This window comes from Hippocampus guttulatus, chromosome 14 (assembly GCF_054856545.1).
Source record: "Hippocampus guttulatus isolate MCC_2025c chromosome 14, RoL_Hgut_1.0, whole genome shotgun sequence".
NCBI lineage: Eukaryota > Metazoa > Chordata > Actinopteri > Syngnathiformes > Syngnathidae > Hippocampus > Hippocampus guttulatus.
The window spans coordinates 17750582-17863004 of NC_141274.1; the positions used below are offsets into that span (position 1 = coordinate 17750582).

Sequence of the window (112423 nt, forward strand, 5' to 3'; positions counted from 1 at the left end):
CAAGTTTAGGAAGATTTCTAATCCATCCATAGGCTTGGCAACTGGGGTGGCAGGGCATTTGGTGCAGGTGGAAGCTGCCACCCCTGCCATGCCCGGAAACCCACCTATTCATGCAGTTGATAAAACATATTCAAAAACATCTCATTTCTGAATCGATCTTGTAATCTGTATCCTTTCCTTTAGGAATCCACGCTGATTGGAAAAAACGATCTGAAAAGAAGATCAGGAGGAAGCAAACAAAGCAGACCTTCATTTGCATACATTGGCTTGATCCACACCGAAAACATCCAAAATTTGTTGCGCCGACCCGACAGCATTACCCTTGAAATAACTAACAAGTGGAATGACCAGCTTCTTCCTGATGATCACATGGGAACATACCGCTGTATTTCTGGTGTGCTCCTGTTTCCTGTTGGTTGACACTTCCCCCATTCCCCGTTGCCCTCAGATCCAGTTTAGGAAAAAAGGTGGGGTGATGCACCCCATGACATCCTTAGAGGACAGGACAAGGCTGAGACATGGAAGGACACATGTTCAGCGTATTAAAAGAGGTTGGATATGGAACCAGTTCTTTGTTCTGGAAGAATACATGGGATCTGGACCACAGTACGTTGGTAAGGTATGGTGAACTCTTTTATGGTCATAATGTATATAAAGAGGAACGTCTACGGTGGAACACAAATCTGATGCTGTGAAAACTGTTAATTTTCCCTAAAATAAAATTAATCATTTTAATGCGTAATTGATGCCATCGTAAAATCAATATTGACTGTACAACGTACAGACAACTTTAAGTTATAGTCCAGATCGAAATCTGAGGTTTTGTGAAACTTCACCAGACTTCACAAACTTTCCCAGCCAATCGCAGGGCACACACAGATTAACAACCAGCCACGCTCACACTCACACCGAGGGACGATTTAGAGTGTTCCATTAACCGGCCACACATGTTTTTGAAATGTGGTAGGAAACCGGAGAACCCGGACAAAACCCACACAGTCACGGGGAGACCATGCAAACTCCACACAGGAAGGCCGGAGCCGGGATCGAACACACGATCTCTGCACTCTGAGGTCGATGCGCTAACCACTCGACCACCAGGCCGTCCTATTTCACACATGTAAATAAAATAATATTCATATTAAAATGGAAACATTTGAATATAGAAGAAAATACACAAACAAATTCAAAATATGGCAAAGCAGATTATCACATGCTCGAAAGGGTGGAGGAGGAAAAATAAACGTATCTGGTCCTCCCCCTTACATAAGATCCTCCTTTTCCTACATTATTCAGTACAGTAATCATTAAAAAAATAAATAAATAAAAAAAACAAACATACTGTGATCAAGGTTAAGGTTTATTTATGTCACATTCAAACACAGGATACACTGCCCAAATTACTGTACATATTCAAATCTAACGCTATGAAGAAGCACAATAGTGAGAGAGGAAAAACTGGTTGCCAGCCAATCACAGGGCACACATAGATGAGCAAACGTCCGCGCTCAGACTCACATCTAGGCACAATTTCCAGTGTTCCATTAACCTGCCATGCATGTTTTTGGAATATGGGAGGAAACCAGAGTACCCAGAGAAAACCCAGGCAGGCACGGGGAGAACTCCACACAGGAATCGAACCCTGCACCTCTGCACTCTTTGGCTGCACTCTTCAGCTAAACAGTCAGCCACCGCGCTGCCTGTGTCTGGACATTCAGGGTTTATCGTCAGTTTCTCAATTGACTGTATTAAAAATAAATAAAGAAATAAATCATTGAAGCTGTTAATAATTCCCTGGTCAGTTGTGAGCATGCCATTTACCTGGATCCCTTGTTTCCTCCTGTCAGCTTATTTAGTTGTTCCCGTATCAATTTTCCATCACCATTTGCCCCATCTATAATTTAAATTGAAAAAAAATCTGCATTAGCTTTACGAATTGTTTTATCACTTTATTTCTGAATGATGTAAATATCTTTCACAAATCAACCTTGTTTTTAAGGATTTTTTTTTAGCGCATTAAGATATCCTTTATTTGTCCCACACTGGGGAAATTTACAGTCTACAGCAGCAAGATTGTGGGTAGAAAGAAGAAATAAGAAGAACAAAGTGTTTGCATTTGTAACCCAGCCTTGATAAGGCTGTTATTTTATTGTTTGTTCTGGAGGGTGATATTTGTTTGTGATACTGCTGTTTCCGAGGGACATTGAACGCACCGCAGCGCTCGGAGCGAGGACCCGTTAGCGAGAGAGACAGAAACATTCTCGCACTTTTCCCAGGCGGGTCGAAACGAAAGAACGATTTGATAGATTGACACACTTCCCCTTGACTGACAACTTAATAGAAGGGTGCCACTAGTAGCTGCACCTAGGGTGGCTACACAATTTGGCGAGCCAGCCAGGAGATTGGCATAGCAGCTTAGTTACCTCCAACGCAACCCCTAAGACACAGGTGACAGGTTAGTCTATTTGATTTTCTTTGCAAAGAAAAAAAATGGATCTTTGTGAACGATTTGGAATTGATGGTCAGAAAACCTTGTTTGTTACAGGGGTTGAACAAATTTGCACCGATGATAACATTTCTGATGTGTTTGTGATAAATGGCAAAATAGCTCAGGTCATTCGAGTTCCTGATGAGTTACATCAGCCTAAAGGCAGAACTCTTGTTGTCTATGAATCAGAACAGGCTATTCTGAAAATTGATCCATTGACTTTAGGGGGACTTGTAAGCCCTGTCGATCCAAGTTCAGTTTGGACTTCTAAAACTGTTAGAGACATCACTCAAGGCGAGATGGGCAAAGAAGTGGCCCGTCGATACCTTAGGGAACTTGAGTCTATGGGGAGTAGTGGGAAGGTTGGCTTCCTTAGCTTTCTTCAAAGTGAATCACAGACAGACCCCACACCAAAGATTGCAACAAAATCGAATGACGACCAGAATGTTGACACTGCCACTCACTATTCCGATCGAAGTGAACCAATGGAACCCAGTAGCGCTTTTAGCCCTAGGAATGTCCGCATAGATGAGAGCCTTTACAACCCTCCTCATGTTCAGAAGGTAGTAGTTGAGCACATTGTACGTAGTGAGCCAACTCACACATCACACACGAGAATACGCACTTTCTCAGGTCGAAGTCCTAGGCCCAACGGTGAAGTGGATTATGAGACATGGCGCAGCCAAGTCGATCTCTTACTCAGTGACTCTTCTTTGACTGATGCACACAAGGTGAGGAGGATCCTTGAGAGCTTGCTCAGCCCTGCTTCTGAAATTGTAAAGCCCCTTGGTGTCACTGCGTCACCAAACACTTATGTCGATCAGCTTGAATCTGCTTTCGGTGTTGTCGAGGATGGAGAAGAACTCTTCACTTCCTTTCTTTGCTCGAACCAAAACAGCGGAGAAAAATCCTCTGCTTTCTTGAGCCGCCTCCACAGTCTTCTCACCAGAGTAATTTTTAGAGGGGGAGCAGCTGCTACGAATGCAGATGGGCTGCTCCTTAAACAATTTATTCGGGGTTGCTGGGACCAGAGTTTGATAATAGGTCTCCAACTTGAAGGGAAAAAGGGTTCTCCTCCCTCATTCCCTGACCTCCTTCTCATGTTGAGGACAGAAGAAGACCGACGGTCAGCCAAGTTTGATCGTATGAAGAAACATTTGGGTACAACAAAGGCTGCTGCACATGCCCACTCTGCATTTGGCATTCCAGTCTTTGACCAAGTACCGCTTGTAGGCCCCACTTCATCAGATAACGAAACTGTGAAACTTGATTTGAAAATCAATGAACTCATGAGACAAGTCGAAAAGTTGAGCAAAAAAGAGAGAGACACCACCCTACTGACAAACACCGCTGTATCCCCACAACCCATTGAGCAACCCCCAAATGAAACTGCTAAACTTGAAAATCAAATTGCTGAATTGACCAGACAAGTTCAAATACTTGTCCAGAACCAGAAGGTTACATGCAAATCCGAACCCCCCAATCCGAAGGAGTTCTCGGCTGTAAATATGAGACAAACACAGGCCTCTACAAGAATCCCTGGAATGCCTCGTGCATGGTTTTGTTTCAAGTGTGGGGAAGGAAATCATATAGCAGTCCATTGCACGAATGAGCCAAATCCCACGCTTGTCAAGGAAAGGAATGCAGAGTTAAAGAAGAAACAAGCAGACTTTGCTGCAAGACAAACTACAGCTCCTTTTGCTTTAAACTAGTGACAGCTCCTGCGGTGGGACGTCCAGGAGTTGAAACCCTTGATTCTCTGAGTCCCAAATCCCTGGGCATTGAATGCCAAACCCAACCTGTTGACATTTTTAACCCTCAATTGATATTACCCCAAGGTCTTATAGGCCCACGCTGTGCAGCCTCTGTACTTGTTGAAGGTACGCCATGCGAATCCATAATAGATTCCGGTTCACAAGTGACGACAATTTCTGAAACTTTTCACAAAGAGCACCTTTCCCATCTTCTCATCCAACCCATCCACACTATTCTTGAGATTGAAGGAGCTGGAGGACAAAATGTCCCATACTTAGGCTACATTCAAACGAACATTTCGTTTCCACAGCACATAGCGGGAAAAGAGCAGCAATTGGTCGTACTCGCACTTGTGGTTCCTGAATGCCACTTCAACAGTAGAATCCCACTACTGATTGGGACAAACGTGCTTTTGCGACTCCATGAGCAATTAGTGGAGCAAAATGGGCCCAAGTTTATTCAGATCTTACCTTCTAAACAGTTTGCAATGATCCTCCAACATGTTGCCCAGGCACAGAGAAGTGATACTCATTCCTACCCTGTCATGCTGCATAGTAAGAAGCCAATCACAGTCCTTGCAAACCAAAAATTGTGCCTTATGGGGATTGTGAGATTAGGACGGAAGAACCAGAACACAAGATTTGTGCTTGAACAGCATGACCAGTACAGATTACCAGGAGGACTGCTAATCGAATCGACTTTAGTGGACATCCCCTTTAGGGCCAGTACCAAAGTACCGGTCATAGTGCATAATGTGAGCGAACATAGTGTGACATTGCGGCCAACTAGTGTCGTGGCTCAAGCTTGTGCAGCCCAGCTGGTTTCCCCTTTAGAATCTGTGCAAGCTCAGTTTTCCCCAAGTCAACCGGAACAGGAAACCAATAGACCCCCATTCAGTCTTGATGAGTCTCCCATCCCATGTGAATGGAAAGAGCGCATCCAGAAAAAGCTACAATCTATTTCTGAAGTTTTTGCCCTTGATGAAATGTCGTATGGCCACCCCACTGCTGTAAAACATCAGATCCGGTTACATGATGAGACACCTTTCAAAGAAAGACAAAGACCTATCCACCCAAGTGACAGAGAAGCAGTGAAGCAGCATCTCAGACAGTTACTCGATGCTGGAATAATTCGTGAGTCTGAAAGCCCTTTCGCTTCACCCATTGTCTTAGTTAAGAAAAAGAATGGCTCAATTCGCCTATGCATAGACTATCGCAAGCTAAATATGAGGACCATTAGAGATGCATACGCCTTACCGAATATTGAAGAGACCTTTGCAGCTCTCAGTGGAGCAAAGTGGTTCTCTGTCATGGACCTTAAGTCTGGCTATTATCAAGTCGAAGTAGCCGAAGAGGACAAGCCTAAGACGGCTTTCGTGTGCCCCCTTGGCTTCTATGAGTTTAACAGGATGCCACAAGGCGTCACAAATGCCCCAGGCACTTTCCAACGCCTCATGGAGAAGTGTGTTGGTGACCTCCACCTCAACGAAGTGCTTGTTTTTCTGGACGATCTAATTGTGTTCTCAGACACATTAGAGGAGCACGAAAACAGGTTAATGAAGGTGTTGTCACGTCTCAGAGACTATGGACTCAAGTTGTCCCCAGAAAAGTGCCAACTCTTTCGAGATTCAGTGAAATACTTAGGACATGTTGTGGATGCACGTGGAGTTCATACCGATCCTGACAAAATCTCAGCTTTGAAAACCTGGCCACGTCCATCTACTTTCAAAGAATTGAAGTGTTTTCTCGGCTTCGCTGGATACTATCGCCGTTTTGTTGAAGGATACTCCAAGATAACTAAACCCCTTAACCGCCTCACTGCAAACTATCATCCACCAAAGAAACGAGGAAAGATTTACAAACGAGAGCCATTCCAGTTGTCCCGTCGTCCCAATCACTCACTTGCTGACCTCTGGACTCCAGAGTGTGAGACAGCTTTTCATTCGATCATTGAGAAACTTACCTCAGCACCTATTCTCGCTTTTGCAGACCCACAACTTCCATACATACTACACACTGACGCTTGTCAGGATGGTTTGGGAGCTGTGCTGTATCAACAGCAGGGAGGGAAGCTTCGAGCAGTTGCTTATGCTAGTCGGGGGCTTTCCAAAAGTGAACAAAATTAGCCCACACATAAACTTGAATTCTTGGCCCTCAAGTGGGCCGTATGCGACAAGTTTAATGATTACCTGTATGGTTCCTCTTTTGTTGTCCTGACTGATAATAATCCCCTAACATATGTCTTGACAAGTGCCAAACTGGATGCAGCTGGACATAGATGGTTGGCTGCCTTCTCTACGTATCATTTCACCATTAAGTACCGGGCAGGTCAAGCAAACAAAGACGCTGATGGCTTGTCCCGGCGGCCACAAGAGCCACCTCATGAAGATGAGGCCTTTTGCAAGGAGAGAACTCGAATTAATGACATGAAAGAACGCCTCATTGAGGCATCCAACCAAGTAGACCATGGAACTTTCACTGCATTGTGTCAGCGCCATTCTGTTCCATTTCCATCAGAACCGGTTGTTGTTGTGGAGTCCCTAGCTATTGACCCTTCAGCAGTTCCTGAAGCCTATGGGGAAGACGTCTTGCCCTCAATGACAGATGCCGATTGGTGCACAGAACAAGGAGCTGACCCTTCTATTGCTCGCGTCATTACCTTGTTAGAAGGAGGTGTGAAACCTGGACCCAAGGAAATGAAGCGTGAATCTACTGATGTTAAAGCCATGCTAAACCAATGGAACAAACTGGAGCTCAGTAATGGAGTGTTATATCGCAAGTGTAAAGACAAAGATTCACCTGTCTACCAGTTGGTATTACCTCATCAGTACCGTGAAAGAGCCTTGCGAGGTGTACATGATGAGATTGGTCACCTTGGCTTTGACCGTGCCCTACATCTTGCACGAGCTAGGTTTTACTGGCCAAAAATGGCAATGTCCATTGAAGACAAATGCAAAAGATGTCCCCGATGTGTCATGAGGAAGGGGATTCCCCAGAGGGCTGCTCCACTGGAGAACATCCATGCAACTTATTCCCTTGAATTAGTGTGTATGGATTACTTGTCCATTGAGCCAGACAGTCGAGACACAAGAAATGTGTTAGTATTGACGGATCATTTTACGAAATTTGCCATAGCACTGCCTACGAGAGACCAGAGAGCTAAGACGGTAGCTAAAGCTCTTTGGGATAATTTGATCATTCCATATGGCTTCCCTTGTCGCCTGCTCAGTGATCAAGGCAGAGACTTCGAATCTAAGTTAGTCAAGGAGCTTTGTGAGTTCGTCGGGGTAAAAAAGATTCGTACCACTCCATATCATCCCCGGGCAAACCCAGTAGAACGCTATAATCGGACCCTGCTCGACATGTTGGGCACATTAGAGGAAAAGGACAAATCCCATTGGCGAGACCTTGACACATGCCTACAATTGTACAAAAAATGACACAACAGGTTATTCCCCATATGAACTAATGTTCGGCAGGCAGCCTCGATTGCCCATTGATCTTGTCCTTGGTACTTACCCCGGTAAAAGTGGCCCCAAATCACATGCAGATTATGTCAGAACTCTTCGTGACAACCTCCAGGAGAGCTACGCTCTTGCTTCCGAACACTCGAAGAAGATGGGTGAGAAGAATAAAACACGGTTTGACAAAAAGATAAGGGCTGCTGAGCTCTATGTCGGTGACAGAGTCCTGGTAAGGAATGTTAACATCAGAGGAAAACACAAACTTGCAGACCGTTGGGAACGAACCATTCACACAGTTGTAAGACGCATCAGAGACAGTCCTGTTTATGTTGTTAAACCAGAAACCGGAGATGGCCCTCACCGCACTTTACACAGGGATTTACTTCTCCCTTGTGGGTTCTTACCTGTTGTGGACCAAAGTGAATCAGATCCTCAAGGAGGAAATTTGAGAAAGATTTGGACACGGAGCAAAAGAAGCAAGATGAAAACCATCGACGGTGATGCTGAAGCAGTGTACAGTGACATAGAAGAGAGTGATGAAGAGGACACTTATATTGGCTCGTGGGAGCCACAGATAATCACGAAGGGCCCCTATGTCCAAACTGAAAAGTTTCCCCCAAAATCTCGAGCTCCTACACATATTCAACCCAGAGCGTCACCTTCTGATATTGCAGTGCCAGACAGATCGACACTTGACTTTGAAAAATCTGACAAGGCCTCACAACATGAGATTCCTGGTTTGGGTAGTGGTGAGTTATCATCCACAGACGCTAGATGTCCAGACCAGGTTGAAGTTGATATCCAAAGACCTCACATGACAAACACCCTGACTGACAGGGTTTCCATTCCATCAGACTCTAGACCTATTGCTGAGGCTATCGAACTTGATGATGTTGACGTAGAGACGGTAGGCTTGCGACGCTCTGGTAGAGAAAGACGTCGACCTAAAAAGTTTACCTATGATGAGTTGGGAGAGCCACTGAGCTTAGCCATTAATTCTTTTATACAAGCTTTATGTGTTGCGTTCTCGAAGGCTGCAGCTTTGCCTTCATAATGTCCAGGATGGGTAACGGGGCATGAAGGGACTCATGCCGTTTAGAGGGGGAGAGTGTAACCCAGCCTTGATAAGGCTGTTATTTTATTGTTTGTTCTGGAGGGTGATATTTGTTTGTGATACTGCTGTTTCCGAGGGACAATGAACGCACCGCAGCGCTCGGAGCGAGGACCCGTTAGCGAGAGAGACAGAAACATTCTCGCACTTTTCCCAGGCGGGTCGAAACGAAAGAACGATAAATGAAAACTAGTCCTTGAACCTCTACCTGTACAAGATAGTAAGTTAAATCCTGTGGCAATCTTTCTTTTTTTTTTCTTCTCAAGGCAAGAGAAGGGTTTAGAAGAGATAACGTTCCTGGTGAGTGTTTTTTGTTGAATATGTCCGATTAGCATTTCTAGCATTCGATTTGTAACATAAAAAAACAGTCAGGAATGAAGTTAGTGAAAATGGAGATTGTTGTTCTGTTGATATAAGATATAACTGTGCCGTTATAAAAGAAAGAAAAAGGGATAAACCATTGTACCGACACGTGCGCTCCATAGCAAGTGTATTAGCATCGAGCTAAGCTAACGTGCTCACGGCGAATAGCGCTGTGGCCTTCGTTCGAGCCAATTTTAGAAAATCGTTATTTTCCCTAGCCGATTATTGCCACGTTTAGTGAATGCCTTGCGCACTATGTGCAGGCTGTTTTTTTTTTTTGGGACTCATAGACCATCAGAAGATTGGACTACGTAGTCTGGAGATTGGATGCCACGTGGGACGTTGGTGAAGGACATCTTGGACTTCAAAGCCACCCGTCCGCTGGAGGGTGGTAGGACAGTTGAAAGGATTTCCCTCTTTTTTTGTTGAATCTGAGATCTGGGTCGTTTTTTTTATGGGTCAGATCTGATACCAAAAAAACAATTGATAAGAACTGATAACAATTTAACTTACTGTATGTTTTTTTCCTTGTTCATCTTTATGCATTCTGGTTCAGTTTCCCATCTACTCCTATTGTAAATATTCACTCAATATATTTTTTTTATAAAAACCTCAGTCAGTGTGTCTTCTTCCTGTTGGAGGTTTCCCCTTGACTCTAACTAGAGTCTGCTGTTGCCAATCTCGCTGTGACCTTAAGTAGTGCACCCTAACTCAAATAGATTTGATAGATTGACACACTTCCCCTTGACTGACAACTTAATAGAAGGGTGCCACTAGTAGCTGCACCTAGGGTGGCTACACATTCACAAAATAAATGTTAGCTTCAATGTACACCGTTCAATTAAGTGCAATATAAATATAGATATAGATAACACATTTTATTTTTTATTCAGCAGCCTGACAGCAGTCGGTAGGAACGAGCGGCTGTATCTCTCCTTCTTGCAGCGTGGGTGTAACAGTCTCTGGCTGAAGGAGCTATGTAGTGCTGTCAGGGCGGGCTGGAGGGGGTGGGAGGGACTGTCCATCATAGCTTTTAGCTTTGCTAGCATCCTCCTGTTGCCCACCTCCTCTAGAGTGTCTAGGGAGCAGCCCAAGACAGAACTGTCCCTCCTGACCAGTCTCTTTCTGTCCCGGGCCAAGATGCTGCCTGACCAGCAGACAATGCCGTAATGGATGGCCACCACCGAGTTATAGAAAGTCTTAAGGAGTGACCCCTGAACCCCAAAAGACCTCAGTTTCCTGAGTAGGAAACTGTCCTTTCCTAATCAGGGCGTCCGTGTTAGTAGACCAGTCCAGTTTATTGTTTAGAAGAACACCTAGGTACTTGTAGGAGGTCACCCTCTCTATGTCCATACCCTGGATGTTCATCAGTGCAGGTGAGGACTGTTTCCTGCAGAAATCCACAACCAGCTCCTGAGTTTTCCTAGGGTTGATCTGGAGGTGATTCTGCTGGCACCAGTCCACAAAGTCCTTCGTCAGTCCTTTGTACTCCCGATCATCTCCTTCTGTAATGAGGCCTACAATCGCAGTCATCGGAGAACTTCTGAAGGTGGCAGTTTGGAGTGGTGTGACTGAAGTCCGAGGTGTAGAGGATGAACAGGAATGGAGCCAGAACAGTCCCCTGCGGCGCTCCAGTGCTGCAGAGAAGCCATTATCACTTTCTTTCATTAATTTCCATATATATGGGATATGGATGTCTCAACTCCCCACATTTTTTTAACACCCACAACCTGCACATTGGCCAAGACCACTCTCTTTTTTCATTAGCATTATGGGCCATGGCAAATGTTATTTTTAGTTTATGTCATGGCCGCAAACAAATGGATTGCGGGCCACAAATGGACTGCAGACTACAAATGGACCCCAGATCATAGTTTGGACACCACTGACAGAGACAGTTAGGCTATTATATTATTTCATTGTATATTATTTCATTGTGATATGATTTGTTGTACAGTAATCCCTTGTTTATTGCCGGGGTTACGTTCCAGAAAGAACCCGTGATAAGTGAAATCCTTAAAGTAGTCAATCAATCAACCAAACTTTATTTATATTGGACTTTTGAAACATAAAAGTGCAACTCAAAATGCTGTAGAGTTAAAACATTTCAAACGTACAACTTAAAAAGAGCCCCCCCCCTCCCCTCAACAAACCCAAACACTGTATATATCCCCACATTAAGCCTATTCTCTCTCTCTCTCGCTCTCTCTCTCTCTCTCTCTCTCACACACACACATGCATGCACACACACACACACACACATGCATGCACACACACACACATGCACACACACACAAACACACACACACTCACACACACAAACAAAATTTGCACACATACCCTTTCATAAGGGTATGTGTGCAAATTTTATCATTACAGTATCATTACTGATATTAAAAAGACATGGCAAAGCACAGAGAAACCATCTGAGGAAAAAAAAAAATCAGCATCCAAATAGGGATGATCCACGCTGAGTGACAAGAACCATACCTCCCAGCATGGAGGCCCCCCAAGACGAAACACAGGCTCCTTATAATAACTAACTAAATAAATTAAAAAATACATAAATATAAAAGGCTCACATTAAAATAAGTACCGGTATAAAAATAAGTTAAAAGCTAAAATAAGCTAAATAGATGTTCCTTATGCGTCCTCTTAAAAGTATCAGCAGTCTCTGCAGACCTGATGTTTTCTGGCAGGCTATTCCACAGCTGGGGTTCAAAATGGCTGAATGTGTTTTGGTCCTCACCCTAGGAATAATTAAAAGGCCAGTGCTAGAGGACCACAGTCATGTTTATTTTTTTCAATTATTAAGTGTACAATACAGGACTGTTTTGAATGAAACCAAAGATTGAACCTTTTTTCAGGCCAAAGCATTTTAAAAAATATCCATAATTTTTTTCTTACAAACAACTGACAGTTTTTAGAAATACTGTACAGAATGTTTTGTCGACGTTGTGGGTTTTGTCATGGAGAAAATATGGCAAGCTATACGGCTATGAGGTGCAGAGACTGTTAGCATTAGTCTACAGTCCCTTAGTCAATCAGATACAGAACACAATGCACTGTAAAAAAGACAAAAAGTCAGTGAAACAGCGAAGCCGTGAAAGATCAACCGCGTTGTAATGAGGGATTACTGTATTTGCATTTTTTTTTCATTCATTGGAAGTATGACTTTTTTTTAACAGAACACATGACTTCAGTTCCATTGGTGGGTACATTATAGTTCTAGTTCGAGTGGAGTTTTTTTTTTACATAGTTTGTTTTGTTTCTGTCGAAAAACCATATAATCTGCAAATATCATGTGTGCATAAAAAGAACAACAACAACAAAAAACGAATACATTTCTTGTGCAAGAAGCGTTTTCGACAACCTTGATAATGGTAACAATATTATGGAGCAGTTGAAGAAAAACACTGTGAAAATTACATTGGTTATGACAAATTACACCACAGGAGTCAAACTCAAGGGCCACATCCGGCCCGCCACATTATTTTATCTGGCTCGTGAGAAAAAAATGACCTGTGTCTGCTTGCTAAAACCTGTACCGAAATGTCAAATTGTCACACGTAATAAATACTGTTGCGATTTTGCAATCATTTTGTGACCCCGCTGACAGTCACTTGAACAATAATTGACCAAAACGTCATCGTTGAGAGCGCTGATTTCAAAGCTAGTCAGCCATTAATTTGCTGTGTACAAGTAACAACACGATGAGACGATTAAAATTCTGGTGGTTTCGCTGTCATAACGGCCCTCCAATGGAAGACGTAACTCTCAAGTGCCCCTCAGCCCCACAAACATGAGTTTGACACCCCTGAATTACACCATATCTTTGCATTTTTATTTTTCAGCTCCACACAGATATGGACCAAGGTGACCACAGAGTTAAGTACACTCTTTCAGGAGAAGGAGCTGGGTCCATCTTCACAATTGATGAAATTACAGGAGACATACATGTTCTGATGGCACTAGACAGGTCAGTATTGCTATTTAAGTACTTATTTACATATTACATATACTGTATACATATATAAATATACATATTTTAAATTAGTTTAGTATTCTAAGGTCCAGATTTAGTAAAGGTTTGCACATGCAAAAACAGGCACAAGCTTAATTGATCACGCAAATTAAACTGATCTGGTAACTGGGTGCACTCAAGATTGTAGTTGCTTAACAGGCAAACTTGCAATTTGTGTTTTCTAGGAAAAGAAAATGACAGCAGGTGAATTTAGCATGCACAATGGGATTTATTAAATGTGACAGGAGTTGTGGTGGCTGATGTTGCATCTTTCTTTACAGCATTTGAAAGTCAGATGCACCATTGCGTGAAAATGATTGTGGTTACTGTGGTGAGGAGTAGGCGACTGGGAGAACCGCTCTCCTGCTCATGAAGAGATTTTAGAAATGGCAGAATCAAATGTTTTTGTGAAATGACTGCATTGAAGCCATTTGCCATATTTCTTGTGGCCCAAATATTTAAACTCTGCATTGCTTGCATCTGAGTAATTTCAGTACACAACTGAAAACTATTAATTCTGTGACACCCCACAGCCATGCATATGCCTATTTTCGCAGTATTTATGTTTAAAAAAATCACGGAAGATTCACAAAAAGACAGTGAGTTCCATGCGAGCTACAGTGATTGATGAGCTGCAAGATGGCACCTGAAAAACCATGTAACTGTTTACAGCCAATTAGCGTCCGGAGTGGTGAGAATGTAGCCACAAGGGGGCACAAGCCAGTGTCTTATTGTGCCGGTCCCAAGCCCGGATAAATACAGAGGGTTGTGTCAGGAAGAGCATCCGACGTAAAATTTTGGCCAAAACAAACATGCGAATCAAACCTTCGAATTTGAAACTGGATTGTCCGACAATGACCGTCATCAGCGCTGTTGACCTACAGGGTGCCGGTGGAAAATGGACTACTGTTGGTCAAAGAAGGAGAGGAGGAAGGTGTGTCCGTAGGAAGAAGTGGAACGCCAAGAGTATAGTACTGAGAGTAGGGATTATGAATGTTGGAACTATGACAGGAAAGGATAGAGAGTTGGTTGACATGAGGCAGAGGAGGAAGGTGGACATGCTGTGTGTCCAGGAGACCAGGTGGAACGGTAGCAGGGCTAGAAGCTTAGGATCAGGGTTCAAGCTGTTCTGTCATGGTGTAGATAGGAAAAGAAATGGAGTAGGAGTTATATTGAAGGAGGAGTTTGTTAGGAATGTCATAGTGGTAAAAAGAGTGTTGGATAGAGTGCTGAAAAAAGACTGATGTTCAATGTTCTTGGTGGGGATGCTCCACAGGTAGGATGTGAGTTGGAGGAGGAGAAAATTTGGTTGGACCTTGATGAAGTGATACAGAAACACCCCTCAAAGTGAGAGAGTTGGAAGAGAATTGGTGCAGACTTCAATGGACATGTTGGTGCAGGAAACAGAGAAGATGATGAGGCGATGGGCAGGTTTGACTCCAGACAAGGTGGACTTTGCTGAGAGGATGGAAATGGCTATAGTGAATACTTTCTTCCAGAAGAGGCAGGAACATAGGGTGACCTATAAGAGTGGAGGCAGGAGTACATAGGTAGACTACATTTTGTGTAGACGGTGCAATCTGAAGGAAATCAGTGACTGCAAAGTAGTGGTAGGTGAGAGCGTAGCCAGACAACATAGGATGGTGGTGTGTAGGATGACTCTGGTGGTGAGGAAGACGAAGAGATTATTAACCCTATACGGATTATTAACCATTCAAATTAGATTGAACCAATTCATCGATCCATCCATCCATCATCTGATCCGCTTACCCTCACAAAGGTTGCGGGCATGCTTGAGACTCTGCCAGCTGACTTTGGGCAGCAGGCGGGGGACACCTTGAACCGGATGCCAGCCAATCGCAGGACACACAGAGATGAACATCCATCCGTGCTCACACTCACACCTAGGGACGATTTAGAGCATTTGATCAACCTAACATGCATGTTTTTGGAATGCGGGAGGAAACCCGAGTACTCGGAGAAAAGCCATGTAGGCATGAGGAGAACTCCACACAGGAAGGCTCGAGGTCTGAAATGAACCAGGGATTTCTGCACTTGGACGTGGACGTGCAGACCGCCTCAATTCATCTATTATTTCTCAAATTAAAAACTCAAATTGGACAAATTACTCTGATTCAAAACAGCACAAATAATATACAAAGCATACAGTATTCACCATTCAACATAGGTCTTTAGTCTTTAAATGCTTTTGAATGTTGTATTCTTAACCATGAAAGCACACTGAGTTACCTTGTTTAATAAATGTGCTTTATAAAGCTGCTTAGCCAAATATTGAGGCTCTATAACAATTTAAAAAAAATAACAATTCGATAGCCCAAAATTGGCTGCCATCATGTATATGAAGGTAAATACTAGGTCAAATCAATCCAGCTACATCATGATGAATTTCTTGACCCAAATCGTTTCAGAAACCATGAATTTTGCACATCTGTGGACCAAACTGACAAATATAAATCTTCTGTAAATGCAACAGTGCATGCCACAAATTTACAATGACACCAACCTTATGCGCCACCATTTTTTGCCCATTTGTTACTAACCTTGGTAGAGATCTGTACTCCACTGAGGAGCAATCGACTTCATTCTAGTTCATCAGATCATTATAGAATGGCCAAAATAACATATCTTATGCTGCCAAATACTTTTGCACAACACTGTATATGAAGTAAAATGAGGATGTAGTCATAACTAGCATAGCTTTTTTATTACATATTGTGAGAGTGGTCTTTTGTTCAATAAATAATTCTGTTTCTTATGTGTGGCAGAGAAGAAAAGTCGCACTACAAACTCAAAGCCCAAGCCGTAGATCTCCGAACAGATCTTCCTCTGGAGCCTGAGTCAGAATTAATTATCAAGGTGCAGGACATCAATGACAATGAACCTCGATTTCCAGATGGACCACACATTGCCATTGTCGCTGAGATGTCCCCGACAGGTACTGTTAATATTTTCCATCCAATTCCCAAGCAAAGTCAGTAATAAATTATTCAAGACTTTTTCCATGATCACTTGTAGGACTAAAATCACATTTACACAGACTGTACAAAAACACTTCGATAAAACAAGAATCTGTATCTAAAATTCACTTGAGGTTCAACAGGGATGAAATTGCATTTAACAGAAGCATATGCACACACGCACACACGCAAAGCCTGACTTACTGGTCCATCTGTCTGCCAAATGCTATCTATGAGGTAATTTAACAATTGAAGTCTTGAGGTCTTAAGATGTTAATACCTTTTAGTTGGTTATCAAATTGACTTAGTTGTGTAGTTTTTTGGGATCATTTTCTTATCCTGGGTGCATTCAAGGATGTTTTAAGGGTGGAAGTTAAAGCATAACTGATTTGGAGGTTTCAGGAATGTGAAATTTGCTTCTAAGAAGGGTTGACACATGGTTTGCCCAGGCACATTTGTGAGACAGATCACTGCTACAGATGCGGATGACCCTACATATGGAAACAGTGCAGAGATTGTCTACAGCATTCTTCATGGCCAACCATACTTTTCTGTGGACCCTAAATCAGGTGAGGAACTTTTGCTTTTGCATCATCCTTTATAATAATAATAATAATAATAATAATAATACATTTTATTTGTGGGTGCCTTTCTAGAAACTCAAGGACACCTTACAACAAGCAGTTAAAATCACAAACACAATGTTAAAAACAGCATCAAATAAAATAAGAAAAAATACAACAAAAAATAAATAAATAAAAATAATGGCTTTATGGTCCAAGTGAGTAGGCTTGTCTAAACAGATGTGTTTTGAGGCTGGATTTGAAATGTGTTAATGAGTCCGTATTACGAAGGTCAGCGGGGAGTGTGTTCCAGAGCTGGGGAGCAGAGCGACTGAAGGCTCTGTTTCCCATGGTGACGAGGCGAGCAGGGGGGACAGAGAGGAGGAGAGAGGAGGGAGAACGAAGAGAGCGGACAGGTGTAGGAATATGGATGAGGTCAGATATGGAGGGGCTAGGTTATGGATGGATTTGAATGTGAGGAGCAGGATTTTATATTGAATGCGGTGTAAAATGGGGAGCCAGTGGAGATGTTGGAGGACAGGTGTAATATGGTTTATGTATGGTGTGAGTGTGATAATGCGGGCGGCTGAATTTTGGACCAGCTGAAGCTTATGGAGGGTTTTTTGAGGGAGACCGAGCAGGAGGGAATTACAGTAATCGAGTCGCGAGGTGACGAGGGTATGAACAAGTATAGCAGTGGACTGAGGAGTGAGAGAAGAGCGGAGCCGGTGGATGTTTCTAAGATGATAATATGCAGAACGAGTGATGTAGTTGATATGTGAGGTGAAGGAGAGGGTGCTATCAAGGATGACACCCAGACTCTTGACCTGAGAAGAGGGGGAGATGGAAGAGCTGTCAAAGGGAATGGAGAATTTGTTTATTTTGTTTAGGGTGGATTTGGTGCCAATGAGGAGGAGTTCAGTTTTATTGCTATTCAATTTGAGGAAGTTTGAGGTGAACCAAGATTTTAATTCCTGCAGGCAGTTGGTTAGGGAGGATGGTGGGAGTATGGTATTAGGTTTGGTAGAGATGTAGAGCTGGGTGTCATCCGCGCAGCAGTGAAAGTGAATGTGATGTTTCCTGAAGATATTACCAAGGGGGAGAAGATAGATTAGAAACAGCAAGGGGCCAAGGACAGAACCCTGAGGAACACCTGAAGTGAGGGGAAAGGGGTGAGATCTAAAACATTTGAGCTGGATAAACTGGGTGCGGTCAGAAAGATAGGACCGAAACCAGGAGAGGGGGATTCTGGTGATGCCAATGGAGGAGAGTCTGTCGAGGAGGATGGAGTGAGAGATGGTGTCAAAGGCTGCACTGAGGTCAAGCAGGAGGAGGATGGCGAGTGAACCGTAGTCGACAGAGAGAAGAAGGTCATTGCATATTTTGAGGAGGGCAGTTTCGGTACTATGGAGGGGATGGAAGCCAGATTGAAATCGTTCGTAGAGGTTATTGGAGGAAAGATGGGTGTGAAGTTGAGCAGCTACTGTTTTTTCTAGAAGTTTGGAGATGAACGGGAGGTTTGATATGGAACGAAAGTTATTCAAGTCAGAGGGATCAGAGTCAGGTTTTTTCAGTATGGGAGTGACAGCAGCAGTTTTGAGATGGGAGGGTACAATGCCAGTAGAGAGGGAAGTTTGAATAATGTTAGTGATGAGAGGGGAGAGGGCCGGGATAGAAGCTTTGACTAGAACAGTAGGGAGAGGGTCAAGTTGACAAGTAGAGGATTTGGACTTCTAGATTAAGATGGAGATTTGGTGGACAGATGGGGAGGTGAATGCAGAGAACAGGTGTGTAGGAACCGGGGAGAATGGAGAAGGAGGGTTGGGAGCAGATGAAGGGGTGAGCTGCTGGTGGATAAGTTGGATTTTGGATGTAAAAAATGAGGCCAGAGTATTACAAAAATCAGTGGAATAGAGATGTGAGGGAAAAGTGTCAGCAGGTTTGGTGAGTTTAGAAATGAGTGAAAAGAGTGATCTGGGGTTACCTTCATTGGAACTGATTAAACCAGAGTAGAAGATTGATTTGGCTTTGGATATTGAGTCCTTGGAATGGAGGAAGTGGGTAGTGTACATTTCTTTATGAATAGTGAGACCAGTTTTTCTGTATAATCTTTCAAGTTGACGGCCTTTTGATTTAAGTTGTCTGAGGGTAGGGGTGAACCAGGGTGCTGTTTGGTTGAAGGAGACAGTTCGGGTTTTGAGTGGGGCCAGGGTATTGAGAATGTTATGGAGGTTTGTATTGTAGTGTGTCAAAAACTCATCTGTTGTAGAAAGACAATCAGTACTGGGGAGGTTGTTGATAAGTGATTCTAAATTGTCCGGGTTAATGTCCTTGATTTTACGGAAATGTATAATGCGTTGTGGGTTGGATTTGACAAAGGACAGGTTAACATTGAATGAAAGCAATAGATGATCTGTGTATGGGAGGAGATCGGTTTTACAGTTCGTTGGTGATAATCCTATACAGCAGATCAAGTCCAGAATATGTCCTTTACTGTGTGTGGGAAAGTTGACAAACTGTTGAAAACCAAAACTGTCCAGACAGGAGGTAAGGTCTTTGGTGAGTGAGTTATTGATATTGTCCATGTGTATATTAAAATCTCCTAAGAGAATCACATTTGGTGATAGTGTATACAGATGAGTGAGGAGTGTAGTAATGTCAGTGATAAAATGCTTGTTTGGTTTTGGTGGACGGTAAATAGTGGCAATCAGTGTGGGAGTTGATCCCGAGAACTGTATAACTGTAGCTTCAAAAGATAAAAAAGCAGGCACATTTACGGCTGAAAATTTCCAATCCTCGCGCAGAATCATGAATTTTTTTCATTTTATGTTTGTTTGTTTTTCTACATATTTTTCAACAAGTTTTACCATTAGGTCCAAATCAATACCATAACTGTGACTCTAGTAATTTTTTCCGCTCAAGTCCTTCATTTCCTAAATAAATTCATACCTTAGGGAATTACGTGTAGCCTCTGGGTTGAGAGAGCACTCTCACTCCCAGACCAGAAATTATAATTGTTTGTTATGGACTGAAATAAAAACAGATCTCTAAATTGTGTGCTGTTTCAACTAAAACATGATATGCATATTTACATCAGGAGCTATAACATACGGATTAATATCAATTTAATGTGCCTCATTTGCACATGGAATTTAACAGTGAGGAATACTGACTGGATAGTTTTGAAAGCCAACAAGGAAAATTAATTTGCTAAAATCTGCATCAGAAGGTGGACCCACACAGCATTAATCTGGATTATCAGTGACACTTGTAAATTTAACACTTGTCTCTGAGAAAAGATTAATGGGTCACGAGATGCTAAAGAGGAAGAAAGTTTATAGACTTTACATAGATCAAAGGCCTTCAGCAGGAAATGCCCATGTTGCTGGAAGCCATTAAAGTGGACTATGAAAAAATACATAGCAATTTATTGACCATAACCTGTGTGTGCTGTACATACATTATACATTTTGCATGAACATGGTCCATCTTCCAGACAGTCAAATCAGAATCATGGTTTTTAATTTTATATTTCTATCTATCTATCTATCGATATATATACAGTGTATATATATATATATATATATATATATATATCTGTTCTCGAACAAATCGGTTTTCGACCAAAAATTTAGAGTGTTTTGTCTCGGATTACGACCGAAAATCAATTCTCGACCAAACCCGATTTCCTTACACGAGGAAGTGACGTGTAAGGAAGTCGTCACTTCCTCGTCTTACACGAGGAAGTCACGTAAGACAACTTCCTCGTCTTACTTCCTCATCTTACACGACCTCAGGTAGACGGGGAAGTGACACTTCCTTGTGTAGCATTCCATTGTGAGCATATTCAATAAAGATTTTTTTTTAAAAGAGCAAATCGGTTTTCGAACCGCCTTCTGGAACGGATTATGGTCGAAAACCATGGTATGGCTATATATACTGTAATATATATATATATATATATATGTATATATATATAAATTCCTCGTCTCACCCCCCCCTCGGGTGGTGTCCGTCCCTCATTCAGCTTGGGTCCTCTACCAGAGGCCAGGAAGCTTGAGGGTTCTGCGCAGTATCCTTGCTGTTCCCAGCACTGCACATTTCTGGACTGAAATGTCCGATGTTGTTCCCGGGATCTGTTGCAACCGGGATCTGAGTTTGGGGGTCACTGCCCCGAGTGCTCCGACCACCACAGGCACGACTGTCACCTTTACCTTCCAGGCTCTCTCCAGCTCCTCTCTGAGCCCTTGGTATTTCTCGAGTTTCTCGTGTTCCTTCTTTCTGATGTTTCCATCACTTGGGACCGCTACATCCACTACAACGGCTTTCCTCTGCCCTTTATCTATGATCACGATATCTGGTTGGTTCGCCATTACCATCTTGTCAGTCTGGATCTGGAAGTCCCACAGGATCTTCGCTCTGTAATCCCCACCACCTTCGGAGGTGTTTCCCATTTTGACCTTGGGGTTTCCAGTCCATACTCCGCACAGATGTTTCGGTAGACTATGCCAGCCACCTGGTTATGGCGTTCCATGTAGGCTTTCCCTGCCAGCATCTTACACCCTGCAGTTATGTGTTGGATCGTCTCTTTGCACAACCTACACCTTGGGTCTTGTCTGGTGTGGTATATCTGGGCCTCAATGGCCCTGGTGCTCAGGGCCTGCTCCTGAGAAGCCAGGATGAGTGCCTCTGTGCTGGCCACTGCTACCTGCTGGACCTTCAAAATCCTTGCAGCCAACCCACTTGACAGACTGAACTGACTGATTTGATGATGAAGTGTATCCAATATCATTCACATCCATGCATTCATATTGTATCATTCAATGTGTTTCAATAATGTGAAAATCATGTGAATGAGGATGCTTGTGGGCTTTGTCTTCACAAATTTTTATTCAGAAAAATAAGATGCTCCAGTGTTTTAAATTTCAGTCTGTTGCGTTTCTTGCATGCTATTTCCCCTGCTGTGGAGAACACACACGCAATGGAATAAGACATGTTAAAAATCCGAGAGGCACTTGGTGAGACAAGGAGATTTGAATAAATACCTTATTCTCCAAAAGGTGATCAAAATGGCTCTACACAGCGGACAATTTGCGCTTGTCCGGAAGCTGCTCCATAATATGCACGTACTGTAGCAACGTCACTCAAGTGAAGCGCGAGTGAATCGCGTCTCAGCAGTCGACAGTCCGCTGCTCTCTGCTGTGCGCGCGTGAGCGCGAGCACGTACTCACGCCGCCGACGCAACCCACACCACATATTAAAGCTTTGAACTATGACAACAGCTAAGCTAGCCTAGCCGAATGTAATGATGGTCAGCAGACAAGGTTTACGTTTGATGTGACTTTTAATAACAACGTGGCAGAGTCGTCAAACATACGATGTGCTCACTCGCAGTCACTTCCTGGAACTCCCCTTATAGGCGGGACCTCTCAATCAACTGGAGTATGACCTACAGTACAAACTTTCATAGGGCACTTCTCATATAATCATAGCCTATTATATGACAGCTGACACGACGCTCGAAGTCAGACGGACACGTTTTTCTGATAATCTGTGTGTTTTCCTTTTTGCCCAAATATATATTTTTATTCGAGCGAGGGTGAGGTCGGGCTTGTTTCGGCAGGCGGCATCGTGTCGCCAGACGCACTTCCTTATAAACACTGTGTGGCGGGCTTTTGCTGCGTCGACGCCCATTGGACTTTGTCGACGCCCCCTGGACTGAGTTGACACCGCCTGGACTGTGTCACGCAGCCTGGACTGTGTCGATGCAGTCCAGGCTGCGCTGACGCAGTTCACGTGTTGATCACGTGATCTCATGAAGCAGCACACGCACCGACACGTGGATTGCTCTGTGAGCCCGACGCATGCGTTGACGCATCGGTGTCGCTGGACCCATCACTAATATATATAGATATATATGCAGTAGGGGCGGCCCGGTAGTCCAGTGGTTAGCACGTCGGCTTCACAGTGCAGAGGTACCGGGTTCGATTCCAGCTCCGGCCTCCCTGTGTGGAGTTTGCATGTTCTCCCCGGGCCTGCGTGGGTTTTCTCCGGGTGCTCCGGTTTCCTCCCACATTCCAAAAACATACATGTCAGGCTGATTGGGCGCTCTAAATTGTCCCTAGGTGTGAGTGTGGGCGTGGATGGTTGTTCGTCTCTGTGTGCCCTGCGATTGGCTGGCAACTGATTCAGGGTGTCCCCCGCCTACTGCCCGAAGACGGCTGGGATAGGCTCCAGCACCCCCCGCGACCCTAGTGAGGATCAAGCGGTTCGGAAAATGGATGGATATATATGCAGTATACATATAGATATAGATATATATATATATATACAGTATATATATCTCCTCGTCTCACCCCTCGGGTGGTGTCCGTCCCCCATTCAGCTCGGGTCCTCAACCAGAGGCCAGGAAGCTTGAGGGTTCTTCGCAGTATCCTTGCTGTTCCCAGCACTGCACTTTTCTGGACTGAGATGTCCACTGCTGTCCCGGGTTCCAACCACTCATCTAGTTTGGGGGTCACTGCCCGGAGTGCTCCGATCACCACAGGCACTACTGTCACCTTTACGGTCCAGGCTCTCTCCAGCTCCTCTCTGAGCCCTTGGTATTTCTCTAGTTCCTCATGTTCCTTCTTTCTGATGTTTCCATCACTTGGGACCGCTACATCCACTACAACGGCTTTCCTTTGCCCTTTATCTATGATCACGATATCTGGTTGGTTTGCCATTACCATCTTGTCAGTCTGTATCTGGAAGTCCCACAGGATCTTCGCTCGGTCATTTTCCACCACCTTCGGAGGTGTTTCCCATTTTGACCTTGGTGTATCCAGTCCATACTCCGCACAGATGTTTCGGTAGACTATGCCAGCCACCTGGTTATGGCGTTCCATGTAGGCTTTCCCTGCCAGCATCTTACACCCTGCAGTTATGTGTTGGATCGTCTCAGGTGCCTCGTTGCACAACCTACACCTTGGGTCTTGTCTGGTGTGGTATATCTGGGCCTCAATGGCTCTGGTGCTCAGGGCCTGCTCCTGAGCAGCCAGGATGAGTGCCTCTGTGCTGTCCTTCAGGCCAGCCCTCTCTAGCCACTGATAGGACTTCTTGAGATCGGCCACTTCAGTTATGGTCCGGTGGTACATCCCATGTAGGGGCTTGTCCTCCCATGATGGTCCCTCTTCCAGCGCCTCATCTTCTGTTCCCCATTTTCTGAGACATTCTCTGAGTACGTCATCCGTTGGAGCCTTCTCCTTGATGTATTCATGGAGCTTGGATGTTTCATCCTGGACAGTGGCTCTCACACTCACTAGTCCCCGGCCTCCTTCCTTTCGGCTTGCGTACAGTCTCAGGGTGTTGGATTTGGGATGGAACCCCCCATGCATGGTTAGGAACTTTCGGGTCTTAACGTACGTGGTCTGAATCTCTTCCTTTGGCCACCTTATTATTCCTGCAGGGTATCTGATCACTGGCAGGGAATAGCTGTTTATTGCCCGGGTCTTATTCTTGCCATTGAGCTGGCTTCTTAGAACTTGCCTCACTCGCTGGAGGTATTTGGCTGTAGCCGCTTTCCTTGTTGCCAGTTCGAGGTTGCCATTGGCTTGTGGTATACCGAGGTACTTGTAGCTGTCCTCAATGTCTGCTATTGTTCCTTCAGGGAGTGAGACCCCTTCAGTGCGGACTACCTTTCCTCTCTTAGTCACCATCCGACTACATTTCTCAAGCCCGAATGACATCCCTATGTCGCTGCTGTAGATCCTGGTTGTGTGGATCAGGGAGTCTATGTCCCTTCACTCTTAGCATACAGCTTTATGTCATCCATGTAGAAGAGGTGACTGATCGTAGCTCCATTTCTGAGGCAGTATCCATAGCCTGTCTTGGTGATTACTTGGCTTAGGGGGTTCAGTTCTAAGCAGAACAGCAGCGGGGAGAGTGCATCACCTTGGTAAATGCCACATTTGATGGACACTTGGGTAAGTGGCTTGCCATTGGCTTCAAGTGTGGTTTTCCACATCCTCATCGAGTTCGCAACGAAGGCTCTTAGGGTCCTGTTCACCTTATACAACTCCAAGCATTCAGTGATCCATGTATGTGGCATCGAGTCATAGGCTTTCTTGTAACCAATCCAGGCTGTGCACAGGTTGGTACGTCGGGACCTGCAGTCTTGTGCGACTGTTCTGTCAACTAGGAGCTGATGTTTGGCTCCTCTGGTATCTCTACCAATGCCCTTCTGTGCTTCGCTCATGTATTGATCCATGTGTCCACTTATCTTAGCCGCAATGGTGCCTGACATGAGCTTCCATGTTGTGGAGAGACAGGTTATTGGCCCATAGTTGGATGGGACTGCACCCTTTGAGGGATCCTTCATGATCAGGATCGTTCGCCCTTCGGTTAGCCATCCTGGGTGAGTCCCATCCCTCAGCATATATATATATACATGTATATATATAGCGGCCCGGTAGTCCAGTGGTTAGCACGTCGGCTTCACAGTGCAGAGGTACCGGGTTCGATTCCAGCTCCGGCCTCCCTGTGTGGAGTTTGCATGTTCTCCCCGGGCCTGCGTGGGTTTTCTCCGGGTGCTCCGGTTTCCTCCCACATTCCAAAAACATGCATGGCAGGTTGATTGGACGCTCTAAATTGTCCCTAGGTGTGAGTGTGGGCGTGGATGGTTGTTCGTCTCTGTGTGCCCTGCGATTGGCTGGCAACTGATTCAGGGTGTCCCCCGCCTACTGCCCGAAGACGGCTGGGATAGGCTCCAGCACCCCCCGCGACCCTAGTGAGGATCAAGCGGTTCGGAAAATGGATGGATGGATGTATATATATATATTTTTTCTTTTTCAGATGTTTCCATCACTTGAGATCGCTACATCCTATACCTATACCTTGGGTCTTGTCTGCTGTGATATATGTGGGCCTCTATGGCTCAGGTGCTCAGGGCCTGCTCCTGAGCAGCCAGGATGAGTGCCTCTGTGCTGTCCCTCAGGCCAGTCCTCTCTAGCCACTGATTTCTGACTTGTTGAGATCAGCCACTTCAATTATAGTCTGGTGTAGGGGCTTGTCCTCCCATGATATTCCCTCTACCAGCACCTCACCCTCTGTTCCTCATTGTCTGAGACAGTCTCTGAGTCCACTTATCTTAGCCGCAATAATGCCTGACATGAGCTTCCATGTTGTGGAGAGACGCGTTCTTGGCCGATAGTTGGATGGGACTGCACCCTTTGAGGGATCCTTCATGATCAGGATTGTTCGCCCTTCGGTTAGACATCCAGGGTGAGTCCCATCCCTCAGCAACTGGTTTATCTACACTGCTAGGCTTTCATGGAGTGCTGTGAGTTTGTTTAGCCAGTCGGTGTGGACCATGTCCGGGCCTGGTGCTGTCCAGTTTTTCATCTCTGAGACTCTTTCCTGTATGTCTGCCACTGTTATGGTAACTGGGTTCTGTTCAGGGAGGTTGCTGTGCTCCTCCCTCAGAGTTACCAGCCAATTTGCACTGCTGTAATGTGCGACCTCCTTCTCCCATATGCCTTTCAGTTTCCAGTCTTGGTGGGTCTGCTCTGTTGTTAGAACCCTGCCACTGAGCGTACACTTTCGCAGTTTGTGTTGCGAACAGCCTGTCTTTCGTGTACCTCTTTTGGCGACTGGACAAGGCTTGGAGCCTTTGTTTGGCAGTTTCGAGTACTTCAGGTATGGTTATCTAGATGTACCTCTCTGGTATCGGCCTTTTCATCACACCTCTCTGGGCCACCGTCAATTGACTCACTTCTTTCCAAGCTGATTTGATCTTCGCCTCCAATCGTCTTTTCCATGGTGGGTCACATATATATAGCTCCCATGGTTGCTCTCATAGCCAAGCATCTCTAGGTGATGCTGAAGCATATATCAGCTCATTGGTTTCGCATAGGGATTGCCCTCAGTGCTGCATTCACACTTTTCATGAGACTTTTTCCAAGATGGCGCCCGGATAGGCGGCCATCGGCAAGTGCTCTTCAAGAGCCTTGCATTTTTAATAATAATAATAATACATTACATTTGCAAGCGCCTTTCATAACCCTCAAGGACACTGTACAACCAAGAGCAATAATAAAACACAGATAAAATAATAAACAAAGAAAGAAAGATTTAAGGTGGATAGGCAAGTCTGAATAGGTGGGTTTTGAGCTGGGTTTTGAATATGGAAAGAGAGTCAATATTACGAATGTTGGGAGGAAGTGAGTTCCAGAGTTTGGGGGCAGAGCGACTGAAGGCTCTGCACCCCATTGTACTGAGACGGGCAGAGGGTAGAAAAAGGTGGAGGAAGGATGAGGACCTGAGTGAGCAAGAGGGAATGGAGATTTGAAGAAGATCTGACAGATAGGGGGGTGCAAGGTTATGGATGGCTTTGAATGTATAGAGAAGTAATTTGAAGTTGAGTCTAAATTTGACAGGAAGCCAGTAGAGCTGTCGGAGGATGGGGGTGATATGATGGAAGGAGGGGGTTCTCGTGATGATCCGGGCTGCTAAATTCTGAACAAGTTGAAGTTTATGGAGGAATTTTTGATGGACACCGAAGAGAAGTGAGTTACAGTAGTCGATACGGGAAGTGACGAGACTGTGAACAAGGATAGCAGTGGTGTGAGGAGTGAGTGAGGGACAGAGGCGGTTTATATTGCGAAGGTGGAAATGAGCGGACCGGGTAATGTTATTGATGTGGGAGTGAAAGGATAGTGAACTGTCAAGGATGACACCCAGACTCTTCACCTGGGGGGAAGGAGATATAGTGGCATTATCAATTATGAGGGAGAAACTGTCGGCTTTGTTTAGAGTAGATTTGGTACAGACGAGTAGGAGTTCTGTTTTATTGCTGTTTAGCTTGAGGAAATTATGGGTGAACCAAGATTTGATTTCTGAGAGACAGTGAGAGAGGGATGAGGGTGGGAGAGAAGCGTCGGGTTTGCTGGAGAGGTAGAGCTGGGTGTTATCCGCAAAGCAGTGAAAGTGTAAGCCAAATTTGCGGAAAATGTTTCCGAGCGGAAGGAGGTAGACAATGAAAAGGAGCGGACCTAGGACAGAACCCTAGGGAACACCAGAAGAGACGGGGAGGAATTGTGAAATAAAAGAATTAACTTGAATGAACTGAGAGCGGCCAGTGAGATATGAGTGGAACCAACGTAGAGGGGTGTTGGTGATGCCTATGGTAGAAAGTCTGTTGAGGAGGATGGGGTGAGAGATTGTGTCGAAGGCTGCACTCAGGTCAAGGAGGATGAGGATGGAGATTAGGCCAGAGTCTGCTGCCATGAGAAGATCATTTGTGATTTTTATGAGGGCTGTTTCAGTACTGTGACGGGGACGGAAGCCGGACTGGAATTGTTCATAAAGACTATTGTCGGTGAGGTGGGAGTGGAGCTGAGAGGCGACAGTTTTCTCAAGGATTTTAGAAATGAAGGGAAGATGGGAAATGGGGCGTAGGTTATTGAAGTCATTGGGATCTGAACCGGGTTTTTTCAGGATTGGGGTGACAGCTGCAGTTTTGAAGAGCATAGGAACAATTCCAGTCGACAGAGAGGAATGGATAATGGCTGAGATGAAGGGAAGCAGAGAGGGTAGGCAGGATTTGACCAGAACTGTGGGGAGGGGATCGAGCTGACAGGACGAAGTCTTGGATTTAATGATGAGGTCTGAAATTAATGAGAGATGGGGGAGTTCAAAAGAAGAGAACAGTTTGCAAGGGGTGAGAAGGTCAGAGGAAGGAAAAGGTACAGAGGAGCCCAGATGCTGGTGGATTCTGTTGATTTTTTCCTTGAAAAAGAGGAGAAGTGCGTTGCAGGTGTCACGAGAATAAAAGTGAGGTGGTAGGAAGTCAGGGGGTTGAGTGATTCTGTTCCAAAGGGAAAAGAGAGTCTTTGTATTTCCAGCATTGGAGCAGATGAGTCCAGAGTAGTAATGTGATTTTGCTTGAGAGATGGAATCCTTGGAGAGGGATAGTTGAGCTGCATAGATGTCCTTGTGAGCAGTGAGACCGGTTTTCCTAGAAAGTCTCTCAAGCTGCCGGGTTTGGGATTTCAAGGAACGGAGATGAGGGGTGAACCAAGGGGCAGACCGAGTAAAAAGGACAGAGCGGGACTTGACAGGGGCGAGCGTATTGAGGATGCTGATGAGACCAGAGTTATATCGGAAAACCAAATCATCAGGAGTGGAATCACTTTAATATTACGGTAAACGATGGTCCGGGGTGATTTGGAAATTGAGAGCTGGAGCGTAATGTTGAATGAGATAAGGAAGTGGTCCGTTATTGGAAGTTCGTCAGCAGTACAGTTGGAGGGGGAAATTCCAGAGCAGCAGATCAGATCCAAGGTGTGACCTTTGATGTGTGTGGGAAAATCTACAAATTGATCAAAACCAAAACTGTTAAGTGAAGAAGTGAAGTCAATGGTGAGAGGAAGAGCAGTGTTGTCCATATTATATATTAAAATCTCCCAGGATTATTATATTTGGTGACAGGGAGGAGAGATGGGTGAGGACAGCAGACAGTTCATTTAAGAAGTCACGGTGCGGTTTGGGGGAGCGGTACACTGTGGCAATAATCGTGGGAATGGATCCGGATATTTGACAGGCAAGGCATTCAAAGGAGGAAAGTGGAGGGAGAGAAACCGGAAGTACTTTCCACGTCTCGCGGTATAGTATCGCGAGACCTCCTCCGCGACCAGAATCGCGGGGCTTGGAAATGTAAACAAATCCCGGGGGAGTGGAATCGTTCAGCTGTGAGAAGTTTCCGGGAGTTTGCCAGGTTTCATTTAAGCAGAGAATGTCAAGCTTACGGTCCGTGAGGATATCTTGAATGAGATTACCCTTCCCAGTAAGCGAACGGATGTTAAGAAGCCCGAAGTTGACGGCGGCAGTCTCGCTGCTGCGGGGACCGTTAGCCGACCTAGCCAAGCCGGCTAACGCACGATGGTCGATGGATCGGCCGGCGTTTCTGGATGGCCGACGGGAGGAAGACCAGAAGGAGGTGGTGCTGTTGGATCGGTTGAGGCAGAAGCCCCGACGAGACCCACGGTGAATGTATTTCCGGGAAGGAAAGCGAACGATGTCCGGGAGCAGGTGTAGAGCAGGAGGAGGACCCAGCCATTGGAAGCGGAGCCTAAGGAGCTCAGCCACCGAGTACTGGAGCAGACCCTCGACAGGTCGATGGAGGAGCGACAGGTTGATCCACAACAGTAGAACCCAGACACAGGCCCTGCCGACCCCCATCACGGGGCACAACAGAGCAGAGATGGCACGGGGCCTGGTCCGAGAGCCGAGCCGGTAGGACGCTGAGACGCCGGGACGAAGACAGTCGAAGATGGTTGAGAGTGCGAAGCAGGCGTGGATGGGGGCTGGAGTGGAATGACTGTGAGATGATGATAGTGATTCCGTGCGAAACAGTAAAACAATCGAGCATAAAAACACCGTAAAACACATAAGTTTGTGGGAGAGCAGCGGCAGCCAAAACACGCCAGCGTTCACTCAACCCGGAAGTTGCACGAAGGAAGACGGTGACCTTTTTGTTGTTTTTGTCTTGTTTTGTCACATGGTGTTGTTACGTCGTGTGGACCTGATGTGGACTGTTTTCAGCATTTTTGGCCATGGCATTCGTCAAAGAAGAAGAATCTGTGCTTGGTTGGTTGCGCCTTCTCGGCAGCACACGCGTACCAGCACTGATTTCTTGATTGGGAGGAATGTCGGCGCCATTTGACTGTCGTTGCTGGGCATCCTTGGTGCTTGTGTCTTGCGCTTGAAGCAGGCAGCATTTTCACAGCCCCGCTTTGTTCAGCGAAAAGGTCGGTGCTGATGGACAGTCTGCGGCTGGATGGATGCATGGATTGAGGAGCCGACGATGAGAAGAAAAGAGCGTCAGCGCAGAGCGCCGATGCGTATGTGGAACTGGGAGTCGCGGCTTGAAATTGAAGCGGATTTACATGGGACAGGAGAAAAGAGACAATCTCTCTTTTTCGTTAATGGATACTACAGCTTCTTGTTGCTTTCAAGCTTAGCTTGTAGCAGACGTGTGCACATTGCAGCATGACGTCTTTGATCCACTGGTGAAAAGGACACTTTGATTCGCTCCTCTTTCATCTGTAACTGCTTCAGACAACAAAGTGTATGCAGGAAAGTGGTTAAGAGTGCACGATTGTCTGTGTCTCACGTGTTGTCTTGTATTATTTTGTCTATTTTTTTGGTTAACTTTTCTTTTGATAGCGGCGCGGACACCCGCAGCGGCTCCTGTTTTATGTTGAGAGGGAAGAAATTTCATCTGTGCTGTATGTTACACGTACAGTACATTTGACAATAAAGCTTATCCAATCCAATCCAATTCAGGTGGTACTTCACATAGCCGTTGTAATCGGTTTCTAGGTTGCCCAGCTTTCATTCTCGTCATGATCTTAGCTTTCAGGTCAGTTGCTGCCTCACTCAGCATTTCATTCATTGAGGCTGGCCTCCCAATCTCATCATCTGCATTCATTGGGGCCTGTCTCCCAATCTCTGGTATAACCTCCTCCTCTGATCTGGCAGCCAGGGGCCCTTCACCGTGGAATCTGTGTTGCACCTCATCAATCTCAAGTTGTGATTGCAATTGCCGTTTGTAGATGTTGGAACACTGAGCTACTCGTTGTTTCATGGTCAACCGTGACTGTGGGTTTCGAAGTATTCTCTGCATGTAACCCCTCTGACTCGGGTTGCTTGAGTAGTAGCATTCCAACAGAGCCGTGTTTATCGCATCTCGCCCATTTCCGCCTCGTTCCAGTAGCCCATTTTTCATCAAGGTGCTCTGGTTCCCCAGCACCTGACGCAGACCTTGTTTGGCCAGGCGACGTTGTTTTGTCTCTCATCATGGTATGAGTTAGGCATTAGAGTGAAGGGTCTTGCCCAAGGACCCACACAGGATGATGTGCTCATATTGCCCCATATATATCCAACTGGATAGCTCAGTTGGATATATATAGCGGCTGGATAGCTCAGTTGGTAAGGCATCGGTTTGGAATACGGGAGACGGTGGTTCGAATCCCGCTTGGGGCAAAAAATGAGCACATAACACCATCCAGTGTGGGTCCTTGGGCAAGATCCTTCACGCTAATGCCTACCTCATACAATGATGAGAGACAGTAAAATGAATGACATGCCGGCTCAGACGTCGCCCGGCCAAACAAGGTCTGCGTCAGGTGCTGGGGAACCAGAGCACCTTGATGAAAAATGGGCTACTGGAACAAAGCGGAGATGGGCGAGATGCAATAACATGGCTCTGTTGGAATGCTACTACTCAAGCAACCCTAGTCAGAGGGGTTACATGCAGAGAATGTGGGCTAAATGGTTGCTTCGAAACCCACAGTCACAGTTGACCACGAAACAACTAGTAGCTCAGTGTTCCAACATCCACAAACGGCAACTGGCCAAGTAATCACCAAGACAGGCTATGGATACCGCCTCAGAAATGGAGCTACGATCAGTCACCTCTTCTACATGGATGACATAAAGCTGTATGCTAAGAGTGAAAGGGACTGATCCACACAACCAGGATCTACAGCAGCAACATAGGGATGTCATTCGGGCTTGAGAAATGTAGTCGGATGGTGACTAAGAGAGGAAAGGGGGTCTCACTCCCTGAAGGAACAATAGCAGACATTGAGGACAGCTACAAGTACCTCGGTATACCACAAGCCAATGGCAACCTCGAACTGGCAACAAGGAAAGCGGCTACAGCCAAATACCTCCAGCGAGTGAGGCAAGTCCTAAGAAGTCAGCTCAATGGCAAGAATAAGACCCGGGCAATAAACAGCTATGCCCTGCTGTTCAGATACCCTGCAGGAATAATAAGGTGGCCAAAGGAAGAGATTCAGACCACGTACGTTAAGACCCGAAAGCTCCTAACCATGCATGGGGGGTTCCATCCCAAATCCAACACCCTGAGACTGTACGCAAGCCGAAAGGAAGGAGGCCGGGGACTAGTGAGTGTGAGAGCCACTGTCCAGGATGAAACATCCAAGCTCCATGAATACATCAAGGAGAAGGCTCCAACGGATGACGTACTCAGAGAATGTCTCAGAAAATGGGGAACAGAAGATGAGGCGCTGGAAGAGGGACCATCATGGGAGGACAAGCCCCTACATGGGATGTACCACCGGACCATAACTGAAGTGGCCGATCTCAAGAAGTCCTATCAGTGGCTAGAGAGGGCTGGCCTGAAGGACAGCACAGAGGCACTCATCCTGGCTGCTCAGGAGCAGGCCCTGAGCACCAGAGCCATTGAGGCCCAGATATACCACACCAGACAAGACCCAAGGTGTAGGTTGTGCAACGAGGCACCTGAGACGATCCGACACATAACTGCAGGGTGTAAGATGCTGGCAGGGAAAGCCTACATGGAACGCCATAACCAGGTGGCTGGCATAGTCTACCGAAACATCTGTGCGGAGTATGGACTGGATACACCAAGGTCAAAATGGGAAACACCTCCGAAGGTGGTGGAAAATGACCGAGCGAAGATCCTGTGGGACTTCCAGATACAGACTGACAAGATGGTAATGGCAAACCAACCAGATATCGTGATCATAGATAAAGGGCAAAGGAAAGCCGTTGTAGTGGATGTAGCGGTCCCAAGTGATGGAAACATCAGAAAGAAGGAACATGAGGAACTAGAGAAATACCAAGGGCTCAGAGAGGAGCTGGAGAGAGCCTGGACCGTAAAGGTGACAGTAGTGCCTGTGGTGATCGGAGCACTCCGGGCAGTGACCCCCAAACTAGATGAGTGGTTGGAACCCGGGACATCTCAGTCCAGAAAAGTGCAGTGCTGGGAACAGCAAGGATACTGCGAAGAACCCTCAAGCTTCCTGGCCTCTGGTTGAGGACCCGAGCTGAATGGGGGACGGACACCACCCGAGGGGTGAGACGAGGAGATATATATACTGTATATATATCTATATCTATATCTATATATATACTGCATATATATCTATATATATTAGTGATGGGTCCAGCGACACCGATGCGTCAACGCATGCGTCGGGCTCACAGAGCAATCCACGTGTCGGTGCGTGTGCTGCTTCATGAGATCACGTGATCAACACGTGAACTGCGTCAGCGCAGCCTGGACTGCATCGACACAGTCCAGGCTGCGTGACACAGTCCAGGCGGTGTCAACTCAGTCCAGGGGGCGTCGACAAAGTCCAATGGGCGTCGACGCAGCAAAAGCCCGCCACACAGTGTTTATAAGGAAGTGCGTCTGGCGACACGATGCCGCCTGCCGAAACAAGCCCGACCTCACCCTCGCTCGAATAAAAATATATATTTGGGCAAAAAGGAAAACACACAGATTATCAGAAAAACGTGTCCGTCTGACTTCGAGCGTCGTGTCAGCTGTCATATAATAGGCTATGATTATATGAGAAGTGCCCTATGAAAGTTTGTACTGTAGGTCATACTCCAGTTGATTGAGAGGTCCCGCCTATAAGGGGAGTTCCAGGAAGTGACTGCGAGTGAGCACATCGTATGTTTGACGACTCTGCCACGTTGTTATTAAAAGTCACATCAAACGTAAACCTTGTCTGCTGACCATCATTACATTCGGCTAGGCTAGCTTAGCTGTTGTCATAGTTCAAAGCTTTAATATGTGGTGTGGGTTGCGTCGGCGGCGTGAGTACGTGCTCGCGCTCACGCGCGCACAGCAGAGAGCAGCGGACTGTCGACTGCTGAGACGCGATTCACTCGCGCTTCACTTGAGTGACGTTGCTACAGTACGTGCATATTATGGAGCAGCTTCCGGACAAGCGCAAATTGTCCGCTGTGTAGAGCCATTTTGATCACCTTTTGGAGAATAAGGTATTTATTCAAATCTCCTTGTCTCACCAAGTGCCTCTCGGATTTTTAACATGTCTTATTCCATTGCGTGTGTGTTCTCCACAGCAGGGGAAATAGCATGCAAGAAACGCAACAGACTGAAATTTAAAACACTGGAGCATCTTATTTTTCTGAATAAAAATTTGTGAAGACAAAGCCCACAAGCATCCTCATTCACATGATTTTCACATTATTGAAACACATTGAATGATACAATATGAATGCATGGATGTGAATGATATTGGATACACTTCATCATCAAATCAGTCAGTTCAGTCTGTCAAGTGGGTTGGCTGCAAGGATTTTGAAGGTCCAGCAGGTAGCAGTGGCCAGCGACACAGTATCAGCACAGTATCAACACAGTGTGTCAGTGTGTCGACAAGAGATATAAATCAGGACTGGAGGAAGGCCTTGACTGAGACCAAGAGTTTTATGTCATGTATTTGGAAAGAAATCAAACTCTTGACTCAACCATGTAAACCAGATTTTTTTGATTCTAGCATTACTGAAGTGCATTTAAACGCATCACTGAAACATTCTTGTGGTCATCTAAACATGGCTGTACCAAAATAAACAAAAATTGTTCTATAAAACATTGTCTTAAGCGCAAGTGACGTGCGAGCATCATCTCGCTGTGTTTTTCTTTTCCTCTTTTGCACCTCCAACATGTCCAGATATCCAAAAATAAACTTCTGCCAAATTTGCGATTGGAGCATCATGGAACAAACTACTCTATAAGAGAGGGAAGGTGGTGGGGCACCAAAAGTAGACAGATGAGAGATCCGCACAGTTATTTTTGTAATACATACTGTATATTTATAAACATACTTTACAAACCTGTATTATAAGTATTATATATTGTTATTATTATAATTCCTATTATTATGACTTAATTTTTTTTTTTTTTAAACGAGCTCGATTGTTTTGGTGCCCCCCAGGCTGTTGATGATCAGTGTATGATGTGCACCGTGCCTGGTTGCATGTGTCAATGTACTGTATGTGCAAATGTGCATGTGCGCGTGCACGTGAGTGCACACGTGCATGCATGTTTTCCCCCTCCACCCTGCACAGTTTTTGGGTGTGGTACAAAACGGGGCAGTTGCCCTGATACAAGGACACACAATATGTCTTAAACTACATTCTGTCAAAACCCAAAAAATAAAAATGAGTTTTCAAATGAGTTTTAAAAAATGGACAACGAGGGAGCTTGCCTAACGTTTAGCAGGAGGTCATGCCAAACAGAGGGACCAGCAATGGAAAAGGCTCGATCCCCTCTGAGCCTTCACTTAGTCCGATGTATCTCGAATCGTGTCTCATCCACAGACCTGAGGCACCAGGCAGGTGCGTATGGGTGGAGGAGCTCAGAGAGGTAAAATGGGTCAAGACCTTGAAGACAAATACTGTCATAGAATCCTAAAAAGAACTCTAAAATGTGCAGGGAGCCCATGAAGGGATGTCATAGCAGGAGTAATATGCTCCCTCTCGTGAGTACCAGTCACCTCACATTTTCTCATTTCTCATTGAACATAATCATACTATATTTTGTAAGTGGTAATCATCATTCATGGTGTCATTGTCAATTGATATTGTAGTTTTAAATACACAAATGTTTATCCATCATGTCTGTGATGAAATCTTAAATGGATTTTTTCCCTCCAGGAGTGATCAGGACAGCTGTAGCCAACATGGATCGCGAAGAGAAGGACGAGTATCAGGTTACAATCCAAGCCAAGGATATGGGTGGTCAACGTGGGGGACTGACCGCTACCATTACAATCAACATCACGTTGGGCGACGTCAATGACAACCCACCATGTTTTTCCAAGAGTGAGTGAAACCTTTGAATGAATTAATCCTGTTTTGATGGATTCAGTGTCCGAATCTTCACCTTTTTAACGGGGCCTTGTCATGCATGCTATTTTAATATTTCCACAGATAAATATACCGTATTTTCACGACTATAAGGCGCCATTAAAAGTCTTAAATTTTCTCCAAAATGGACAGGACGCCTTATAATGCGGAGCGTCTAGTGTATGCGCAGAGTTCCAAAGACTGACTGAGAGCACCTCTGTCTGACACGCTGTTTATATAGAGAAAAGGCGGAGTGAGTGACGACAGGCATGCGGAAGTCCGCCAATGAGTGAAGGGTGGGCGTGTAAGAGGACGCTAAAGGCACGTCCCTAGCAGGTACCAGTCGCCAATGAGTGGGGTAGTCGTGTAAGAGGACGCTAAAGGCACGCCCCTCGCAGGTAACTGTCGCCGACGAGTGAAGGGTGGGCGTGTAAGAGGACGCTAAAGGCACCCCCCTAGCAGGTACCAGTCGCGTGAGTACATTGTAAAATGGCAAAATAAAGTACAACCAAACTCAGTTTTGCTTCCGTTGCCTTTTTAAAAATGTGTTTTTAGCGTGCGTGCATGCATGCCGTATGTTTAAGCTGGCGTATATTTTACCATGCCTGGCTGCACCCAATAATACAGTGCGTTTTGTGTCTGTGTCAAATACAGAAATAGCACCCCTTACTGAGACTGCGCCCAACAATACGGTGCGCCGAATGGTCATGAAAATACTGTATATAAATCTTACCTTTGGCCTATTTTTCCATCCATCGATTTTCTGATTCACTTAATACTCACAAGGGTCACGGAGGGTGTTGAAACCTATCCCACCTGTCTTCGGGCAGTAGGCAGGGGACACATAGACAACAACCATTCACGCTCACACTTACACCTAGGGACAATTTAGAGTGTTCCAATAACCTGCATATTTTTGGAATGTGGGAGGAAAGCAGACTGCTCGGAGAAAACCCACGCAGGCACAGGGAGAACATGCAAAGTCCACACAGGGAGGCCGGAGCCGGAATCGAACCCAGCACCTCTGCATTGTGTGAGGGGATTGGCGCGCTAACCACTCGACCACCGGGCTTATTTTATTTTATTTTTTCTGAAATATGAGTTATTTTGGTGGCTATTTTTCTCATCCGGAAGGCACCTGGCTCACGAAAACCCTGCCTGTTCTTATGTGGAACCCCTTTTATGAGATTGTCATAAAAGCTTGCTGCTGCGCACACCAACCATGAAACCGTAATAATCACTAGGGAGACGAGCCCAAGGCCACCCATTACTTAGCTCGGCCTGGGACTGCACTGCCAGTGTCGCTTTTACAACAGGCAAGTGGCGGGATGGGGGCGCCACTTGTGGTATGGCAGTACTTATCCATTTCTTATGTTAAGGTATTGAGGGACAAGTCATTTTCTTGAATTGGGCAGAGCTGTTGCTTACAGAGGTGGAATGAGCAAGAATTGGGGAACGCAGCACTTTGAGGGTGTTTTTGGAGAGGAATGATAATTTCAACATGGTGAAAAGCTCAAAAAAGTTGAATTTGCATGATAAGGTCTTTCTAAATAATCTAATTGTCTGTCTATGATCCACAGGTATTTTTCATCTTGTGGTTCCTGAAACAGCTTTACCGGGTTCGGTTGTGGGCCAGATTCTGGCCGATGATATTGACCTCGACAGAAATGCAAAGGTGGACTATTCCATTGTACCAGGGGATGAGGGCACCATGTTTCACTTAATCTCAAATGGTGAAAGTCAAGAGGGAATTGTTGTCTTAAAAAAGGTACCTTTATTCAGTACTATTTAATTTACTGTCTTCATTTTTAGCTTCTGTCATTTGTTATCATTTTTTTCAAAAGCTCATATGTAATTTGCTTAAATATTTGAATTTGATTCTGTTCTTCTATGATGAATCAAAAACTTTTAAATGTGACCACACTAATATTTAAGGAATGATCATGATCATGTGCATCGTACATACAGAATATTTTTTCAGTTGATGCCATTATCTTTTATGCAGGAATGTGAATTGTAGTGGAGGGGATCTGTCCATTTCCTTATAGCCCTCCTTGGACACAAGTTCTTTTATTTCTCTGTAAGGTGGAAGAAAAACTCGGTAGAAAGCACCTAACAGCAAAACCAAGAACAAATCTGAGTCATGCTGAGTCAAATGCCAAAAGTGAGTTTTGAGGCGGGTTTTAAAGATGCGCAGCGAGGAGGCTTGCCAAATGTTCAGTGGGAGCTCATTCTAGAGAGAGGAACCAGCAACAGAAAAGGCTTGATCCCGTCTGAGCCTCTGTTTAGTTCTTGGTACTTCTAATAATGTCTGGTCTGCAGACCTGAGGCGCCGGGCAGGTGTGTAGGGGCGGATGAGCTCAGAGAGGTAAGGTGGCGCGAGGTCATTTAGAGCAGGGGTGGCCAACCAGTCAGAGACGAAGAGCCAATTTTTTTACTGAGTTACTGCAAAGAGCCACATCATAACCTTCCTCGCGCACGCGCGAGCACACACACACACACGCACACTTTTTTGGCCAAAGTTCAACTTTTGAAGCGAACAACTTCTCACGAACAACCCGATCGCGCACGTGCAATCATACACACACACACACACACACACACGCAGCGCAACGCACTCACGTGGGTGCCCACCAGTGTACATATGCACGCACACTACTATGAGCAACAGTCGGAACGGGCCGAAAATGAATGAAAGCTCAAGATACAAACAAACAAATCTTTTTTTCCTCCACGCATTTCCTCCTCCCACCCCTTGCGGTCGACTTGGGACCAGTTCGCTGGCTCCCGGTCGATTCTGATCGACGATTGGGCACCGCTGCCTTAAAATCAGAGGTAATTCGCTGACTAGCTTAGCACTTAGCGCTGTTGTTTGCGCATGAGCGGTGATGCAGTTATCTGATTGGTTGCCCTCTATGTCAATCAAGTAACGGGATTGATGATAGGCTGATGGAGTACGTTCTGTGAAGTTGGCGCCTTGTTTGAATGGCATCGCCGCTGCCGAGGCGTTTTCGACGCTTGTCGTGTGAAAGCCCGAGAGCCGCATTGAGCCAGCCAAAGAGCCGCTCGCGGGTTGGCCACCCCTGATTTTGAGATTTGAAAACAAATAGTAAGATATTGAAAATAACTCTAAAATGTATAGGGAGCAAGTGAAGGGATGCCAGAGTAGGAGTTATGTGCTCCCTCTTACGAGTACCAGTCAAGAGGCGAGCAGCGGCATTCTAGACCAGCTGGAGGTGTTTAATGGAGGATTGGCTCACTCCAAAGTAAAGGCCATTGCAGTAATCGAGCCAAGATGTGACGAAGGCATGAATGACTGTGACCAACACATATGAACTGCGTCGACAGTCCAGGCTGCGTCGACTCAGTCCAGGGGGCGTCGACGCAGCAAAGCCCGCCACACAGTGTTTGGAAGGAAGTGTGTCTAGCGACACGATGCCGTCTGCCGAAACAAGCCAGACCTCACCCTCGCTCAAATAAAAATATATATTTGGGCAAAAAGGAAAACACACAGATTATTAGGAAAAACGTGTCGGTCTGACTTCGAGCATCGTGTCGGCTAGTTTAGCTGTTGTCGTAGTTCAAAGCTTCTTTAATATGTGACGTGGGTTGCGTCGGCGCCATGAGTACGTGCTCGCGCTCACGTGCGCACAGCAGAGAGCAGCGGACTATCGACTGCTATGGCGCGCTTCACTCGAGTGACGTTGCTCCAGTACGTGCATACATGTATTATGGAGCAGCTTCCGGACAAACGCAAATTGTCCGCCTTGTAGAGCCATTTTGATCTCCTTTTGGAGAATCAGGTATTTATTCAAATCTCCTTGTGTCACCAAGTGCCTCTCGGATTTTTGACATGTCTTATTCCATTGTGTGTGTGTTCTCCACAGCAGGGGAAATAGCATGCAAGAAACGCAACAGACTGAAATTTAAAACACTGGAGCATCTTATTTTTCTAAATAAAGATTTGTAAAGACAAAGCCCACAAGCATCCTCATTCACATGATTTTCACATTATCATATTTCAAGATTTGAACTTCCGGGGTGAGAGGACGCTGGCGTGTATGTCGTCGCTTCTCACTCCAAACTTTTCAAAGCTCAGATATTCTTTCAGATTTTTCTTTTGCCCTTCTGTTTTGGACTGTTTGGACTGTGGGCACTGTGGGCACTGTGATTGATGTAACGAATCATCACTTTACCCGACCAATCAAACCCCAATCGTAACTTAGTCCACGGGCTAGCACCGGTAGCTTAAACTTACCAGCTGTCACCGCACCGGCCTTTCTCCCTCATCATGGGGCGCCAAAACTTCGCCGCCTTTGGATTATTCCTGATACTCCTGACGTTCTGCCATCATCCAGTGACAGGGCTGCTCCACTATTCTGTCGCGGATCTTCTCCGGATCCGGTGGATTGCACCGGAGCCTCCGCCACCGGAGCTGCACCATCATCCTGACATCGCTCGCCTGCCTCGTCGTCGCAACATTCACCCCCGGTCGCGTAGACATGTCGAGTATAAAAACCCTGGCTCAATCAACTCGACCTGGTCCACTTCTCGACGTCCTCCCAGAAACTGCGGTCGCAACACCAACTATCATGCATTAACCCGCCTGGCTAGGTCGGCTAACAGCACTGCCGCCGTCAAACATGACACCTCCGCCGTCAACTTTGGACTGCTGAACATCCGCTCACTCACGAACAAGGGACACCTCATTCAAGACGTCCTCGCTGAACGCAAACGTGACTTCCTCGTCTTAACAGAAACCTGGCAACAAACAAACGACTTTGCTGCTCGAATGACTCCACTCCTCCCGGCTTTGTTTACATCTGCCATCCCCGTGGCAACGGCCGTGGAGGAGGCCTCGCTGTAATCCACCGCGAGAAGTGGAAAGTCTTGCCTGTCTCCGTCCCTGCATCAAGCTCTTTTGAATGCCTGGTGTTTAAACTCCCTGCACCCTTGCCAACCATCATTGCCACAGTTTATCGCCCCCCCCCCCCCCCCCCCCCGAAGCCACATAGTGATTTTATCAATGAATTTTCCAGCTTAATCACACACTTATCCACTCTCTCACCAAATTTAATTTTTCCTGGGAGAGTTCAATATTCACATGGACAACCCCGACCTGCCACTCACCAGAGACTTCACATCCTGCCTGGAGAGCCTTATTGACTTCCCCACCCACATCAAAGGCCATACATTGGACTTGGTTTGCTGCTCTGGCCTCTCCCCCTCTAAGCCCACTGCTGATGTTTTTCCTGAAACCGATCATTTCCTCATAGATTCCGGTTTAGTCTCCATCCTCATCCTCTTAGACTTGAGCGCGCCACCTTTAACACAATCTCTCACCCTATCCTCCTCAATAGACTCTCCTCCATTGGTCTCTCCCACACTCCCCTCAGTTGGTTCCACTCCTACCTCAGCGGCCACACTCAGTTTGTCCAGCTCAAATCCTTCACCTCAAAGCCCCCCACCAGTCACCACAGGTGTACCACAGGGATCTGTCCTCGGTCCCCTTCTCTTCATCATCTACCTCCTGCCTCTTGGCCATATCCTCCGCAAATTTAATATCCACTTTCACTGCTTTGCTGATGACACCCAGCTCTACCTCTCCTGCAAACCAAACTCCATACTCCCACCCCCCTCCCTCACCTCTTGCCTCTCCGAACTCAAAACATGGTTCACAACAAACTTTCTTAAATTAAATGCTCATAAAACTGAAATCCTCCTTCTTGGCACCAAATCCACTTTATCTAAAGTAAACAGTTTCTCCCTCAACATCGACAGCTCCTTAGTGTCCCCCTCCTCCCAGGTCAAGAGTCTGGGTGTCATCCTGGACAGCATGCTCACCTTCCACTCACATATCAACACCATCACCTGCACTGCCTATTCCCACCTCCGCAATATTACCAGACTTCGCCCTTCCCTCACCCCCCGCACCACTGCTATTCTTGTCCACAGTCTTGTCACATCCCGCCTTGATTACTGCAACGCTCTCCTCTTCGGCCTACCTCAAAAGTCCCTCCATAAAATCCAGCTGGTTCAAAACGCCTCTGCTCGCATCATCACAAAAACATCTTCCCAGCAGCACATCACCCCTGTTCTCCAACAGCTCCACTGGCTCCCTGTTCAACATCGCATCAATTACAAACTGCTCCTATATACAGTACATATATGGCCATCCACAACCTGGCCCCTCCTTACCTGTCCGACCTTCTCCAGGTGCATATCTCCACTCGCTCCCTCAGATCCTCGTCCTCCCTCCGCCTGTCAGTGCCCCCTGCTCGCCTGAGCACCCTGGGAGCCAGAGCCTTCAGTGGCGTTGCTCCAAAGCTTTGGAACAACCTACCTCCGGACCTCCAAAACTGCACACCTCTTTCCACTTTCAAGTCCCGTCTAAAAACACACCTGTTCAGGATTGCCTACAACACATAGCTCTTCCATTTCCTATGTTTTTATGATTTTATGTCCTTCCATCCATCCATCCATCTTCTACCGCTTATCCGGGGCCGGGTCGCGGGGGCAACAGCTTTAGCAGGGAAGCCCAGACTTCCCTCTCCCTAGCTACTTCTTCCAGCTCTCCCCGGGGGATCCCGAGGCGTTCCCAGGCCAGCTGGGTGACATAGTCACTCCAGCGTGTCCTGGGTCTTCCTCGGGGTCTCCTCCCGGTGGGACATGCCCGGAACACCTCACCAGGGAGGCGTTCAGGAGGCATCCGAATCAGATGCCCAAGCCACCTCATCTGGCTCCTCTCGATGTGGAGGAGAAGCGGCTCGACTCTGAGCCCCTCCCGGATGACCGAGCTTCTCACCTTATCTCTAAGGGAGAGCCCGGACACCCTGCGGAGAAAACTCATTTCGGCCGCTTGTATCCGGGATCTCGTTCTTTCGGTCACGACCCATAGCTCGTGACCATAGATGAGGGTTGGAACGTAGATCGACCGGTAAATTGAGAGCTTCGCCCTTTGGCTCAGCTCCTTCTTCACCACGACAGACCGATACAACGTCCGCATCACAGCAGACGCTGCACCGATCCGCCTGTCGATCTCTCGCTCCCTCCTGCCCTCACTCGTGAACAAGACCCCAAGATACTTAAACTCCTCCACTTGGGGCAAGATCTCTCCCCCGACCCGGAGGGGGCACTCCACCCTTTTCCGACTGAGGACCATGGTTTCAGATTTGGAGGTGCTGATCTTCATCCCAACCGCTTCACACTCAGCTGCGAAACGCTCCAGTGAGAGTTGGAGAGCCCCGTTTGAAGGAGCCAACAGCACCACATCATCTGCAAAAAGCAGGGATGCAATACTGAGGCCACCAAAACGGACGCCCTCAACGCTTCGGCTGCGCCTAGAAATTCTGTCCATAAAGATTATGAACAGAATCGGCGACAAAGGGCAGCCTTGGCGGAGTCCTACCCTCACTGGAAACGATTCCGACTTACTGCCGGCAATGCGAACCAAACTCTGACATCGGTGGTATAGTGACCGAATAGCCCGTATCAGGGGGTTCGGTACCCCATACCCACGAAGCACCCCCCACAGAACTCCCCGAGGGACACGGTCAAACGCCTTCTCCAAGTCCACAAAACACATGTAGACTGGTTGGGCGAATTCCCACATACCCTCGAGGACCCTGCTAAGGGTGTAGAGCTGGTCCACTGTTCCACGGCCGGGACGAAAACCACACTGCTCCTCCTCAATCTGAGGCTCGACTTCCTGACGGACCCTCCTCTCCAGCACCCCTGAATAGACCTTACCAGGGAGGCTGAGGAGTGTGATCCCTCTGTAGTTGGAACACACCCTCCGGTCCCCCTTTTTAAAAAGAGGGACTACCACCACTGCCAATCCAGAGGCACTCTCCCCGTTGACCACGCGATGTTGCAGAGGCGTGTCAACCAGGACAGCCCCACAACATCCAGAGCCTTGAGGAACTCCGGGCGGATCTCATCCACCCCTGGGGCCCTGCCACCGAGGAGCTTTTTAACCACATCGGTGACTTCAACCGCAGAGATAGGAGAGCCCACCTCAGGGTCCTCAGACTCTGCTTCCTCCAAGGAAGATGTGTTGGTGGAGTTGAGGAGGTCTTCGAAGTACTCTGCCCACCGGTTCACAACGTCCCGAGTCGAAGTCAGCAGTGCCCCATCCCCACTGTACACAGTGTTAGTGGTGCACTGCTTCCCCCTCCTGAGACGTCGGATGGTGGACCAGAATTTCCTCGAAGCCGTCTGGAAGTCGGCTTCCATGGCCTCACCGAACTCTTCCCACGCTCGGGTTTTTGCCTCGGCGACCACCGAAGCTGCGTTCCGCTTGGCCAGTCGATACCCGTCAGCTGCCTCTGGGGTCCCACAGGCCATAAAGGCTCGATAGGACTCCTTCTTCAGCTTGACGGCATCCCTTACTGCTGGTGTCCACCAGCGAGTACGAGGGTTGCCACCACGACAGGCACCAACCACCTTACGGCCACAACTCAGATTGGCCGCCTCAACAATAGAGGCACGGAACATGGTCCACTCGGACTCAATGTCCCCCGTCTCCCCCGGAACATGGGAAAAGCTCTGTCGGAGGTGGGAGTTGAAACTCCTTCTGACAGGGGATTCCGCCAGACGCTCCCAACAAACCCTCACAATACGTTTGGGTCTGCCAGGACGGACCGGCATCTTCCCCACCATCGGAGCCTACTCACCACCAGGTGGTGATCAGTTGACAGCTCCGCCCCTCTCTTCACCCGAGTGTCCAAAACATGCGGCCGCAAATCCGATGATACAACCACAAGGTCGATCATCGAACTACGGCCCAGGGTGTCCTGGTGCCAAGTGCACATATGGACACCCTTATGTTTGAACAAGGTGTTCGTTATGGACAGCCCGTGACGAGCACAGAAGTCCAATAACAAAACACCACTCGAGTTCTGATCGGGGGGGCCGTTCCTCCCAATCACGCCCCTCCAGGTCTCACTGTCATTGCCCACGTGAGCATTGAAGTCCCCCAGCAGAACAAGGGAGTCCCCAGCAGGAGTACTTTCCAGCACACCCTCCAAGGACTCCAAAAAGGGTGGGTATGCTGAGCTGCCGTTTGGTGCATATGCACAAACAACAGTCAGGACCCGTCCCCCCACCCGAAGGCGGAGGGAAGCAACCCTCTCGTCTACCGGTGTGAACCCCAATGTACAGGCACTGAGCCGGGGGGTAATGAGTATGCCCACACCTGCTCTGCGCCTCTCACCATGAGCAACTCCAGAGTGGAAGAGAGTCCAACCCCTCTCGAGAGAACTAGTACCAGAACCCAGGCTGTGTGTGGAGGCAAGTCCGACTATATCCAGTCGGAACTTCTCTACCTCACACACCAGCTCGGGCTCCTTCCCTGCCAGAGAGGTGACATTCCATGTCCCAAGAGCTAGCTTCTGCAGCCGAGGATCGGACCGCCAGGGTCCCCGCCTTTGGCTGCCGCCCAGCTCGCATTGCACCCGACCCCTTTGACCCCTCCCACGGGTGGTGAGACCATGAGAAGGGGGACCCACGTTGCCTCTTCGGGCTGAGCCCGGCCGGGCCCCATGGGTGTAGGCCCGGCCACCAGGCGCTCGCCAACGAGCCCCACCTCCAGGCCTGGCTCCAGAGGGGGGCCCCGGTGACCCGCGTCCGGGCAAGGGAAACTGAGTGCCATCGATTTTATCTATCATAAGGGGCTTTGTGAGCCGTGCTTTGTCTGGTCCCTCACCTAGGACCTGTTTGCCATGCCAAGCCCCAGACAACTTAGCTCCTAGGATCATTGGGACACACAAACCCCTCCACCACGGTAAGGTGACGGCTCACGGAGAGGGATTTTATGTCCTGTTTTTATATAATATCTCGCTTACTAATTTTTACATTGTATTTTCTTATTGTCTGTACAGTGTCCTTAGGTGGCATGAAAGGCGCTTTTAAATTAAATGCATTGTTATTATTATTATTATTATTATTATTGAAACACATTGAATGACACAATATAAATACATGGATGTGAATGATATTGTATACACTTCATCATCAAATCAGTCAGTTCAGTCTGTCAAGTGGGTTGGCTGAAGGGATTTTGAAGGTCCAGCAACTGGCAGTGGTCAGCGACACAGTATCAGCACAGTGTGTCAGTATGTCGACACGCCTCATGAGGCCTCATGGACCCATCACTAATTGAAACATGCACAGTTGTTGCCACATACAAATGCTGCTGAATATTCTTTCTACTGTTGACATTCACTTACGTACATACGTACTATTCACAGCACTGTGAATAGTATTCACAGCGCTGCTGTTAGTGAGTTCTCAGCTGAAAGAGGTAACCGTACATCCATGATTCAACCTCTTCCATTTCAGGAACGAACTGAATGGCGGTCACATCCCAGAAACGTAGACACAAAACCAAACTTGAGAACAAAAAACAAAATATAAACAGAAATTGCTGGTCAGCAAAAACAATGCATTAACAAAAAGCTGTTGCAAAAATGAAATGAGTAGAGCTGAATTGCATGAAACCAAACACAAGAGCAAGCTCGAAATCAAAATAATAAAAATACGACCAAAGAACTAGAGGCAAAAGTGACTATGATGAGATTGAGATGTCTAGAAAACAACACTTGAGCTAGAGCGGCGACAAGGTCAATAGTCTAAGAAGGGACATGGGATTGGCAGTCCTTAAATACATGGCTTAATCATGATGATCAAATTAGCAGCAGGTGTGACGCTGGAGGAGAAGCTCTCCACTGCCACCTGCTGGAGAAAACACAAGAACAGTATCATGACAGTACCCACCCCCTCAATGGACGCCTCCTGGTGGACCGGGAACTGCATTGTATGTTGCACATAGAGCACATTAGGAACGGGAACTGCATTTTCCGGGCCATACTATTATGGACCATCCTGTCGCTACTCCATCGACCTGTGGAAGGACTGCTACAGTACTCAGTGGCAGAGCTTCTCAGGCTCTGCTTCAAGTGCTCAGGCTCTCCACCTGCTCTACACCACTTCCTGGACACTTTGATGGCTCCAAAGGCATCACCTCCTTCTGGTCATCCTCCCGCCGGCTACGCAAAAACAATGGCCGGTCCGCGGATCACAGCATGTTAGCCAGCCTGGCGAAGTCGGCTAAAGCTCCTCGCAACAGCAATATTGCCAGCGTCAACTTCGGACTACTCAACATCCGTTCACTTACTGGGAAGGGTTATCTTATCCAGGATATCCTCAAAGACCGTAAGCTTGACTTTCTCTGTTTGAATGAGACTTGGCAAACTCCTGGCAACTTTTCCCAGCTCAATCACTCTACTCCCCCGGGATTTGTTTACCTATCCAAGCCCCCAGCTCAGGTCGCGGAGGTGGTCTGGCGACATTATACCGTGAGAAGTGGAAAGTTCTTCCAATCTCCCTCCCTCCTCTCTCCTGATTTGAATGCCCCGCCTGTCAAATTTCCAGACCCACTCCCACGATCATTGCCACAGTATACCGTGCCCCCAAACCTCATTGTGAGTTTTTAAATGAATTGACTGCTGTCCTCACCCATCTCTCCTCTCTATCACCAAATATAATTATTCTGGGGGATTTCAATATACACATGGACAATACCGCCCTTCCGCTCACCATGGACTTCGCCTCTTGACAGTTTTGGCTTCCATCAGTTTGCAGACTTACCCACACACATTGAAAGACACACCCTGGATCTGATTTGCTGTACTGCTGATGAACTTCCTATAACGGACCACTTCCTCATTTCATTTAACGTCACCCTCTGGCTCTCTACCTTCAAATCACCCTGCATCATCTCTTACCATAATATTAAAGACATCAACATTGGCTCTCCCACTGTAAGGATCGCCACTCTGACTCCGGACACAGACTTTTCTCCTGATGTTTTGGTTTCCCAATACAACAACACGGGCCTCACCAACATTCTCAATACGCTCGCTCCTGTCAAGTCCCGTTCTGTCTTTTTTACTCGGTCTGCCCTCTGGTTCACCCCTCATCTCCGTTCCATTAAATCCAAAATTCGGCAGCTTGAAAGACTGTACAGAAAAACTGGTCTCATTGTTCACAAGGACATCTACACAGTTCAACTTTCCCATTACAAGGACTCCATCTCTCAAGCCAAATCACAATACTACTCAGGACTCATCTGCTCTAACACTGGAAACACTAGGACTCTCTTTTTTCTCTGGAACAAAATCATTCAACCCCCCCCCCCCTCCCCCCACACACACACACTTTTATTCTTCTGACACCTGCAACGCTCTTGAAAAAGTCAATAAAATCCACCAGAACCTGGGCTCCTCTGTACCCCTCCCCTGCCACAACCTCCCCACCCCTTTTCAACTGTTATCCTCTTTTGAACCCCCCCCCCCCCCCCCATCCTTCAATAATCTCGGACATCATTACTAAATCTAAGGCTTCTTCCTGTCAACTCCCCACAGTCCTGGTCAAATCCTGCTTACCCTCTCTGCTTCCCTTCATTTCAGCCATTATTCATTCCTCACTGTCCACTCGAAATGTTCCTGTACCCTTCAAAATTGCAGCTGTCACTCCAGTCCTGAAAAAAACTGGTTCAGATCCCAATGATTTCAATAACCTATGACCAATTTCTCACCTTCCTTTCATCTCCAAACTTCTTGAAAAAATTGTTGCCTCTCAACTTCACTCACACCTCACCGATAACAATCTCTACGAACAATTCCAGTCTGGTTGTGATGGGTACCATCACAGTACAGAATCAGCCCTCATAAAAATCACCAATGACCTTCTCATTGCAGCTCCTCCTCCTCCTGGGCAATCAGCCCCGTCAGGGACTTGCCCCGGTGTTCTCCCCTCGCGCCACTCGGATGCATCCCAGGTCTCATGGCAGCTGACGCCGGTTTAATCTCCATCCTCATCCTCCTTGACCTGAGTGCAGCTTTTGACACAATTTCCCACCCCATCTTCCTTAATAGACTCTCCACCATAGGCATCACTCACACCCCCTTACACTGGTTTCACTCCGATCTCACTGGGCGCTCTCAATTCATCCAACTCAATTCCTTCACTTCACGGTCCCCCTCTGTCTCTTCTGGTGTGCCCCACGGTTCTGTCCTGGGACCCCTCCATCTTCATTATCTACCTTCTCCCCCTTGGCAATATTTTCCAACATTTTCACTGCTTTGCGGATGACACCCAGCTCTACCTCTCCAGCAAACCCGACACCTCCCTCCCACTCTCACACTGCCTCTCAGAAATTAAATCTTGGTTCACACATAACTTCCTCAAAATTAACAGCGACAAAACAGAACTCCTCCTTGTCAGTACCAAATCCACCCTACACAAAGCCAACAGTTTCTCCCTCACTATTGATAGCTCCGCTGTTTCCCCCTCCCTTCAGGTCCAAAGCCTGGGTGTCATCCTCGTTAGCTCACTAGCTTTCCACTCCCACATTAATAACATAACCCGGTCCGCATATTTCCACTTACACAATATCAATCCTCTCCGTCCCTCTCTCACCCCTCACACCACTGCTATCCTTGCCCACAGTCTCGTCACCTCCCGTATTGTCTATTGCAATTCACTTCTTTTCGGTGTCCATCACAAATTCCTCTATAAACTTCAACTGGTCCAGAATTCTTCAGACCGGATCATCACTAGAACCCCTTCCTTCCATCACATCACCCCCATCCTCCAACAGCTCCACTGACTCCCTGTCAAAGTGAAAATCAACTTCAAAATACTCCTCTATACATTTAAAGCCATCCATAACATTGCCCCCCCGCCATCTGTCTGACCTTCTTCAAATTTCCGTTCCCTCTCGTTCCCTCAGGTCCTCATCCCTCCCTCCACCTCTGTGTACCCTCTGCCTGTCTCAGCACGATGGGGTGCAGAGCTTTCAGCCGCTCTGCCCCCAAACTCTACAACTCACTCCCACCCAACATCCGAAATATTGATTCTCCTCACACATTCAAATGCCATCCCAAAATCCACCTATTTAAAATTGCATACTCAGTTTAAATTCATCTCTTCTTTTAGTATTTATAATTTTTATGTGGTTTTATTGTTCTTGTTTTGATTGTAAGGTGTCCTTGAGTGTTTTGAAAGACACCTATAAATAAAATGTATTATTATTATTTTTATTATTATTATTATTATTATTATTATTGACGGATGGATGAGTGGATGGTACGGAGAAGGGACAGGTCCAAGATCCAGGAGTGCGGATCCACTGCCATTCCTCTGGCCCATAGCTCTCCTAGTCAACCAAGTATTGGGCATCCCTACCCCTGCACCGAGAGTCCAAAATTTATTTTACCGTGTTCACAGGGTCGCCGTTGATTACCCGCGGATGAGGAGGCGGGGTGGGAGGATTTCCCAGGGGACTGAATGTCACAGTTTTGAACAGGAAAACGTGGAAGTGGGATTTACCTTCATCCAACTTGGGAGATGGAGCTTGATGGAAAAGGGGTTGATCATGGCTTCCACCTTGAAAAGTCCCATGAACCTTGGTCCCAACTTGCATTACATGCCGGCCAGATGCAAGTCCCGGTTAGAGATCCACACCTTCTGCCCAACATGCTGTGTCGGCACTGGGCAACGCCGATGATCCGCAATGGTCCGATTGCGAGAGGCAGTACGTGACAGGGTGGCTTTGGTCTCCCTCCAGATTCTGTGGGCCCGCCGCAAGTGGAGATGAACTGAGGGGAAATCCACCAGCCTCTGCTGCGACAGAAACAGTGGCAGTTGGTATCTATAGGCAGCCATGGAGACCGCCCTACGGCTGACGAGATGAGGGTGTTGAGTGCGTACTCAACTCAGGGCAGATGGATGGCCCATGACGTGGGTTGGTGAATGCAAACACAGGGAAGAGCTGATTCCAAGTCCTGATCCATTCTCTCTTTTTGACCATTGGGTTGAGGGTGACATCCAGAAGACAGGCTGGCCATGGCTCCCAGGGCTTGGCAGAAGCTCTCCCAGACCTTGGAGATGAATTGAGGACCCTGGTCAGACACAATGCCCACCGGGATCCCATGAAAATGGAAGACTTAAATGATGAGGAGGCTGGCAGTCTCCAAGGCGAATGGTACCTTGGGCAAGGCGATGAAATGAGCGGTTTTAGAGAAGCGGTCGACAATGGTGAGAATGACGGACTTGCCTCTGGTAGCAGGAAGGCAAGTGATGAAGTCCAGGGAGCTGTGGGACCAAGGTCGAGGTGGAACTGGTAGAGGTTGCAGCAACTCAGCCAGTGGTTGATGGGATGCTTTGCTGCAGGCGCAGGTGAAGCAGGTTTTGATGTAGTCCATCATATTTTTCTTAAACTCTGGCCACCAAAATCACTGAGTGATGAGATAGAAAGTAAGGCTTACCCCGTGATGGCAAGCCACCTTAGGCGAGCCCAGCTGTGGGAGCACAAATAGCTTCCCTGTGGGACATCCAGCCGGGACTTGGGTTCTGTCCTGAGCCTCCTAGATTTTCTGCTCGATCTCCCACCTCAGCGCCCCCACGATCAATAATCTAGCAGGATGTTCTCTGGTTAGTTACTCTCCTCCGCGGGTCATAGGGACAGGGCATCAGGCTTCACATTCTTGGAGCCCTTACGGTAGGTGATTGTGAATTATAGCGGGTGAACAGTAATGCACAGTCAATTTCCCCAGTGTGGGACAAATAAAGGACATCTTATCTTATCTTATCTTATCTTATCTTATCTTGACGTGAATTCATTCTCTAGGCTGAATGAATTTATGCGAGGTTTTTGTGGTCGGTGTACACAGTTAGTTCCGTCGATGGTTTGATTGTTATCATGTTAAAAACGTTCCGCAAACTGGACAGCTAATATGAGTCGGAGAGCAGTCAAATGTGTAGAGCGTGAACAACAGGGGGCACAGTACACATCCTTGAGGAGAACCGGTGCTGAGTGTGATGGTGGAGGAGAATGTTACATTATTACTGGCATACAAAGACATTGTGCTATCTTCTATATTTTCTATTTCTATTTCTAACTTTTTGCCCGGCCCGCCACAATATTTTCTGCTTCTCATTTGGCCCCCCCGGAAAAATAATTGCCCACCACTGCTAGAACGATGGCCAACAGTACCCGGTTTCCCACGTCGTAGTTGGCTTCTGCAGGATTGAGACGATGTGAGAAAAAGCTGAAGGGGTGGAGTCTCTTGTTGACTGGGGAATACTGGGACAGCACAGTCCCCACTCCTGAATCAGAAGCATCCACTTCTACAACAAAAGGAATATTTGGATTAGGATAATGAAAGTGTATTAGTGAACACATTCCTTAATTCTTGAAAAGATGTTCCAGCGTTAGAATCCCACGTAAATGGGACTTTGATGGAGGTTAAACGGGTTAGTGGTAGTGCGTTCTGGCTGTAATTCCTGATGAAGCTTTGGTAAAAATTAGCGAACCCCAAAAAGCACTGGAACTGTTTCTTGGTGGTCTTCTTGGCCATTGCACCACCACTTTAACCTTGGCTGGGTCAGCTCTCAGATGAGCCCTCTCAATTCTAAATCCCAAAAAGAACTGGAGTCGATATGAAATTCACATTTTTCATTTTTGACAGAGTTGGTTTTCCAAGAGTCGTTGTAAAATGAGCCTGACATGGACAGTTCAGTATGAGATATTATGTAAACAACTCAAATCTTACAATAAAAGAGTTACAGGCAAGAACATCCCATTTTCTAATCTCATTACAGTTAATAAAAACAACCCCAGACTTCTTTTCTCCACCTTTGATCTTTTAACCAGCTCAGATTCTAAATAGTCCCCACAGACATCAACAGACACTCTCTGTGAGGACTTTGCAAACCACTTCAGAAATAAAATCAATGGCATTTTTTCCCAAGATGGCGCCTGAGTAGGCAGCCGTTGGCAAGTGCTCTTCAGCAGCCTTGCCTTTTTTGTTGTTTTTGTGTTTTGTTTTGTCACTTTGTGTTTGTTGTTACATTGAGTGGACCTGATGTGGACTGTTTTCAGCATTTTTGGCCACGACATTCGTCAAAGAAGAAGAATCTGTGCTTGGTGGTTGTGCCTTCTCGGCAGCACGTGCACTGATTTTGATTGGGAGGAATGTCGGCGCCATTTGACTGTCGTTGCTGGACAGCTACGGGGTGCTTGTGTCTTGCGCCTGAAATAGGCAGCATTTTCAGAGCCCCACTTTGTTCAGCGAAAAGGTCGGTGCTGATGGACAGTCTGCGGCTGGATGGATGCATGGTTTGAGGAGCCGACGATGAGAAGAATGGAGCGTCAGCACAGAGCGCCAATGCGTATGTGGAACTGGGAGTCGTGGCTTGGAATTGAAGCGGATTTACATGGGACAGGAGAAGAGAGACAATCTCTCTTTTTCGTTAATGGATGCTACAGCTTCTTGATGCTTTCAAGCTTAGCTTGTAGCATGTGCACATTTCAGCATGACGTCTTTGATCCACTGGTGAAAAGGACACTTTGATTCACTCCTCTTTCATCGATTACTGCTTCAAACAACAAAGAGAATGGAGGAAAATTGGTTATGATGGCACGACTGTCTTATGTGTTGTGTTGTATTATTTTGTCATTTTATGTTAAGTGTTCTTTTGATGGTGGTGCGGGCACCCGCAGCGGCTCCTCTTGTTGTCTGTTGTGTGTTGAAGAGGGAGGAAATTTCATCTGTGCTGTATGTTACACATACTGCAGGACAAATGTGCTGTATGTTACAAATACAGCACATTTGACAATAAAGTTGTACTTGATACTTGATAAGATTCTGTATTTTAGCTCATCAAAATGTAAGTATCAAGAAACCTGGACTGTCATTTTAACAGAGCAAACACTGGAAAGTTTTTTCTCTGGTTGATGCAAGGACACTTGGTCGAGTTTTCTCCCAGGTAAATCCAACTACCGTAAATTCCAGATTACAAGCCGCTACTTTTTTTCCACACTTTCAACACTGCGGCGTGTAATATGAAGCAGCTTTTTAATTTTTTTTTTCCATCGCGGGAAAAACATGGACCAATAAAATTATTGAGTAGTTCACTGAGGTCCAATGAGATTGTATGACTAATCACAACTTCCGCTCTTTTCGCTGTAGTGGGGAAAAATGTGTTACTTGGCAACAGTCGACCAATAAAATGAATGAGTAGTACACAGGGGTCCAATGAAATTGTATGATGACCGGGAATCAAAACTTCCTTATTTCAGTCTTTCTTCTAACCCTCCATGTTTCTTCAACATGGAGAATACCAGACGAAAAGCATATGATGCAGCTTTTAAACTAAAAGCGATCACTCTGGCAGTTAAAGAAGGTATTCTGCCCCCAGTAATTGTATAACAGTGTAGTGCAGTGCCCCCTAGTGATGTTAGTATTGTATTACAGTTCAGTACCGTGTCTCTAGTGGTGGAAGTAGTTCGAACCACCCATAAAGTCAGTGGGGTAGCCATTTTAATTCAAAAGAGTGAAATAGTGGAGAGGTGTGATAACATCCATTTCCATCCTCCTCCTTTTGGCACATTCAGGCACAATCTGTAAGTACATTTACACAGTTGTATATACCACTCTTTGCTGTACAAGTTATTTATCGTCCTAAGTATTTCATCAATTAATCTTTGTAGATATTTACCATAGATTTGTTGAATAAGGTAGAGAATAGGGCTGTTACAAGAGTGTCGAATATCATTCCATATGTATAATTAGATGCTATACAAACATTTGTATTGTGTTTCTATTTGTGTACAGTTTTACAAGAAAGACTCCATAAAAATACCAAACGGTGGATTCTCATCTTTGTGTTTTTATTGGAGGATTGTTTAGCTCGCTGTCTACGCCGTGCTCTCATCTAAAACTCATGCTTAGGGCAGAAGAGAAGGAAATCGACCTGCTACCCTTAATCTTGGCATAGACGAGTCGATGGTGCAAAGGTGGAGGCTCCGGCAAGAAGAACTGAGCCAGTGTAAAAAGACAACCAAAAAGACCCATGCACATTTGATTTGCCCCTCCCTCGGACTGTAAATAAAAAAGGTGACTCCAACGTCATACTGAAAACAAGCGGCCACGAGAGAATACATTTTACCTGTGTTTTGAGCTGCGCAGCATCAGGCCTAAAGCTGCCACCAATGGTCATTTTTAAGCGTCTGACAAGAGAAATAATTTCATATATATTTTCCCATTTATATGATTTGCATTATTCTATTTAAAGCCTCGTGGGCTGCAGTATTTCTCCTCGTAATTACGCAAATGCACATCAATATCTCTCTTTGTCTGGCCTCTTATTATGTGTTTCAGTGTAATTTCGTTGTGCAAATGCATTTATCATGCACATAAAAATATGGAGATTATTTTAACCTTAAGAAATTGTTGCGTTTTTTTCCGGGGGTTCAGCGGGGGACCGCGTCCACGGCCTCACCCAGAGGCGCTCCAGGCAGCAGGGATGCAGAAGCAAACCCCCGCCTACTCATTGGCCAGCGGTTTATAATATGGTGCGGCGCATATAATTACAAAATTGATTTTTCTTCATAAATCTGAGCATGCGGCTCTTAATCAGGTGCGGTCTGTAGCCCGGAATTTACGGTACCTGCCTGAAGAAGAGCACGTTGGACCCGATCATACGCAGATCCTTTCTTATTCAATACTTTGGCCTTTCCACCACTCACTTTGTCTGATGACTCTTGTCATCAGCCCATAAGACTTTGTTCCAAAACATTTGTTGCTCATCTCTGTACTTCTTCGCAAAATCAAATCTGTCTGTGTTATTATTTTGGCTGATGAGTGGTTTACATTTTTTTCTATGTCATGCATATTTCATAACTCAGGATGGTCACAACAGAATGAATTCAGAAGTCTACAAAAGCATTTTGTCTGGCAGCTGGAATTGGCTCCAGCACCCCCCCACAACTCTTGTGAGGATAAAGAGGATCGGAAAATGGATGGAAGGATGGGTGGATGGATGCATTGCACTTGTCTGGACTGTGTTCTAAATGCCTTCTTTAAATTGGGTTTGGCGCACTCTCGCGTTCAAATTGAAATTATAATTTAAATAGATGCGAAATTCTAATTGTCGGAACTGCCTATTCCTGGGAGTTAACCCATTAACTCATGGATTTATTTTGCAATAAATCCATCACATCACCGTCACTTCATCTTGACATGGCACTCCTCTTACATCATTCATACATTTTATCATTCACGCCTCACTTATGGGCTCCGAGGCCTTGGCTTAATCCAACAATATTTCAATACATGGACTGCCATAAAATTCGAGGACAATTCCATTTTAAAGTGAAACGATTAGATTCGGTTCGACTCAATAGTATTGAGATTTGATTTGATATGGTACAGCTCAGTCCGTGAGGGTAAAGCAAAGAGTTTCTTGTCATTTAACATGCACATGGATGAACTTGTCAATTCTGTAAATGTGGCATTTCCTTCAAAGATAAATCGCTGTCATAAAGGACGATTCAATACATATTGTGATATATATTTTAAAGAGGAACAATTCAATTCAGTTTGATTTGATGCACTCACATCTTTTAAATTAAACCGTGTTTTCCAATTCTTCGTTAGTTTTTTTACAGCCATAATATTTGCTCTAAAATGTGAGTTATTTTGCATACTTATAATTCTGTGACCTTATTAATGTATTGTTGTGATGCATTGCTTCCGTGATAGACAATATTGAAATGATTTAGAAAAAAAACATCATGAAAACATTTTATGAGATCTTGACGTTGTGGTCAAGCGAGAGGGGAGTGAGTGTGAGAGTGAGAATTACTTGTCGGTTTATATCCTGTAATGTAATATTTTCTGTTTCTCATTGCTTATCAGGTTCTGGACTATGAAACAAAGAATTCCTACACTTTCAAGGTTGAAGCGTCTAATGCAGAGTTTGATCCTCGGTTTCTGCACTTGGGACCCTTCAGGGATTCAGCTACCGTCAAGGTGGATGTCTTGGACATGGAAGAGCCTCCTGTCTTTACCAAACCATACTACTGTGTGGACACATATGAAGACACTCCATCAGGATCCATCATTGGCTCTGTTACAGCCCATGACCTTGATGCCAGCAGCAGTGCTGTCAGGTAAAACTAACAATAAAGGTAACTACAGACATGTGGTTTATAACTACTACGTTATTTACAGAAGACATTTCATAAATTGAATGCTTTGGAAATAAAAGAGAGGCCTGCTAATGACGAACTTGTTTACCGTGTGTTAGCCAAGAATAGATCTTTCCCTCACAGAAGTTTCCCCTGACATTTTGGTCTGATTTATGCAGATATTCACTTGAATGGCAGAAAGAGTATGACAGCTATTTTGATATTGATAGCATTGATGGCACCATTTCCTTGAATGAATGCCTGGACAGAGAGGAAGTATTTCAGCACAACATCACTGTGGTAGCAAACAAAGTCTGTAAGTAGTCATTATTATGTATCTGTGTCTGTATCTGTATTTTTGTATTTTTATATTTTGTATTGCATTCTGTACCGTGTACAGTTCTTTTTTTTCCTCTTAAACATTTTATGCATGTTATAATTTTTCTTTTTCTACTCCGTCCCCCAACCCCCCTCAAATTTTGCTGCTGGTGATTGCAAATTTCTCCATTGTGAGACCAATAAAGGTTTTCTTTTCTTATCTTATTAGGTAGAACCGCAACACATTACATACCGTAATCTTTGTTTGCGTAAACAAACAACCCGTTGGTGCTGTCTAGTTATGTTTTGATTTATGTATTCTCGTAGCTAGAACATGCTCCTGTGGATTTATGGAAACATGGGGGTTTAAAGAATAAATAAATTTACTTGGTGAATTGCAACACATTTTTTTTAATCTTGCCTTCAACTATGCGGGAGCTATTGCACATTTCTGCTACAAAGGGTTTACATTAAATTGATAGGGGTATTAAGTGGAACAAGTATGAACTTTCTCACTTTATTCGTATTCCAAACTGTAAGATACTGTGTTACTAGCTCTGCATGTTTTTGAATGTTTATGTGTGACAGAACTACTTCTATTGCAACATCCATGATCATTCTAAATGTATTTACCGATATTATAGGGATTGTGAACAGCCATAATCACGTGTCTACTCATGGCTTTATGTTGACTATTTTCAGTAAACCCCTTGCTGTCCACCAAAGTGATAGTGACCGTCAATGTCCTGGATGTGAACGAGTTCCCTCCTAAACTGGTGTTTCCATCAACTACATTTGTCTGCGAAACTTCCAAAGCTGGACAGGTAAAGTGACAAGAATACTGAGTTTTGGTGTGAGTCATAGTAAAAATGTGTTGGGATCAAATCATTCATATTCAGCTATGCCAAGAAATAGAGGCCTCCACAAACAGTTGATTTAGTATATCATGAAATGGTGGAAGAGTTAGTTGGCAAAGTAGTTTGTGTGTACAGTATTTTTGTGTGTGACAGCCAGCACTTTGCAACACAGTGCTCCCTGGAGAGACGAACACCCGCATTTTTTGGTTGTTCCCCTCACCTACATCCTGTGGGGGTTTTTTTTTTTTACTTTTCACTTTTTGGAGAATATTTTTACTTTTTGTAAGCAGTGAATCGTCAGTTGTTACCAGTTTCAGCCACATCACTGCTCGGGCACCGGCAGGGTCCTTGGCTGCTCTTCTGCTCACACTGTTTTCGTTCATCAGGCCATTAAACGTAAGTATGACTTTGTGTTCCCCTTGCAGCAGCCTTGGTCTACTGCCTCCTGCATGTTATAGGTGACTCCATCACCAGTAAAATTCTGTTTAAAATCCATGCAACAGTGATGTGTATTCCTGGGGCCCGATGTTGAAGCTACTCTCAGAGAGCTGGCATGAGACACCATCCATCTATTCTTTACCAGGTTGCGAAGCAACAGCTTTAGCATTGAATCCCAGACTTCCCTCTCCTCAGCCACTTCTCCCAGCTCTTCCTGGGAGGCTCCAAGGCGTTCCCATGCCAGCTGGGAGACATCGTCTCTCCAGCATGTCCTGGGTTGTCCCCGGGGTCTCCTGCCAGTGGGACATGCCTGGAACACCTCACCAGGGAGGCGTCCAGGAGGCATCCTAATTAAGATGCCCAAGCCACCTCATCTGGCTCCTCTCAACGTGGAGGAGAAACGGCTCGACTCTGAGCCCTTCCCGGATGACCGAGCTTCTCACGTTATCACTATGGGAGAGCCCGGACACCCAGCGGAGGAAACTCATTTTGGCCGCTTGTATCCGGGATCTCGTTCTCTCGGTCACAACCCATAGCTCGTGACATAGGTGAGGGTCGGAATGTAGATCGACCAGCAAATTGGAAGCTTTGCATTTTGGTTCAGCTTCTTTTTCACCATGACAGGCAAATACAAAGTCTGCATCACAGCCAACGCTGCACCGATCCAACTGTCAATCTCCTGCTCCATCCTGCCCTGCCTCGTGAACAAATCCCTGAGATATTTAAACACCTCCACGGGGTAAGATCACATCCCCGACCTGGAGAGGGCACTCCACCCTTTTGCGACTGAGGACCATTGTTTTAGATTTGGAGGTGCTAAATTTCATCGCAACTGCTTCACACTCGACTGCGAACTGCTCCAATGAGAGTTGGAGATCCTGGATTGAAGAAGCCAACAGCACCACATCATCTGCAAAAAGCAGAGATGCAACACTGTTAAAGTTTATGAACAAAATCGGTGACAAAGGGCAGCCTTGGCGAAGTCCAACCCTCACTTGAAACAATTCCAACTTACTGCTGGCAATGCGAACCAAACTCTGATATTGGTGGTATAGGCACCAAACAGCTCATATCAGGGGCTTCGGTACCCCATACTCCCGAAGCACCGGCCACAGAACTCCCTGAGGGACATGGTCGACTGGTTGGGCAAGCTCCCATGTACCCTCGAGGACCCTGCGAAGGATGTAGAGGTCCACTGTTCCACGGCCGGGACAAAAACCACACCACTCCTCCTGAACCTGAGACTCAACTTCCCGACGGACCCTCCTCTTGTGCACCTATGAAATGGACATTACCCGAGAGACTGAGGAATGTGATCCCTCTGTAATCGGAATGCACCTCCGACCCCCCTTCTTACAATGAAGGACCACCACCCCAGTCTGCTAATTCACAGGCACTCTCCCCGATGACCACATGATGTTGCAGAGGCGTGTCAACCAGGATAGCCCCACAACATCTAGATCAGGGGTGCCCAAACTTTTTGGACCGAAGATCTACTTTTCGATCAACTAACCTCACGGGATCTACCCTTACCGGCATGCGCGCTCGCACACACACACGCCATGATGAGAAACAGCCTGAAACTGAGGCATGCGATGCACTTTCGCAGCCTGTTAACGATAGTAGCTCACACGTACCGTTTTAAAGTGCTTCCCTGGGCCCTCCTAGGTTCCTATTCTTTGCCCGTGCCCTCGGTGAATTGTACACGAAGCAAACTCTGAATGAGAATAATGACGATAAAAGGTAGAGCGCAACAGCTCTGATCACAAGCTGCAATTGCAGACTGCTGAGCGCTAAAAACGTCCGGTGACGTAATCACGCGCCACTGTAAATTCAAGATTTACCTGCTTTATTTTATTTTTTAAATATTTATTTTGTGAAAATGAGACTGATAGGATGATTAAGGTGCAGCGTACATTAACACAAAAAAATATATTCCTAACATGTACAAAGACACACAAATGGTTGTTTGTTTTTTTTTCTCCTCGACACTCCTCGGATCTACTTGGGACCTGTCTTAGATCTACCGGTAGATCAGGATCAACGTAATGGGCACCCCTGATTTAGATCCTTGAGGGACTTTGGGCTAATCTCATCCACCCCCCGGGCCCACCACAGAGGACCTTTTTAACTGAGAGGCCACATGAGAGTCCCCAGACTCTGCTTCCTCTAAGTAGGTGTGTTGGTGGAGTTGAGGAGGTCTTTGAAGTATTCTGCCCACCGACTCATAATGTCCTGAGTTGAGGACAGCAGCACCCCCTCCTGAGACGTCGGATGGCGGACCAGAATTTCCTCGAAGCCGTCCGGAAGTTCGCTTCTATGGCCTCACCGAACTCTTTACACCAAGACACCAGTAAAAGGCTAACAGCACAAGCTACTCAGATATCGTCATGTGTCAGATCCAAGGACTCGAGGATGAGGAAATCTGAGATTACAAATGCTAGCTATATTCGTTTTTGTAATCTCGCCCCAAAAAAATGAGTAGGCATTGACTAATTTTCTCTGGCACCTTGCCTGCTCGAGGCAAAGTTGAGAGGTTGAGCAGATAAATCTTGTTTAACAGGTGGCTGACTAGATTTTGTGTCAAGCAGAGACTGCCCTTTAGTCTCATCAGGCTGTAGATCAATGCCCTTTTTCTGGGCTGACCCGACCTGCTGAGGTTGAGCAGCCTTCACCCTAACTGGAAAGGCGCGAACACTCTTTCGAGAAATGTAGATTATTGTTTGAACCTTCCATGACAATCCACATCAGAGCAATCCGGGTTACAGGTGATAAGCAAGCCTGAACAAACGGGTGTGGAGTCTGTAATGTTCGAGCCAACTCGCGCCAAGTTAGTCTTTTACAAGTAAACAACTGATTTGAAGTTCTTCAGTCAGGATTTAGGACCGACCACTTGAATGAGACGGCCTTTGCTAAAGTGACTAATGATCTTTTCCCTAGCCATGGACCCCATCAAGGTTGTTACTTGATCTTTGCGTTGCATTTGCCATGTTACATGGAGAGTCCCGCAGGGAATGGTCCATGGCCCTCTATTTGGTCCTCTACATTACCATCTCCATGCTTCTGTGATACGATACGGGAATATAACATTAGTTTTCATTCTTATGCTGATTATACCAAATTTTATATGCTGTTAGAAATAACAAATCCGTGCTGTCATCTAGAGTTGTGCCTTGCTGAGATTAAACCAGGTGTGGGGCACACCTGGTTTAATCTCATTTTTTTCAGTCGACCGCGAGGTGGTTCTAGAGGATTTTCTATTAAGGCTTCAGTGCTCCGGAATGCCCTACCCACAGAAATTAGAGCCACTACATCAGTAGAAATGTCTAAAACCCAATTTAAGACTTATTTGTATATCTTACATTTAGTTTGACTACATTTTTGTCACGTTTTGCATGATGGTAGTTGTTGGGAGGACCCCAAAAAGCAGGGAGGAGCAGGGTGGATTGAGCAAAATGTATTTAACAAAAAAAAATACACACAGGAGAACAATGGAAAAACACTACATTGAAGTAGTCAAACAAATGCCTGGAGATTACAAGGAACCAAAGTAACAAACAAAACTATGACAGGAAACAAAACATGACAGGAGCACACGTTTACTCACATACTGACACAACTCACAATGACCCAACAAAGAACTCAGGGAACTAAATACAAGCAAAGTGATGAGACAATGAGAAACACCTGACAAGACACAAAGGGTTGCGGGAGCTGATTGGTTCAACACAAGGGACAGGTGGGGACAAAAAGGGCACATGTGGAAACAAAACAAAACGTAACTAGACAGAAACATAACAATTTTGGCCTGCTTGATTGCTGTTTCTTCTGTTTGTCCTTTCCCCACCTCCTCCGGCCTGGAGAGGGCGGTTAGGTGACGATGACCCAATTGGATGTTGCTGTATGGATTCTTCTCCGACTGATCTGGACAAGATTTGCACAATTACTCATTCACATTATTCTAACATTGCTTATCACCATATTGTGTGAAATATTGCCCATTCTGCATCCATTATTTGATATTTAATTGATTTATTTATATATTAATACATAAACGTTGGTTTGGACTAGATACATTTTTTACTTCTTCCTCCCCCTTTGAACATATTGTGTGTATTTTATTTTCCTTTTGACGATTTTACTTTCCTTTACTTTCTGTCAACGTATTACTGTATATGTTTTCATGTTCAATAAACCATAAACAAACAAACAAACAAACAACAGACATTACAGCCTGGATATCCTGGAAGGGGGATTTTCCCATCTGTGGTTCAGAAACCACAGATGGGAACCTTTCCATTCTGGAGGTTTCTCTTTTTTTCGCCCAATATTCTTTTTGTTGTTCTTGTTTTTCCTTGTCCTCCTAATATGGGCTTAAACTCAGGGGATTTAGTTAATATTTGTCAACTGCAGGTATGTGAAATCCTTTGAAACTTTTTTTGTGATTAAGGGTGATATAATTAAATTTGACTTGACTTGTATCAGTTCTTATATGTCTCAGGATCGTTGCTTTTTCCGGGTGTTCTGCTGTTAGTTGTGAGGGATCATATTTGTGTTGCAAAATGTTACAGTAAAGAAAAACACACAATGGACATGGAAATATACAAATAAAAATGAACAGAAAATTATTCGATAAAATTCATGTTTTAATTATTTTACACACTCATAAATTTATATTAGTGTGTATTTACTTGGGTAAAAATGATATTGGCAGCCTTGAATTTAATATGAGGCTGAACAATGTTTTGAGGCAATCAATGCGATCAAATAATTTCTGTAACTCACAATGTCACATTTCTCCAGAATGCCTTAATATTTGGGGCATATGCCTCGATTTGTTTTTATTCCATAAAATACAGAGAAATAATGTAGACATTTCAAATACAAATATTATCACATAATTTATTTTAAAGTAAAAAAATGTAAACCAATATCATAAGAGGTCCTTTATTTCTTTTCATATTCAACCATCTCAAATGGATGGATGGGTGGATATGCAGTGGATATAGTTTATATACCCATGCTAGGTGTCTGTTTGTTTATAAAAATGAGATCTCTCTCTAAATCATAGGTCTCAAACTCCAATTCTCGAGGACTGCTTTCCTGCATGTTTCCATCTCTTCCTGCTGCAAACCCTTGATTCAAATGATCAGCTCAGCAGCAAGCTCTGCAGGAACCTGATAACGGTCCTGATCCCTAGAATCAAGTGTGCTGGACCAGAGTGGGATGGTAAATATGCAGGAAAGCAGCGCTTGAGGCCTGGAGTTTGAGATCCCTGTTATAAATCATTCCAAAACCTTTTCCATTGTGACCATTAAATCTGCAGTCTGCCTTAGGCCCACAGTCGGCGTGAATAGGCTCCATCTTGCCTCATGAACTGGTCTGAAAAGTTGCCTCAACCAATCGTCTGTTGTCTCTGTCATCTTCGATATACAGGTGATTCAGATGGTCAGTGCTGTCGACTTGGACCTTCCACCTATCACTCAAAGGTTTTTCTTCAAGACGCCTAAGGATATTCAGAACAGAAAGTTCACTGTTCGAGATTATGGAAGTAAGATGCAGAACAGCCTGTTCAACCTCATTGTGTGCAGTGATGACTTGCCTACTCAGTGATTCAAATATCCATCCATCCATTTTCAACATTGCTTATCCTGAACAGGGTCGCGTGGAGTTGCTGGAGCCTATGCCAGCGGAAGGCAGACTACACCCTGAAATGGTTGCCACTCAGTCGCAAGGCACATACAGAGACAAACGAACATTCACACCCACATTCCGACCGCCACTGAGTGGGAACCAATCCCACGTTGCCCGCACACAAGTCCGGCATGTGTACCACTATCCCATCAGTGACAGTGATTCAAATATGAAGGCTAAATAGCTTTTTTTTTCTGGACCCTCAGTGCTAAATGTAATATTAAAAAATAAAGTCCTACTTCTGTCAGGTAACCTATCAAAACTGAAGGTATCTAAGGCATTCCAAGACAACTAATTGTATCACATTATACTTCTAACAAATGATCCAATTAGTGTAGTGTGTATATTATTGTGAATGAAACGTTATTTAATACAGTGTTAATTTACTGCAAACCTATTTGCATAATATGTGAAGAGCATGGCAAATACTTGCTGACGGTGTGTCGGTACGCCGTTAAGATGGCAGCCCCATCATCTGACTATCCTGCAGAGGGCCAACAACCCACTCAGGAGAAATTTATTGTTACGAAACCGACCAGAGGAAACCGGACTGCCCAAACCAAGACAAGACATAGGAACGTCCCCGACCAACGAGAACGGATTGACCTACGCCTGAAGACGCGCATTGTGACATGGAACGTCCGAACGCTTCTTCGGGCTGGAGCTCCTTCACGGCTGTCCCTGGAGCTCTCCCGCTACAAAATCACAATGGCGGGTCTGTGTGAATCAAGATGGCAAGGCAGCGGCGAAATTACAGCAGGAGAACACTGCTTCATATGGAGTGGCCCTCAAATTCGGACGGGCCTCCATGGAGTTGCGCTGGCCATGTCCAAACATACACGCCAATCACTTATCAGCTGGATCCCAATTAACGATCGACTCCTGTCTGCACGGTTCCTCCACCGACATGGCAAGATGACAGTCATCGTTGCTTACGCCCCCACAGATGTCGCCGATGATACAGTGAAGGACACCTTCTTCGACCAACTCCATCAAGTCGTTAGCCAAACCCCACCACATGACATCCTCATCATCCTCACTGACGCCAATGCAACCTTCTCTTCCTCCTCCAGAGAAGGACCATCTCACCAAACCCCCACACAACCCATTGGCACCACCTTTGTCGACAACACTACAAATGATAACGGCAAACGTCTGCTTCTCCTCTGCCATTCAAATAACCTCTGCATCACCGACACATGGTTCCCCCGCAAGCAGATCCATCACTGGACCTGGTATAGTCCTGATGGGAGAACCCGGAAGGCGATAGACCACATCATCATCTCCCGCCGGTGGCGATCCTCCGTCACCAACTGCAGGGTCTTCAGAGGAGCACAGTTGGGCAACACTGACCACCGCCTGTTGGTTGCCCAGCTACGACTTAAAATACAAGCAGACCCATCTATCAGGGCACAACCACGCTTAATGTCTTCCAGACTCTGTGACCCCACCACTGCCTCTGCATATCGCCGCTCCATCACCAATGCCTTCACTGCCCTGGCCGATGATGACATCGCGGACTGGGAGACTTTCAAACTAAAGGTCAATCAGTCTGCCCAGGATGTATTAGGAAGATCAAGATCTCTTCCTAAACAACCATGGATCTCACAGCTGACCCTCGACATCATTGACCGCCGCCGTGCTGCTCGCCTGTGCGGTGATATCACAGAGTACCGGAGGCTGAATGCAGCACGAAATGCAGCAATTGCAACTGACAGGGAGAGATACTGGGGAGAACAGGCTGAACGCATGGAATCAGCAGGACAGCGCAACGACCTTAGACAGGTCTTTCAAATGCTGCGCCAAGCCCGTATCGGACCACGCATCAAGACCGTCCTCATGAAGGATGCCAGTGGAAACCGCATCACCACTGAAATAGACTGCCTTGAACGCTGGAAAGAGCACTTCAGCGACCTCCTTCATCATCCTCCAGTTCCTACCGACCCCTGTATTGTTACTGCTGCCAACTCCACCACCCCCAACCCCAACTGCAAAACTGACCCAGTCACAATTGACGAGGTCAGAGCAGCAATAAAATCACTAAAAAATCACAAGGCCCCTGGAATCTGTGCCATCACTGCAGAGCTGCTCAAAGAAGGCGGTGACTCCATGGCCCAGTGGCTCACCCACATCGTTAACCATGTGTGGGTGGCAGAACAGCCACCCACAGACTGGACCCGAGGCATCATCCTGCCATTCTGGAAGCAGAAAGGTGACAAGCAACTCTGCAACAACTACAGAGGCATCTCACTGCTCTCCATACCTGCAAAATTGTTCACCCACATCCTTCTCACCTGTGCCCTTCCTGCCATTCGAAGCCATCGCTACCCCCAACAAGCTGGCTTCATGCCCAACCGGTCCACTATAGATCACATCTCCGCAGTTAGACTCATTGTTGAGAAGGTCAGAGAGTTTCGGAAGGACCAACATCTCTTCATAGCCTTCATAGATCTCAAAGCTGCCTTTGATACAGTTGACCACCTCTCCCTTTGGAACATTCTGAAATACCTTGGAGTGCCACCCAAAATAACCACATTGTTCCAGCGACTCTACAACAACTCAGAGAGCTGTGTTTGTGTGAATGGGAAGGACTCAGAGTGGTTCCCCATTAACAGCGGGGTCAGACAGGGCTGCGTGGCCGCTCCTGACATATTTAACTGTGTCATTGACCACCTTATGATCCGAGTCTGGGAGCAAGTCTCAGGCGTGTCGTTCGGCAACTTCCACCTGACCGACCTTGAATACGCTGATGACACCACCCTGTTCAGCAACTCCCTCCAAGACCTCAGCAGTGCTCTCTCCATATACCAAACAGAAGCAGCAAAGCTGGGCCTCCAAGTAAGCTGGCAGAAAACCAAACTTATGTATATCGGTGACGGACCCCACCCCTCCCCCCTGTTCTTAGGCACAGACGAAGTGCAATTCGTCAATTCCACCATCTACCTGGGCTCCACTATTACTAGCAGCGGCGATCTCAAACCAGAGATTGACTGCAGACGCGCCCTCGCAGCCGCGGCTATGCAATCACTGTGGCAGCCCCTCTGGCGCCACCACTCAGTGTCCCAAAAGACCAAGATGCGCATTTATAACTAAGCAGTTCTTCCCATCCTCCTGTATGGTGCAGAATCCTGGCCTTTAATAATAATAATACATCACATTTGCAAGCGCCTTTCATAACACTCAAGGACACTGTACAACCAAGAGCAATAGTAAAACACAGATAAAATAATAAACAAAGAAAGAAAGATTTAAGGCGGGTTTTGAGCTGGGTTTTGAATATGGAAAGAGAGTCAATATTACGAATGTTGGGAGGAAGTGAGTTCCAGAGTTTAGGGGCAGAGCGACTGAAGGCTCTGCACCCCATTGTACTGAGACGGGCAGAGGGTAGAAAAAGGAGGAGGGAGGATGAGGACCTGAGTGAGCGAGAGGGAATGGAGATTTGAAGAAGATCTGACAGATAGGGGGGCGCAAGGTTATGGATGGCTTTGAATGTATAGAGAAGTAATTTGAAGTTGGTTCTAAGTTTGACAGGAAGCCAGTGGAGCTGTCGGAGGATGGGGTGATATGATGGAAGGAGGGGGTTCTCGTGATGATCCGGGCTGCTGAATTCTGAACTAGTTGAAGTTTATGGAGGAATTTTTGATGGACACCGAAGAGGAGTGAGTTACAGTAGTCAATACGGGAAGTGACGAGACTGTGAACAAGGATAGCAGTGTTGTGAGGAGTGAGTGAGGGATGGAGGCGGTTTATATTGCCAAGGTGGAAATGAGCGGACCGGGTAATGTTATTGATGTGGGAGTGAAAGGATAGTGAACTGTCAAGGATGACACCCAGACTCTTCACCTGGGGGGAAGGAGATATAGTGGCATTATCAATTATGAGGGAGAAAGTGTCGGCTTTGTTTAGAGTGGATTTGGTACCGACGAGTAGGAGTTCTGTTTTATTGCTGTTTAGCTTGAGGAAATTATGGGTGAACCAAGATTTGATTTCTGAGAGACAGTGAGAGAGGGATGAGGGTGGGAGAGAAGCGTCGGGTTTGCTGGAGAGGTAGAGCTGGGTGTTATCCGCAAAGCAGTGAAAGTGTAAGCCAAATTTGCGGAAAATGTTTCCGAGCGGAAGGAGGTAGACAATGAAAAGGAGCGGACCTAGGACAGAACCCTAGGGAACACCAGAAGAGACGGGGAGGAATTGTGAAGTAAAAGAATCAAGTTGAATGAACTGAGAGCGGCCAGTGAGGTATGAGTGGAACCAACGTAGAGGGGTGTTGGTGATGCCTATGGTAGAGAGTCTGTTGAGGAGGATGGGGTGAGAGATTGTGTCGAAGGCTGCACTCAGGTCAAGGAGGATGAGGATGGAGATTAGGCCAGAGTCTGCTGCCATGAGAAGATCGTTTGTGATTTTTATGAGGGCTGTTTCAGTACTGTGACGGGGACGGAAGCCGGACTGGAATTGTTCATAAAGACTATTGTCGGTGAGGTGGGAGTGGAGCTGAGAGGCGACAGTTTTCTCCAGAATTTTAGAAATGAAGGGAAGATGGGGAAATGGGGCACAGGTTATTGAAGTCATTGGGATCTGAACCGGGTTTTTTCAGGATTGGGGTGACAGCTGCAGTTTTGAAGAGCACAGGAACAATTCCAGTCGACAGAGAGGAATGGATAATGGCTGAGATGAAGGGAAGCAGAGAGGGTAGGCAGGATTTGACCAGAACTGTGGGGAGGGGATCGAGCTGACAGGAGGAAGTCTTGGATTTAATGATGAGATCTGAAATTAATGAGAGATGGGGGAGTTCAAAAGAAGAGAACAGTTTGCAAGGGGTGAGAAGGTCAGAGGAGGGGAAAGGTACAGAGGAGCCCAGACGCTGGTGGATTCTGTTGATTTTTTCGTTGAAAAAGAGTAGAAGTGCGTTGCAGGTGTCACGAGAATAAAAGTGAGGTGGTAGGGAGTCAGGGGGTTGAGTGATTCTGTTCCAAAGGGAAAAGAGAGTCTTTGTATTTCCAGCATTGGAGCAGATGAGTCCAGAGTAGTAATGTGATTTTGCTTGAGAGATGGAATCCTTGGAGAGGGATAGTTGAGCTGCATAGATGTCCTTGTGAGCAGTGAGACCGGTTTTCCTAGAAAGTCTCTCAAGCTGCCGGGTTTGGGATTTCAAGGAACGGAGATGAGGGGTGAACCAAGGGGCAGACTGAGTAAAAAGGACAGAGCGGGACTTGACAGGGGCGAGCGTATTGAGGATGCTGATGAGACCAGAGTTATATCCAAAAAAAACCCAAATCATCAGTAGTGGAATCAATGTCCGGAGTCAGGGTGGTCAGCCATGCAGTGAGAGAGTCAATGTTAATGTTTTTAATATTACGGTAAACAATGGTCCGGGGTGATTTGGCAGTTGAGAGCTGGAGCGTAATGTTGAATGAGATAAGGAAGTGGTCCGTTATTGGAAGTTCGTCAGCAGTACAGTTGGAGGGGGAAATACCAGAGCAGCAGATCAGATCCTGGGTGTGACCTTTGATGTGTGTGGGAAAATCTACAAATTGATCAAAACCAAAACTGTTAAGTGAGAATTGAAGTCAATGGTGAGAGGAAGAGCAGTGTTGTCCATATGTATATTAAAATCTCCCAGGATTATTACATTTGGTGACAGAGAGGAGAGATGGGTGAGGACAGCAGACACTTCATTTAAGAAGTCGCGGTGGGGTTTGGGGGAGCGGTACACTGTGGCAATAATCGTGGGAATGGATCCGGATATTTGACAGGCAAGGCATTCAAAGGAGGAAAGTGGAGGGAGAGAAACCGGAAGTACTTTCCACTTCTCGCGGTATAGTATCGCGAGACCTCCTCCACGACCAGAATCGCGGGGCTTGTAAATGTAAACAAATCCCGGGGGAGTGGAATCGTTCAGCTGTGAGAAGTCCCCGGGAGTTTGCCAGGTTTCATTTAAGCAGAGAATGTCAAGCTTACGGTCCGTGAGGATATCTTGAATGAGATTACCCTTCCCAGTAAGCGAACGGATGTTAAGTAGCCCGAAGTTGACGGCGGCAGTCTCGCTGCTGCGGGGACTGTTAGCCGACCTAGCCAAGCCGGCTAACGCACGATGGTCGATGGATCGGCCGGCGTTTCTGGATGGCCGACGGGAGGAAGACCAGAAGGAGGTGATGGTGTTGGATCGGTTGAGGCAAAAGCCCCGACGAGACCCACGATGAATGTATTTCCGGGAAGGAAAGCGAACGATGTCCGGGAGCAGGTGTAGAGCAGGAGGAGGGCCCAGCCATTGGAAGCGGAGCCTAAGGAGCTCAGCCACCGAGTACTGGAGCAGACCCTTGACAGGTCGATGGAGGAGCGACAGGTTGACAGGTAGGACGCTGAGACGCCGGGACGAAACAGTCAAAGATGGTTGAGAGTGCGAGGCAGGCGTGGATGGGGGCTGGAGTGGAATGACTGTGAGATGATGATAGTGATTCCGTGCGAAACAGTAAAACAATCGAGCGTAAAAACACCGTAAAACACAAAAGTTTGTGGGAGAGCAGCGGCAGCCAAAACGCGCCAGCGTTCACTCAACCCGGAAGTCCCACAATGCACTGTGAAAAAGTTTAAACAAGACCCTGGCCAAGAGGATCGACGGCTTTGACAGCAGGTCACCCAGAACCATCTTCAACATCAGCTGGCACCTCCATGTTGCTGGCACCACCTTCAACTCAGACTTCCAAAAACATACTCTTCAGCCCCCTGCATCCCGAGTGGCCGCTCAGAGATGCATCCGTTGGCTTGGACATCTCCTCCGATTACCCCCGGAACACCCAACTCGTGCCATCTTCTCATTTGATTCAGCGACAGCCGGCTGGAAAAGGCCACGCGGCAGACCCCACACCAGATGGCTTGATGTCATCAGAGAGGATCTCAAACACCAGGGCCTTACCCTGGAGAATGCAGTGGACCTGGCTCATGACCGTGGTCATTGGCGGTGAAGCTGATCGGCTCTACACACTGTGACGACCCAGCCGAATAAGACTGGTCCTCCGCATCGCAAGAGCATTTATTATTATTATTATGGCAAATACTGTATACAATTAACAGCAATGCCTCTTGGTGCGATCAGCTGATGGGAACTTGACAAAGAAACCAGGACAAGAGTGGCCAGAGCACTACAGGCTCTGACATAATCAAGCAAGAGCAAGAAGAGCAACAGCAAGCACAAAAGTCCACTTTCCTCTAGAGATGTGAAAGCTGGACACTCTCTGCAGCCTCAGAAAGGAAGATTGAGGGGTTTGCAATGAAATGCTACCGTCATTTAATGATGGTCTCGTACACAACACATAGACATACAAATCCATCAGAAGTCACTGGAAACCACAACCACCTTTTCAAATTGTGAAAGTGTGCAAAATTACCTGGAAAGGCCATGTAACAGAATTAGCACCAAGTTTTGCAGACACCATCCTTCGAGGATCTGTGGAAGGATAGCGAAGACAGGGACGCCCCAGAATAAATTGGAGGCAAAACAATAAAACATGGACAAAGAATGCCATTCTACCGACACCTGGACGCCGCCAAAGGCGAACAGAGGTGGAAGGACTTATTGTGCTGTATCTCATGTCCTAGACCCCTACGATCCTTTGTGTTATGGGAAAACTAGGCTAACTAGAAAAGACTAGATTGTGACATGGGCAGCACAGTCGACTCGTGCTGAGCAATTATGCGTCACATTTGCACAGACTTGGCTGGCGAACCAAGGTGTACCTTGCCTCTCACCCAAAGTCAATTCTGATAAGAAAATGGATGGATTGGTTGTGACACAGGCACATTCCAATGTATATTTACAGTACTTGTATCGTGACTAACAACCACCAATTTGTTTTTCAGACAACACAGCTGGCATAGTGACGCGACGCTCTGGTCTCCAGCATGGGATACATGACATACACGTTTTCCCTGTTGTGGTTGAAGACAGTGGTTACCCTGTTCGGAGCAGCACATCAACCCTCACTATCCGAGTATGCCTATGTGGGACAGAAGGCTTGCTGCGAACATGTTCTACGAATGTGATCTTCCGGCCCATTGGTCTCAGCACTGGAACTGCAATGGCTATTCTGCTGTGTGTATTTCTGTTAATTGGTAAGATGTTCTTTTATCAATATCAGTATGTATTTTACCTTTATTGATGATGAATTGAATTTTATTGATGGTGAAACATAGGTGTTTGTGAACATCAACTTTACAGGCCTTTGTCAAGCACCCTGTTAGCTTGACAAATGAGCAAGCGCAACATATTCAGGTGCGTACATAAGAGTTTTATTACGGCTGGTGATTGGGCTTTCTCTTACATAGCACTTTTCTACCGAAGGCACTCAAAGCGTTTTAAACCCGTTTCCTCATTCACCTACGAATAGTGTTGCATCCGGAGCAACTGGGGGTTCAGTATCTTCCTTAAGGAAACTTCGGCATGGTCACAATGGCCGGGAATCTATCCCGCAAACTCTGGGTAGAGAAATGACCACACCACCACTGAGCCATGCCACGTCCTGCATGGTCACTGACGGTATTCAAAACATTCCAAAAGCACACTGCGCTTTTCTGGACTGAGATGTTGTTCCCGGGATCTGTTGCAACCATTCATCCAGGTTGGCGGTCACTGCCCCGAGTGCTCCGCAGGATCTTTGCTCGGTCATTCTCCGCCACCTTTGGAGGTGTTTCCCATTTTGACCTTGGGTTTTCCAGTCCACACTCCGCACAGATGTTTCGGTAGACTATGCCAGGCACCTGGTTATGGCGTTTCATGTAAGCTTTCCCTGTCAGCATCTTGCAGTGATGTGTTGGATTGTCTCAGGTGCCTCTTTGCACAACCTCCACCTTGGGTCTTGTGGTATGTCTGGGCCTCTATGGCTCTGGTGCTCAGGGTCTGCTCCTGAGCAGCCAGGATAAGTGCCTCTGTGCTGTCCTTCAGACCAGCCCTCTCTAGCCACTGATAGGACTCATGAGATCAGCCACTTCAGTTATGGTCCGGTGGTACATCCTGTGTAGGGGCTTGTCCTCCCATGATGGTCCCTCTTCCAGCACCTCATCCTCTGTTCCCCATTGTCTGAGACATTCTCTGGGTACGTCATCCGTTGGAGACTTCTCTTTAATGTATTCATGGAGCTTGGATGTTTCATCCTGGGCAGTGGCTCTCACACTCACGAGTCCCCGGCTTGCGTACAGTCTCAGGGTGCTGGATTTGGAATGCAGCCCTCCATGCATGGTTAGGAGCTTTCAGGTCTTAACATCCATGGTCTGAATCTCTTCCTTTGGCCACCTTATTATTCCTGCAGGGTATCTGCACACTGGCAGGACATAGCTTTTTATTGCCTGGGTCTTGTTGTTGCCATTGAGCTGGCTTTTGAGGACTTGCCTCACCCACTGGAGGTATTTGGCCGTCGCCGCTTTCCTTGTTGCCAGTTCGAGGTTGCCATCCCAAAACTATTGAAAAAAGAAACTAAAATAAAGTGGGTCATCTTTAACCTACGATGGCTTGTGACTATGTCACCGGAAGTTGTTAGCACTCAGCAGTCTGTAGTTGCAGCTTGTGAACAGAGTTGTTGCGCGATATCTTTTATCGTTATCATTATTCTCATTCAGAGTTTGTTTTGTACAATTCACCGACGGGACGGGCAAAGAATGGGAATCTGGAGGCCCGAGAGAAGCTTTTTAAAAAGGTACGCGTGAGCTACAATCGTTAACAGGCTGCAAAAGTGCGTCGCATGCCTCAGCGTCAGACTGTTGCTCATCATGGCATGCGTGTGTACGTGCGTGTGTGCGTATGCACACGTGCGCGGTAACGGGTCGATCCGGGGAGTTTGGTTAATCGAAAAGTAGATCTTTGGTCAAAAACGTTTGGGCACCCCTGGCCAAGGGGGTTCAGTCCTATGCAGAACAGCAGTGGGGAGAGTGCATCACCTTGGTATATGCCACATTTGATGGCGGTTACATGCAGAGAATATGGGCTGAATGGTTACTTCGAAACCCACAGTCATGGTTGACCATGAAACAACGAGTAGCTCAGTGTTCCAACATCCACAATTGTTATCACAACTTGAGATTGATGAGGTATAATGCAGATTCCATGGTGAAGGGCACCAGGCTGCCAGATCAGAGGAGGAGGTTTTACCAGAGTTTGGGAGGCAAGCCCCAATGAATGAATTGCTGAGCGAGGCAGCAACTGACCTGAAAGCTAAGATCATGGCGAGAATGAAGGCTGGGCAACCTCGAAACCGATTACAACGGCTATGCGAAGTACCACCTGAAAGTCTCATGGAAACTGTGAATGCAGCACTGAGGGCGATCCCTACCGTAATGATCACAGAAACCAATGAGCTGATATACGTTCCAGCATCAGTGATCCTAGAGATGCTTGGCTGTAAGAGCAACCATGGGAGCCATGAGATACGTTACCCACCATGGAAAAGACAGCTGGAGGCTAAGATCAAGGTAGCTCAGAAAGATGTGTCAATTGACAGAGGCCCAGAGAGGTGTGACGAAAAGGCCGATACCCAAGAGGTACATCCAGATGACCATACCTGAAGCACTCGAAACTGCTAAGCAAAGGCTGCAAGCCTTGTCCAGTCGCCTAAAGAGGTACGCGAGAGAATGAGGCCAGACGAATAAACAGGCTGTTCGCAACACACCCTGCGAAAGTGTACGCTATGTGGCAGGGTTCTAACAGCAGAGCAGACCCACCAAGACTGGAAACTGAAAGGTACTGGAAAGGCATATGGGAGAAGGAGGTCACACACAACAGCAGAGCACAATGGCTAGCGACGCTGAGAGAGGAGCAGAGCAACCTCCTTGAACAGAACCTGGTTATCTTAACAGTGGCAAACGTACAGGAAAGAGTCTCAGATATGAAAAACTGGATAGCACCATGCCCGGACATGGTACATACAGTACCTACTGGCTAAAGAAACTCACAGCACTCCATGAGTGCCTTGCAGCACAAATGAACCAGTTGCTGAGGGATGGGACTCACCTAGGATGGCTCACCGAAGGGTAAACGATCCTGATCATGAAGGATCCCCAAAGGGTGCAGTCCCATCCTACTATTGGCCAATAACCTGTCTCTCCACAACATGGAAGCTCATGTCAGGCATCATTGCAGCTAAGATAAGTGGACACATGGATCAATATATGAGCGAAGCACAGAAGGGCATTGTTAGAGATTCCAGGGGAGCCAAACAGCTCCTGGTTGACAGAACACTCGCACAAGACTGCAGTTCCCGACATACCAAGTTCTTGACAAGTAGGCAGCCGTCAGCAAGTGCTCTCATGAGCCTTGCTTTTTTTTGGTTGTTTTTGTGTTTGTTTTGTCACTTTGTGTTTGTTGTTATGTCGTGTGGACCTGATGTGGACTTTTTTCAGCATTTTTTGGCCGCGACATTCATCAAGGAGGAGACTCTGTGCTTGGTGGTTGCGCCTTCTTGGCAGCATAGGTATACCAGCACTGTTTTTGACTGGGAGGAATGTCGGCGCCATTTGACTGTCGTTTCTGGACAGTCCCGGGGCGCTTGTATCTTGCGCCTGTAATGGGCAGCATTTTTCACAGCCCCGCTTTGTTCAGCGGAGAGATCGGTGCTGTTGAACGGTCTGCGGCTGGATGGATGCAAGTCTTGAGGAGCCGACGATGAGAAGAAAGGAGCGTTAGCGCGGAGCGCCGATGCGGATTTGGAACTGGGAGTCGCGGCTTGGAGTTTGAAGCGGATTACGTGGGACAGGAGAAGTGAACTAATCTCTTTTCGTCAATGGACGCTACAGCTTCGTATTTGCTTTCAAAACTTAGCTTGTAGCAGACGTGTGCACATTTTCAGCATGACGTCTCTGATCCACTGGTGAAAGGACACTTTGATCCTCTCCTCTTTCATCTATAACTGCTTCAGACAACAAAATGTATGCAGAAAAGTGGTGAAGATTGCACGACTGTCTGTGTCCTATGTGTTGTGTTGTGTTATTTTTGTTATTTTGACTTCAAAATACGCCGCGAGAGTGGCTGCCTTTCCAGCAGCCCCTAATTTTGTTGTTCTACTTCTTCCTTTCATAACTTTGCTGCTGTGAATTGGGAATTTCTCCATTGCGAGACTAATAAAGGTTTTCTTATCTTATCTTATACCAACCTGTGCACAGTCTGGATTGATTACAAGAAAGCTGATGACTCGATGCCACACACATGGATCACTGAATGCTTGGAGTTGTATACGGTGAACAGGACTCTTAAGAGCCTTCGTTGTGAACTTGATGAGGATGTGGAAAACCACACCTGAAGCCAATGGCAAGCCACTTACCCAAGTGTCCATCAAATGTGGAATATACCAAGGTGATGCACTCTCCCCACTGCTGTTCTGCATTGGACTGATCCCCCTAAGCCAAGTAATCACCAAGACTGGCTGTGGATACCGCCTCAGAAATGGAGCTACGATCAGTCACCTCTTCTACATGGATGACATAAAGCTGAATGCTAAGAGTGAAAGGGACATAGACTCCCTGATCCACACAACCAGGATCTACAGCAGTGACTTGGGATGTCATTTGGGCTTGAGAAATGTAGTCGGATGGTCACTTAGAGAGGCAAGGTAGTCCACACTGAAGGGTCTTACTCCCTGAGACGAGACGCTGTCCACATTGTAAAAGGAAGGTGATTAAGAATAGTGTTACCTGCGAAGGCTGTCAACTTCATTTTCATGCTAGCTGCGCCTGAAGAGAAGGTAATAAACCAGATGAGCAACAATCATGGAAATGTCGAAACTGCCAAAGAAAGTTAAACAAGGAAGAAAGAACAAACAAAAATGAACGGCCAACCCCAAATTGAGAATGGATGACAATGATTTGTAAAAAATGTAAAGAAAAGATCAGACAAGGCGCGAACTGATTGATATGTGCAAGTTGCAACAGGCAGTCATATTAAATATGTCACCAACACAAGACTACAAGCTGAACGGTGTAAAGCCGATAGAGATTTTAAATGTCAAGAATGTGAATGGCTGGAGAGTAGCGATCCACCAATTGATCCAACGTATTCGATGAAAGCGAATGCTGCATATCAACTCCAATCTCAAATAAACATCATGCAATGGAATGCAAACGGATTAATGCGAGAGGTGAAGCTCTTAGGATATTTTAGAAGAAAGGAATATCGATATAGCCTGTATTCAAGAAACAAAGCTTTTGCTGACTGATTCCATATCCAGCTTCCGGAACTACGTCGCAGTTCGCCAAGACAGGGAAATTCCCAGAGAAGCGACAGGTGGAGGTCTTGTAATCTTTATCAAGAGACAAATACCCTATGCACTAGCCCCAAAGACAATCAATCTACGCGGGTTAGAAGAGCAACGTATCAAAATTCCACGACCAGATCTGGGGAACTTCACCATCACAAATTTATATCTCCCCCCAGCTACATCGCCTTCTCTCCAACGCATCCAATATAATGAAGATGCATTTCCAGTCGCGATTGAATGGAATAGTATTATCTGTGCCGATCTTAATGCCCACATAACGTGATGACTGCGGATGTTCGAGGTCAATCACTAGCAGATCAAGTCCTTGACGAGAATGGGACCTTTGCAAACGATGGTACTCCAACACAGCAAGACCCAGCTACTGGTGTCCTCTCTTCACCCGATATCACCATTGTTCATGAGGCCCAGACAGAGTTCTTCTCATGGGAGGCTGTCAACCTACTCTCATCAGACCACAAGCTAATATTCATCACAATTAGGTTTCCGGCAGCAATAAATAAATGAAAAAAGAGATTAGTTTGGGACTAGAAGTCCGGAGATGTACCAGCATTCACAGTGGAAACAGATGAGCTGTTCAGGGACTGGCATAAAGAGAGACCACAGAAAGTCAGCAAGGAAGTAGAAAAGTTTTATAACCTTGTGTTGAAGGCAGCACGACTCAAGATTGGATTAAAGGCTTGACAAATGAATGTTGGAAGACCAGAGAAATTACCCAAGCTGAGAAAGAAAGAGATCGGCTATGAGAGCAAGGTGGTTTCCACAGCAAAAGGTTTAAAGAACAAGATGAAAAAGTGAAAACTTGGCTATGGAAAGAAAGCTGGAAATTTGGCAAAGAAAGATTATCTCAGTGAAGGGCAAGACACAAATGTGGAGAGTGCTTCGAAGTTTAACAAACCCAGCAAGGAAAGATCAGGCAAGAATCATTATGGATGGTGAAAAACAATTCATCAGTAATGTAGACAAAGCCGATGCGTTCGTTAAATATTACCACATAGTAAGCTCCCTAAAATTAACCAAAGACGACTGAGGAATGAAAGGGTTTACCAACGGCAAATTGCGAAAACAAGTTGATGAAGGTGGAATATACGACAGAAGAGGTGAAAGCAGCAATACAAAAACTCAACCCATCAAAAGTGGCTGGACCTGATCGCATCCATCCACGCCTTCTCCACCATATCGGCGAAAATGCGCTGAAGGCCTTAACTGGCATCTTCAAAAAATCATGGTCCACACTCCAAGTCCCGCAAGAATGGCGTATTGCTAACATCCGGCCAATGCTAAAGCTAGGGAAAATCCTAATCAGTTAGCTAGCCACAGGCCCATATCACTAACTTCTGTGATCGGTAAAGTGATGGAAAGGCTGGTGTGCAATGGATTGCGGTATATAACAGAAGAAAGACATCTCTTGACCGCAAACCAAGCAGGGTTCAGGCCTCCAAGAAGTACAGAAGACCAGCTTTTAAGATTATCCCAGTCTATCAATGATGGCTTTCAACACAAACCGATGAAGAGAACAGTAATGGCGCTTATTGACTTTTCAAGGGCATACGATGGTGTCTAGCGAGATGCTTTGGTGTATACGATGATGGAGAAAGGAGTGCCGACACACATCATAAGATGGATACAATCATGGTTGTCGAACAGATTGAACTGGGTTACCGATGAGGGAGAGAAAAGTCGACGGCTCGTCTTCAAACAAGGTGGCCCACAAGATTCGGTGCTCTCCCTGCTCCTCTTCCTGTTTTATATTGATGACTTGGCCAAGGATATCAACAATACCGAGATCTCTCTGTTTGCTGATGATGTAGCACGATGGACACAGCACTCAGGCATATACAGTAAATAGCAGAAAAGGAACTACAAACAGGACTTACAAGACTGACGGAGTGGAGTGCTAATTGGAAGATGCAAATTTCGGCACCCAAGTCCGAAGGCTCCTTTTTCTCGACTAACACACAAGAGGCCAATTGGAGACCATCTCTAACACTAGCAAGTAGTCCATTGAAGTACAACCCCAACCCGAAATTCCTAGGGATTACACACTTTACGATAGACCTTACGATCTACCTTTATCACAGCTGCAAGATCGATCATTGAGTATGCTGCGCCGGCATGGAGCAGATGGATTTCTGCATCAGGGATGGAAGCAAGCCAGAGATATGCTGGAAGAGCGATTGCTGGACAGGTACGCAAAACCCCCAAAGTGGTAATCTTAGATGAAGCAGACCTACCTACCATTGCTCCCAGAGCCGAAAAACTAAGTACGATTGCTTTAGAGAAGTCATACAGGCTGAGTGAATCCAATCCTCGCCAGATGCTAGCAGAAAGAGATACCATACAGCGAACGAAGAAACAAGGGTGGAGAATTAAAGCTGAAGCGAGATGGTCAGCAATCTTTGGGGAGAATAAGCCACAACATCTGCCAGGTCTCCTACCACCATGGATGATGATAGGCAACCCGGTTTTCGAATTAGAGGAGTGAAGACCAGAGATAACGAAAAAAGGAAAATTGCTGTTGACAGATTAGCCAAGAACTGGACTACATATGACAGAGTGATGTGCACGGACAGATCCACATCAGTAGCAAATGTAACAAGGGCTACGTCTGTTTTATAATTGCTAGAGATGATGAAACACTCTGGGGCAGACAACGGGTTTCTACTTGGACCAGTAAGGGGACACTAGGTTCGATTCACTGGAGCCAATGATGTCACCATTGAGGGGGTGGCATGGGCAAAGTAACAAGACAACAGTTGTAAAAACAATTACCTTTTATATCAAACATAAACACGTGGCAACAAAATTATTATCATGACAAACACAGTGAAAAAAAAGGTAAATAAATCCAATCTAGTCTCAACCTCTTAGTTAACCTTTCCTTCAAGCAAAATAATTGGTGATCACCTTTCTCAACACCGGTGTGAGTTTCTTTTTTTTTCTTTCAATCTGAATGAAATAACTAAACACAAAATGTTCTTGTCAACTCCGGTCGTACAAAATAAATTATTCTAAACATCACCAACACAAATAAAATAAAATAAAAATTATCAAATGTAATATACTGTATGTTCTTTGGTTGGCTCGCCACCACCACTGTACCCACTTTTCCAGCACTTTTGGAAGTCAGGGCACCGTAATGGAATCCACTCCACTGAAGGCACGCTATCCCAGCGCTGTCCTCAATTAGAACTCCACAAAAGACCCGGCCAGAAGAATGTTGAACGAGACTCCGACGACGTTATACGGTCGGCGAAATCCCGGCGGTACAGAAAGCTAACAGCTACGTTAGCCAGGTACAGTGCTCGAGGTTGCATAGAATGACTCTCTCTTTCTTCCGAAACACTTATTTACTACAGCCGAAGAATACGTCCGTTCGCGTTCAGGTCCCGTCAGAAAAAGAGAACGAGATAGGTTGCGCCGCACGTTCGTGACGTCACGAAGGTGAAAAACGGCACCTCTCATTCGCTGACACCCCACTAGTATTCTGTGCCCTGATTCATTCGGGCCACGGCAATATTCAGTTCTGTTTAATTAAGCAAATTTTAACAACGCTACTCTTTTAGTCAATATAGATTTTGGTTATGTCCACTCCCCATTGCCTCATGACATAATCCGGGTTACACCAACATCAACGGAGGAGCAGGGATTGTGATAACAGAGGGACACCCAGCTAACCCAAATGTCCTAGCAACACATAATGTACCAGCAGGTGTTCCTTATACCAGGCAGAACTGAAAGCGATCGTGCGGGGCCCTGAATCTCCTCCAGGATGATTGTGGGGGAAAGAAGATTAGGGTTGTTGCAGACAGTAAGGCAGTGCGACAACGGATCCAGAGTTTGAATCCCTCCACCCTACTTCAAGACGGTGACGAAAACGATATTGTTGAACTACTTCTTTTTCATCAAAAAAGAGTTCCCTAACCTTTACATGGTGTCCAAGCCACTGCGGGGTGATTGAGATGGCTGATGAACAGGCTAAAGAAAGGTCGGAGAGAAACCAAGAAGGAACAACCTGGCAGTACATGGCAGCGAAAGCGGCAATCAAACGCCATATTAAAGACCCCCCAATTCAGCACGAAAGATTGAAAGAAATCTACGGCGAGGACGGCGAATGGTTGAATCGACAACAAGAACGACTCATGTCACGGCACGAGCAGTTTACGATGAGCAGACTACGGAGTGGTCACCATCCCGACCTGCGGAAATGGCAACACAAAATTGGTCGAGACTCCATCTGCCGAATATGTCGATTGGGGGAAGAGACAGCAGAACATGTATTCCTGGACTGTCCCGCCATTCATCCAACAACACGAGCAAATCTGACGATGCCGGAGCAAATGGCGAGAGAACCCAAACTTGCTTACAAGGTTTGGGAGAGATGGCGCAATAAACTGGAGAGAGAGCTGCAACAAAGTAAGTAACCTCAACAAACCCAGACCGAAGATTGCTCAACAAACAAACAAAAAGCAGCAACCACAGCAAAAGTAGCAACAGCAGCCAAAGCAGCAGCCATAAGGGTCGGTTCTGTCACCGCTTTTGTTCCTGATTTATATCAACAATCTACCCGCAGTCATCGACTCCACACAGGTCAGTCTCTTCGCGGATGACGTTGCAGTTTGGGTGCACGACACCGACCTCCATCGGGCGAATCCAGGTTGCAACAAATCTTGCAGAGAGTGGACGAATGGAGCGTGCGATGGAAGATGGACATACAGGTATCCACTCAAAAGTCGGAGAGCTCTTTCTTCTCAACAAACACCCACGAAGCAACATGGCGCCCTTCCCTGCGACTGAAGGGACAACTGACTGGGGTTATGACAAACAAACACTGAGGGCAACTTACATTGCCATGGGAAGAGCAAGTGTGGAGTATGCGGCAGCAGCGTGGCTGCCCTGGATCTCACCCTCTACAATGGAAGGTCAAGACGACGCCGGTCGAGGCAATCCTGGCGGAAGCAGATCTACCAACCATAGAGACCAGGGCAACGCAGTTAGCAGCTATTGCCATGGAAAAGTCACTCAGACTGCAGCCGACCAACCCATGATACCAGACCGCCACACAGACAATAAGACAACGAACGACAAAGAGCAGCTGGGGAACAAATGCTGGCAAGACCTAGGCCTCGCTGTTCGGGTCGAGTAAGCCGGAAAGCGCCCCCGAGCTTCTCCCGCCATGGCTGGAGGTGGGCCAACACATCTTCGAGACATCCGGCAGCAAGACGGGAGATGCTGCTCATGACAAAACCTGGGCCATGCAGCGGCTGGAGAGAAAATAGGACACATACGACCAGATCATCTACACAGACGGTTCGGCCGTAGACGGTAACACAACAGGCGGTGGTGGCATCATCATCACCACTGGCTATCCAAGCGATCCGATGATCCACCATCAGATAGCAATTCCCACGGGACGCTGGTGCTCCTCCTTTCAAGCCGAAATGAAAGCGTTGTCGGTGGCACTACGAGTTGTTTGGGATGAGGACTGTGTCCAAAAAGTCCGAATAGTCAGTGACAGCCAATCGGTGCTGCTTCGACTTCAACATGCCAGTCCATCAAACACCCAAAAGAACGTAGAAGAAAGTGAAATTCTTAAAACACTCGCCAACCTCTGGTCGAGGGGATGCCAGGTAACATTCACTTGGTGCCCCAGCCACTTGGGAATCGTCTGCAATGAGTTAGCTGATGAAACGGCGAAAGAAGGCGCCAAGGAGGACCAGACTGGCGTTGGTTGCTTCTACGATTCGGCCAAAGCGGCAATCCGGAGAGCGACACGAGGTGGTCAGATCCTGCACGAGCGACTTAAACAGATGTACAGATGTCGAGGGGAGAAGCTGAATCGCCGAGCCGAACAGAACCTCTCCCGAAAAGAACAGACGACTTTGAGCCGGCTACACAGTGGTCATCACCCGGAGCTGAAATGTTGGCTTGCCAAGCAAGATAAACCGGGCGGATGATACGGTCTGCAGGAAATGCGGACTCGGCGAGGAGACAACTGAGCATGTCATATATGACTGCCCACATATCCATCGTCCCCCCCCCGCCGAACCTCCGCCCCGAGACATCCTCACTGCTGACCCGGCACGAGCTCTGACCATCTGGGAGAAGTGGAAGTTGCCGCCCAACCTTCCAGACGTCTCCCAACCGGCCCTCTCGGCATCTATAATCCGAAAAACCTCAGATGCTCAACAACAACAACAGCAGCAGCAGCAGCAGCAGCAACAGCAGCCCAACAAGGGAACAACCTCCAAGCGGTGTTGGGCGTGCCTTCAGGCTACGAACAGTTCCCAGTCAACGGCCGACAACTGGGTCTGCAGGTACCCAGGTCGCTGCAGCTTTCGGAGCCGCTTTGGGACCCAGTTGGAGGTCGCTCAACAACAACAAAAACAGCAGCAACAGCAAAAAAAATAAAATAAATAATGGACTCAGCACTCAGAAACAAACTATAATAACATTTCTAGTGTGAACTGTTGCATAGGATCACTCCGAGCCTGTGACGGAACGAGCCGAGGAAATTGGGAAGGTAGAAATTGCCCGTAATATTTAGTTTCAGTCATTTCGTTATTTTTCATTTGCTAACATAATCTTGGTATGCACACACACACGAACACATGGTTATATTAGTTTAAAATTTTCAGTTATTTCAACAAAGAAAACCAAAGTGCTCCCCTTCTTAAAAAAACGCATGAAAAACTTATATTCAACTAAGATGGTAAAATTGTTGGAGTACTGTACTCTAAAAATGCAACCAAGTGAACTTCCACCCACCCATCCATTATCCGAACCTACCATCCTCACGAGGGTCGCAGGCTTGCTGGACCCTATCCCAGCTGTCTTTGACCAGCAAGTGGGGTAAATTCTGAAATGGTTGCCAGCCAATTTCAGGGGACACCTAGACGAACAACAATTCACACTCAAAAACCATTAACCTACCATGCATGTTATTGGAATGTGGATGGGAACCAGAGAAAACCCACGCAGGCACCGGGACAAACTCCACACAGGAAGGCCGGAGTCTGGACTCAAACCCCGGAGCTCTGGACTGTGTGATCGACATGCGAACCAATGTGCCGCCCCCAAGTGAACTTTTAGTTATCAATTATTAAGTTAACAGTGTGGCCCACAGACATTTTACGTTTCAGTTTTGAGCCCCTTTGGGGACATTACAAAAAGATCGGTCCCCACAGTACCCTTTATTCCTGACAGCGTAATGAATACCTGTTTTGAAAATGTATCAAGTAAAAATTACTGATGCTAAAATGAAACAAATAGTCTGATAAATATTCAGCAAAGTAAAAAGTACTGGAAAATCTCAGTACAGTAATGAGGTGTTTGTAAGGAACAGTTTTAACACAGATCACTTGTTGCAGTTGCAATTGCTCAGATATGATTTTGAACTCAGAAAGTTTTTTTTTCTTCAAAGTGTCTTTGTGATTATGTAGTGTGATTAGACTCATCAAATGTATATCATGTTGATTATACAGGGTGACCCAAAAAGATGCGTACCCATGAAAATTTCAATTGTGAGTTTGATTAGAAAGCTATTTATTTCAAATTACAACCACACATTATTCAGTTTATGGAAGACCATTCACCAGAGTTTCAGCTATTTCTGTCAATTTTTAGTCAATTTATGGCTTTCCCAAGATGTGTCCTAGGGCTGCGTTCTATTGAGTCCCTCACTGCAGCAATGTTTTCTTCTGTCCTTGCACTATTTTTCCTGCCTGAATAAGTTCCCCCTGTGGCTTTAGAACATAAGTTCACTACAGTCCCATGCTCTCTGAACTTCGTAACCCAACTAACAATCGTTGATTTTGGTGGAACGTTGCGGCAATGGAAAAGTTTTCGAAACTGAATCTGTACACTCTGGTATGATTTTGTTGCAAAATAGATCTCCAGGGAGAATATCTTCTGCTGATTTGTCCAAAACATTTTTGGGGCAACTATAGCTAAAAACGATCATCCATAGGTTCACCTTTCACGTCCTGCAACAGAAAAGACATTCGTTAAAAAATGGATTTTTTATCGAATAAAATATGGGTACGCATCTTTTTGGGTCACCCTGTATGTATATTAAGCTACATTTCATCGGTTGTCAATGGTAATGGTTATGCACTCAGGGTAAGTTGTAGCAAAATTAGCTTTTGGTAGGTAGTAATGCTAATGAAATGAGCTAATTTTGACTGAATGGTTTTACTCTAGTTTGAGTTTTATTGGAAAAAAAACTATTGGCCATACAATCCATCCACAGTTGAGGAAGATGAGTTTGCACCTTCACTAGGAACTGATCCTCCAAGTTCAGCTCAACCTACCAACTCAGCTTGTGCTTCAAGCCTCTGCCCCAGCGACTGACCAAGTCTCAAACTTGGGTCTTAAACTGGACAGTGATTTTAAACTTGACTGGCAAATTGGCGCTGTTGTTAAATCCAGCTTCTTTCATCTTAGACAGCTGGCCAAAGTAAAGCCTCTCCTCTCTCAAGAACACTTTGAGACAGTAATTCATGCCTTCGTCACATCCCGGCTGGATGACTGCAATGCCCTTTACTTTGGAGTCAGCCAAACCTCCATTAAGCGCCTCCAGCTGGTCCCGAATGCTGCTGCTCACCTCTTGACTGGTACTCATAAGAGGGAGCACATAACTCCTATCGAAGCTTTTCCGTTGCTGGTCCCTCTCTCTGGAATGACATACCACTGAACATTTGGCAAGTATTCTTGCTGCCCATCTTAAAAACCCGCCGCAAAACTCACTTGTATTCTTTGGCATTTGACTCAGCGTGACCCAAATTATGATCTTAGTTATACTGTTTGGTGCTCTCTACCATCTTTGTTACTGATTTGTTGCTTTACTGTTGTAGACTAGACTAGACTATATGTTAGTTGCTCCATGTACCTTGTGTGCAGCAATGGCTGTTGCTCTATAAATACAGTTGAGTTGACTATAACTCTGCTCCAGCTATGAATCAAGCCATTCAAAAAGCCCCAGTCTTACTTGGCTGAACTTCAGCCCAACAGTTGTTTGGACCTTACCAAAAGCCATACAACAGAAACTCCCTTGAACAAAAATGAAGCGAAAACTAACAGCAATAACTGACATGGTTCAAAATGAACTGAATAAGGTTTTAGGATCCCAGAAACGTGGACACCAAACAAAACTTTGTAACTGTCACATTGCGTGGTGGTGGACAGGCAGGAGGGAAGAGCAGGGTGAACTTGACGAGTTGTATTGATAAAAACACAGAAAACTAAATCCTAAACCAGGGGTGTCCAAAGTCGGTCCTCAAGGGCCGCTGTCCTGCCCGTCTTCCAGCTTTCTCAAGAGCAACACACCTGATTCAAATAATCAGGAACATTCTAATGCTGCTTCAGAGCTGGCTGGTGAGCTGATCATCTGAATCAGGTGTGTTGCAGCCAGGAGAGCTGGAAAACAGGCAGGACAGTGGCCCTCCAGGCCGGGAGCTGGGCATGCCTGTCCTAAACAAACAAAGTCCTGAAAACAAAATGAATCCAAAGTATCAAACAAAACCCAGGCTGTAGCTAAAAACTAACAGTCACCAAAACATGATCGAGAACATGACCAAGAACATGACAGACAAACATGACAGCTACAACAAACAAACAATGACCCGACCATGAGTGGTCGGGCGGGAGTCCTTTTATACAACTAATCACATAACGACCAACAGGTGTGCAGCTGCAGGGAGAACCCTAGAGTGCCACCCTTTGACCACAAACCAAAACATGACAGTAACACAAAGATTTATTTATAAGAACAAAGAGCGCACCGACACAGTATGAACAGAAATCACTGGTGAAAAGAACCAGGAAAAACAATAATTAACGAAAAGCGCTTGCTAAAGGCAAGGAGATAGTCTAACAGAGAAAACCAACAAAATGTCCAGAATACAATTACACGAACCAAACAAAACAAATGACTCAACCAGATATTACTTGCAAAAAAACATGTCCAAAAGGAACGAGAGCAACTTTGACGTGAACAAGAGGTCTAGAAAACGATCACTTGGGCCCGAGCAACAACAAGGTCAACAATAATCCAACAAACTGCAGGCATTTTGTCAGTCCTTAAATACATGGTTCAATAAAGAGAACATTGGCAGCAGGTGTGCACACTGAAGAATTGCTCTCGTCTGCTACCTGCTGGGGATACAAGAACATGATCATGACACACACCTGTCAAGATATCACTGGAAGTAGAGCAGAACATGTGTTCTGAGAGGGTGAAATGGAAAATAAGCTTACCCCCCAAAAGGTTTGTTGTCACAGTTGGCACCTTTTGTACAATTTTATTCTGATAAATATGCATGTTAATGTATTATAAGTACCGTATTTTCACGACCATTCGGGGCACCGTATGGTTGGGCGCAGTCTCATTAATGGGTGCTATTTCTGTATTTGACACATAGACAAAACACACTGTATTATTGGGCGCAGTTTTACAGTGGTAAACCATACGCCAGCTTAAACATACGGCATGCATGCGCGCACGCTAAAAACACGTTAGCTTGTAGCATACGGTAGCATGCCAAGACATACAGATACAAGCTAAAAACACGTTTTTAAAAAGGCAACGGAAGCAAAACTGAATTCCGTTGTATTTTATTTAGCCATCGTACAATGTACTCACGTTTTTCGATCAATCATCACCCAGAAATCCATCAAAGTCCTCATCCTCTGTATCAGAATTGAACAATTGTGCAAGTACCGGTAATGCATCAAAAACGCCGTGTTCCCTCTCGTTGTCAGAGTCACTCTCATTGCCATGTGGCTCCACAGAAATGATGCCGGCTTTGCCAAAAACTCGAACAACAGTGCAAGCAGACACGTTCGTCCAAGCAGCCACAATCCATTCGCAAATTGTGGCGTAACTCGCCCAGCGCTGCCTCTCACTCTTTGTAAAGTTGTGTTTACCATCGATCATCCATTGTTCCCATGCCGCTCGCAACTTTACTTTGAACGCCCGGTCGCAACTTTGCTTTGAACGCCCGATTGATGCCGATGTCCAGCAGTTGGAGTTCTTTAGTCAAGCCTCCGGGAAAAGCGGCAAGCTCAGAGTTCATTTGCTTGACTTGGTTTTTCACCGCTGCTGTGAGATGGGCACGCATGCCAAAAGCATAACCGATGGCTTGAAGTTTGAACTGAGCTTCGTAGGCGTGTCTCTTTGTAGAATTTATTTTAGGGGGTTCTTAGAAACCAAAACCGAAGTTGTTTTGCAACAATGCACATAGCCACACTCTATACAGGTGTTGGTACTTGCTTGGGGCGTCCCTTTAGCGTCCACTTACACGCCCACCCTTCACTCATTGGCGGACTTCTTCGCCGCATGCCTGTCCTCACTCACGTCTGCCTTTTCTCTCTCTCTCTCTCCATATATGTATATATACACGCCCACCTTTCACTGATTAGCCGACTTCTTTGCCACATGCCTGTCCACAGTCACTTCCGCCTTTTCTCTATATAAACAGCGTGTCGGCTGTCAGTCAGGTTTTGGAACTCAGCGCATACACAAGACGCTCCGCATCATAAGGCGTCCTGTCCATTTTGGAGAAAATTTGAGACTTTTAATGGCGCCTTATAGTCGTGAAAATACGGTACTATACTCGACATAATCAAAGCATTTATGTTTGTTCATGTTTATGTCACTAGAGGTAAGATCGGGCCGCCCGAGCCCGACCTGACCCGACCTAAAATTCGGGTCGGGTCGGGCCTTAAAATGTCAATCATTTGTTCGGGTTCGGGTCGGGCTTCTCTCTCGCTGACTTCTTTATTTTTTTTTCCGAGGCCGTCAATAGTTTTGGCCACGAGAGACTGTTGTTCGCAAAAAAACAGTAGTCGCCTCATCACAACACGTACTGTACTAAACTCTTGCAATGACAATTCAAAGAACTCCTTCCTGTCTCTGTCTATGATCCACCCATCATTATTCTTTCTTGTCTCTGCTTCTCTTATAGTGCCGCGCTAGATTCTTAAGGACGTACTGCTGCGGTGGTTTATGGCCCAATTTTCAACCCGTCAAAGTGATGGACGGCCTTAAATTTTCCCCCGTCCACTCTTAAAAAAAATCCGTCAATGGTAGAAAATTGTCGGTGAATGTAACCTCTTCAGAAACAGAAATATAAAAGATGTAAATGTTTATACAGTCTTGTTTAACTTAGATTTCGTTCCAAAAGACAGGCTTTTCAGAAATCACCCCTCGCCCCCGAGTCCTCACAAATAAAATATGAAATGTCGGGTTTGCTTTGGGCTCGGGCCTGCAAATCAAGCGAAGTGATCGAGCTTGGGCCGGGTCGGGATTAAATACCCTCGGGCCGGTTCGGGTCGGGCTCGATTTTTTAGGACCGATCTTAGCTCTATATGTCACACAAGCATTTTCCATGGAATTTATTTGTCGACATTCGAATGTAGTTTGCATGACAGTTTGAACTCCCTAGGTCGGGGGTCGGCAACACGCGGCTCGGAGCCGCATGCGGCTCTTTAGCGCCGCCTAGTGGCCCTGGATCTTTTTTAAATGTTTGAAAATGGAAAAAGATGGGGGAGTGAAAATATAATTGTTGTTTGAATATGGTTTCTGTCAGAGGACAAACATTCTTAACATTTTCCAATGCTGTAAAAATATGTCGAATAAATACTACATTTCAACATATATAGCCTGCGACACGTTTCGATTAGCAGAGTGGGATGCCAGCCTACCAGGCAGGTGGGTGTTGTAAGAAGAAACGGCATTTCATGTCCAATTCACAGAATTAACTGGCAAAGAATGGCAATCTGAAGGACTGAGAGAAGCATTTTAAAACGGTACACGTCAGCTACGAAAGTTAACACGCTGCAAAAGTGCATCCCGTGCCTCGTCCATCTTCACGGCCGTTATGGCTGTTGCTCATTACTGCATGCATGTGTAAGTGTGTGTATGCGCACGTGTGTGGTAACGGGTCAATCGCGGGAGGCTGGTCTATCGAAAAATAGAGCTTTGGTCAAAAAAGGTTGGGCGGCCTTGCTCTACAGGATGCACTGCAGGTGAAAAAAAACATTTAATCGGGAAGGCTCATTGTGTATTTGTAGCCAACTTTGTCATTTTGATCGTAGGCTCATACAACTAATATAGATACATTACATACAGCGTGTGTTGCCTTCTTTCTGAGGCTTTTATTTTGTTGCGGCTCCAGACACATTTGTTTTTTGTTTTTTTGGTCCAATATGGCTCTTTCAACATTTTGGGTTGACGACCCCTGCCCTAGGTCGAAAGAGCTACTGTCCCCCACCCCCTCAACTTCCCATTTCTTTGCCCAACATAAGCTGGAACCCTGCAGCACAAACACAAGCCTGATGACTACAAGTGGCAGAGAAAAGTCTGATGTAATATGTACACCAAGCTAAATATTAGCTACTGCCGAGTGTTGGGTCTCTCCCTTTCTCACTCCCTCTCTTGCGCTCTGTTTTTCTTTTGCCCTTGACAACAATGCTTATGATGTAAGTAACAATCATTAACATTTGAAACGGTAATCCTAATCATTCTCTACTCCTCATTCCCATTTTTCCCACCTGCATTGGTACCCCAGTCCAGTACATTGTTTGAGTGTACTCTGGCATGTACTGTATATATGAAAAAGAAATATGGCATTGTCCTCCCCAATGAGATCATGTGCTGTGTGGATGTGAACACAACCCTGCCAAATTTGAATGATTAATAAAAGGCCTAGTATAGAAAATTAGGCTTTAAATTGCTAAAAATCATGTCATTCGCTCTATTCTCAAGGGCGGTTGAATGCTGCAGCTTATTTCAATATCCAAGTATCCAACTGAAAATTCTTCAGAACAATTGTATTTAGCAGAATGCACGAAAACCACGGCCCCGCTTAATGCACATAGAGCACATTTGACAATAAAGTTGACTTGAACTCGAACTTGAAATGTCAACTGTCAGTCAAACACGAATTACCTTTCTTATTGCTACACGTCCCAACACATCTGGCTATGTTTTCATCAGTGCTCCTCCATCTCGTTTTGCACATTCTCCATGATGATGGATGGACTGGAGTGCAGCCAATTACATGGAACAATACAATAAATCAAGAGCTGAATCTATAATTTTCATATTTACATGTTAAGTCACCCACTGTAATTATCTTTTCCAATTACTATTTACTTGTAGCTTATTTAACCTTTATCAGAGTCCCCTTAGAACAGTTTTTCATTTGCAACGCTGATCTGCCTGCAGACAACAGAGTAAAATATAAAAAGTTTGTATTGTGACCTTTTTCACTTTTTCTTTGTTTTGCAGTTATTCCTGTACTCTATATTGGCAGAAGACACCATAAAGACAAAGAGGCTGTCATGACATCACAAGAAGATATACGTGATAATGTCATTCATTACGATGATGAGGGTGGTGGGGAGGAAGATACTCATGCCTTTGACATCGGCACCCTCTGTAAGACACGATCAGAACACGTACAAACGAACAGTATAATCGCCAAGAAGGACAAAAACAATTATGGTCACGGGGTTCTGTTACATCTAAGGACTCGCAATGATGAAGTCAAGTCACCAGATATCCATCAGCAAACCGCCAGCATTATCTCCCCTGTTAACAGCCAGTCGGTTGTTCCCTGTTGCAGAGTGACTCAGGGTAAATGTGAAATAATCCGAGAGTTCATTGAAGAGCGTGTGGGGGAGAGTCGGAAGTCGACTGTATCAGCCTATGACTCGTTTGTCACATCTGCCTCTGAAGATCATTGTTCAGTGGCAGGCTCCCTTTGTTCTATAGCAGAGTCATGGGTAATTGATGATTTAGGAGATTTGAGCTCCCTTGGGGATTGGGGACTGTCCTACAAATCATTAGCTAGTATCTATGGGAGACAGGCCCCTATTGTGTCTGAAGAGAGCTAATATGGATAGTAGATAGTAGATATGGGGTCTTGGTGGGACACAGCCAATGGACTTAATTTTTTTTTTTTACAGGCATTCCAATGAAAGGACTTAACTAGAGTGAGGTAGAATTGGTATTAGCATTACAAAGACTATCTTGAGTCAAAGTTCTTTCAATGACACACAAGATTGACACACAAGATTAAGCTTATCATACATTTCCTTTGTGGACACTTGATATCACAAAACTACACTAATTTTCTTCGGCAGCAAACAGCCATTTTTGCGCCACGGACATGTTTCACTTCAAGAGATATTTTAACTTATTTGATGCCAGCAGTTTTTCTCAAATTGGGAGAGCCGTGCCAGTTGTTTTTGACCATTTTGACAAATTTTTGATGGCCTACAGAAAATTGAGTTCTGTTATATATGCATGGAACCTACCATAGAATGTTTTAGCCATCTTCTTTCATCAAGAAAAAAGATTTCATCAGGAAAACACATTTCTAACTTGTACTATTCTTTAACAGCAGTTGAACATTGGTAGGTTTCTTGAACATACTCGTTTCCAAGAACAATTCTAAGAAAAATAGCTTTTTATGAAAGTACGTATTTCAAGCAGAACTTTCACTTGGATGCTACTTGTTTTTGGCATTTGTGATACCTCAAATATCTAAATAATGCTTTCCTACTAAATAACATAACACAAAAAGGGCACTTTGATTGCAAAATAACAGTTTATTGCAGTGAAAAACACTGCCCTGATGCATGAACTTTGCACGAACTTTTCATGAACATTGAACTACATCCATGTTCTCACCACCAAACTGCTTTCTCACCTCCCCACTTGAGATCGTGTACTGTGGCACACACACACGCACACACACACACGCACACACACACACAAGGGCTGATCAAAGCAACTCCTCCTATCTAGTGGTGATTTATCTTACTGAAATAATTCCCAAAGCCTTGATACTGACTGAGGAACTGTCCTAAGACCTTTATTAATATATATATTTAAAATAAAAACACCCAAAACGTATTTTTATGTTTTGGCACTAAATTATAGGGTTTTTGCAAATGCAGTTTTGCATATTGGCATGAAATGAACTAAATAGGATGGACGCTATTGTCTCTTAAATACAACTATGTTATTCTTGGAAGTTGTGGGCCACTCGTTGTATCATAATTTGGCATGTTCCCCTTTTTGAAGAAGTTGTGCAAGCTTGGGCTACTTTTCCGATGAGCATTTTGACAGAGGTTTTGATTTTCAAAACAAAACTTCTTTCAGACTGCGAACACACAACAAAACTCTACCAGCACAGACTTTACACTTTATGTATGACTTTGTTGTTCAGATCTACTTTTGCTATTGTATCTTTGCTTTTTTTACCTGCTGTATTTATTTTTTTCAAATAAAAGATTGAATAGTGCTTTTCCGGCTTTGCATGCCTCTCAGCCACGTCGATGTCTTCCACCATTTTCCGACATTAGACCAGCTAGTATTTAAGCCTGGAACATAATATAGTACGTTCGATTCGGTGTTCAGGCTGTGCGTTTATGAGTTTAGACAAGCTAACAAGGAACAAAACAAATATTCAGTCCAAGTTTTGGAAGTATGGAAGACCCTAAAATGAAGACACTTCGAAAAGAAACCATTAAAATAGTGTTAAATTAAATGTTAATGAAGGTTTTCATCAATTTCAGTTAAAGTGTTTAGATGATTCTAATGCTCAGGAAATCTGAGAATTTTCTCAAATTAACACCTTTTGTGGTGCTCACCTGTGGAACAAATTCCCCAGAATACTTGAGGTCTGTTAAAACTGTGAATTTATTTCAATCAGGGCTGAAAACATTATTCTTTATTCCCGTGAAGACTAAGATTTTTTATTTGGGCATAAGTATTAGTAGTGATGCCAAAACAAAGGAACCAAAAATTATGAAGGAAAAAAACTGAGGAAATGCATAAAAGTTAAATTCACTGGTTTTGACCAGGGATCAAACTATATTTGGCTGAAATTTGTATCAAATTCAGAAGGTATCTCTGAACTAGTAAACCCAAGTTATTCACTCTATATCACTCCCCAGAATATCAAAAACACAAATACGATAATATACCAATTCATTTGGTGCAACAAAAATTACTACTGTATATAAAAAGAATAGCAACCTGTAAACGAATACAATAAATGGGGTTTAAAAACAACAGACTTTGAATCTATGCTTGAAGTTTTTTGAATTTATTAGACAAAAGCGTTTCGAGACAAAGCAGATTCTTTATCCCCCAAAATATATTTTTTAAACAAGTCGTGGGCTTAGGGTTTTTTTTAATGTGATTTTGAAATATCTAAGTTACAAATTAGATTATCTGAATATCATAAACATGTATTAAATCTTTGAAGTTTGTATTTACCCACACTTTTGCACTGCATAGCTTCACCCTATGGAACAACAGAGTAATTAAATCTAAAAAGAAAACTCCGTGTTTAGAAATGGTACGAAAAAGACATTATCTTTATTATAGATATATCAGGGGGACTCCGTGGTCCGGTGGTTAGCACGTCGACCTCACAGTGCAGAGGTATCGGGTTCAATTCCAGCTCGTGGCCTCCCTGTGTGGAGTTTGCATGTTCTCCATGGGCCTGCGTAGGTTTTCCAAAAACATGCATGGCAGGCTGATTGAACGCTCTAAATCATAGGTGTCAAACTCAGGTCCTGGAGGGCCGCTGTCCTGCATGTTTTCCATCTCTCCCTGTTGCAACACACCTTATTCAAATGAACAGGTTCAATGTCAGGCTTCCGCAGAGCTGGCTGATGATCTGATAATTTGAATCAGGTGTGTTTCAACAGGGAGACTTGGAAAACATGCAGGACAGCGCCAGGACCTGAGTTTGACACCTATGCCCTAAATTGTCCCGAGGTGTGAGTGTAAGCGTGGATGGTTGTTCGTCTCTGTGTGCCCTGCGATTGGCTGTCAACCTGTTCAGGGTGTCCCCCGCCTCCTGCCCGAAGACGGCTGGGATAGGCTCCAGTACCCCACGTGAGCCTTATGAGGATAAGCGGATCGGACAATGGATGGATGGATTGATATATGAGATAAATATTGGCCAATTTCTGAGTCTGGCAGAATTTGAGAGAGAATTGAACATTACAACTTCTATGAGTGAATATATGAGTTTGTAAAGCTGTCCACAAATCCTTATTAAACATCCATCCATCCATTTTCCGAACCGCTTAATCCTCACTAGGGTCGCAGGGGTGCTGGCGCCTATCCCAGCCGTCTTCGGGCAGTGGGCGGGGCACCCTGAACCAGTTGCCAGCCAATCGCAGCCTTATTAAACATGATCAAATGATCTAAATTACTCTAAATGTCACGTTACGGTGTGGAGGTGGACCCCAAAAAGCAGGCAGGAGGGAGGAGCAGGGTGTATTTGAAGAAGTGTATTGATAAAACACAGAAAACTAAATCCTAAACAAAGTCCAAAGTAACAAACAAAAACCATGACTTAAACAAAAACTATCAATAACTGTCAGAGATTTTCATGTGGCAATTTGTTTTGGATCTTGCGTCCGCTCGTATGCCTTGGCGCAACGTTCCATAATTTGGTCAAGGGGTCTCATAATTTTGTCTCGAAATTCGGCTGGCGTCCACTGTCTATATACGTTCGTCGACGGCATTTGAACCATGGGGAACGCTTGGAAAGGGTACCCTTCGAATCTAGATTCGTGCGAATCATGCTCTAGCGGGGTGGATGGGTCGAGGATCCGCCTCCACTCACCCACCGTGCCTTGGAGCGCGTTTGGTGTTGATGTCCAGGGTTTGGACCATCCTGCGATTTGACCGGGTTCTCTAGACTCCAATTCTGTGCGGTAGTTTGATCGGGGAGTGTTATGGGGGCTTGATTAGTTCCCCAGGACGGAGGGGGTACCGAATTCTTTTCTCTCGCAGTTTGCGATTGTGGGGGGAGCTCTCCCGAAACAGCGGCCGCTGGAGCGGCTGAGGGTTGCGTTGCAGCAGCCGCTGCAATTAAATCCTCATCCAGCCTCTGACGTCTGTCTTTCGCCTTTTTCACCCGTATTCGTCTGGCCCTTTCAACGAGTATTTTACACTTGTACCATTGTTTACCGTGTTCATTATTTTTCCGCTTTTCTTTGTCTTTCAGCGATAATTTGCCCAACACAGTTTCCAATTCATCGCAATCATTAACGTCTCCCGAGAATCCGTATATCTTTTTCCACGAATCGCGTTGAACCTCTGCAGTCAATTTCAGCTAATCGTGTGTTTTCAATGATCGCCTCTACATCGTGACGTGCTGTTGTCTGCTGTGTTCCGCTCAATCGCCAACAACCCGAGGACTTCCGTGTCGCCATGTTGCCTAGCAACAGCTGGAAGCGTTTACAGGTATTTTACACAAAGACAAAAAAAAATCGCGATCTAGATCTGGGTCGTTACCCGAAAACAAACGGTACGTGCCCGCGCCGGAGTTTATATGGGTTACGTTACCACAATAGCGTGATTGCCAATCACACTTATGCCCTAACACAAAACCATACGCGTAACATACGCCGAGGTGGTCAACCTCTGCAGGAAGGCAGCGCTTCCTTACCGTTGATGCTTCGCAAGAAACTGTATCTAAATGAGCCGATGCTCTCACAGAAGCGCTTGGGCTCTGTGTCCCGGGAATCTAATTTCCCCCGTACCGCTAACCACGAAACGGTACTCGAGCTAGCCTACTCCATTTTCGGCGTTAACTCGTCTAATTCCGTCATTCAGTGGAGATAACCGACTACGCAACGGTTTTTCCACCACACCGACTGACCTTATTTTTCCGACAATTGTCCCGATGCCGAGCTGAACCCAGGTCCGTTGGATGATGGCGCTTGCTCGCTCCTCGCGGTGTCCGGTGCGGGACTGGCTCCTCCTGGAAAAGTCTCCACGAGGTCTGGTTGGTTTCGGAGACGCAAAACGCGCGATCAGCCACCGGAAGAAATCGGAGAGTCCAACAAAAAGCTCAAATCCGATCGAACAAGCACATCATCCTGCCGACAACGCCAAGTTTCTGTCAGAGATTTTCTCGGACAAAGTTAAAGAAATGACTCGGCACACAGGAAAATTGTCTTCAATATCGGCGGGAGCGGATCTCTGAGAGCGAACGACGGTTAGTTGCTCCGCGATCACACTCGAAGTCCCGCCACCGCGAGTTCAACCTTTTATTGTAACATATGCAAAATACAAGAAAAACACTGCCCCCGATATTTGCATGCCGCACCCCCGGTCCGGCTCCTCGGTAGTGATTCGTTACCTGTTTTTCAAACTTGAACCACCAGTACATTGGCGCCTTTTCTGGCTGGTCTACATCGAATTAGCATGTTGTAGACTTTGCGGATGGTCAATGTCGTCTGGGCGCGACGGGTGTTCTCAACTCGTCTTTTGTTGTTCAACCGCTGTTCCCGAATTATTCATTCCCCTTTTGTGACCGAGTGTCGCCTTCTCCCCTGTGGTTGTCCACCTGTATTGACGTGCTAATTGTGGACTTCAACAGTCCCCCGGCCAGATGGCCGGCGCCTTTGTGTGCAGGCATTTGGGGGTGCTGGATACGCACCCAAACGCTTCGATGTGCCCAAATTAAATGAAACTTTAAACATGATACAATTTTGCTCATAGATTCCTCTAACAATAACCAAAACACAACTAGAACAAACGTGACAGCAGCAAAGGAACAGTAAACAAACAAACATGACAGTAGCAAGAGCAAACAAAACAAACAAGCAAACCGGCTGGGAGCCCTTTTAAAGCCCTAATTACCTGTGACCAACAGGTGTGCAGCTGCCAGAGGAGCCCTACAGTGCCACCTGTTGGTCCCTAAACCGAATCATGACACTAAAAGACAGATCTTGATGCCAAACATTCAATTAAATCTCATTTTCCTTAAACACAAGAAATGTAATAATAAAAATATTAATCAAATATTTAAAATGAAACTATTTCCTGATTGTGAAAGAAGTGGTCAAATCCATAACAATGAAAATAAAATCACGAAATAACGTGTACACTTTTCAAAATGGCCAACACCTCCTAAAATAAAGAAATTCCATTTAAAATTGTACATGGACACAACCCAGCAGCAGCAATGTTGAAAACACAATTTGGGTTTGGGGTGCAGCAGTTTGGCTTTTGCTCTTAAGAGGAAGAAAAAATTGAACATCTATTTTTCTCATGATGTTAGACACTCTTTTTTTAGAATTATGTATCAATCTGGATGCAAATTAAAATGGCTAAAGTAACACAATTAAATTTGGACCCAATTCTGCATGGCACAATTAAACTACCAATGAAAATACTTAAACTTTGCAAAAGGGTAATAATTAATAGCTAAATACCACAATCATAAATGTATATGGTAAAATAGAAATCCATCCCTTAATTTTTCCATCCATCCATCCATTTTCCGATCCACTTATCCTCAGAAGGGTCTCGGGCATGCTGGAGCCTATCCCATCTGTCATTGGGCAGTAGGCGGGGACACTCTGAACTGGTTGATAGCCAATTGCATCCCTTAATTTGTTTAAAACTGAATTGCATGTTCTCTCGATGGGAGTGTGTGTGAATAAATGTTTTTAAAAAGTGCTACCCTTTCCTATGTTGCCCTGACCTTTTTATTGCTTTGACCCGATGACATGATCCAACAAGTGAAGGAACAGTGGCATAAAGGTTGGGAGATTTTACTTCTCTGGGCAGTCGACTGGTTAGCACATCCACCTCACAGTGCAAACAAAGGTCGAGGGTGTCATGTGGTGCGTGATGATAGAGGACCAAAAAAAAAAAAAAGCAGGGAGGTAGGAAAAGTAGGGTGTACTGAACCAAACGTAAAGTATTAACAAAAATACTTACAGAGGTACTCTGGAAAAACTAAATCAATTAAGTAACAAAACATATCACTATGCCAAACAAAACAACGTGACAGCAACAGAAACAAAAAACCATGACAGTAATGCCTGCGATGGGCAGCATTTCTCACAGCCCCGTTTTGTTCAGTGGATATGTCGGCACTGTTTAACAGTCTGCGTTGGTGCGGCTGGATGGATGGCTTGTGGAGCTGATGAGGAGAGGAGCATCGGCGCGCAGCGCGGACCCATATTTGGAACTGAGAGTCACCGCTTCTAATTTAAACGGATTTACGTGCGACAGGAGACGTGAACCAATCTCTTTTTTTGTCAATGGATGCCACAGCTTCTTGTTTACCTTCAAATGGCGTGTGCGCATTTTGAGCATGACATCTCTGATCCACTGATGAAAGGACACTTTGATTCTCTCCTCTTTCATCTAAAACTGCTTCAAACAACAAAGGGTATTAGGGAAAAGTGGTTAAGGATTGCATGACTGTCCATGTATTTATGTTATGTGTTGTGTTTATGACTTTATTTATGTTAACCGTTTTGTTAAGCGCTGTTCTGAAAGCGCTATATAAATCAGGATGTATTGTCTTCTATTGTTTTGTAACAAAAACAAGTCCTGAAAACCCCAATAAACCAAAGTAACAAACAAACAAAAACCCATGACAGGCAAGCAACCACGAGGGGTCGGCGTGGCAAACAGAAAAGAGCTGATGGCAAAATAAGAAACAGGTGCACATCTGGTGAAGCCCTCCAATGCCACTTGCTGGAAACAAACAGAACAGAACCATGACACAGGGTTCGATACTGGGCCCTGGCTTCCGTGTGTGGAGTTTGCATGTTCTCCCGCGTGCCTACGTGGGTTTTCTGGGTATTCCAGTTTCCTCCCACATTCCAAAAACATGTTCGGTCGTATAATGGATCACTTTATATTGCCCTGAGGTGTCTTTGTGAGTGTGAATGGTTGTCTATGTGTGTGCCCTGGGATTGGCTGGCAACCAGTTAGGGGTGTACTCCGCCTACCGCCCGAAATCAACTGGGATGGGCTCCAACACACTCGTGACCCTCGTGAGGAAAGGCGGCAAGTGTTTGGGAGGGGAAAAAAAACAAGACTCCACGAGGAAGAGACAGACAGGAGCGCAGACACACCGAACCAAGACGATGTCCTAATTGACCATTTCAATGACGTGTGTCCTAATCCGGCTCTTGTCAACCCGGTAGTCAAGGGACTATTTTCCTTCATCTCTGCTGAAGGAAATTCATCAGCTGAGACAATAGGTTGAGCATCTTGAAAGCAAAGATTTGGCATTCACAGACTTGTGTCCATGGATGAAGACATAAGGCTCAGGCAATACAATCAAAGCAACATGCATACGTTGAATGTATTGAATTTTATTTTCGAGTAGCTTTACTAAACATTGAAAATAGATAAAGCAGAGTTTTGACTTTCTGTCCCCAAATAAATAATAATAATAATAATACATTTTATTGGTAAGCGCCTTTCAAGACACCCAAGGACACTTTACAATAACAAAAAACACAAAACAATACAGGTTGAGCAGCAGCAGCCAAAACGCGACAGCGTTCACTCAACCCGGAAGTCAAAAAGAAACCACAAGGGAGGGAGAGGGGGAGAAAAAAAACCCACACTCAAATTACCCTCATTTTGAGGATAATTTGAGTTAGGAAAAAAACTCCTGCACAAGCATATGACAATTACAACAGGTCACAAGACATAAACAATGAAGATCGTGAAACAAGGGAATGTATGAAGCAGGGGGTGATGGTGGGGGACTAGCTTCCGTGCATACTTTCATCAGGGGAAGGTCGAGATAGCAGATGTTGTTTTGGTAGCAGGCTGCCCAAGAATTTAAGACAGCCTTGAGTCCGTGGCTTATGTCTCTTTAGTGGTGTCGATCAGCCAAATCCGTGATTTCAGTCAATATTTGAGCACGGATTCCAGTTTCACCAAGTTCTTGACCATCTTGCAGAGACGCTCCAAAACTGCAACAGTTTGTGGTTGAGCACAGTCTGAGTCGGAGTGTTGGACATCCGCACGATGCCATCCTTAGACCGGCAGCCTCTTCACTTCCAATAGAGCCGCTCCCGTTGGTTGAATTTTGCGATAGATCAGGAAACTGCTAACACCAAACAGAAGCATACCTGTTATCGGAAGGCCGAAAATATAGATGTCATCCACATCCTCAACGGACAGTGTTGACAGGCACACCATTCTCCGCTTCCTCCAAGGATCTAGGGTGTACCCAGCAGCAAAAGTCCCTGAGGGGCAAGTAGGCTCCCCACTGCCTGCTCTTCTCATCGAGAAAATTTTGTATAAAGTAAATATAAAGTGTTGCATATTTATTTGTACCTTAAAGTGTATATTCTGCTCATATTTAGTCATGATGTATAACTTTCCCATGACCACAGTGTAACTTGGCGTCCGTGAAGCAATCATCACTTAAAATTGGAACGCTCGCTACTGGAGATGTTGTAGAGACGCACAGACATAGGAATGCACCAGTTGATACAAGCTAAGAATCAGTTTAGGAGAAATGAAAGTCCTGATGCCTCACCATGAGTTTTGGTACCACCCTTCTGATTATATAAATATGTTGTGAATCCCTTCCTTCTTTGCACTCGTGAGCGGTGTTCACGAGTGCAAAGAAGGAAGGGATTGTCTGTAAACCATTGTCTGTAAACCACGGGTGCCCGAAATAGTCTGTTATTAAAAGCTTTGAAGAAACTGTTCATCGACTCCAGCCTGTATTTGGATAACCAACATCCTCCCCATCTGAAATTCAACGAACACGCGGGGGAAAGAAGAACACTTCCCCCCAACAACCTGTATCCTAGTTTCTTAAAACACTGCCGATAATCATCAAATAAAATAACTCAACTACATCATTTCAGGAGTGTGTATGTCTAGTGTGTCACTGACAGCCTGTTTGTCTATCATCGCGAGCAAACTGTGGCAGCGTTTGGATGCTACAGTCCAGAGGACGACGACACCAAACGTCATGGCTGATGCAACCATGGAGGTCCAAAAGTACCTATTTAAAAAATGAACAATTCGTGCGTGTTAAGTGTACTGGGAGACACATAGAAACACATATCCACATTTATATAAACTAACAGTTGCATTTTTCTGCACCCCAGCTTCATCTGTGCCCTGTGAAAGAATATTTTCTATAGCTGGTGAAATACTTTTCAGAAAAAGAAACAGTTTGGAGTCAAACACTGTGGGAAAGCTATTATTTCTAAATAAAAAAATCATAGCAAATGATCATTATGGCACTTGTTGCATTTTGTTCATATAGTAACACATCTTGGGCTTCGAGACCACTTGATGAGACCATCGAGCAAATAAAGCAACATGACGCTTTGAACCTTGTCCAAACCAATTGGCTGCAAAGCTTCATTGCTTCATGAAGCTTCATTTGACCATCACTCGCCACGAGCTCTGACTCACTAACAAAGTTTGGAAACAAACCAGCAGTGACGTGCGGTGAGATTCGAGACTGGTGCGGCACTCTTTCCCCGGAGTGGGGTAGAAAAAAACGACGCTGAAAAAGATTAGCCTTATTACAATTTTGAGCTGCAATAAAACATGTCTCAAATCAGGTAATTTTATTTTATTATCTCATTTCCTTTTCCTCTCATGAAGAATGCACATCACTGCGAACCAGATGGTGTGCGGATCCCACAAACGCAGACTCAGACAAACTACAAAACAAAAATATTTATAGAAAAACAAAGTACCGACAAAGTTTAAACAGAAACTGCTGGTGATAAAGCGCCAGGAAAACCAAATATACCAGCCATGTCCAAAGTCCGGCCCGAGTGCCAAATGCGGCCCGTGGTCGAATTTCATCCGGCCCTCGGCCTCGGTCATAAAATCAGTGGCGTCTGGCCTGCAGGTTGTGTGCAATGCGCACACGCACGTTTTAGAGCGAGCACACTAAATGCTATATAGTCACTAGAGGGCAGCAGGACTCTACGAGACATCACTCGGTGTGACACTTTTCCCCTCAGTTTTCTAAAATGGCGACAATCAACAAAAAAAGGAAAGTTGACTGTGAGGGATAACTCTTCAAGGATGGATGGAAATTCGACTATTTATTCACTTCAATACGCAACAACCGTGTCTGCCTCATTTGCCAAGAGACAGTGGCTGTTTTTAAAGAGTATAATGTCAAGCGACATTATCAAACAAGACAGGCTGACATGTACGACATGATTACAGGGAAGGAACCCGCTGAGAAATTGAAGCAGCTTGAAGCTAGTTTAATCTCACAGCAGCTGTATTTTGCCAGAGCCCGAGAGTCAAATGAGAACGCCACAGTGGCAAGTTACAAGGTAGCAGCGCTGATCGCAAAGTATTCCAAACCTTTCAACATAGGTGAATTTATCAAAGACTGCATGATGACGATAGTGAAGAAAATTTGTCCTGAGAAGCAACAGGAGTTTGCCAAAGTCTACCTGGCACATAAGACTGTGGCACGCAGGATTGAAGAAGTGTCATCGGACATCAAAAGACAATTGAGAGACAGAGGAAGAGTGACTTTTTTTTCACTGGCTTGCGACGAAAGCACAGACGCCTCGGACGCTGCTCAGTTACTGGTACTTATTTTTTTGAGGGGAGTGGACAATGAAATGAATATGACCGAAGAACTACTTGACCTACAGAGCCTGAAAACCCAAACAAGAGGAACAGACTTATTCTCTTCTGTTTGCGCTGCCGTGGAATAAAATTTCTGGGATTATAACTGATGGTGCACCATCCAGGACCGGCGATTGAAGTGGATGAGCAACACTAATAAGTAACAAAGTCAGTGAAGAAGGGGGTAAACCTGTAAAACTCCATTGCATCATTCATCAGCAAGTTCCGAGTGCCAACCATCCGATACAAACATGTTAAGAAACCGGTGATAAAAACTATTAACTATATCCGCTCCAGAGCACGATGCCACCATCAGTTTCAACCAGTGGCGGATGCTGGTCTGTCAAGGAGGGGAAGCTCAATTTCGGCCTACATCATAAAATGTGTCCGTTTATTTATACGGGAATTCTACTCTCCATTCCTTTTCAAGAAAACGATCTGTGACCCTGTGGTGATATTAGTCAGTCTGCGAACACAAGCAACTACAATAAAATCCACCAGAAATAAAAGATTAATTTGTCACTAGTCGCTTTCTCAACTCAACTCAACTGTATTTATAGAGCACTTTCAAACAGCCATCGCTGCATACAAAGTGCTGTACATGGAGCATTTAACATATACAACAAACAGTAAAGCAAATCGGTAACGAAGACGGTAGAAAGCACCGAACAGCAAAAACAAGAACAAATCTAAGTCATGCTGAGTCAAATGCCAAAAAATACAAGTGAGTTTTGAGGTGCGTTTTAAATATGGGCAGCGATGAGGCTTGCCGAATGTTCAGTGGGAGGTCATTCCAGAGAGAGGGACCAGCAACAGAAAAGGCTCGATCCCCTCTGAGCCTCAGTTTAGTTCTTGGTACTTCTAATAATGTCTGGTCTGCAGACCTGAGGCGCCGGGCAGGTGTGTAGGGGCGGATGAGCTCAGAGAGGTAAGGTGGCGCGAGATTATTCAGAGATTTGAAAACAAATAAGAGGATCTTGAAAATAACTCTAAAATGTATGGGGAGCCAGTGAAGGGATGCTTATGTGCTCCCTCTTACGAGTACCAGTCAAGAGGCGAGCAGCGGCATTCTGGACCAGCTGGAGGCGCTTAATGGAGGACTGGCTGACTCCAATGTAAAGGGCATTGCAGTAATCGAGCCGGGATGTCACAAAGGCATGAAAAACTGTCTCAAAGTGTTCATGAGAGAGGAGAGGTTTTACTTTCGCCAGCTGTCTAAGGTGAAAGAAGCTGGATTTAACAACGGCACCAATTTGCCGGTCAAGTTTGAAACCACTGTCCAGTTTAAGACTGTTGACTTAAGATAAGGGAACAGGGGGCCCAAGTCTGCAGGATGGGATGTACAAGGGCCACTGGGACCAAACTATCACCTCCGTCTTCTTTTCATTGAAATTCAATAAATTTTGTGCCATCCAGGTTTTGATTTCTTCCAGGCAGGAGTGAAGTGGCCTGAATGAGAAGGTGTCTTTTTTGCTCAGTGGGACATAGATCTGACAGTCATCTGCATAGCAGTGGAAGGAAAAAACATGTTTCCTTAAGATGGAACCCAATGGGAGCAGATACAGCGAGAACAGTAGAGGCCCCAGAATTGAGCCCTGTTGAACACCACATGACAGGGGAGCAGTACGTGACTCAGAGCAGCCAAGGCTGACACAAAAGGTTCCTTCAGCTAAATAGGACCTAAACCACTCAAGAGCGCTACCGCCAATGCCCACCAAGTGCTGCAAACGAGTCAGCAGAATACTGTGATCCACTGTATCAAATGATGCAGTTAAATCCAGTAAAACTAGACACACGTAGTCTGCAGTGTCATTTGCCAGGAGGATGTCATTAGAAACGCGTAACAGAGCTGACTCCGTGCTATGCATCATCTTGAAACCTGACTAGAAGACCTCCAAGATGTTATGTTCATCCAAGAAAGATTTCAACTGCATGTGCACCACTTTTTCCAGAATTGTTGAAATGAAAGGCAGTTTGGAAATGGGCCTGAAATTTGACAGCACATCTGGATCAAGACCAGGTTTCTTGATCAAGGGTTGGACCACAGCATGTTTAAACTGTTGGGGAACTATACCAGAAGAGAGGCTGCTGTTGATGATGTTCAAGACCGATGCACCAACACTCGGGAGAACCTCCTGAAAGAAATGCAGGGGAAGAGAGTCGCAGGGGGAGCCAGATGGCTTCGTCTGGCGAACTCCATCCTCCAAAAGCGTCAAGGAGACAGTTTCAAAAGAATTTAGCGCAGCTGAACACGGAATATGGACAGAGGGGTCAGATGCGGTGTTTGAGACCGGTGTCCTAGCTGTCGAGACCTTATCAATGAAAAACTGAAGGAATCTGTTGCACATCTCGGGTGAAGAATCCGAGCAAGTAGGCAGAGGGGGTTTGAGTACAGAATCTATGGTTTTAAATAGTGCGCATGGGTTGTGACGGTTAGCTTGGATAAGGTCCGACAGATATTCTCTTTTGGCTGCTTTTACTGTGAGCTGGTAGTTACGCCAGCAGTCTTTCCAAATTTGATAAGAGACCTGCAATTTGTCTTTTTTCCACTTGCGTTCGGCTTTGCAACACCCCTGCCTGGCTGCACGAGTTTTGTCGTTAAACCAAGGCTCAGGTTTAGGTTTTGGGAGCACAGTTTTTGAAGGAGCCACCGAATCCAGGATGGCACGGCCTGATGAGTTGAACCAAGAGGTGAGTTCCTCTGTGTTAAACGAGGGTATGCAAAGGTTATTAAAGGCATCAGGGAACCGACTAGCAGTGTGAGGGTTAAAAATTCGGCGGTTGCAACTAGGAGCGGCAAATTTTACAGCAGCACGCGATAAGACTACGTCAAGTAAAACTGCTATGTGATCAGAAATCCCAATTTCAAGGACTTCCAGATTTGACACCGGTAGACCATAAGCAAGGACAAATTCTAAAATATGTCCTTGTTCATGTGTCGGGCTGGTCACATATTGCACAAAATTAAAAGAGTCGATAAGTCTTAAAAAGTCCTTTGCTAGTGGTTTTTCCGGACAGCACACATGGATATTAAAATCCCCCATTTGGAGGATATGATCATATCTCAGCCTGATTTCTGCAAGAAAGGTTGAAAAATCGCTTAAAGTCTTTGTTGTATTTAGGAGTACGGTAAATGACAGCGCAGAGCGGAAAACACGACCGACTTCAAAGAAGGTTGCTTCAAAGCTGGTGGTTGGTGTGGTGAATGTGCACCGTTTACATTTGAAATTGTTCTTAAAGATAACCGTTCCTCCACCACGGCCTGACGTCCTCGGGGTATCCAGGAATGCACAGTCAGGGGGCAACAATTCAAGTAAAGCGTTGTACTCACCAGTACCTGTCCAAGTCTCCGTCAGACACAGGAAATCCAAGTCATTGGAAAGGAAATACTCACTCAGAATATGGGTCTTGTTCATCAACGACCGGGTGTTTAACAACGCGATCCTTGTGGGAGTAGCAACGGGAGTGATTGCCTCTTCCGATGCCGAGCCTGGGGGAATTCCCGCAAAAGCATTCACCGTGGCGCGGTGGGAGAGCCAACGACTGTTATCAAGCACGAGGCGACGGGGTCGAGGGCACGCCACGTTTGGGAACGAGCAGCGATCGAAGTGTGTCTCAGATCCCGTTTTAGCTTCACGAGCTGACCGCTATGTTTGCCGCGGCGGCAACGGCGCTTCTGTGAAGGGGGCAAGTGAACGCGGAAGAGATTAGCCGGCACGTTAGCCAAGAATGGAGGCAGCGTCTTTTCACCACCGCCTTGCCAAAACGCAGCAGAATCTCCGACATGTTGTTGAATCAATAACAACGATTGGCAATCATAAACCAACTGAGACACTGTTAGGAAGGTAACAAGCATTGCGGATAGTAAAAAAACCCGAAAAGGCAGGAGCGTCGCCGAACACACTGGCGCACTGTCCGCCATCTCGGAAAAACAAAACAAAACAAAAAACAAAGAGCTTTCAACAAAGAGTGTCGCTAAAATGATTAGAAGAAGTCTCCAGTTCAACTCAAAACGGAATGAGAATTGAAAAATGCTCCCATGGATGCCTACACCAAAAGATCAGTGATTGGCCCATTTCGCTGTCAATCAAAAAGAGATTCAGCCTCACGCCGATACACAACCACTGTCCATAGACTCTGAGCGTCCGACGGGCGGGACAAAACCAGCATTTATCCAATGATTCGTCTCATTTCAATGCATTGGGACAACCTACTCTGAACTCTCTAGACGCCCAGCGTCCGTGCTGTAGACACTGGCGTGCGATGGCTCAGTCAGGGTTCTGTACTGTCACGCTTTTACTCTCTTAGGCAGCAAATCAGTGAGTCAGAAGCCAGTTATATTCACACATCAAAGCCTTTGGAACCAAACTGAAATTGTTTGAAAGGCACCTGTCGCAGACCCAACCCAATAGTGCACACTTTCCAGCGCTGCAAGAAATCATGACCACATTCCCACAGAGCAATGTCAGTGCGCAAACGAAGAGCATCAGCTATTTCATCTCTGGCTGAATTGTTCAGACAACGCTTTCGAGATTTTGCAGCTATCGAGAAGGACATTGTTTTTTTTCCCTCACCTTTTTGTGAAATGTGAAACACAAAATTTGTTTCACCATATTGTTGTTCAATGTAAAGAACGTCAGCCAAGGTCGCCCCCCACCCACATTTTACCACATAAAATCTGGCCCCCTTGGCAAAAATTTGGACACCCCTGAAATATACCAAAGCAATCAGCAAGGTAAATTTGCCACAAGGAAAATACACACAATGAAATGGCAAAGCACACTATATTTAAATCTGAGAAGAATAATTGGAAAACCAAAATACTTAAAAAAAAAAAGTACTCTCAGAAAAGTAGCAACTATGAGTGTTAACATGAGGTCAAGAAAAAAGCAAGGTCTGACATTGACATCTGACAGTGACAAGGCATCTTGGCAGTCCTTAAATACATGGCACGCTTGATTGGTAAACGCACAGCAGGCCCGCCTGCTGGAAGGAAATGCCCTCACTCCAACTGGAACTGAAAAGACAGAACATGAGACTGACTGTATTAATATCAGATTGTTTTTATTAGAACCAGTCCGATCCCATCCAAAAGTCGAACTATATAATTTACTCTCAACTTTCCTTTGCGTGACATTCTAGTGGTACAGGCTTCTACAATTTTGTCATACCTGAAGTACACGTACTTCTTGTTTCCGTGTATAAGAATATTGGGAAACGTAGTCTTACTAGTGCAAAATGAAGGACACAATTGATGCCATGACCGAGCAAAAGAGGTTGGATCATGGTGAAACCATTGACTTGTTTTACAGCGGTTGAACTGTCAGGCAAGACAACATTTTCACATTCGCCACAGTTAAAACATGACCATAGAACCTGCAGCCGCTCTGCGAGCTGTTCCCTCACATACAAACATAAAGGGTGGTGGAAGGACATTTGAAACCCCTTTTAGCAGACCGACTGGATTGAATGGGTCATTGAATTTGATTGGCCAACATGAATCTGGATTTTGTGAATGTGGAAAAGATCGAGAAAGGGTTGAACATTTTATTTGTTACTGTCCAACATATGACAGTCCCAGGTGAAAATTATGTGAAGAGTTCAGAAAAAGAGGGATGATGGTGTTTGGATTCGGATTGTGTTGAGGGCTGAAGATCAGTTTGAAGCTCTATTTCAGCCTTTGAGAGAACCGAGTTTGATAAAAAGAATTTAGAGGGGTTTTATTTTTGCTCCCCATAATTGTGCTCAAGGCAAAAGCATACTCTGACCGACACTCCAGCATAGTAGGAAGCGCTCATGCACCTGTTTGTCAGAAGACACCCGCGTTGAACAAGAAGAAGAAGAGGAAAAGGAAGAGGAGGAGGAGGAGGAGGAGGAGGCGGCGGCGGCGGCGACTGCGGTCAAGCCAGCCTCCACTCGCAAAATTGAAGTCAAGTGAGCCGCCACTGCGATTGCCAGTGCTCTACATTACGGTAGTGTGCCGCCAGCGAGCGGCGTTGGCCACCTTCAAACTAAAAGAGCCACCACTCATGCACAAACGTCATTTGTTCGGGTTAAAAGAAATTAATAAACGTATAAAATAAGTAATTCCTTGGCTGTCAGCACAAAAAAAGCGTTCTCAAGTGGAGATAGAAAATAAAGTCAATGGTAATTCCACATCAATTTCATCTGATATGTTGACATTTTTGACCGTTTTGAAAAAAATCTTAAAAATTAAAAGTTTGTTATCCCGTGAGGGCTGTACGTCTGGGGATAACTACAGCTCTCCGGCTTTCCAACGTGACATCTCTCGTTCGAATCTGATTATGCATTTGGGAATGAGAAGCCTCTGAAATGTGGCAAGATGACCTTATTTCAAACAAGTTGATGTGAACATGTTGACATTTTCGGCCGTTTCGAAAAAATACCTAAAAATTAAAAGTTTGTTATCCCGTGAGGGCTGTAGGTCTGAGGATAACGACAGCTCTCCGGCTATCCAACGTGACATCTCCCGTCCGAATCTGATTATGAATTTGGGAATAAGAGGCCTCTCAAATGTGGCAAGATGACCTGGGTCCCGACAAGTTGATGTGAACATGTTGACATTTTTGACCGTTTTGAAAAAAATCCTAAAAATTAAAAGTTTGTTATCCCGTGAGGGCTGTAGGTCTGAGGATAACTACAGCTCTTTGGCTATCCAACGTGACATCTCCCGTCCGAATCTGATTATGCATTTGGGAATGAGAGGCCTCTGAAATGGGGCAAGATGACCTTATTTCCAACAAGTTGATGCCAACATGTTGACATTTTGAAAAAAATCCTAAAAATTTAAAGTTTGTTATCTCATGAGGGCTGTAGGTCTGGGGATAACTACAGCTCTCCGGCTTTGCAACGTGACACCTCCCGTCCGAATCTGATTATGCATTTGGGAATAAGAGGCCTCTGAAATGTGGCAAGATGACCTGGGTCCCGACAAGTTGATGTGAACATGTTGACATTTTGGACCATTTTGAAAAAAATCTCAACAATTGAATCCTAATTATCCCTCAACCGGACCCGGTGTGTGTATCATCTGTAAAAAGTAATGTGGTTATTGTGGAGATGGTTAAACAAGTTGCTTTTTTTAATCTAGACTTTAAATTATTACAATACGATACAAAAAAGCCTTTCAACCAGAGGTGATTGCTCTCAGACTGCAAAGGGAGCTCAGCTTCACCTAAAATGTCTAAAAATAAGTGATCAAATATACGTATGTGTGCACATACAATTGTGTGTCCATGTCATTGACTTAATACGCGCGACAACGCACTCAACTTTTGTTCCGAATTAGCTTATTACTGGTTACGATGCGACTGTCTTCTCATTCATTCCTGCAGCTTCACTGTGATTTAAAACGTGTTGATGCTGAGCGTCGAACGCACGGACACATGGCATCGGGAGAGTTGACATAGGTTGTCCCAATGCATTGAAACGAGACGAGTCATTGGATAAATGCTGGTTTTGTCCTGCCCATTGGACGCTCAGCGTCTCTGGGAGTCTATGGACAGTGGGTGTTTATCGGCTGACCCGGGCACTCAGCTTTTCTGATGATCTGTCTGAGGCTGAATCTCTTTTTGATTGACAGCGAAATGAGCCAATCATTGATCTTTTGGTGTCGGCATCAGTGGGAGCATTTTTCAATTCTCATTCTGTTCTGAGTTGAACTGGAGACTTCTTCTCATCATCTTAGCGACACTCTCTTTGTTGAAAACGACTAGCGACAAATTAATCCTTTGTTTCTGGTGGTTTTTATTGTAGTTCACACATCACAGATCATTTTCTTGAATAGGAACGGAGAGTAGAATTCACATATAAATAAACTGACACATTTTATGATGTCGGTCGAAATTGAGCTTCCCCTCCTTTACAAACTAGCATCCACCACTGCTTTCAACATGTTAGGCGTTCAGATCAACTGGCCTCTTATTCCCAAA

General features: G+C 45.5%; 1 protein-coding gene across 1 annotated transcript; it reads left to right on the forward strand.

The window, feature by feature from the left end:
• The first annotated feature begins 343 nt into the window (after window positions 1-343).
• On the forward strand, window positions 344-94347 carry LOC147195564 (cadherin-12-like). The gene is made up of 12 exons (XM_086129527.1): window positions 344-619; window positions 13035-13159; window positions 15991-16160; window positions 16632-16751; window positions 36243-36410; window positions 38015-38202; window positions 57203-57456; window positions 57654-57790; window positions 58495-58616; window positions 64524-64638; window positions 72636-72887; window positions 92325-94347. The coding sequence occupies exons 1-12, from the start codon at window positions 344-346 to the stop codon at window positions 92930-92932; spliced, it is 2535 nt and encodes an 844-aa protein (XP_085985653.1). The 3' UTR covers window positions 92933-94347.
• Window positions 94348-112423: the final 18076 nt, after the last annotated feature.

Excerpts from the sequence above, each read along its gene's own strand:
- LOC147195564 (XM_086129527.1), top strand. The coding sequence starts at position 344 with ATGACCAGCTTCTTCCTGATGATCACATGGGAACATACCGCTGTATTT. Across the intron at positions 620-13,034 it reads GACCACAGTACGTTGGTAAG|CTCCACACAGATATGGACCA; the intron begins GTATGGTGAACT and ends TTTATTTTTCAG. Across the intron at positions 64,639-72,635 it reads CACTGTTCGAGATTATGGAA|ACAACACAGCTGGCATAGTG; the intron begins GTAAGATGCAGA and ends TTTGTTTTTCAG.